This window comes from Macrotis lagotis, chromosome 1, assembly GCF_037893015.1.
Source record: "Macrotis lagotis isolate mMagLag1 chromosome 1, bilby.v1.9.chrom.fasta, whole genome shotgun sequence".
Classification (NCBI taxonomy): domain Eukaryota; kingdom Metazoa; phylum Chordata; class Mammalia; order Peramelemorphia; family Peramelidae; genus Macrotis; species Macrotis lagotis.
In genome coordinates, this window is record NC_133658.1 from 731,782,495 (window position 1) to 731,926,673 (window position 144,179).

Sequence of the window (144,179 nt, forward strand, 5' to 3'; positions counted from 1 at the left end):
CACCTAGATGCCCCTTGTAATTAATAATTTTATATTTGTCATCTGGTGATGTCTAAGTATAGAATCACTTCTTGGGTTATTGAAAAAGAGTGCTTGCTATGAACAGTTAGTTACCAATCAAGTAATTATCTTGACAAAACTCCATTAATCTATATCTTGCTTTATTTTGTACTCCAAAGCCAAACTTGCCTGTTGTTCCAATTATCTTTTGATTTCCTATTTTAATATTTCAATCCCTTAAGATGAACGTGATACTCTTTTTTGTTTTGGAATTATTTCTAGAAGATTCTTAGGAATGATTAACTAGGTCCTTTTTGACCAGGAGTTGAAACATAAATTTGTATTACAGTGATGTTGAACAGGTTACTTTGCATTTTGAACAGATACTATTTTTTTTTTCATTTTTCATAATATACCGCACTACAGTTTTCTTATCCTTTTATTGACTATATAAGGGCTACTCCATTTCTTCTAAGGGATTCTTGCCTATAGTAGTATATATGTATTATCCCTGAATTAAATTTACCCATTCCCATAGATTTAAGTTCATTAATACCCAAGATGTTAATATTTAATTTTCCATCTCCTATTTGACTGCATCAAGCTTATTTTGGTTCATAGATTTGACTTTCTAGGTTCCTGTATAGCATAAGACTTTCCATTCACCAATAGATCCATCCACAGATGAAGTTCTTTTCAGTTTTGGCCCAATTGCTACATTAGTACTAGAACTACTTGTAGGTGTCCTCCATTCTTCCCCATTAGTGTATTGGACACCTTCCAGCCTGAGGGACTCATCTTTCGGTGTCATATCCTTTATCATTTTTAATATTGTCTATGGTATTTTCTTGGCAAAGATATACTGGAGTGGTTTACCATTTCCTTCTATAGTGGATCACCTGCAGTTAGAATTCTCTACTATTTCATGTTTGTCTTGGGTAATCCTACCCAGTATAGGTCATAACGTCATTGAGCTATGCAGATCCCTCTGCCATGACAAGGCAGTGATCCAGGAGGGTTCCCTGGAACATAGTAGACATTTAATAAATTTTAGTTAATTAATTGATGGTTTTAGGGAATTATCCAGGACTTGACTTGTCAGGATCATCTAAGATTTGACAGCTACCACTAAAAAGGAAAGAGGAAATTGAATTCTGAAATTTCAAAAGAGTATAATCATTCAGGGGAAAAATGGATCAAAACAAAAATAATTAATAACAACAATAATAACTAACATTTATGTAGCATTTTAACTTATTTGAAACTCACAATAACTCTGAGAGGAAGGAACTATTATCATTCTGGTTTTTCAGGCAAGGAAACTGAGGCAAACAGAGTTTGAATGACTTGTCCAGAGTCATACAATTAGAACCATCTAAGGTAGGATTTGAACCCAGATTTTTGATATTGGGGTTACCTCTACCCAGTAAGGGTAAAACTGTATAAATGACTCAACCAAAACTTGAAATGTAGTATCCAGGATTGTGGAGTTTGTTTGTGTGTGTGTGTGTGTGTGTGTGTGTGTGTGTGTGTGTGTGATTTTTAAGTAGTTCAATGATTCTTGGATTTCTTTTCTCTCCTTGATCTATTTTGTAAGTCAATTATTTTTCATAGGAGATACAATATATTTCTTCTCCCCCCACCAGGATTTTTATCCCAGTATTTCTTTTTTTTCTCATGGCTATTGACTGTCCATTTTAACTGTCAGGGAGTCTGTTTTTTGGGTGAGGTTTTGTCCTTTCAGTAATAATAATAATAATAATAAATAGTAATAACTAATTTAAGGTTTGTAAAGCACTTTACAAATATTGTCTTAAGTTTTATTATTATTCATATTTTACTGCTAAAGAAATCAAAGCAAACAGATTAAGCAACTTGCTCATCATAATACAATTACTAAGTGTCTGAGGCAGAATTTAAATTCAGGTTTATCTTGACTCCAGGTCCAACCTTCTACTGTACTACCTTGCTATTTCTACAACATTTAGGTGTGCCAAGCATTTTCATTCATGTGATCCTACTTATTCTCTTTCTAGGTATTCTTTCTAGAGCTTTCATTTCTAATTTTTCCCCCTCTATAAATTTATAATTCCATTTTAAACTCTTATTTTATTTATTCCAGGAATTTTAGTTGACCTTATGCCTCTGCTAAATTTTTGTTTGAGGCCTTTTGTTTCTTTTTAAAAATTGAAAGATCAACTTTTTTCTCCCCCTCATTCCACACTCCATTGAAAAGAAAAAGAAAACAAATTCCTTGTAACAAGCATACACAGTGAAAAAAACAAAATTCCTTTATTGGTCAAGTCTCAAAAAAAAAAAAAGATGTCTCATTTCATATCCTGAATTTATCAACTCTTGCTCAGGAGATGGAAAGAATGCTTCCTTATCAGTTGCCTGGACTTATGGATGGTTATTGCAATGATCTAACTTCTTGAAATTTTCAAAGTTGTTTGCTTTTACTGTATTGTTACTATGGTATAAATCATTCTTCTAGTTCTGCTCATATCTGTTGTTCTTGTTTGGCTATTTCAATCGTTTCTGACTATGACATCATTTTGGTGGGGGCTTGGGGGAATTGTTTTTTGTTGTTGTTGCTGCTGTTGTTTTGGTAAAGATTCTAGAGTGGTTTGCCATTTCCATCTCTAGTTCATTTTGCAGACGAGTAACTAAATAAAGCAAGCAAGATTGTGACTTGTCCAGGGTCCTATAATTTTAAGTGTTAGAGGTCAGATTTGAACTCAGGAATATGTCTTCCTAACTCTAGTCCCAGTGGATCCACAGCACCATTTAGCTGCTCTGGTCATTTCATATATATTTTTAAAATTGCTCATTTTTATAATATGAATGTTATAGTAAAAATTGTTCTTCTGATTCTACTCCCTTTACTCTGTGAGTTGATTCAAATTCTAAGAATTTTCATTCCCCAATAGACTAATAGTCTAAAGATATGAATAGTCAGTTCTCAAAGCAAGAAAGTCAGGCTATCCATAACCATTTAAAAAAAATACTCCAAATTACTAATTAGATGAATGTAAATTTCAGAAATTTCAAGGTTCCATCTCACTTCTATTAACTATGCAAACATGACTAAAAACAAAATATCAAATGGTGATGGATCTGTGGGAAAACAAACAAATTAATGCATTGTTATTGAAGGTATGAATTGGTACATTTTACAAATCAAGTTGAAGAATTATACATCTAGCTATATTTCTGCCAAATCTAGACATCAAAGAGATCAAAGAAAGAGGAAAAGGTTTTATATGTACAGATAGATATAGAGATAAATATATAGATAGATATCACATTTTACCTAGATAAATATCTCTCTATAAATATACATCTATATATCCATATCTGTATATATATTTATGTATATATATATACACCTATCTATCCATCTATCTCAGTTTTCTTTGTAATGAGAAAAAAATAACACTTGAAAACTAAGAGGATACCCATCAGTTGGGGAATGTCTGAAAAAAAATCACAATTGAAAACTAAGGGGATGTCCATCATTTGAGGAATTGTTGAACAGATGACTGATAGATGAATGTAATAGAATGCTATTGTGTTGGAGAAAAACAAATGATTTTAAAGAGACTTTACCTTTAAATATTGTGGAATTATTCCCTTCTTAGATTTTTATATTGTTAGTATTCTTTTATTCATCATATTCTTTGTCATGAATGCCTTCTTTTGTTTGTTTTTTCTATCCTTACTTAATGAATTAGGGCTTTGTGTCAAGTGCCAGGCTCATTGCACTTCTGGAATGAACTGGGGATGGGGTTATTGGATCCTAATCTGTATTATCTCATGTCATGCCACTGTTTCCTCTAAGTATTGAGCACTATGTTCTTCACAAACCTTTTAAACCAATAAGCTGCAAACTTTCAGAGCCCTGAGCATTCTGAATTGTTGCTCTTTGGAGTTTGAACTTCGCAAACTCTGGTCTAGGGAAAGGTCTGATTAATGTCCTGTTGTTCTGATATTTTCAAAGTTCCATTTTGTCCACTATTTTAGCATGTGGGCAACATAGCTACATGTTTGCTCCTCATCTAAGCTCCAGTAGACACTTTCTAGCCAAAGGTCCTGCCAGCTATCTGGTAGACTCCACTGAGTCAGAGTGAAAAAAATGCAGACTCATGCCTAGCCTACTCTTCCTATGTTAGTGCAGGATCTAGATACAATTTGTCTGCGAAAAAGGCTCTGCACCATTGATCATGAGTTAGAGCTCTATTCCTGGCATACTAGAAAAAGAGAGACTTGGATTGAGGGGACCTGGATTTAAACATCAGTTTTGCCACTTATTAATTATATAACGATGGATAATTATTTAGACCTTGATTTCCTGAGCTGTAAAATGAGGCAACTGAATTAAATGATTTCTCTAATGTCCCATCTAGCCAGAAATGAATGATTCTATAATCTGGAATAATCTTTTTTTTCTCCATAGTAAACCATGCTACTTTTTTATTCTTATCTAATTATATGAGAACAATGTATATTAATGCAGCAAAATGTTCCCTTCCTATCTATAGAGTAGTTTCAACTCTAGTATTTTATTATTTATAGGGTTCCTATGCTTAAGCTGTCACCAGGTATGATATAATCAGTTATAATTCTCTTCAACATTCTATTTTAAGGAATGCTAGAATGTAAGCTTTTTAAGAAAAAGGAATTTTTTCCTCCTCTTCATTTAATATATAAATGTCATATATACATATATATATATATATATATATATATATATATATACATCTATGAGCAAAAATCTGTCTTTTCTCCTTCCCCTCTTTGCATTCCATTTTGAGAACAAAGGAAAAGTTATATTACATTACAACTTGTTACAAAGTTAAACAAATCTCCACATTTTCCATGCCCAAATCTCTCTCCCTCTCTCCTTCCTCTATCCTCCCTCTCTTTCCTCTGTCTTTCTCTCTCTCTGTCTCTCTGTCTCTCTCTCTCTGTCTCTCTCTCTCTGTCTCTCTCTCTCTCTCTCCCTCCCTCCACCCAGACAGCTTCAAAAACTCTTTCAGGAAATGGGTAGTATGTTTCATTATTAGTCCTCCGGAATTGTAATTGGTCATTATTTGGATCAGTGTTCTTTGTCTTCGATCAGAGTAGTTGTCTTTACTATATAATAATTGTAAAACTTATTTTGATATTGTTTCTTTCACTCTGCATCAGTTCATAATTTTTCCTAGTTTTCAAGGATGAATGAAGCTACTCTTTCAAAAATTTTTACAGTTTAATAGTTCTATCATTTACATACTATAACTTATTCAATAATTCTCCAATTTATAGGCACCCCCTCAAATGATCATTCTTTGTTACTTAAAAAAACCTAGAGATATTTTAACATATCCTTAGAATAAGTTTTACTTAGAACTAATCCTTCCATTAATCTCCACTCTTTCTGATTCTGCCTTCTCCCTTTCTCTTTCCCTCTTATTTCTCTGTTGAGTGAAATATATTTCTGTTCCTAACTCTGGGTGTGTATGTATGTCTGTTTAATCAGTTTAGATGAAGGTGAAGTTCAAATGCCAGCTTCTCTCCCTATCCCTTCTTCCTTGTTCTCCTATTCCTCCAAATCTTCTACTTGGGCATCCTAATAATGAGACAATTTCCCCTATCGTTTTCAGTCTGTTCCTCTTTCCATCGCTTTCATTTCTTTTCTAAAATTTATCAAGGTATAACAGAGGTCTGCTGATAGGTTTCAGAGGGAATATATATATATATATATATATAATTTCTCTATATTGAAATGTGAATAGCTTATTCTTCATTTCCTTATGATCATTTATTCATATTTTTAAATGATTCTATTGATTACTATGTTTACACTTCAAATTTTCTATGCAGTACTGGTGTTTTTATTAGTAATTTTTGAAAAGGTTCTGTTTCTTTAAAAATGCATTTTTTCCCTTATGGGATTTTACTCAGTTCTACTGGGTTATTCTTGGACTTAAGCATATATCTTTTGCTTTAAAGAACATATTATTCCAAGTTCTCTTCCTCTTTAAATTTGTGACTGCTTAGTGATGTAAAATTCTGATTGTAGCTCCTCCGTACTTGAATTCTTTTCTCTCACTACTTCTAGTATTTTTTTTTTAATTTGGCCTAGAAGATCTGAATTTTTACTATAAGATTCTTGGGAGTTTTCACTTTGGAATTTCTTTCTGGAAGTTACCATTGGATTCTTTTTATTTGTACTTTGCCCTCTGATTCTGTTTCTGTTTTTTGCCAGGCAACGAGGCTAAGTGATTTGCCCAAGGTCACACAGTTAGTAATTATTAAATGCCTGAGGCTGGATTTGAACTCAGGTCCTCCTGACTCCAGGTCTGGTGCTCTATTCACTGCACCACCTAGCTATCCCTACCCTCTGATTCTTAAAAAATGGATGATTTTGTTTTATAATTTCTTGAAATAAAATGTTTAGGCTTTGTTTTGGGTCAGAGCATTTAAGTAGCACAGTGATTCTTAATTTTTTTCTCCTTGAAAAAAATTTTCTCCTATATTTTCAATCTTTTGACTTTGTTTTAATATTTCTTGTTGTCTCATGGAGTCATTAGCTTCTTTTTAGTTTATTATAATTTTCAGGGAGTTTGTTATTTTAGTAAAGTTTTGTATCTCTTGGGCTAAGCTGTAATTCTTTTTCTAATTATTTCTTCCATAATTTCCATTTTTTCTAATGTATTCATTTCATTTATAGAAACATTTTAAACTCTTGTTTCATCTCTTCCAGGAATGCTAGTAGAATTTTTGACCAAGCTGTATTTTTCTTCTTTACCTTAAATGTTTTAGAATCATTCTCTTCTGGGTTTTTAATCTTGATTCCCCCTATTATTATGGTGATAATAGCATTCTATGGTGAGATTTTTTTCTTTGATTAGTTGCTCATTCTTCCAGTCCACTTCCTGACTTTAGACTTTATGTTAGGTACAGATTCAGTTCTGCAGAAGTTGGTCTTGAAGTTACTACTTTTTTGAGATATTGAATAATGGGTTATTTCAGTATCTCAGGAACAGTTCAGATCAGAGAGCTGCAAGTATTTAGTGCTCTCAAAGTGGTCTGATATAGGGTAAAGTCAGATCACAACTCCCTTGGTCTGAGCCCTACCTATTCTTGATTTGTATTTGTGCCTAAGCAACAACTCTGCACTCTTTACCTGTCTGAATTTTTAGCATACTGCTTTTGTCCAGAACTAATTTTTCCTCTAAGGCTTCAGTTGCACTAAAAGCTGGAAATTATACCCTGCTTTATTCCTGTGATTTGAGCTATATAGCTGCTACTTACTTGCAAATTTGCTTCTTATTTGGTGTGCAGTCTAGGACCCTTGGCTTCTATTTGCCTTAAAATGCTACCCTTAGGTGCTGGTCCCATCCCAGTCTTTGATTTTTGATTTAGAACTGAATCCTTGGTGACAGAGCTGGCCATTTGGTAGTGCCCTATAAAGGCTGAGGTTCTGGAACCTCTTCTTACCATAGTACACCACCCTTCCTTGCTCTAGAATCCTCTCTACATCTGCTCTCCATTGCCTGCAGACCTTTCTATCTGAATCCTTATGCTGATTTGGGCTAGAAAAAAATAACTCACTGTGATTTTTTCCCCCTAGGAGTTCCTAGTCAAGATTTGTTATGGTGTATTTTCTAGATCTGCTTAGAATAGGGGGTGAGGTAGAACTGAGTTATATTTCTTCTCTATTTTCTTGGTTCTACTCTTTGTGTATGCCTTTCAGTTCACCATAGCTAGTAATAGCTGGGTTTTTTTTTCAGTGCCATGTTATTGATTCATATGTATGCTGACAGTCTAGTTCAATGGGCTAAATAATAATAATAATAATAATAATAATTATTATTATTATTACTATGAATTACATAGAGCTTTGTTAGCCAAATGCTTTAATATTATCTTGCTTGACATAACAATACTGATCCAATCTATTATCCACATTTTATTAGTTGCAAAACACTAGGAGATTAAAAAACATTTTTATTATGAATTTTATTAACTTATTCAGTAGTGGGAAGAGCTGGGGGGGGAGCTCTTTAAGTTTTACCTTATACAGAGATCAACAAGCATACAACTGCTGTAGTAATTTCCACATAAAGCAGATGAGTTATTTGAGATGTATATCTGCAGGTAAATTTACATATTCAACAAAATTTGGGCTAAGTCAAAAATAATCCTAAGGTGAAGAGTCAACACAAAACCTAGCTGGGATTCAAATATTTATTATAGCAATGTCAAATTCAACTGCTAGGAGATGTTAAGTGACTTGGCCAGGATCCCACAGCTAGACAGTGTTTAACGCAGTATTTGAATTCAGGTTTTGACTCAAAGTTCATCAAGTCTGCATTATGTCGACTAGATGCTTACTCCAATTCAATCAAATAACATACTTTGAGCAATATGTACTCTTCATCCTCTTGGTTTTTTCCTTTGTGGAATCCTAGGTTAATCGCATTTTTTTTGTGGTCATATATATATCTTATTAAGGAGACTCATGTTCTAGGGCTTGATAGGAGTCAGCACAGTTCCACCTGCCAAAATGAATATCCAGTCAGTGAACTTCATTATGGGTAGTGAATTCCTCTTCTGTTTGAACTTTGCACAGGACATCCTTCTTTGGTGAGCATGCATTTTCCTAATTTTTTTTTATCTTGTTTGCTTTGATACTGGACATCATTTAATAATATAATCTTTATAATTCTATCTAGAATTATATGATTCTAGTTTATATGTTCAAAATATATTCAAGGCAGATATATAACTGGAGAAAAACTTTTAAGAGTACATTTCCTTCTCATGAGTCAAATACTTTTAGAAAAAAATCAATAAACACAATATGGATCTTACATTAACAGTACTTCCAAATCAACAATGCCACTTGCAATTTGTTATAGAAAATTGCCTTTGTGAAACCTCCCTGTTCCCGTTATTTTCATCAGTAAGTCCTTAAGTGTATGCATAGATCATTGTGATAAAAGATTTTCTACATCAAGGAACTTTGCTTTGCTAAGTTTGAGGTTCTTGAAAGATTTCCCATGCTGCTATAACTTAATTGCTAAGATTAAGAGAATTTTTTTGAGAAAATGATTTGTCCTTGATCACACAGTTAGTGACAGAGTTGGAAAATTAGCTTAGTTCTTTCTGACTGTAAGTTTAGCATTCTTCCCAAGTCAAATCAATAACAAGCATTGATAGGGGCAGCTAGGTGGTGCAGTGGATAGAGCACCAGCCCTGGAATCAGGAGGACCTGAGTTCAAATCCAACCTCAGACACTTAACAATTACCTAGCTGTGTGGCCTTGGGCAAACCACTTAACCTCATTTGCCTGGCAAAAAAAAACCTAAAAAAAATAGCAAGCATCGATAGCATCTTATCACCTCTTGTTATGTCCTAGACATTGTGCTTAGCTCTGGGAATGCGAAGACAAGCAAAAGGACAAATTCTAAAAGGGGAAGACATTACATAAAAGGGGCTTGAAAAGGGTGGAGGAAGAGGGGGTACCCAGGTAGGAGGGACAATGGTGGTGAAGTCTGGAAAATGAAGCATGCCTATTTTGGGGCCTTTCCTTAAAATCAAGGAAAGAACTATTCCATGACCTCCAACAATTTCATAAAGATGGAAAAAGACATGTTTTGTTGGTTACTGTTGTTGCTTTAGGTATCATTTGGAGTATGTGTGTATATATGGGGGGGGTGTTATATTATAGAGAATGGAAGGATCAGAAGTAGCCTGAAAATATCTCTCTACACAATCATGAAATACTCTGTGTTCCCAGAAGTGTCAAACCCAAGACTCATGGACTACATGTAGCCCATAACTCTTGAGTGTGCCTTGAACCAGTTTAAAATGTAACTGGAAAATATTCACTAAAACAAATAATAATATGATAAAAACACACAATATTATATTTGAAAACTAAGCTAACTCCTGCAGGGATTCATAAGTATGGATCAATGGCCTCCATTTCTATTTCAATTTGACATCATTGATCTTTTTTAATAATCTTTTGCTTTTATATCATATTCATTTCTGAATATATCCCTCCCTGTCTTCTACCCAGTAATACTTGTTCCGTAACAAAGATTAAAAAAAATTAAAAAATAGAACAAGGCCAAACAACATATTGACTACAACTTGAAATATATGTGATGTTCTGTACCTATAGTTTTCACCTCTGCATTAAGGGAAGGAAGTGTTTTTAATCTGTTCTTATTTGGGTCAAGTTTTTGTCATTATAATTATATACCTTTTAGTTTCTTTTTGAAAAATTTTTTTACATTTACAACATTATAGTTTATATTGTTTTCTAGCTTCTACTTATTTCACTCTGTATAAGTTCTTGTATAAATCTTCCCATGCTTTTCTGAATTCTTCATTCATTTTTTCTTGTGTTACAATAATATTATGTTAATGCATATACAGTGTTTGTTTAGACACTCTGCTATCAGTGGGCAACTATTTCATTTCTAGTCCTTTGCTACTAGTGTTTTTCCAAGCCATTTTCAATCTTTACTTTCATGAATATTGTTCCCAAGTCCCATTACCATTCATGTCTTGTGGAACCCTAACTCTGATTTATTCCCATTATCTATCTCCTTTGCACATATTCATATGCTGCTGAATGTAGCTGGAGGAAGTCACTAAATCACATATTTACTAAACTGCATATTTAAATTTAAACTACATATTTAAATGATCTAATCTTAACTGAGCCTTCATTAAAGCAAGGTAATCCTATTGCTTTCCAATTGATTGTCCTTCCCACTTACTACAGCTGCTGTACCAAATCTGTCTCTCACAATACCACTTCCTCAGTTTTTTTGGCTGACAATCTCATTTCATGCTTGCTCACAACAAATCAAGACCAGTAATCTTATGGGGTTTTTTGTTCTCTTCTCCTCATTACAACTGCCTGACCTCATCCTTCACATATTTCATCCTTTCTTCAAGTATCTGATGAAGCAATGGTTTTTTCCCTTTTCCCAAGGTCAAACTTTGGAATCTTCAGAAGATTGCTCTTACTATAATCACCTTTTTTCCCCCTCTAATATTCAATTTCCCCCAACTGTTGGTTTCTTCCCTTCAGCTTGGAAACATGCTCAAGTCTCTTCCATTCTTTTTTCCCAATAATTCAACTTAATTTTTCCCCCCAATTTATTTAAGGCAATGGGGTTAAGAGTGACTTGTGCAGGGTGGCTAGGTGGCATAGTGGATAAAGCACTGGCCTTGGAGTCAGGAGTACCTGGGTTCAAATATGACCTTAGACACTTAATAATTATCTAGCTGTGTGGCCTTGGGCAAGCCACTTAACCCCATTTGCCTTGCAAAAACCAAAAAAAAAAAAAAAGAGTGACTTGTGCAAGGTCACCCAGCTAGGCAATTAATAATAAGTGTCTGAGGTTGGCTTTGAACTCAGGTACTCCTGACTCTAGGGCCAATGCTCTATCCACTGTGCCACCTAGCTTCCCCCTCAAATTAATTTTCAGTTCCAAATTCTTGTTTTCTCCTTCCCCTTTGCCCACCCACTAATAAAGAAAAAGAAACCCACTCACAAGTAAGTATATCATGCAAATTAAGCTTTAGAATTAACCATGTCCAAAAACAGAAAGAAAAAGAAAGAGAAGAAAACATGCTTTAATTTGCACTCTGAATCCATCATTTCTTTATCTGGAGGTGGATAACATGTTTCACCTGAGTTCTTTGGAAGTGTGATTAATTCTTGTGTTGATCAGAGTTATTATATCTTTCAAACAATTAACTTAACAGTATTGCTATTAGTGAATATGTTGTTTTGGCTTTGCTTACTTCACTTTGTGTCAGTTCATATAGATCTTCCCGGGTTTTTTCAGAAACCATCCCCTTCATCATTTCTTATGGCACAATAGTATTCTAACACTTTCATACACCATAACTGGCTCAGTCATTTTCCACTTGTTGGGTATTCCTCAGTTTCCAATTCTTTGCCACCACAAAAAATGTTATTAAAAATATTGTATATATAAATCCATTTCTTCTTTCTTTAATCTCTTAGTAGTAGTACTGCTACTCAAAGGAAATGCACAGTTTAATAGTTTTTTGTGCATAATTCCAAATTGCTTTCCAGAATTAGTAGACTAGCTCATAATTCTACTGACAATGCAATAGTGTAACTCTTTTTCCATGGCTCCTGAAACATTTGCCATTTCCTTTTTGTCATTTTAGTCAATATGATAGGTGCAAGGTAGTATCTCAGAGTTGTTTTAATTTTCATTTCTCTAGTTATTGGTAACTTGGAACATTTTTTTCACATGGCTATTGATAGCATGGATTTCCTTTTTTAAAAAAATTACCTATTCATAATCTTTAACCATTTTTCAACTGGGAAATGACTCAATTTCCTATACATCTTAGAAATGAGTCTCCTTCCTTCTCAAACAATCTTCACTATCCATTTTAACTAACATTGTAGATCTCTCCTCCCCTCTCTCAGCTAAATTTGAAAAAAAAAACCCAAACCCTTTGGTTTTCCACTAAATCCATGCAATCTGTTTCCCAGCTTCATCATGAAACTGAAAGTTTTCTCTCTAAGGTTACAAAAGTTTACTATTTATTATAAAATGTAATAACTTTCCATTTTCATTCTTTTTTGACTTCTCTGAAGTATTTTACACTGTTTACCCTTTTTTATCTCTCTGTGTTTTTGTCACTTTTCTCTTGGTTCTCCTTCTACCTGTTTGGCCACTTTTCTTAGGCTTTCTTTTGGAGCTATAGCCTTTTTTTGGGAAAGGAATGAAACAAATATTTATTAAGTACCTACTATGTTCCATGCCCAGACTGTGTCAGGTGTTTTACAAATATTGTCCTATTTGATCCTCACAACAACCCTACAAAATAGGTATTATTATTATTATTATTATCATCATCAATATCATCATCAATTTTACAGATGAGGTGGATACAGGTTAAGTGCCTTGCCCAGAGACATACAGCTATCAAGTGTCTGAGATCAGTTTCAAACTCAGATCTCCCTGACTCCAGGTCCAATATCTATCCACTGTACCATTTAGCTGCTTCTATCTGCCTGGAAGCATATACATAGCATTAGTATTTTGGATTAAAGAGTAGGGACATTTTAGTCATTTAAAAAAATTCCAAATTCAGTTTCATAATGAATGAAGCAGTTCATAGCTCCAACAATAATAATTAATATTCCTATCTTCTGGAAGTCCCTCCAACACAGACTACTTTAATCCTTGCCAATTTGTAAGCCAGAGCTGTTTAATTTGCATTTTTTTTTATTACTAGTTACTTTGCACAATGTTTTTCATATGGTCATCAATCTTTTGCAATTTATCTTTTTAAAACTACTAGTACATATCTTTTTACCACCTGTCCATTACAGAATGGCATCATTTTGTTGAAGTATGAATGAATGAATAACTTAGTCAAATAATTATTTTGCCTTTGAATAAATCTTCCAAAGGAAGATGCAGATATTACCTTTGAGAATAATTCACTGAGTGAAGGCCAAGGCAAAAAGAAATACTTCTGCCAGGGATAAAAGATCCCAAATTGAGCTTGAAACCAGAACAGAGAAGAAGACTTGGGTCCCCGGAGGGTTAGTACAGCCCACAGGAGGTCTCTCAGGTACAAAGATAGCAGCTTTGGAAAGAGAGTGGCAAAAGAATTGCTAGAGGGGAGAATCAAATGACTTGATAGAAGATAGCAGCGAGAGACAGCTCCTACAGAGACGAAGGTAGATTTTGTGGAGAGCATCAGGTTTTTCTTAATAATAAGTTCTTGGACTGTCTTCTGGAGTAAAGAAGAGTATGCCCATGGCTTAGGAATTTTAAGAACAGCAAAAGACTGAATTCCAAAGTGTAAGATAAAAACTGAACCTTGTCCTCCACTATTACCATAAATCATGTGAATTAAGCAAATTCAAAAGAAAAAATTTACTCTCTAACAAGTCCAGGTCTAAATTCTCATCCAAAAGATTTTGCACTATAACCCTTAACATTTTTAGATTTCTAGAAGAGGTGAAATATCCTACCCAGAATGTGAAGAATTCACTTTCTAACAATCTCAACTCCAAATTTTTTAGAACTTCAAACCTGAGTAGTACTGGATTTATAGTCTAGGTTTATAGTATGCCTATAGTAGTTGTATCTCATTGAAGAGGAGAGTTGTCTTGACTACTTATGGACTCTTAGAAATCCTTGTATGTTTTGCATTTTTGTGGGGTAGAATATTGTATTGTATTATCTATAACTATCCATCCATTAGTTTTTCTATCTATCTATCTATCTATCTATCTATCTATCTATCTATCTATCTATCTGTCTGTCTGTCTGTTGGTCTGTCTGTCTCTCTGTCTATCTGTCTGTCTATCAATCTATCCACTTATGTCCCTAAAAATTGGCATGATACCATTGTGTATAAATGTATATCTTGAGTGCTTCTAAGGGAGCACTGTTTAGCTCCATCTGGACAGAGCTTAGATAGTAATCATATTTTGCTTTTCCCCAAGGGAAAGTGTAGGTGGAAATAACAATAAAGAAGGCAGATTCTGATGTTCCCTAGGGAAGTCCTGGATAGACAAGATTGATTTTAGTTCATATAATCCAGTAGATTAGGCTACCAAATTGTAGGATGCAACTTGTTATTTGTGATCTTTTCTGTTCCTATGGAATCTTTCCCTTTTTGAAAAATCTCAAAAATCAATTCTCAAGTGCTTTTAAATTTGTTTTTATCCACACTCATTTATCTACTGGATATATTTAGTCAGTTTTAATCAATCTTCCCAAAATCATCTTCTAAACTGTTAGTTTCACTTCCTTACATAACACATTAGAAATTAAGATGATGAAGTTCAAATGTGATTTTACTTCCATCAACAATAAGAATTATTATAAAAATCCTTAATCTGTTTTTTAATTTCATGTATATTTTCTATTTTCATCCTAGTCTAATTTTAGAATATTCTTGATATGAAATGTCTGCTATCAAATTTTTTGAAATCTCAATTTCCATTTAGTATTTGTTGTTATTTATGAGACAATATTGCTCCTAATCTTTCGTTTTTTTTCTCTACAATGTTTTCCTAAATGAGTTTATATTTTAAATCACAGCTGCCTTGCTAAGCTAGGGCATCAGGTGTTTCTTGGCTGAAATAATTTCTGAACTCTTTTGTTTTTTTCATAGTGGCAACTATTCTATCCTGTTATACTTTTCCAAGAAATATTGTTAAGCAGAGTGAATATCTGTATTTTTAACACTTTCAAATTTTTCATAGTCAACAGTTACATAGGTATGGTTGGGCCTATTTTAATTTAGTGCAATGTCATTATTTTTTGGTCTTGATGTTGATTTCAATCTATTCTCACCATAGTAATAGATTGTGTAACTGTACACAATTTTTTCAAGATAAAGGTGTAATTTTTGGTAAAGTTGTTTGGTACTTACCATATTAACCACTTTCCATATCTTCATTATTGTTCCTCTGAAATCTGTTCTTCCTAACTTCTCTACTTTCATGAGACAATCATTCTTCCATTCAGATTTGCAGTCTTGCAATCATCCTCTAGTCTGTTCCTCGTCTTCCCCATACCATATCAATTACTTGCCATATCTTATTGATTTTATCTCCACAGCATCCTTCCTATCCATCTTCCCCTCTCCACTTTCATAGTCACTACCCTAGTTTTGGCTTTTATCTTTCACATAGATTATTTCAATAGTCATCAAATTGATTTATCTGCTTCCAGTATCTTTCCTTTTTTTAGTACAACCTCTACGTAATTATCAAAGTAAATATTCGTAGAACATAGGTCTGACCATAACATTTTCCCTACTCTAAATATTTTAATAGTTCCTTAATGCCTCTGTGATAAAATATATGCTTCAATATAGTTCTAGTTGGATTTTAAAGTCTGTTACAATCTGGATCCATCTATCTTTCTAGACTGATTTCCTATTACTTACTTTTATGCTGTGTTCCAGATAAAATGGTTTACTTCCAGTTCCCTATACATATAATATCCATCTCTTGCCTACATGTTTTTGTATGAGCTATCTCTTATTTGCCTACAATACATTCCTTCCTCATTTACAACTCTTAGAACCTTTCAAGGTTCAACTCATATACCACACAGAAGACTCTTCCTCATTCCTCCAGTTTTTACTGTTCTCTTCTTTCTATCTCTAAATTACTTTTTTATATCTTTTGTATTTATTTATTTATTTGTGCATATGTCATTTACTCCTCCAACAGAATGAAAATTTCTTGAGGACAAGAATTTTTTTTTCTTAGCTTTACACCCCCAACACCTGATGGGGAAATAACAATAGGTGTTTAATAATGACTTGTTGAATAGAATTTAATTTCTGCTAAAAATTACATGCCTTAGATCTCCACTTTGTTTTGGATACCTGGTCTAAGTTTGTTATGATCATACTAATTCTCTTTTAGTCTCCCTTCCCCACCCCTTGCCCTCACCACAAGGACAGAAATAGCTTTAGCTTCAGCAAAGTAATTTAAGTAACTGTAAGATGTACTTTCTGTACTTCCCTATTGTACCTCAGTACAATGCCAAATGCCCAGAAATAGCTTCTGTTTACTAATTTCTGAAAGACCATTCTACCCAGTCTTTTGCAAATGCCCAAAGTGAAAAATCACACTCCAATTTAAAGTCTAAGTTGGCCTTTTATTTTATCACAGTTACATAACAGATCATCTGAAACAAATGAGCTTAATTTGCAGAGTTGCAAAAGGATAATATATCCTTGATTTTGGGATTTTCATGAAGACCTCTGTGGTTGAAAAGAATTTAGGAAAAAAAATTAGATTCCATCATTTCATTGTGATACAGATACACCATATTATCATTCTTGTACCAATTCATTAATATTTTGGTAAATAGCATTACTAGAGAATTCTAATTGCCCTGAGTATCACACAAGCATCAAACACAAACTTGTCTTCAAAAGAAGGTAAAAATTTGTAGGGACTTTTTTATGACTCAAGCAGTGAAAAAAATCACCAAAAAAACCCCACAAAACAAAACTTGGGGATATTAAGCTTCTTAATAAAAGTAGATTTGGAAGAAAACTGAGAAATTCTATAGTACAATCCCAACCAATAATAAGAATAACCATGAGAGGTATATTCAGAGGTATATCTAGTCCACTTGAATTCTTCACAGGATTCCTAAAAGAAAACTCTAGGATAAGGGGGCGGGGAAGCACATGGCTCTTGTTTTAGAAGAAGTCATAGACCACTGACTTTAGCTATGCTATTTACCCTGTGATCAGGTGATATAGTTGTTGACAGCAGACTAAGCGATTAGCTTCAATTTCTCAATATCAATTTACCTCTTCTCTTTCATTGGGCACCAATTATACCTCATGTCTCAGACAGTGGGCTTACAAATATATGTCTTTGGTGAACCCAAGGGGTTCTTGATGACTGAGATTGAATCAGCCCCAATACCAGCAATAATACAAAGGAATTAGAGTAGCTGAGCCTTTCTGGCTCTTATTCAATGTCTATGTTGATCAGTATTACAAACACAAACACAAACACAAGCACAATCACAAACACACACACACACACACACACACACACACACACACACACAGGAAATGCCCTATTTATGTTGGATGAGTAATATTCTTTGTTTATAAAGAAGAGAGCAAATTATCTTGGATTGACTGTTTAGCATAATCCTTCTATCCTTATGGAATTTGTTTCCCTTAGCAAAATTCATTGACTATATTTCTCTGTTCTTATAATTCCTTCTTGCATTAGGCTCCCTCTAAGTTTTTCTTTGTAAAAGCTACAAATTCATGTGATAACAAAATTAAGGGTTAAGAAATTATAAATTTTCCACAAATATACCCTAATTAGCATCTTTTTTTTTTGAGTAAGGCAATGGTTAAGTTACTTGCCCAGAATCACACAACTAGGTATTTATTGAGTGTCTGAGGATAGATTTGAATTCAGGTCCTCCTGACTCCAAGGCTGGTGCTCTCTCCACTGCGCCACCTAGCTGCCCCTACCTAATTTAACTTCTTAATTTACATAAAATTCACATTTCAGTAGCAGCTAAGTGAGAGCAAAGTTGGAAGTGGGAAAATTGTTATTTTTCCCTCTCTTAGGACAAAATCTGAATTTTCAAGATTTCTAGATGTGTTTAAAAAGGACAATTTTTGAGTCTGTTTAAATTATTCATTTAATACTGACAAATTGTCTTTCTTAAACTTAGATCATTTTTTTCTTTTTAGGTTTTTGCAAGGCAGATAGGGTTAAGTGGCTTGGCCAAGGCCACACAGCTAGGTAATTATTAAGTGTCTGAGACCGTATTTCAACCCAGGCACTCCTGACTCCAGGGCCGGTGCTTTATCCACTGCGCCACCTAGCCTCCAACTTAGATCATTTCTAAATGAGATCCATGATTACTCCAAAATCTGTCTGTCTATCTATCTATCTTTACATATACCTCAAAATAAGCAAAAAAAAAAAAAAAACACCAAATAGTTGAAAATTGTTGCTTTAGGGAAAAGAGTAGCATAAAATAGACATATGGGTTGCTATCTTCATCATTGAAGGTGATATCCAAATTGATTAGATCACAGATTTGAAACATAGATCTGACTATATCTCTCCTCTACTCAGTAAACCAAAATGTCTACCTATTTTGCTTAATGAGTAAATTTAAAATCCCCTTCCCTGACATTCAAGGTTCTCCATAAACTGATATGAGATTACCTTCCTATACTTACCTTACAGTATTTAATCTTTTTTTTTTTAGATTTTTCAAGGCAATGGGATTAAGTGATTTGCCCAAGGCCACACGGCTAGGTAATTATTAAGTGTCTGAGGCTGGATTTGAACTCAGGTACTCCTGACTCCAAGGCCAGTGCTCTATCCACTGCACCACCTAGCCGCCCCTCAGTATTTAATCTTTTGCATAGCCTTTTTGCTCTAGTCAAAGTAAACTCTTTTCTGTTTCCTTGAATACGCCCTGCATTCTCCCAGATTTCTGCTTTACTCATAGTTTCCTACACCAGAATCCTCCATCCTCTTTGCCTTCTTTGTCTGATGAATGCTTAACATCCTTTAAAGCCCAACATAAATGCCATCATCTCTATTAAGTCTTTTCTTGCTATTTATTCCCTTTTGATAAAAGACCTCTTACTAGAACTTCATGTATCTCTTTACTTTCAAATTTTTAATGCAATGGTTTTCAATCTGTAGGCTCAAGGTCCTTGAAAAAGACAGATTTATTTTAAGGAGTCTAAAATCTTTAAGTTTACCAAGCTTTGCCATTTTATTATCTTGCATTTTCCCAATTAAAAGGGACTAATAGTTCTACTATCATTATACTGGGATCTGAGAAGTTTGCTTACCGCCCATGATAGCTCCGGTGTGGGTCTGGACATTGACTTAAGAGAGTCAGGTTGAGTAGAAACATACACACGCAAGGCTGTGATACAAAAATCTATTGGTTTTATTTTCGGAAACTCAGACTTTTTATAACAAAAACTTATCTCAGGAATGACCAGTTAAAGGAGACCCAGTTTCACAATTTCCTGGATAAATTTACAATATTTATTCTTAGAAATCTGCATTCTTCTCTATCAGAAAAGATTTTTTTACAACCACCTCTGGAGCCACAGATTTTCCCAGGTCAGGGTTTACTGGAGATTCAATAAATCCATATAATGAGCAAGAATACATACATATCTCTGATGGAAAAGGTCACCAAGGATCTGTGTAAATCACTCCCAGGAGTTGGCCCTCAACATTTGCTTATGTTAGAAGGAATCATAGTTGAAAATTTTGGGAACAATTGTTCTGATGCACTCATGTAGAACTATATATAAACTATATATAAAAATAGTTATCACTATTTTTATCTATCCCATACTAGACTATGAATTCTATTTTTCTACTATGTGGCTCCATCAAAGTGGAGACTAAAGTTTGTTTCTTTTTTTTTCCTTTCTTTAATTTGTTTTTGTACCTAATACCATACTCTGGATATAGTAGACATTTAATAAATGTTTCTGGAATCAGTGAATGAATATGACCACTGAATATCATGGGAAGGAATATATTACAAGTTATTGCTAGCAAGTAAAATTTTTGAGCAAAAGACAGTATGAAGTATGAATGCAGGGCTAACCTTGGACTCAGGAGGATCCATATACAAGTCCTGCCACTGATACACATTAAGGGATATTACCCTGAACTAGTCATTTAATCTCTTAGTGCTATGGGAAAGTCTCTAAAGTTTTTAGTTAAAATATAAACTGTTCATCTGCATCATTTCCAGTCCAATAAAATACAACTTTTGGCACTTTATTCACTGCTCTTCTATCCATAAGTAATATTTGTACTTCATTCTCTGCTGTTTTATGTATTTATTTATGTATTTATTTATTCATTCACTTATTCATTCATTCATCCATTTATCTATCTATCTATTAATTAATTAATTAATTCATTTGTTTGTTTATTTATTTAAGCAATGGGGTTAAGTAGCTTGCCCAAGGTCACACAGCTAGGCAATTATTAAGTGTCTGAGGCCAGATTTGAACATAGGACTTCCTAACTTCAGGGCCTGTGTTCTATCCACTTGACCACCTAGTTGCACCCCCCAATAGATTTATTATCCCCATTTATCCCATCCTCCCCTACATTCTTATTCCCTGTGATAACACATCTTGTTCATTTTCCTGTAACTCTGCTAAGTCTATTCCAATTGGATATATTTCTCATTTTTTGTCATTCTAATCACTCTAATAACCACTGAGCAATGGACCCACCTGACTTTTCAATTTTTCAGTTTAGTACTTTTGTAAATCTCTCTTTGAAGTCATGTCACCCAAAGGGCCATGGAAAAACACATGGCAAGCATGTAAAGAGATTGTAGTACATTGAAAAGATGTGTATCACCATCTCAGTGCTACTTTCTCAACTTGCATTCACATTAGTAAGTTGGGATTTCCAGAGAGTGACTGCTGCTTCTGGTTCTAGAGTACTGTATCAGTATCTACTTCTTTCACAGTGGTTCTTGAGCCCCCAGCAATGTGCTTCTCAACAGTCAGCCAATAGACACAATTAGTTCTTTGCTAATTACTTAGCTAATTTCATAGAAAGAACAATAGCTATAAAAGCATTCCTTCCAGAAACCTGGGATATACTTTTCTACTAATAACCACAGCATTCATGTTAAGTATGGACATATACTTAGAATACAATAGTAGGTGGCTCATGCTCTGAGAATATATATGACCTAAGCTTCTCACTTCTTTGGCTTCCACATCTTCTTTCTTCATACAGTGTGCTTTGCAACTCAACTCTAAATTGCCTTTAATTGAATCTACAGCCAATTCTTTTCCTTATTGCCATTCTAGGAAGTTACTTCCGACCTAAAGTGATAGTATCTCTGTATTAATATCTACTTGAAGTATGTATCGCTGTTCTCTCAGTTATTCTTCATATTCTTCAACTGGTTAGTCAACTGCTAGATAAAGTGTAACAATAGCTTCACTGATAGATGCAAGGCCATTAAAGAGAGTGGAAAGAAAAGTCCCTATTCTCTCCTTGCCTTCAATAGTTTCCTTCACAGTCTACTCAGAGCCTGGGCTCACCTAAATTACCAAACTTTCTAATCTCTGGCTGTCTCAAAGATTTAGCAATTTAAAATTCTCGGAGGTTATGGTCAATTATCTTCTCCTCCTGGATCAATTAAAGAAAGTTATTCCTATTTCTTTGAGTTATGTTCATCCTCTGTCACCACATCAACATTTTGTCATCTATGATTATACTTTATGACTACATCAAATGAACAGTATGGTAGCATGGAAATCAAATCTCTCACATCCAGGAAGAATTGTGATATAAAGGAGGTCATCAAAGAAATGTATGACTGAAACAAAATGAAGGATTGATCACATAGTCAGGCGTAAGAAACTCCACTGGTATTTAAATACCCCCTACCCACCCTCTATCCAGTATATTAGGTGGATCTCTTCTAATGAACATATGGGGTATGGGGATGTATGAAGGGGTGATGGATAAGAATTGCACAGGGTGGGCAGGTGAGTCATGATCTGAATCATTAGAGTGAACAGCCACGTCAGTGTGATAGATCACAGATCTGTTTGAGTCATTTTAACAATTGCTGCTATTTATGTATATTTGTTTCTTCCCATATATATTATGTATATATTTGCCTTATCTTTAACATAAATTTTAAGTTCCTTAAGGTAAAGCAAAAAAAAAGTTTTATTTCTTTTCTTCACTTTTATTTGTTCCTTTTGTGGTTTTTAGCATTGGGGGTTGCCTCTGATTTAGAGAAGCACTGAAATAGCACTAAAAATAATCTTCCCACTAGTCTATCTAAGTGATTAAAATGTCCACTATTTTTTATTTGTTTCTAAATGTATACTGTTTTAAAAAATATCTTGAATTGTCATGATTTTGGAAGACCCTTTTTAAAATATAAATATTACCAAATGAAAACCTTATCAGATCAACTAAAGGCCACCTAGCCTTTAGGCTAAGACCTAAAGGGACCTAGGAAATGGGTCCTAATGTCAAAGGAAGAAAGGGGACCTAATGCCAAATAAGTTAATTAGAGGAAGAGTGTTGAAGAGAAAAGAATACTGGTGAACATGAGGAATGATGAAAGACCCTAATTGTCTAGATTCTAGCTAGAAGAGAGAAAGAATGAAACAATAAATTAAAAAAAAATGGGGATAGAGCATGAGAAAAAATGGAAAGAAATTTCATCTATTCTCACATTTTACTCTGGGTCTGACTAGTAAAAGTAATGATCAAATATAATGGGATGGTTATTGCTGCCTCACACTATTTCCAGAGATCTTCCCGATAACTAAAGCTCCCATTTACTCAAGTCCTTCCCTTTCACCAGTGTCTCTTTTCCTTGCACCTCCTCTGGGTGCCACCATAGTCCTGCCTCAGATCCAGGCCCATGCCTCTCTTCTCTTCTTCCAGAGCCTTTACTTAGTTGTAGTTATTGCTCACTTACTAGTGTCTTTATCATCTACATCTACTCCTCTGATCTATCTCCTTGCTCAAAAATAGAGTTCAGAAAAACTTAGAATTTATGGTCTTGTACAAGTTTTCTAGGGGACTTAGGAATCCAGCCATCATTTCTAAAATTATTTCTGGGGGAAAATACATTTAGAGTTCCAAGTAGACCTAAAAATTTAGCTTTGAAGAATAGCTTTGGTGTACTCTAAGAACATTATTAATCCTAAGCAATTTTTTTTTCTGGTAGAGCTTTCTGATTGGTATACTAAACAACATTAATGACACTATTAATGTATGAAAGTGTCTCCAGCAAAGATTCTTTGGGGAACACTCAATATTAACTTCAAATTTATATGAAAACAGTTAGAACATATATATATATATATATATATTTACATAATGTAAACAATATAGGTAAAATTTGAAGTTCTGACATTCAGGCAAATTCATTTGGGAGGGTGCACAGGGGGAAATATGGAATTATCAGGCTCAGAGGCATTGAGATGGCATCTAATTGATATTGGAAGACAGTCTCCCTCTCCTGTGTGATCAAGTTGATGCAAAGTTTCACTTAATTTTCCTTGAGTAATAAGTTTGACAGTATCTAAAGGAGGACAATCATTATGGTGATGGACATTGAAATTTAGTTGAGGGAACTGAAGATGTTTATTATGAAGAAGAGACAGGAGGGACAGGTTGGCTATTTCTGAATATTTGACAAGTTACCATGTGGAACAGAGAGTATACTTGTTTCTTTTTTCTTGTATTTTTGTTTGTTTTGGGGAGACAGTATTAAAGGAATTGCTCAGGGTCACGCAGTTAGTGTCTGTGACTGGATTTGAACTCAGGTCCTCTTGACTCTTGCTCTATTCACTGTTGTGTCTAGCTGCCCCTATGAGTATACTTGACCCCAAAAAGACAGAACTAGAAGAATTGTTAGACGATGATAAGAAGCAGATTTAGTTAGACCTCATTAAAGGAAGAACTTCCCAGCAACTGCCCCAAACTGCAATAGACAGCCGCAAGAAGCATGTTCTCCCTCATTAGAGGTTTTCAAACATAGCTTAGATTAGTAGAGTTCCAAGTCAGACAGATAGAGGCTGATTCCAAGGAGTAGGATACTGGCAGGGAATGCTCCCTCCCCAAGGTCCTCCCCTAGATCTGTGACACAGCTCACCAGACTGCAGTGTGATTGTTCCTGCACCCTCTCTCTCTCGGCCCTAGACTGCTACTGTGTTCTTCAGCTAGGACCTAATATTCCCTCCCTCCTGCCCCCCCAGCCTTTCCTCTGAAATTACTATCTACTCTGCATATATCTTGTCTGAATGTATTTATTTACTTACATGTGATCTTCCTTATTAGATTGTTAGCCCCTTGTGGGTAAGAACAGTGTTTTCCCCTTTCTTTGTAATAGCACTTATCAACCATTCCTAGCACATAGTAAGCATTTAACAAATATCTGTTATTATTCCTATTGATTATCCCAGGGATTAGAATTCTTAGTTATGACTCTACTTATTTTTTTTTTTTAGTTTTTGCAAGGCAATGGGGTTAAGTGGCTTGCCCAAGGCCACACAGCTAGGTAATTACTAAGTGTCTGAGACCGGATTTGAACCCAGGTACTCCTGACTCCAAGACCGGTGCTTTATCCACTACGCCACCTAGCTGCCCCTGACTCTACTTATTTATGTCCCTCCTAATGTGTGATGCACAGAATTGGACCCTATATTCCAAACATAGTCTGACCACATTGGTTTTTCTATAAATATTAAAGAACATCTGTATAGAAATAGAGTAGCTTTAGTTGAAGTGGCAAAACTCTGGAAACTGGAATTCAATGACTAGGGAATAACTTAAGAATTGTTTCATATAAATACACTAATAGATTCATAATTGTCACAATGTGAACACTCCAGAACAACCAGTGCAGACCATAGTCCATCTATGCCTTCTCATCCTGTGATAATTCTTTTCAATATTATGTTACAAATCCTCCAAAGAGAATAATTGAAATTCTGAAGACCTTCCTCTAGTCTTTTAAATTTTCATGAATACTAGTATAGCACTTGGGTTGCTTGTTGGGGTTCAGATTCCCCATTCTGTCACTTATTAATTATGGAATATAGGGTAAATAATTTAATCTCTCATAGCCCTAGTCAACTTTCTAAAATTTACCTACAATGATATGTTTTATATATATATATATATATATATGTATATATATATATATATATAAAACATAGAATTATAATTTATACTAATGGAGGGAGTATATCCTATGCTGATAAAGATCACAGGTTAGTGATATCCTTTATACTACTTCTTGTGTACACATATTAAAATTATATTAATATTATTTACACTTACTATGTATTTCTCCATTGTCCTTCAAATCACTTTTATTTTGATTCTTTAGAAATTATAGTTTTCCACAGATAGTAGTTATTAATCAACAAATGACCAATCCATCAATCAATAAGTATTTCTTAAGCTCTTATTATGTTCTAAATACTATGCTAGGTGCTGGGAATAACAAAGAAAAAAATAGTCCCTATCCCCAAGGAACTTGCACACTACCAGAGAGTATACATACACTATAATATAAAATAAAAATAAACAGAAGGAGGTTACTAGCAGCTGGATTTTTTAAATAGTATTTTCTCCCCAATTACATGTCAAGACAACTTTTAGTGTCCAGTTTTGCAAGGTTTTGAGTTACAGATTTTTTTCTCTATCTCCCTCCTTTTCCCTCCTCTGAATCTGGTAGGCAATTTGATATAGGTTATATATGTACAACTATGTAAAACATAGTTCCACATTAGTCACAGTTGTAGAAGAAGAAACAGATCAAAGGGAAAAAAATGAAAAAAAATTAAGTATGTGAAAAAAAACTATGTTTCAGTTTTCATTTAGATCCCATCAGTTCTTTATTTGTACAGCATTTTCCCATCTTGGGTCCTTTCCATTTGTCTTGGATTATTGTTGCCAAGGATTAAATCATTCATGGTTGATCATCATACTATGTTGCAGATAAAATGTTTTTGTGGTTTTGCTCATTTCTCTTTGCATCAATTCATACAAGTCTTTCCAGATTCTTCTCAAATCTGTCTGCTCATCATTTCTTATTACACATTAGTATTCTATTATATTCATATATTACAACTTGTTCAATCATTCCCCAAATGGTGGACATGCCCTCAATTTCCAATAATTTGTCACCACAAAAAGGTCTGCTATAAATACTTTTGTTCATGTAGGTCCTTTTCCTTTTTTTAATACTCTCTTTGGGATACAGATCTAATAGTGGTATTTTTGGTTCAAAGTGTATGCACAGTTTGGTTGCCTTTTGGGCATAGATTTAAACTATTCTCCAAAATGGTTGGATCAGTTCACAACTTTACCAACAGTGAATGCATTCCAAATTTTTCCACATCCTTTCCAATATTTATTATTTCCTCTTGTCATATTAGCCAATCTGATGGGAATAAAATGGTATCTCAGAATTGTTTTTATTAGTATTTGATTTGTATAATCAAAAGTTATTTAGAGCACTTCATATGACTATTGCTAACTTTGATTTCTTCATCTGAAAACTGCCTGTTAATATACATTAATTAATTGGGGAATGACCTGTATTCTTATAAATTAGACTCAATTTTCCAAATATTTGAGAACAAAGCCTCAAATATATAGACAACTGAGTCAAATTTATAAGAATACAAGCCATTTCCCAATTGATAAATGGTGCGCTTGCATTTTAAGGGAATTTGAGAATGGTATTAAGTCTCTCTGTTACTGATTCCAAACTCCACTGATGGTATCCCCTCAGTTATAGACATTACCTGCACCTTAATTCCATTTGACCATTTAGCAGTCAGATTAGGTTTAACAACGGATTATTTACATCAAAGTTAACAAGAATAAACGTAAAGTCTCCCCAACACCCAGAAGACTAATTCTTCCTGTTATCACTTCTGTTTCTGTTGAAGGCAAGAAGATTAGGTTCACAGTTTAGCACAGCCCACCTTGGGTTTGAGTCTTGAACCTTGGCTTCTCAAGGCTTCCCTGCTGACCTGGCAGCAACACCCAGCCTCAAATCTTATCTCTTAAGGTTGCTATGGATGGATTTTCCTGTGGGATCTGTGTGAATTTTCCTACCTACACTTTGAACTGCTCAGAAAAAACAAAACAGAATAAATCAAGTCTCCAAGCTTATTTTTCAGTCCATGGGATAAAAGGAGAGGTCAGGGGAAGGAAGCTTTTCCTCTTTACCAGTTCAATTTATGTTGCCCATGCTATAGGTGAACAGGACCTTTACCCTTTCTGGATGGGAGGGGGTGAAATTTTGAGGGAGGTATATAGGAAGAGTGACTGTTCCATTCTAGAGTTGGTGTTGGGTTTTTTTAAAGGCTACTCTTAGGTAGTAAAGGAAGATAGAATGTCCTATGCTGTACTTTATAAAGAGAGAATCATTGGAAAAAGTTGTCTCTATCCAGATATCTGATATGTTCTAAATATGATAAGGAACAACATTGTTGAGTGAAAAAAAATTTAAGATTCTTTTTTACTCTAATAAGTTATTAAGGTTGGTTACTAGAACTAGAAGTTTTTGCTTAGAGTTAGAAAAGCACGTTAATTTGGAAGGAAAGAAGTTCTATTATTTCTCACATTTAAGGGAAGACTATATGGCTTAATTAGAGATTCGGAGAGGAACATGGAAAGATGGGAGCAGTAAGCAAAAATTAAGGCAGTATCTTGCCCCTTTCCTCAAAAAGAGACAGAAAGGACACTTCCTAAACTAGAACAACATATAGATTCCCAGTATCTGGGACTAGAATCAATACCCTCAAAGTAGGACAGGAAATATAGGAAGTAGATAAAATCAGGGAGACTGAATGATATTCCTTAACCAATGGAAGGAGAGTTCACATTATACAGGTAGGATCCCAGGATTTGGTGTATTGTTCAACCAAGCTTACATCAGTTTCATGGTTGGGACTTGTAGAACTACCATCACTCCATGTATCAGTCTAACTCAATTAGAGCAGCTTCATTAAACTGAAGAGGGCTAGATATTTTACAGGGAGGTGAAGGGCCACACTCAGGGACATCCAAGCAATTTCCAATTTTTCATGTACAAAAAGAAGGCACCAATTAATTTAAAATTTGCAAGTATGTAATCTGAAAGTTTTCAGGCATTGATGGTTCCAGATATGGGGTGGGAGCATGTGTGAATGTGTGAGTGTGTGTGTGTGTGTGTGTGTGTGTGTGTGTGTGTGTGTGTGAAAGAGAGAGAGAGAGAGAGGTGTTCAAAAGAGTACAAGGAGGACATAAATACCATGCAGAAAAAAAAAATGACAGCTTTAGAGAAGAGGCAACCTGTTGCCAGAAAGATTAGTACCAAAAACCCAGAGAATTATTTTGGACAAATTAGTACATTCTTTGACAGATTGAGTTTTCCTATAAATAACTTTAGGATTAAGTACAAACATGTTCAACCAGACCCACTTGGACACACAGGATCTGTGTTTTACCAAAATGACATTTGTAAATATGATAAAGTTAAGAGGATACATACCTGTCATGAAAACCCAGGGAAGTGAAACATTACAACAATAACAGAGAGCAGGAAGTAAGCCCCACATTGAGAATGTCATCATCATTCAAGCATGTGATAGTGGATTCAAGATTATAAACCCCTTTCTTAATTAATTGTGCAATATGGAAGAACAGGAAAAAAATAGACCAGAGGGCATCTTTTAGGGGACTTGTGTAGCTAACTGTGTATTGAAGAGAGAAGTTAAAAAAAAAAAGGTTTTTGATTTCACTCAAACTGTCTGGAGAGGAAGGCATACTATCACTTAAATCTCCCTTGATCAGCATCATTTCACTGTTGGACCTTTTGCCTCCAGTCCATGTTGGTTTGTTTAGCACTTGGTGGTACTTGAGTGTCCATATGGATCAGAAGTTCTTAACTTTTTTTGTCATGGAAACCTTTGACAGTCTGATAAAGCCTATAGACTCCTTCTCAGAACAATGTCTTAGATGTATAAAATATAATATACAGGATTACAATTTGAAATACATGTTAAAATATTTTTTAAAAAATCACAAACCCTCTGCTATCTGTTTATAGCTTCCTCAAGGGCTGAACCCTAGAATAAGAACCCCTGCTCTAGGCATACATAATTACATTGAGGCCAATTTTCCTTCACACATTTCTGAGTCTGGAAAAAGTCTAGATTAAAAATACCTAAACCCAGAACATTCAATCAGGGAAAATGGGGTCTATTGTCTATGACTTCAGGGCTGCCCCTTCAAGGAAGTGCAAGATTGGGAAATGAACCATGGGTTATTAGAAGACTTCTACTTAAGATATTGTACCCCCTCTATGGACTATCCCACTCAATAATTCTTAATAACAATTTGCACTTTCATTGTTGATGGAGGTATGAACTCATCCAACCTTCCTGGAGGGCAATTTGGAATTATGCCCAAAGGGCAACAAAAATGTGTATACCCTTTGACCCAGCAATACCACTACTGGGTCTATACCCTGAAGAGATTATGAAAAAGGGTAAAACATCACTTGTATAAAAATATTCATAGCATCCCTGTTTGTGGGATTGGAAAAGAATTGGAAATTGGGTGAATGTCCTTCAATTGGAGAATGGCTTAGCAAACTGTGGTATATATATGTCATGGAACACTATTGTTCTATTAGAAATCAGGAGGGATGGGAATTCAGGGAAGCCTGGAAGAATTTTCATGAAATAATGACGAGTGAGATGAGAAGAACCAGAAAAACACTGTACACCCTAACATCAACATGGGGGTGATGATCAACCTTTGATGGACTTGCTCATTCCATCAGTGCAACAATCAGGGACAATTTTGGGTTATCTGCGATGGAGAATGCTGTCTATATCCAGAGGAAAGAATTGTGGAGTTTGAACAAAAACCAAAGACTATTACCTTTAATTAAAAACAGTTATCTTATTATGTAATTTTGCTATCTCTTATACTTAATTTTTTTCCCTTAAGGATATGATTCCTTTTTCATCACATTCAATTTAGATCAATGTATACCATGGAAACAATGTAAGGACTAACAGACTGCCTTCTGTGGGGAGTGGGGGGAGGGAAGTGACATTAGGGGGAAAATTGTAAAATTCAAAATAAATAAATTAATTAATTAAAATAACAATTTGCACTCTTAAAATAGGATTGTTTAACTCAATATATGACCCCTAAGTAAAACCAAAATCACACAAACCACAAATTTACATCCTATTCCCATAAACTAAGAGTAGATGGTTTATTCTTTGTAAAATATTTCAAGCAGAGGATGAAAACCTATATAGATACAATAATAACTAGAATGGTACTTTGAACTAAGATACCACCTCAGAACTGCTAACTCCAAAGTGAGTGCTCTTTTTTTTGTACTTCCTTCCATATCTACCTCCCTCCTATAGTAGCCACATGGCCAGAGGTAAAAGTTACAGAGAATTTTTACATTGGGAGCTCCCTGCATTGATGAAATCACAGATCCAAAGCAAAATATATACCATCCATGGGCTTCTTTTTGTATTTTCTGGCTTTATTTGGAATTTTAGTCCTTCTTTGGACTGTATTCATTTAAATTGTTATTTATTGTTATAAAAAACATTCAGGGAGCAATATGTGTATCTGATGAACTAACTTAACCTTCTATCTTCAATACAGCCAATGATAATTTTTTTTTTTGCTGAACAAGAGGGTTAAGTGACTTGCTCAAGGACACATAACCAATAACAAGTATCTAAGGTTGAATTTGAACTCAAGTCATCCTAATTATAGGACTGGTGCTCTATCCAACTTACTATTCCTGATATAAATATTTTTAAATCCACCTATAATATATGGTCATCCATCCCTAATTATAGTTATCCTAATTCACTGAACTTATGTTTTATTGCATTGGAAGGGAGAAATAGAGAAATTCTAAGTCTAAATCTCAAGTACAAGATAGCCTCACTCGCTTCCCTTCTTGGCTCTTATTTTTTTTTTAATTATTTTTTAAAACTAACTTTTTAAAAAGCTACATTTAGCAAAGAAAAATTGTACTTTTATTGTTTGCTCTTTATTCTGCCACAAAGAATATTCTTCAGACTTTGGAAAGATTAGAAACAAGAGAACATGCATAAGGTCAGCTATCAAATAAGCTGTTTCATAATAATCACCTAATTCCAGCCTAAATTCTTTGCTACTAAGAATCCAGAGACAACAGAATTTTCATAGGGTCAATAAAATTTTTTAAATTAAATCAACATGCAAAAAGACCAAATCAGATGTTTTTCAGTCTCCTCATTGTTCCTTCTGCTTTTTTTGACCTCTTATCTGATACTCTCTGCTGCCTTCCTATTCCAGAAATTATTCCATTTCTGCTCTTTTAAGAAGCTATTGCTTTTTGTGGAATCACCTTTTGTTTATATATTTAGCATCTACTCTCTGAAGAACACTCTTTTAGCTTCTGAGAGAAATTCAATGACAAAGATGGATTATGAGCATCATGGAGAGTATGATCTACTAACTAGTACAAATGAGTATAGTTTCTTTGAAGATACACAATCTGACTCTGTGAGCCTTACTTAGGACTGACATAGGATCAGAGCAACGACTAGGAAGAAACTAATTGAACTTTAACCTACAAGGTGAATAATTGCTAAAGAGGAAAGACATTTGCCTGAATGAAATATATATATTAGTTTTTGCAAGGCAAATGGGGTTAAGTGGCTTGCGCAAGGTCACACAGCTGGGTAATTATTAAGTGTCTGAGGCCGGATTTGAACTCAGGTACTCCTGACTCCAGGGCCGGTGCTCTATCCACTGCACCACCTAGCTGCCCCCTGAATGAGACATTTAAAAGGGAAGCTGATAGTCTCTTAGAAAAAGACATGGCATGACCTGTTGCTGGATTAGGATTGATGCTAGGTCAGGGTAAAGAAGTTATTTATGTGGAGCTTATGAGAGGATGGTGAAAACATCATCATTATTTCTAGAGATTCTTAAGGCAGAAGCAGAAGTTTATAGGATATAGGGTTTTGTTTGTTTTTTGTTTTTGCAAGGCAAGTGACTTGCCCAAGGTCACACAGCTAGGTAATTACTAAGTGTCTGAGGTTGGATTTGAACTCAGATCCTCCTGACTTCACCGTCAGTGCTCCATCCACTGCGTTGTCACCTAGCTGCCCCTAGGATATAAGTTTTGACCCATTTTCTGTGATGGAGAGAGGCACAGTTGTGGTCCAGAAAGCTGGTCCTCTCAACCAGAAAGTCTGTTCCCTCTATTCTATCAACAGTGGCCCCAAAACCTCTTTGCTGAAGGAAAAGATTTATTCCATTCTATTACAGAGGCTAAAAGCACCAATTGTCTAAGGACCCTGAGAGATGGGGCCTGAATCTTCTTTCTATCAGACCATTTTGGTCTACCTGGTGTTAGGTCTAAAGCACTCAGACTTATCTATGGGGCAAGTGGTCTCACTTTCACTATCTGACTACCCCTCTTCCTTTCTTGTCTCTTCTCTCTTGGCTCTAGTCAAGAATTTACCCCAAAGGGAGAAAGTAAAAGAGATAGTCAGTGAATAAATAGAAATAGAATTTAAGACAGATGATTTATTCCTACTTGAAGAAAGTAATGATAAGCTTAGGAAAATCAGAACATGTATTAGAGTCAGCTTGGAGGCTAATAGTCAAGCTTCTTCAGAATCTAAAAAAAATTTTGCAAGGCTGCGAATTAGCTATGTTACATATACACTCTTCAGAGTGTCAGATCATACAGTGAGAACCTGGAGGGACAAGGTGAGAAAAAAGAGAAAGAGTTTCTGTCCCTGCTGGAGGGTCATACCATCTTAGGGATGCCTTAGCTGCCCCATCTTTGCCTTTCTCTTGAAGTGTTGTCTTTTTTTTTTTGTTTTAAGTTTTTGCAAGGCAATGGGGTTAAGTGGTTTGCCCAATGCCACACAGCTAGGTAATTATTAAGTATCTGAGGCAGATTTGAACTCAGACACTCCTGACTCTAGGGTCGGTGCGCTATCCACTGTGCCACCTAGCTGCCCCGAAGTGTTGTCTGAATTGCTTTTTCAAAGTCTCCTTAGCCCAAGAAACTTGGGGTTGGTCAAGAAGATCAGGTTGAAAGTACGGAATACCACCCTGTGAAGGAAGGGGAAATAATCAATAATCTATCAATAAAACATTTACTAAGCATCGACTATATTTTAAGTACTGTGCTAAGTGCTGAAGTCAGAAAAAAAGCCAAAAAGAAGGCAAAAAGAATTTGCAATTGAATGGTGAGGACAACATGTAAGCAAATACATACAAAGCATGTTTTATAGAAGATAAATAGGAAATAATTAACAGCACTGGAATTAAGAGAGGTTGGGGAAGACTTCCTGTAAAAGATGGCATTTTCGTTGGGACTTAAAGAAAACAGAGAAGTCAGTAATTTGGGGGGGAGGAAGGAGTGTTCAGGCATGCAAGATAGCCAGAGAAAATGTGGGAAGGTGAGAAATGGGGTGTCTTGTTCATCAAACAGTAAGGAGGCCAATGTCACTAGATCAAAAGTAAGTGTCAGGAGTAAGGTGTTAGAAAACTGGAAAGGTAGGACGAGTCTAGGTTATGGAGGGCTTTGAATACTAAATGGAGTATTTTTTTTTATTTGTTCTTGGATGCAATAGGAAACCACCAGATTTTACTGGGTAGGAGGCATAATCTGTTCTACATTTTAGGAAAATTACTTTAGTGACTGACTGGAGGATTGGATTAGAGTGGAAAGAGACAAGCCTCAGAGACCCAACAGCAGGTTATTCCAATAACCAAGGCAGGTGGAAAGAGCCACTGTAGAAAACCTATGAAGACAGAATGATCTGGGGAAGAGAAAGTTCTTCCCCAGGCTAAAGAGTTCTCCACAACCTCTCATATTACTCTAATTTAAGAAGGTAGAGAGATAGCGAGGGCATTTGAGAGAGGTCAAAGTAGAGGGGTAATCCAGCCCCTAAAACTCTGCTAGAAGGCTTTTCTTTCTTGGAAATGCTTTTGCCTCCCTATTCCCTAGAACTTTTTTTTTCACTGAATACTTTGAGCTCCCAAGATGCTTAAATTATCCCTATTTATGAAGAGGAATCAAGGTTAGGGGTCAGAGTACACCTGAAAGGTTTGACAGAACTTTGTCCCTAAGTGTAGGGACATGTATGTGCCTTCTTCTTCAACCTCCAATAACTTTTTTATTTATTTTTTTCTTATTCTTTTTTAATTAAAGATTTTATTTATTTTGAGTTTTACAATTTTTCCTCCAATCTTACTTCCCTTTCCCCCCACAGAAAGCATTTTGTCAGTCTTTATATTGTTTCCATGTTGTACACTGATCCAAATTGTGATGAGAGAGAAATCATATCCTTAAAGAAGAAACATAAAGTAAAGAGATAACACGATCAGACAATAAGATATCAGGGTTTGTTTTATTTTTCTAAATTAAAGGGAATAGTCTTTGAACTTTGTTCAAACTCCATGGTTCTTTATCTGGATGGTATTCTCAATTCAATAACTTTTTAAAAAGTTTTATTGATTCTATTTAGTTTGATTTTTTTCACACATCATCTTCTGATATATTCCTCTCTATCCACTGTTCTCCTTTATAGTAAAGAAAAATAATAAAACAATTAAGCTAAACTATGTGATACAATGATCAAGTCTGTAATCATACCCATATCTACTACCTATAGTCTCGCTTCCTGCTACTGACTAGGAAGAAGTAGTTTATTATCTGGAACCAATACTGGTCATCATTATCTGACTTTAGCTTCCTTTTAGTGTTATTTTCACTTATGTTACTGGCATCAACATGCCTATTATTCTCTTGGTTTTGTTCTTTTTCCTCTACATCAGTACCCACAATTCAGCCCATGTTTCTCTGACTTCACTTATCTATTATTTCTTATAATACATAGTTTACTCATCCACTTCATAATCCACAGACACCTATTTGTTTCTAGTTTCTTGTTACCACAAGAGCATGGCATGAACACACACACACATATATGTATGTATATACAAAAAATTTACATCTGCACATATAAATAGAAAAAGATAGCCCCAAATGCTATCATCACTTTCAAAAATATTTGAGAGAGAATATTTGACTTCACAAAAGTTCATGTTGATTTAGTAGACAACTCATTCAATGAGGTAACAATGTGTTTCTTTAAACATAGGTTGCATGAACAAAACTGTAGAATCTAGAACAAGGAAAGTCCTTTATCTTGTCCATTGCCTTAATCTAGAACAAATCTGGAGTATTTTGTTCAATGTGCTGTATTTTAGAGAGGATGTTGACGATCTGTAGCAGGTCCAGAGGAAGGTAATCAGGAGGGTAAGGAGACTTGAAAACATGCCATACAAGGATCCGTTTAAGGAACTGAGAAAAGACTAAAGGGGGCATGACAACTGTCTTCAAGTATTTGAAGTGGTGTCATGTTGGATGATGGAAGAACTAGGAACAGGAGATTTGAGCTCAATGTAAGAAAAATTAGAGCTACCCAGACAAATGAGCTTTGTCTAGACCTTTCTTTGGTGAAAGTTCATCATCATTGGGAGTCTTCAAGCATAGTTTAGGTGACCATTTAGGGTGTTTGCTTATGTATATGTTGAACTAAGTGACCTCAGTTTTTTCCTAAGATTTTATGCTTCTATGATCTTATGATTGAATGCTTATAGATTTTCCATTTCTAATTTTTATACTTCTTGAATATCTGAACAAAATTGTTATATAAATGAATCAGACATGAGTTATTATGAGAAAAAATAATTAAAATAATTTAAGAAATTGGATTTTGAGAACCAGAAAGGACCCTATAGAATATATCATGGAAAAAGTATTAGATTTGGAGTCAGAGACTCTGAGTTCAAATTCTAACACTTCCACTCACTATGTTACCTTGGGCATGTTATTGTGAAAAAATTTTTTCATCTCTAAAATGAGGATCTAGAACAAATGAGTGACCTCAATGACCTTCCATTTCTCAGATTGTGGTCTTGTGCTCTTATGAATCCCCTAATGTTTTAGATAAACAAACTGAGACCCAGAGATGTTTACTAATTTGTTCTTCTTGACTTGTAACTCCCTGTGAATAGGGACTGAATTTACCTAAGTTTTTTTCTCTTACCCTATACCTAGAGCAGTGATCTGTAGATCATAAGTACTTAATACAACAATTTTTCATCAATATAACTGCATAGTGGAGGAATTGGAATCATATAGGGTGCTCTTATCTGTTATATCATGTCTTGAATTCTCATACAAATTAGAAAATCACAATCAACTTACAGTTTTCTGATCCCATAGCATAATATAGGTAACCTAATCATAATTTCTAATTTACTCTGGAAATGTCTGCAGTTCATGATTTTTGATTATTTTTTTTTTAGGGAAGCAGAAAAGTTGTTTTTTCTGATTTTATTTAGCTGCATTCCTTGAGTGCTGCTCTTCCTATCAGCCAAGAGGAAGGATGGAAGTTATAGGGCTCTGAAGTCAGAATCCCTGCATTTAAATCCTACATGGGAAATTTATTACCTGTGTCCTTGAGCAAAATGTTTCAACTCCTTCAGCCTCAGTTTTCCATACGTTATTTTATTTTAGCCTCACAGCAACTTTTTGAAGTAGACGATAAAGATACTTTATCTTGTTTTTTTTAGGGTTTTTTTTTTTGCAAGACAATGGGGTTAAGTGGCTTGCCCAAGGCCACACAGCTAGGTAATTAAGTGTCTGAGGCCGGATTTGAACTCAGGTATTCCTGACTCCAGGGCCTGTGCTCTATCCACTGTGCCACCTAGCTGCCCCACCATAAAGATACTTTAAAGGTGAGGAAACAGTCTCAGAGAGATTGTGACATGGTCAGGGTCACAGAGCTTGTAATTAGTCAAAATACACTATAGATCTAGGTTTTCCTGACTTTAAATCCATCAATTTGATCCATTGTAACAGACTAAATATTTATTCTTTTTTTTTTTGGAAATATATTTACTCTTCACGGGCCACCTCAAGTACAAGCTCCCTTATAGAGAAACCAGAGGTAGTAGTGTAATGCAGAGGGGTGAATTGGAAGTCAGAAAGATTCAGTTTCCAATCCTGCTATTGCTATTATCTGTATGATCACTGTATGTCAAGTTCCTTCACCTCCTAGAACCTCAACCGGGGTTTGTAAAATGGGGATCATCAATACCTGTCATAGAGTTGTTATGAGACACATCTGAGATGCTGTATGCAAACTTTAAAGCCGCGCCCACAGGCTCCCCATGCCAGCGCCACTTTCTCTGCACTTGGGGCTCTGCGGGGCAGGTCGGATACTTCCCCCAGCAAAGTGTTTCCAACTCCCAACTCGAGCCGTATTCCCTCCTGGCCCAGCCCCTGGGCTCTGCACGCGGTCATCAGAAGGAGTCACACCAAAGTAGGGTTTCCCCCGCTCTTCTCTACTTCGCAGCAGCTAAGAGGGAATTTGTGGTTGGTGACGCGCAGCCTTAAGAGCCACCTGCAGCGCTTGGCGCGCCAGACTGGGGAGGGATCTGCGGGCTCTGGGTCCACAGCCGCCGGCCTGGGGGACCCCTGTGGCACGGGAGGCCATGCTGGTGTTCCGGCTCCAAGGCGGCCGCGGCCAGCTCCAACTCCTGGGTAAGGACCTCCCCTAGCAGAGCCGCGATCCCAGCCGCCTTCCTTGGCTCTCTCTCCTTCCCTGACTCCAGCCGCCGGCTCGCCTTTCTTTCTTGCCTACTTCTTGCCTGTCTCCCTAGTCCCCATGCACTCTCTATCCCGCTCCATTTTGCGCTCTTTCAATCGCTGTGCCCCACTCCTTTGCCTTCCTTTCTTCCCGATTTTCAGGCGTCTTCCTTGCCCCTCCTCTTTTTCATCTGACCCTCCTCATCCGGCCTTCTTCTTCCCCCCCTCCAATAGCTTCGAACTTTTCCTCCTTTTCTTGCTTTTCCCTTTCGTTTATTTCCTTTCCTTCCTCTGGAACTCGCTCCTCTTGCTCTTTCCTCCATCCCAAAGTGGCGTACTCTGATTCCCGGCCATCTCTTCTCAAGTCCCATACCGTTTAATCCTCCGCCCCCCCCCCCCCATCTCCCGTCAGTCCCCAGAGAGGCTCCCCTCTTTCCCGGGTCCATCCCCGCCTGGGGGCACTGTGTGGCCGCGGGAGTTTGGCATCCGGAGTCTGGTGGGAGAGATCGCACTCCGAGGTCGGGGTGAGCTGGCAGCAGTCTGTCTAACTTGTCTGGTTGTGGACTTCATGGGAGGGTGCAAGCGGGAGTCGCGCTGGGGCATCCATCTCTCGGATGGTTTTGGTAATGGAACGAAAAACGTGCTCTTTGCAGTCTCTCACCCCGGACAAAGAAATTGCAAAAACAGCAGGCAGTGAAAATGCTTTGTAAAAATAGAAATAAAAATAGAAAAAAGAAATAAAAATTATAATTTAAATGTTAAATTATTGTTTCTCCAAATCTCAGTAGTTTGCCTCGAGTTGGGTGAAGCAGCTATATTGGAAAGGGTCGGAATTAAAAGATTTTGTTTTGAATTGTCTCTTAGCTGACTGTAAGTCTCTTAATTTTTCTGGCTCTCAGTTTTCTCATCTGTAAAATAAGGAGGTTGAACTAGACCATCTTCAAAGTCTTTACCAGCTTTAAAACATAGGATTAGATGGAGGGTTCTTTTAAGAACCTGAAGTCTGCATTTCTAAAAAGAAATCTTTGCTTCTGACATTTTCCTCAGAAAAAATATGAAAATCGACTCTTATTCCAATCCATTGTAAACCTAAGGCGTTAACTCAGGATAAGGCCCTAAAGAAGGGAAGAGAGCTACTGACAAGTCCTGTTCTCAGATAAAGCCTTTCCCTATCCCCTATTCTATAAAAGATCTGTTGAATTAAAATGCTTCTTGGGAGGGAGATGAATTAAATTTTCCAGAACGTCTGGATTCAATTCAAAAAATGTTAAACGATTATTAAGAGGTTGTGTTGTGGTGTGGACAAGGGACTCATTTTGCTCTATCTACTTAATCCTGATGTAGTGGAAAGAGCATTTGTTGTCAGAAAGTTTGGGTTTCTGTCCTGCCTCTAACTCATATTGATTGTGTAACCATGATTAAATCACTTAACTTCTTAATACCAGAAAATTCTCTTTAAGAAAAACTGAACTTTTAAATTAGAGATGAATTGTCAAACAGCATAGATGGATGGTATTTCCATACTGGGATTTAGCCACATTGATAAAATTATGGGTCCACACCAACTGAGGAGTACTATTGCTACTACCACCACTAGCATCACTATAACCACTACCACCACCAGCATTACTACTATTAATTCCTACTATTCCTGTTCCTCCTCCTCCTCCTGCCCCCTCCTCCTCCTGTTCCTCCTCCTCCTACTCCCACCACCTCTGATATTACATGCCAGACTTTGTGGTCATTTTGTGAGAGTTCCAAATAGTAACATTTGTCCTCACCGACTTTAAAATCTAGTTGGGAAGGGGAGAGTGAGATATGCACGAAGACAAATTAGAAAAATGGTTAAGTATATAACAGAATGAACTGTGATTTAAGGAAGGAAGCGATGCTTCTAAATGAGCACTGACATTGGAATCTGATCAGGGAAAAGGAGAAACATGAAGGAGTGTGCTATTTGATTTTGAACTAGGACCTTGAATGAGAAAGATTTCAAAAAACTGTAAGGTAAATTGTAATGCCAGACAAAAGAATTTATATTTTATTTAAAGAATAACAGAATATTAGTGCTAGAAGAGACCTTAGATAATTTAAATCCTGATTTTATAAATGAAGAAACAGGCTCAGAAAAATAAAATGATTTGCTTAAGGTAGAACATGGAAAAGCCAGGACAGGTCTTTTGACTGTTATTCTAGTTCTCTTTCCATAGTACTAGAATTGAGTAGGTAGGTAGTGGTGAGCTGCTTAAAGGCTTTGATCTACAGAGTGATGTAATCTGACCAATGCATTAAAAAAATTTGCAGACTGTTTAGAATTCTTGAGAATAAGTCATTTATAGAGAGCTTTCTTTGAATATATTAGCTGGGCTATGCTTTACTTCAATTAATTAAAAATGAGTTGAAATCCAGCCTTAGACACTTCATTGCTGTGTGACTCTGGGTAAGCCACTTAACCTCTGTTTGTCTCAGACTCTTCAATTGTAAAATGGGAAACCATCAAAATCCAAGTTATCTCTATAGGTTATCTAGTCTAAAAATATTTTTATTTACTTTAGAAGACTGGAGGATCAATCTAACCAATTATTTTATATTGTTTATAATCTCAAAGTTTTTGTGTACAAGCAGGTCCTGTCGTTGGGTATGAAATCTGGGGCATTATCCTGTTTCTCTTCAAATTACCCATACTAACAGAATTCCATCTTTAGAGCTTCAATTCTTAGATCAAAGCTCTGACTTCCCAATTAAGTGTTAATTCCCCTAGGAAGAAACAAGTGTGTTATTAGACATTTATGCCTTTATCTGAGTGAATTTCATCTCTTTTCCTGAAAATAGGTTTTTCATGATGAGGAATGGAGAAATACATGAGAAATCTGGCAATAAGAAAGTAGGTTTTAACATCAAGGTTGGAGAGACAGAGAGGGGAAACTCAGCAGGTTAGAGACGCTATAGGATACTAAAGACTAGTTTTGCCTACAAATATATTTTCCTAGGGTCTAATTGGTTGCTAGATAGATAATGCTGTGACTTGTCTTCAATCCAAAATACCAAATGCCTATAGATTCCAACCCAAAAGATACATCTGAAGAAGAGATATAATTTTTCAACCACAGACCTTGTGGTTACCTAGAAGAGATCTGCCCCTCTCCCTCAGCTTGCATCAAACTTTAGCAGCTAAGCAGTTGGGTAGACTTCTATGACTAAAAAAATTTCTTTTTTTTTAACTCAGTGTACTTAGTGATGGAATGAATGCATGAAGATATCAGAGGCAATGGAGTCTGATCATTATCTTGAGCATCTACAAATTTTGAAAGTTTTTGGACCCATTCTTTCAACTTTTTAAAAATATAAATATTTTATTTCTTTTCCAATTATATACAATCGTAGTTTCTACCTATAATTTTTGTAATGTTTTAAATTTAATAATTTTAATAATTTTATGATTTCCCCCCACCCTCCCTTCCCTCCTCCCACCCCATTACTGTTAATGACTACCTTCTACCCTGATAATCTTTACATTGTTTCCATGCTATACATTGATCAAAATTGAATGTGTTAAGAGAAAAATAATATCTTTGAGGAAAAAATAAAATTTAGAGAGATAGCAAAATTATGCAGTACATAAGACAACTTTTTTTTTAATTGAAGGTAAGTCTTTGGTCTTTGTTTAAACTCCACATTTCTTTCTCTAGACACAGATGGTATTCTTTGTCTCAGATACTCTAAAATTGTCCCTGATTATTGTACTGATGGAATGAACAAGTCCATTAAGTTTAATCATCACTCCCATGGTGTGTTTAGGGTATACAATGTTCTTCTGGTTCTGCTCATCTTGCTCAGCATCAGTTCATGCAAATCTTTCCAGGCTTCTCTGAAATCTTTTAACTGTTTTATAGGAATAAGCATCTCCTGAGTAAATTAAGGGAAAAAAATAATCCCCAATATTCTTCCTGAACAAATTAGGTATCAGTAACAGCAGAAATTTGAAACCATCATAATTTCTTTTCTCATCTTTCTTATACAATACACAACCAGATTTGTTACTCACGTTTGATCTCTATATAGCCTATAAATCAACAGGAATTATTTGGCACCTGTGAGGAGCTTGTCTCTGAGATGCAAAGACAAACAAAACCGAACAGTTTCTGCTCTCAAGGAGTTTACATTCTAACAGGGAAGATCAAAGACCTCTCTACATAAACATGCAGAGCATAAAATCATACAAAACAAATACAAAATAAATACAAGAATTATAGAAGAGGACACTATAGTCTGTGTTCTTTGATTGCTAGTGGAATGATTTAACAGTTTAAATTGAGGGACTATTCAGCTTAATAATAAGAAATGTCTTTTATTTTGCTGTTTTGATCACCAGGTAATCTATTTCTATAACCTAGCCAATATATCTTTAATCAGAACAGTTTTCTGTCTAAGTTCCTTTATTATGTCAATAATAATTAGTAATGTTGGTCTATAGTTCTCTTTCCTTTATTCTTTTCTGTTTTAAGTATTAATACTATATTTTGCTCAAAAATAGTTTTTGTTTTTTGAGATATTTGTGTGGCATAGTTTCTAATTTAAATACTTTTTATATATAAATTTTAAATGTTTTAAACAATTTAAAATTATTTTGATTTTGTTTTGCAGTTGTTATTTCAGCAATAGCATTTGGAACTACTGTAAACCAAGAACCACCTGTAATAAAATGCATGTTAATTGATCACAAGATCAGTGATTCATCAATGAGGACATCATCAACAACATTTATGGTAAAATAATATTCATGATTTTTTTAAACCAGATAATAGAAGACATTATTCCAGAGACTCTGCTTAGTTTTTTTGTTCAGCTCCAAAAGCCTTTGTAGAGGTTAAATGGACTTTAACTGAAATAGACTTAATAAATACATCAACATGGTACTGGGGAGAGAGAGAAAGAGAGAGAGAGAGAGAGAGAGAGAGAGAGAGAGAGAGAGAGAGAGAGAGAGCTACTTCTAGGCTCAGAGGGTGAAATCCCATTGTTGATAATTACTACCTGTGAGACCTTGTACACATTACTTACACTATTCAAGCCTTAACTATAAAATGAACTAAATCTTTTTGTTTGGCAAGGCAATGGGGTTAAGTGACTTGTCCAAGGTCACATAGCTAGGTAATTATTGTATCTAAGGTCAAATTTGAACTCAGGTCCTCCTAACCCCAGTGCCAGTGCTCTATTCACTGTATCACCCAGCTGTCCCCGAACTAAATCACTTTAAAGGCCCCTTCCTCTAGAATAGGAAATTCTATAGGCACTGAAACTCAATATATCCAAATTAGAGCTAATTATCTTTCTCCCCAAGCCTTCCCATCTGTCCAGCTTTCCTGTTAATGTTGAGGATGACATTATTCTTCCAGCTACCTAGGCTGAAAACTTAATGTAATCCTCAGTTCTTCACTTGCACTCACTTCACATAAGGCAATCTGTGGTCAAGTCTTATTGTTTCAACCATCATTTGTCTCCTCTGTGTTCCTTTTCTCACATATCCCCCTCTTTAGAATAAGCCCTTGTGGATCTCTTGCTTGGATTGCTGCAAGAGGCCTTCAATTGAGCTTGTTGCCTCAAGTCTCACTTCCCTCCAATTTGTTCTCTATTCAGTTGTCAACTGATTTTTCTAAATCTCAGGTCTGACTCTGTCACCTCTCTAATCAGTAAACTATAGTGGTCAAATATAAACTCTGTTTAACATTTAAAACCCTTCACAACCTAACCCCTCCTACTTTCTCAGTCTTCTTTACCCACTCCAATAATTCTGCAGTCCAGTTGCCTTAAACCAAGTCCCATCTTTCTTCTCCATACCTTTTTTACCAACTGTTTCTCCAACTAGAATGTTCTTCTCCTTCATTTTAACCTCTTCTCTTTCTTTATTTTCTTCAAAATTCAACTCAAAACTCATCTATAGGAGGATTTACCCAATCTTCCTTACTGTTAATGACTACCTTCTACTCTGTATATATATATATATATATATCTAGTATGTATATGGTTATTTGCAGCCTTTCTCCTTGAGGAGAGGGATGGTATTTTGATCTTTATCTATATCCATTGGACCTGGCATCTAGAAAGTACTTAATAAATATTTATTGACCTTCAAACCAGCCCTGATACTGTGGTCATTACTTAACAGACTAAAAGGCAGTGAGAGAATTACATTTTGCTTTCATATGTTGCTTATAACATCCAATGAATGTGTAGAAAACACTTGTTTAATTGAGTCCAATTCTTTGACCCATCTGGGATTTTCTTGGCAAAATTACTAGAGTAGTTTGCCAGCTCATTTTATAGATGAAGAAAGCAAGGCAAACAAGGTTAAGGGACTTGCCCAACTGATAGGTGTCTGAGTCTGGATTTGAAATCTGGTCTTCCTGACTCTGAACCCAGCCACCCAGTTACCCAGAAAACAAATTCACTAATGTATTGGCAATATTGCAAATTCAAATCCATAAAATCGGAAATTCAAGCATTAATTTTGATTATCTTCTCTTACAATGAGTAGAGTAGCCTTCTGTGAATGAAGAAAAAATAAAGACTCAGTTTAGAATTACAAGGGGCACCAACCAGCGCTTTCTCTCTTGTCTTTTTGTCTCTGTCAAATATTTTCATCTAGCTGGGAATATATCCCATGAACCTAGAAGCTTGTGCTGCTGGGAGTTATAATCTGTCTTGCCATAGAATGAACACCTGATACTTTTTTGGAACAGAGCTGAATAAATCCTGCAAATGACAGAACTACATATAGTTTGAGAGGGGTTAAGTGATTTTTTTTTCCAGGGTCTCAAAGTCAGTATGTTTCAGAGTTGGGACTTGAACCTAAACCTTTTTTTGACTTAGACCAGCTCCCTGTCCACTATTATATCAAGCTGCCTCATAATATAACACACATAAAAAACTTAATGAAAACTGATTAAAAAGAGAATTTTTCCTTTAAAAATTGATTATTGTATAAAAGATTAGTCTCAGAATCAGGAAAAACTGGTCTCAAATTCAACCTCAAGTTCCTAACTTTTAATACCCTTGATTACTCTCTTAAGACTGTAATTTTCTCATTGATTTGGTAGAGGGCTCAGGAGTTCTTTATTTTATTTTATTTTATTTTATTTTTTCATCTTTTTTCAGGAGTTCTTTAAACTGATACAATTACTAATATAGATTGAAAAATTAATAAAGTATAGCAATGAGACCTGATGTCCAGAGGAAGTATTTGGAGTATAGTGCTCTCTTTTGAATACCACATCTGATAGGCTAAATGTTAAATTATCTGGTTCTTGTATCAGAAATGGATAACTCTGTTCTTGTCTCTGCTTCAGGAATAGTGCCATCCATGTACCAATAAGACAGCTTGCTCTGTTTTTGGATTGTCTGCCCTGGTCTGGCTCATTCCAGACCTCACTGACTCCAAACCTGTTCAGGCTCTATAAAAGAGCAATTGCTGTTGAGAGGAAGAAAGAAAAGCATATGCTGATGAAGTAACAAATGTTGCTTACATGAAACTGGGTCAATTCATGAATGGTATAGACTGCACAACACTGAAGCCCTTGTGCATGAATTAGTGCTCCCAGAAGGAGAGGAGGACATTCTTTATCCTTTGATCAAAGACACAAAGAATAGTCCCATCGAAGTGAGAGTTGGGTTCCATGTTAAGGGTCATCCAGTTTTTAAACTCTCTGTCTACTTCTAATATATTTATTGTTGCTAAGTTATTGTTCAGTAATTTCTGATTCTGCATGACTCCATTTTGGAGTTTTCTTGGCAGAGAGACTGGAGCAGTTTGCCATTTCCTTCTCCAGTTCATTTTTCAGATGAGGAAACTGAGGCACACTGTGTTTAAATGATTTGCCTAGGGTCATCCAATGTCTATGGCCGGCCAACTTTGAACTCAGGAAGAGGAGTCTTCTTGACTGTACCACTGTACTACATTCTATCCTGAGATATTTTACAGATATGTTGAAGATGTAGAACTAAAGATAAATGTTACAGTAAGATCAACATCAAAATACACATGTGGCCTATGCCCAAGAGGAAGAGATCCAAACTTTTTTTTGTTCATGAAGTATTTTTTGCTCTGTATCATAAATATACTTGACTTATGAAATGAAAGGTTGCAAATATTTGTATAATATACAAATATACTTGACTTCAGAGGACCTGTATTCAAATTCTGGTTCTTCTACTTCTAAAAGTTTGATATTGAGTAAATCACTTAATTTCCCTGGCTTTAGTTACCTCATCTATAATATGAGTCAGTTTAGATTCCATTCACGGACAGCAATCCATGAATTTAAAAGACCTCTGAATTGTATAATTCTGTAATATCTGAAAGTGGATGCATTGAAGGTGGTGTGAGTCAGAAAACACTGCTTTACTTTCTTTCAGGGCCATATTAACATTTGAGGCAGCAAAAAATTAAATCCAAGAAATCAAGGATTTCTGATTCTTGCTGACCAAGTTCCCATGTTATTTTTAATCATTGTAGCATATGTTTCTCTTCAGTAACATCATTTGCTTACTTCTTTTGAATGTTGTAATGGTTGCTTAATGCTTACGAAATTATTTGAAGTTGCAACCAAAAGTTAGTTTTTTTAAACTTTTAAGTTTTTATATACACACACATATATTTTAAACAATGGGGCTGGGGCAGCTAGGTGGCACAGTGGATAGAGCACCGGCCCTGGACTCAAGAGTACCTGAGTTCAAGTCAGGCCTCAGACACTTAACAATTACCTAGCTGTGTGGCCTTGGGAAAACCACTTAACCCCATTGCCTTGCAAAAAAACAAACAAACTAAACCCCTCCCCCCAAAGCAATGGGGCTAAGTGTTTTGTGATATGAAAAATATAAGTATTCAATAATTTTTTTGTTAAAAATAAGGCCATATTATTTCCTACTGCCATTTGTATGAATTTGTTTGTTTTGCAATGCAGGCATCAAAATTAATGAAAGATCTTGGATGTTCCTTGAGACCTGAAAGCCCAGGAGTTGTATATGAACCAGCTGAGACAGTTGAAGTAGACATTTTTACAGCCATTACATTACAGGTGATGTTGAGTATCCCAGGGAACATTTCATGCACTTGGTTCTTTAAGAATAACTCAACTGATTGCCACCCTGACTTTGATTTACAAAACAGGTAAGCAAAGAGATAAACACACTCAGAATAGCCTTGAGGAAGCATTTTCTTGCCCCAAAATGTAGTTCTCTTTTAATTTTTAAAAGTTTATTTTAATTCCTGCATGAAACAATTTCTTTGGGAGGAGGGGTGGAGTGGAAAGTCCCTCTATCAAATGGTGACCTGTTAGTAGATAAGTTTTATGGAATTTCCTGACACTCAGAAAGGTTAAGAAATATGTCCATGGTCAGACACATAGTTAGGGTCAAAAGCAGTATTTGGACTCAGTTCTTGACTTTCTTTGAATTCAAATTCAGAATTCTAAATATTACTCTGTTGTCTCTCATTGAATTAAAAATGATATATAATTTTATATTCTAGCAAATTGTTGCATGATTCAGACAAATTTAATTTTGTGTATTCTTTATAAAAACTCTCAAGACTGGTCAATAGCTCAAACCAAGGGCTCTTCATGAAGAGGGTTTCAAGTCAGCAGGGTATAATAATTGTTCACTATTTTAGTTTTACCTGTATCTAGAGTGAAAGGTGTGAATCAATTCATCTTCAGTGCTAAGTGTAGAGAAGAAGTGAGGGAAGTGAAGTAGTGAGGATCCAAAAGCAAGTGAATGACTGAATGAGACTAGAGGAGAAAGTTGGGACCAGAGGCAGGAGGCCCATTCAGAGTCCCCTTAAAGTTCATATCAGCAGTGAAGTAGTGTCAAGATCAAAAGAACAACACAGGCAAGCTTAAACTAAGGTCTGTTGAGTACCCAGGAAATTGGATCTCCAGATATTTATAAGACCTCAAAGGACATTTAGTTCTCTCCATTTTACTGATGAAGAGACTCATGATAAAGACCATGCTTCTGTCCTTTCCAGTCCTACATTTTGGAGTTAAGCAGCAGAACACTTCCAAATATTACTATTTCAGCATATTCAGATTTCACAAATGGACAGCTCCCCATCCCTTGCTCAGGTTTCCTATATTGAAAATAACCATATTTATACAGTAGGTGACAAACTGAAATGTTGTTGAGAAAAGACTCTCTAGAGTTTGAATAAAGGATGTACTGGGATATCTTATTTTTTAAGTGATTATTGTGCCTAGGTGACAAATATTTGCAACCTTTCATTTTAGTTGCACTCATAGAGAAACAAAAGAAAAAAGGCTTTAGTTGTATCCTTTGTGTCTCAATCTTTTGTAATATGTGATATTTTTATATAATATCTTAGAGAAGACTTGGACTCCCTACAATAAACTTTTAACTTTTTTACTCTTTCTCTAAACCAAAATTTAATTGATTCATAGATTATTTTTCAATTTAAATGTAGCTTATTGCAGTTGGGAAAATTCTTCATTGGAAGTTAGGAGAGAGCTTCCATCTAGCTGTGTGACCTTGGGCAAATTCCTTCACATATCTGGTCCTTTTATTTTTCAGTTGTAAAATAAGAATTACAAGACAATCCCTAAGGCCCCTTTAATCTCTAAAATTCTTTGAATTTTGCTTCCTTTTTCTACCCCCCCCCCCTTTGCTGTCACTGCTTAAAGACCAACCATAACAGATGTGAAAGACAGATAGGATACAATCCATCTGTATCCATCTTAGTAGTACTAACTACTCCACCTCCTTCTCCAGGCACACAGGGAACCATTTGGTATATTACAGCAGTTATTCAATAGAGAAGAGAAGAAAATAGTTTTGTAGGAGTGCAATACTAAATGATACTCTATTGACCTGAGGAATGTAAAGAACTTCCACCTCTGTGATTCATCACCAGCCACAAGGGAGCAACCTAGGCAGCAGAATATGTGTGTGTGTGCATACATATATGCATATATACATGCATACACACACACACACACACACACAAATATACTGTGATTGTGAATTGCATGCAGAGTAAAGGACAATCAGTGTTCAAGGTAAATTAAATCAGTAACTACTTTTCAGGCCAGTGCACATGCTTTTGAAGTTTCGTTCCAGATCTTTGGACACATTCACTTTCTTTTCCTCTTTTGAAGTACTTTTCAGATTGATGTGGCATAGTTACTTCTTTTAATTTGAGTTAAAATAAAGAACTTTATTAACAGTTGAAGGCTTCTTTCTCAGAGGTATCCTACTGAAAATATTTATATGTCCACAATTCTTTTCATGAGATTATGGTGAAAAACAAAGGAGATACCCGGAGGTCTCTTCCCTTGGTGTGTGTATGTGTGTGTGTGTGCGTCTGTTTGTGTGTGTTTGCATGTGTGTTGCGGTGTGTGCATGCATGGGGGGTGGAGTCAGGGAAAATGTTTGCCAGAAACTGCCTTGATATTTACTTCAATTGGATTGAATTGAGCGCTTTTCCATCACATACATGTACACACACACACATACACACACATTCTACAATTTTATTTTAGTTATAAAAAGAGGATAATGAAATCAAAGAATTTTAGAATTAGATTTTTATTTCATAGCTACTGGACTACCTTGGAAATATTCATAATCTGGTCAAGGATTCACAAAGAGTGGGAGTTCTGTTGCGGGACTACAAAGCCCACTGGATGAGTGTAGATGATTGAAATCCAGGACATCACCACTACACAATAAAACATGTGTCCTACTGACTGGCAGCATCATTTTCAAATAAATATGTTAATCTATAATAATACTGCATATATGTGTATGTGTAGTGTATAGTTTAATAGTATATAACACAAGTTTACTTAATTTACTACTAATTTGGGAATGGGAGGCCCTGACTATATCAGTGCTGTTCTTTTTTTTTTTTTTTTTTTGCAAGGCAGTGGGGTGAAGCGGCTTGCCCAAGCTCACACAGCTGGGTAATTATTAAGTGTCTGAGGTCAAATTTGAATTCAAGTCCTCCTGACTCCAGGGCCAGTGCTCTATCCACTGAGCCACCTAGCTGCCCCCAGTGCTGTTCTTTTGAAATCCACTTAGTTGCTAGTTTTGAAAAGGTGAGATTGCTTAGTCTAATTCTTTTTTTTTAAATTTATTTTTATTAAAGATATACTTAGTCTAATTCTTAAAGAATGTCCACTCGGGACAGAAAACGTAGAGAGTGAAAAGAACAAAATGAGGGGCGAGAAGAGATGGAAAAGTAAAAGCAAAAAGAGGGTTTTGGACATTCATAGTGGCTGCCATCTATAATATCACCCTGCTGGTTTGTATCTAGGGATCAAGAAACTTTGTATAATTATTTTAAAGACACAGTAGTCAATAACAATTCTATTTTGTGGCTAGGGAATTGTGGTGAAGATTGAGGAGCTGATGGCACTCTCTTAGACAAGGGGAAACCAGATGGTGCAATGGATAGAACACTAAGAGTTGGGAAGTTGGGAAGAACTTCAAATCTGGTCTCTTTACTGGCTGTGTAATCCTAGGCAAGTCACCTCAGCTTCATCATCTGTAAAATGGTGATAATAGTAATAGCACCTATCTCCAAGAATTGTTATGAGGATCAAATGAGATAATAATTGTGAAAATACATAGCACAGTACCTGGAAAATAATATAATCTAATTAATGCATAAATTTTTGCTTGGGCAGCTAGGTTGCACAGTGGATAGAATGCCAGACCTGAAAGAAGATTCAAATCTGGTCAAATCTGAGTTCAAATGTTATCTTAGATACTAGCTTTGAAACTCTGGGTAGGTCACCTATTTGCCTCAGTTTTCTCATCTGTAAAATGAAGTAAATGAAAGACCATCCCAGTACCTTTGTCAAGAAAACTCCGTATATGGGATCACAAAGAGTTAAACACAACTGAAATGACTCAGTAACAACAAAATCTTAGTTATTAATATCATTTATTGTCATTATTAATGATAGTTCCTGACCCTATTCCTGAATCCATCATCATTTCCTATTTAACTATAATAGCCACAGTGCATGACATCTTGGCATTGTCCATACTGACTCTCTTCAGGTTTACATTTACATATCTAAGCAAGGGGAGGGAGTCATCTGATTTGTTAATCTGATATCTCACAATATACAGGAAAAGTCTTCTAAAGGTCCCATTTGCCTGCAGGTCACCAGAGGAAATGGGAGTGAAACCACTTTAAAGACCCCTGCTAGCCCAATCCTCACTTCAAATGAACTATAGTCTTTAGAACTTCTTTGTTATCACTCAGTTAGGCATTAGGTCAATAAACACTTATTAATAACAAAGCTGTCACTTGAAGGAATAGTTAAAACTTTGACTTTTTTAGATTTAGGGATTGAAGGACCATTTCCATTATCTAATACTGTCTGAAAAGCATTTACATGGTACTCTTGCAGCCAGGGAGTTGTATTAAAGTTTGGAAGTAGATCATATGTATAATGGATATTGTGTTTCTTGCTTTCTAAATGGGTGAGGGATGGACTGGAGGGAGAGAGAGAAAATTTGGAACTGAAAATAAAAATAAATTGGAATTAGAGGTATAAGCTGGGATGACCTCTTAAATATTCAAATTTCATGAAATCAGTGAGTTTTCCTAGGGAGATGGAAATTAACCATGTCTTCTATTTTAAAAACAAAGATTTAAGTAAATTTTAAAGTCTATTTAAATAATACCTGGTAAGGTTTGAGAAAGGGAACTAAATGAATAGAGATTGCATTGTGAAAAAGAAAAAAATTGTGATTGTTAAAAATTATTTTGAACTTTATTCAATTGTTTTCCCCTAGAGAAATATTTCTCTGAAATTATAATGGGACTTAGTGGGAAAATGTCATTTCAGGTTCACATAATATCTAAGGAACATTAAGGAATAATAAAGTAACGTTCAACTCGACAATACTTTCTAGTCATATGATTGGGTAGCCACTTACATTTCCCCAGCTGTATATAAAGGGAACACAGGATAGAGGGCAAGATCTGAACATCAATAGTAATGAAATGAATTTAGACCTTTCCTAGAGAATACCTGGTTTCAAATTATTGCTGTTAGCCAGGCCAAGCTAGGTCAATTTGAACAAGTCAGACTCTAGTTTTTTTCTTGTAAAATAAGAAGTTGGATTAGCCCAGTGACTGATTTCAGGATATCTGTGTGTGTGTGTGTGTGTGTGTGTGTGTGTGTGTGTGTGTGTGTGTTTCATGTGGAAGTTACCTTGTAACTCTTCAAAATCTTGAGATTTTCCCCTTTTGTGGGAAAGAGGGCTATCTCTGCTATATTGAAAGTAGAACTTCTTTGTGTGTGTGTGTGTGTGTGTGTGTGTGTGTGTGTGTGTGTGTGTATACATGTAGTGGGGAATCTTTTGACCAAAATGTTTTCTTTATTTCTAATGGTGGTGACCTTCAGGAATGGGATTATGGTAGTTACTTCTTCACCTTAATTACTGAATTAGGGCTTTGCAAATGATCAACTGGTTTGAGTTGAATGTTTCGACTGCTAAACTGAATGAATGCTCAGGTTTCTTCTAGTTCTAAAATACTATTTTTCTGTTCAATGTCTCTAAATTTTATGTCCCTAGCAGAAAACTGAATCTAGCTTTAGAGCTATAAAATACCATGAACCAACCCTCTTATCTTACAAATGAGGAAATCAAGGCCTGTAGACTTGTCTAAAGTCATGCAGTTTATAAGTGTTAGAGTTGATTTCAACCTAGGTACTCTGATTGCAAATGATTCAGAATCTTAATCCCTGCATTGGTCATCAATATTACCAGGAACAGGGTGGCTAGGTGGTGCAATGGATAGAGCACCAGCCCTGGAGTCAGGAGTACCTGAGTTCACATCCGGCCTCACTTAATAATTACCTAGCTGTGTGGCCTTGGGCAAGCCACTTCACCCCGTTTGCCTTGCAAAAACCTAAAAAAAAAAATTACCAGGAAAAATAATCTCTCTTTCCAATGTTTCACGTGTAAATAGATTAAATTACTTGGTATTGAGGGCACTAGAATGTTTATGTAAGAAGATAGATTACAGCAGCTCATTCCCAAAAGTTGTTTACTGTCCAACAATGAGAAACTCTATAGTTAAGAGCATTATATTTATTAATAATTATTTTGTTGATTGGTAGTGACAACCAGTGCTCAGTTGAACATATTAATCAGAGAAAAAATCTCTTTTAGTTGTAGGAAATGTGGCAAACCCAGGTAGGTGGACTTGAATTGAACTGAACTCCCTCCCATTCAAATTGTGTACCAGGAGACCCTCCATAATTTCACTTCAATTGATGTTATTCTATCTCCTTCCATGTACTGTATATTCCAATCAAAGTAGACTACTCTCCATCACTCATTCACATACTCTCCTTCTTCTGGACTTCTGCTGATTCCATTCTCTTTTCCTGGACTGGATTATTCATATCCTTTCCAATCTCCTAGATCTTGGGAATTCCTCTTCTTCTTTCAAAGTTCAACCCAAGGCTATCTGCTCCATAAAACTTTCCTTGAAAACAATCTCTTCCTCCATTTTAATGTAAACTTCTAGAGAATCGGGTTATTTTATTCCTTATATTTTTTTCCCCAGCCCCTTGCAAGTTCCTAGCACCTAGCAGGTGCTTAATACATCCTTACTGACCCTTGATTGATCTCTCCCTCCTCTAATTTATCATTTAGTTGTAAATACAATATTTTTCTAGGCTCTATGAACACAAAGTTGACAAACATCACAATCACAGCTCTCTAAAATGAGAGATTTGGCATTTATACAAATAGATATTATATTAGCGAGATTGTAGTAAGCATGAAAGATCAAAACAAGGTAATCCAAGACAATTTGAGAAGAGAAAGATCAATTTTTGTATGGGTAAAGTGTGGATATGTATGTGTATGTTGGATGGGTGGTTGAGATGGAAACAGAGAAAGCTTCATAGCCTGACTGGACCCTGGAAAGAGAGAAGGAGTTCAATAAAGGGAGATAAAGCCAGCAGGCAGTCCAGGCACCAATGTGCCTTTGTTGTTTTTTAGGTTTTTGCAAGGCAAATGGGGTTAAGTGGCTTGCCCAAGGCCACACAGCTAGGTAATTATTAAGTGTCTGAGACCGGATTTGAACCCAGGTACTCCTGACTCCAGGGCCGGTGCTCTATCCACTGCACCACCTAGCCGCCCCTTGCCTTTGTACCAATGTATGATTACACAAATGCATGAGGTTAGGAAATGGCAAGACAAGATTAAAGAAGAATTTAGTACAATTTGGCAAGAATGTGTAATAGCATTAAAGATAGCAACATGAAATAAGACTTTAAGGAACCAGAGGACCTTACACACCAAGGTAAAGAATTGACATGATTTTAATGGCAAAGGAGCCCTGGAGTATTTTTGAGCAGGAAAGGGATATAGTCAGATCTATACATATTAGTTATTTTTGTTAGTTGTGAAGAATGGTTTGGATCAGGAGGAATCCAAAGATAGAGAGACCAGTGAAGGGGCTATTGCAATAGTGCAATTGAGGACTGAGGAAGGTTTAAATCAGATTGGTGGCAATGAAAGTGAACTGGGAAAGAGAGAACTAATGTGAGAGATATTGTAATAGTAGAGTTTGAAGGACTTTACAGTTAATTGTATATGGGAAAATGAGGAAGAGGGAAAAGACGAGCATGATTGAGGTTTCAAACATGAATGAAAAAGCAGTAGAATTAGCAGTGTCATTACAATGGAGTAAGGTGAGGAATAAGTGCATAGTTAGAAAGTAGGAGGACAAAAATCTTACAATGCTGACTCTCCCCTTAGCACTTATCTTAACATGAATTCATAATTTGGGCACTATCTTTTGCCTGTACCCACCATTTTCCAATTGTGAGTTGCTTAAGAGCAAAGCCTGTGTTGAATCATTTTCGTATCCCCAGCATCAAATATGGCACCTTGCACTTTGCTGGCTCTTACCACAGATTTACTGAAATGTGTTAAACTGAATTTTGAAGGCAAGATTGTATAGTACAAAAACCATTAATTTGGTGTCCAATGACTTGAGTTTGGCTCTGTCACTTATTATCTGTGTGTTCCTGGGTAAATCTACTTCAACTCTCTATGTATTTTAATTTACTTATCTGTAAAATGAGAGGTTTGAACTTGATCACCCCAAAGCAGACTTTCTCTAAACTCCTGAAATTATATACCTACTACATCCCCAAGCCTTAAACTTTAACTTAAGAGCCAATTCTAATGATGAGAATAATTATAACAATCCTATAGATTGGAGAGGGCAAGGTCTTTCCTTTTCCACAAAGAGCACTTTGTGGTTGCTCACTATTAGAAATTGAACATTGGCTCTAATAGACCAGAGCTTTGATTCAGCATTACATTTTTTTTGTAGTTCACAAATTTCTATAATGACAAATTTTTCTTCTTGTTTTGCAGAGGAATTGTTTCTATAGTCATTCTGAAAATGACAGGAACTCAAGCCGGGGAATATCTACTTTCAATTCAAAGTGAAGCCATGAATTACACAGTGATCTTTACAGTGAGTGTAAGAAGTAAGTTGGCTTGATAACTTGATAACAGAGAACCACAAAATTTTGAGAGAATGGATCCAAAATCTTGATTTATTTTGTTATTCTCTAGAAGACTTACTATTTGCTCAGGGAATTGGGTGAAAATTTTTTAAATGGACAAAGTTGGATTGGTTGTGCTTTTTGAACTCATTTGAATTAACCTATAAGAAATTTCTGAGTAGAATTCTGTGCTTTCAAGTCATTTACTTAGGGTCAACATATAATGCAACTAAATATGCAGCCAATATAATATGTTGTATATATGAATCTGATACTTATTGTGATAATTCAACACTTAGCTGTGAGGAATCAACATTTCCAATAATGCTTCAGTGACTGATAAAATTTATGAACATAGCCCTGAGATCATAGAACTTGAACTGGAAGGAATATTAGGGATCATCTAGGCCTTCCCCATTATTTTTACAGATAAAAAAATCTGAGTTCCAGAGGAGAAGTGACTTGTCCCTTTTGAAAAGGATGTGTCCTTCTCACTTGTCTTTTTCCTCTTCAGAAGGGCACCAGCAAAGCACCTTCCTTGTCAGGGATAAAAGAACATTCATGGATAAAATAAAGGGCATGATTCCTAATCCTTAGTACATCTTTGTGACAGTGCAGCACTCCAAACAATCTAAGCTTCTTAATGTTTGGGGAGGACCATCAGCTTCATCATGAAACAGTGGATAGATTTCATGATCTTGGAATCAGGAAACATGGGGCCGTGGCCTGCCTTATTCACTGACTGGTGGACTGGATGAGCTTTTAGATCTCTTCAGTTCAAGTTTTAAAATTAAAAAGAATAGGATTCTAAATATTTTAAAAGCTGTCATATGGAAGAGAACTCCAATTTATGTGTCTCAAAGGACTAGAACTGGGATTGATACTAGGAGTTATAAAGGAACAGATATTGTTTAATATGAGGAATAACCTTCTAATAATCAGAGTAGCAAGTTTTTATTATTGGAAATATTAAAACAGAATGGATTTTTAAAGAAGGTATCTTCACTACTATTCTCCCATTTTGGAGGAAGCAGTAAATGAATTATATTAATAACAGACAGCTGATAGTGGCAAGAGATAGAATGCCAAGCCTAGAGTCAGGAAGACCTGAGTTCAAATTTGGTCAGTTTCCTCATTGTAAAATGAGCTGAGAAAGAAAATTGCAAAGAACTCTAGTATTTTTTGCCAAGAAAACTCCAAATGGGGTCAAGAAGAGTTAGTCACAATTGAAAAGACTGAGCATCAATAAAGGAGGGCACTGTTCATAGCTTCATTTCTTCCAAAAAGGAAAGCACTCTAAGAAGTATAGGAGTAGGGCGGCTAGGTGGCACAGTGGATAAAGTCAGGAGTACCTGGGTTCAAATCTGGTCTCAAACACTTAATAATTACCTAGCTGTGTGGCCTTGGGCCAGCCACTTAACCCCATTTGCCTTACAAAAAAAAAACCTAAAAAAAAAGAAGTATAGGAGTAGTTAACTGTGTGAATGTGCTACTTGATCTGTATGGTGTTTTTACTGATCATCACTTTATCTTCAGACTATTGATTGTGGTTGGGATCCAGTGGGACATAGTCACTGAATACAAATAAATAATAATAATAGCATCAATAAATGACATTATGTAAAGGCTTTATGATTTCAAGGTTTTTTTTTTTACATAAATGAACACATTTGACCCCCTGTAACAACTTCTCTGGGTCAAGGCAGACATTTTCTTTTTTGATATATTGTATTTTCCAATCACATATAAAGATAATTTTCAACATTCATTTTTTATTTTTATTTTTTAAAAAGATTTTATTTATTTTGAGTTTTACAATTTCCCCCCATGCTTGCTTCCCTTCCCCCACCCCTCACGGAAGGCAGTTAGTCTTTACATTGTAACATTCATTTTTTTTTAGGTTTTTTTTTTTTTTGCAAGGCAATGGGGTTAAGTGGCTGGCCCAAGGCCACACAGCTAAGTAATTATTAAGTGTCTGAGGTCTGATTTGAAGTCAGGTCATCCTGGGGCTGGTGCTGTATCCACTGCGTCACCTAGCCACCCCATAACATTCATTTTTTTATAATATTTAAGTTTCAATTTTTTTCTCCCTCCTCCCCACCTCTCCTTCAAGGATGGCAAGCAATCTGATATAAATTATACAGGTGTATTCATGTAAATATATTTCTACATTAGATATATTGTGAAAGAATAAACAGAAGAAAAGGGAAAAGTCACAAAAAGCAAAAAAACCAAAGTGAAAATAGTAAGTTTTAATCTGCATTCAGACTCCACAGTTCATTCTCTGAATATGGATAGTATTTTCCATTATGAGTCTTTTGGAATTGTCTTGGATCATTATAATGCTGAGAAGAACTAAGTTATTCATAGTTGATCATCCTACAATATTGCTGTTACTGTGTACAGTGTTCTTCTGTCTCTGCTCACTTCACTCAGCATTAATCATATAAGTCTTTCCAAGTTTTTCCAAAATCTGCCAAGGCAGACATTTTCAACACTATTTTACAGATGAGGAAACTGAGGTTCAAAACCTAAAACAATTTGTCAGTGGAAACCCAATTAAAAAGCAGAGGAGCAAGGACTCTTCTGATTCTAAATTTGTCACTCTTCATTACATAACAGATATATCTAGGATCTTTGCCAACTCTAAGATATTAGGCATCTATCTATGTATTTTTACATGGCCTTAGGCAAAGTACAGAAAGGCAGGGCCAACCTTGAAATTTTTCTGCTTGAAAGTGTTCATTTTGAGCTATACACAACAGGTATTTCTCCCTTTCTTGCTTATCAAGTCAAAATTCTCCATCATGTTATATATACTCCTGCCCCTCTTCTTCCTTCCCCCTCCCTCATCTAACTTTTTTTCTCATAAATCATTTTGAGTACCAATCACAGTCCCATATGAGAGGTATTGGTGAGAGAACAACGATGAAACTTGGTGTTTCAACCAGTGTTGGGCTTAATGTGATAAATAAGCAGTATGGAAGAAAGTACTCAGTTTTATATGATGGAAGGTTTTAAACATTTTTATTATCTCTGAGGACTAAAACCATTATTTTATTTTTTTAATTTTTTTTTTAGGTTTTTGCAAGGCAAATGGGGTTAAGTGGCTTGCCCAAGGCCACACAGCTAGGTAATTATTAAGTGTCTGAGACTGGATTTGAACTCAGGTATTCCTCACTCCAGGGCTGGTGCTCTATCCACTGCACCACCTAGCTGCCCCTAAAACCATTATTTTAAAATGATTAATTAGAAATAAACAATGATACCTTCAGAAAAGCTTTGTCATATACTTTAAATGTAACTTGAATTAATTTAACAGGAAAACTCAGAAAGCCATACTTCAGAAAAATGGAGAACCAGGATGCAATAGTTTGTAAATCAGAAAGCTTCCCAGATCCGGTGGTAGAGTGGTTTTTTTGCAGTCCACATAATGAAAGGTAAGATGTTTGCATCTCATGTTGATAATTATTCTTATGGACTTCACAAATTAAATTATGGGAATTTTTTAAAGATATAAGTCAAATGTTGCATATGTTAGCCAATCTAATAATTTAATTCCATGCTCATTTTTAAGCAAATAGTTTTACAGCAATACTGAATAGGTGATGTGCTCAAAATATTGTAGTTAATATAATAGACAATGGTGCTTTCATTTTTCCTCTTATAGAGGGCTGACATTTCTAAGGATAATTTTTAAAAATCCATTCTAGGATAATAAGAATCAGCAACAAAACAATACCATTAAAAAAAACAAATAGAAATACATTGAACTATTGTTTTATTTGATAAATTATAAAACATCCCATGAAATGGCAATTATGATGATAATGAGATGGGAAGTCCATGTGGCATTCTAGGACAAGTAGGGTCCCCCAAGAATCAATCAGTATGTACCAAGAACCATGCTAAGCACTGGAGATACAATCACAAAAGTGTGCTGCTAGCATTTCAATCCAAATCAAGCAAAGACAACCTATTCACAGTGAAAATATTTCCATGATGAACAAGACAGGAGCTGGACCATACAGAGAAAAATATTTAATTATCAAAGCATTTAGCACAAGTTACTAAGAAAATGGACCAGAGTTAGAAAACTCTCTGGTTCCAGAATGTATTAGAAGAACATTAATGACAAGATCCAAGGAGCAAACAGCAAAATGTGGTTAATAGTCAAGCAAAAAAAAATATAGGTTGGAGCAAAATCCATATAAAGAGTTCAGGTTCAATTATATTCAAATAGATTAGATTATCTTGATGTCCTTTGGAATCCTCCTTCTTCTTAATGAGCTTCAGTTGTGGACAGCTCCCAGCTGCTATTAGCATTTCCTGTTGTGAAAGCTGAGTCGGCAGATAGATAATGTGGTAAAGAAAAGCCAGTCTTTATTAGTGATAAAACCTTGGCAATAGAGTGTCTGAAAAGACATAGGTTTTTAAAAAAATTATTCTAATGTAGACCACTCATATTTTAAATGAAAATATGTGTCTACTAAAGTAAAAGTAAGTTCATAAAAATCTAAAAATTCATAGGCATAATTGTTGTATAAATAAAATCTACTTTGGCCTGTCTGACGTGATTTATTTATTCAAAAACATTTAGTGATTCTTTAATATCTCAAAAATATTATTCTATCCTTAATTTGAATGTTTACTATAATCTGACTCTAACCTCTTTTATAATTCAATTCAAAGAACATTTATCAAGTGTTTAATATTACCTTTTTTTTTGCAAGGCAATGGGGTTAAGTGATTTGCCCAAGGTCACACAGGTAGTTATAAAGTGTCTGAGGTCAAATTGGAACTCAGATCCTCCTGATTCCAGGGCCAGTGCTCTATGCACTGTGCCACCTAGCTGTCCCTAATATTACCTTTTTAATTTTATTGCACATTATCTCCTTTTATGCATTATGTTCCAGGGAAACTATTCACTGAAGTCTACATTTCATCCATTATGTCCATATATTTATGAAATACTCTCTCCCTCATTTCCACATTTTAGAATTCTTATCCTTCTTCAAAGTTTACCTCCTCCTCCATATAGCTAGAAAGAGCATTTAAAAGTCATTTTTCTATATACTTATTGTGTCAAGCACTGGAGACACAACCACAACTGAAACAGGATAGTTCCCTCAAGGAACATACTTTTTTATCAGGGAAGATAAAACATAAAGGAAATCAGGAAAAGTGGGGAGGGTGCCACACAAGGGCATGGCAGCTGGTGTGGGAGTGAAGCCTATCAGGAAATAAGCAATGGTTTCTGATTCATCATCAAGAGCAGTCATTCTCAAACTTTTTGGTCTCAGAACCCCCTTATATTCTTAAAATTATTGGGAACCCTGAATAAGCTTTTGTTTATATGGGTTACATCTACTGAAACTTACTCTATTGTGAAATAAAATATCTTAGTATTATTATGAAAATAATTTTAACATCATAGTTGCCTCTTGAAAGTATCTCAGAGTCACCTGGGGTCCCTGAATGACACTTTGAGAAGCACTTGTCTACATCTTGCATTTTTCCCTACCTTATCCTATTTTATATTTATACTTATCTCTGTGTATCATATTCTTCCAGGAGAATGTTACTTCCTTAATGGCAGCTCATTTCATTTTTATCTTTATATCCTAAGCATCTAATTCAATGCCATCCATCTATTAGGTGATTAATATATTTATGAAACTGAATTGAATGGTGTCCATTTCCTCTTTGGGTGTATTTTAGGCATCCAATTCTTTTATGTTACCCAGGTTCATTGTCTGAGGAAAAATTAAAGAAAATAGAGCTGTTTGTTTGGAAAAAAATAATAATTATATGATCATAGACTTAGAACTGGAAGAGACCTTAAAGGCCATTTTATATAATTTCCTAATGAAGTGTGGTCAAAGAGGAAACTATTGCTCAAAGAATGTGACTTTTCTAGGATCACACATTAGAGATGAAATTTGAATTCGGATTTTCTTGACTTCCAATCTAACATTTTATCCACTATGCCACATTGTATCACTCAGTAAGCTTTTACTTAGAGAAGTTCATAATTATTGGCTTCAAATATGTGAAAGGTTAGAATCACAGATCTAAAAATATGAGTTGGAAAAGTTTTCAACACTTCACTTCAATCTGTATTAATGTCCCTTTGACAATCTCCCCAACAAATATTTGTCCAACTTTTTTTGAAGACCTCTGGCAAAAAGCAAGGTACTTTACTATACCTCCTAAGGAAATGCATTCCACTTCTGCCTAGCTCACATAGGAAGTTTCTCCTGATCTCAAGTCTAACTGTTCTCTCTAACTCATTGCTCTGAGTTCTGTCTCCTGGGGTCAAGTAGAACAAGTTCAATCTCTCTTCCACATAATACTTCTTCAATATAGTACCCATGTTTCCTCTAAGTTTTCTTTTCTCCAGGGCAAACATTCTCAATTCAGTCATTTAGTCTTTAATGATATGGTTTCCAGTCCCCTCAATATTCTTTGTCTCTTTAAGAATCACTTCATTTTGGGGCAGCTAGGTGGCACAGTGGATAAAGCACTGGCCTTGGAGTCAGGAGTGCCTGGGTTTCAAATCCTGTCTCAGACACTTAATAATTACCTAACTGTGTGGCCTTGGGCAAGCCACTTAACCCCATTTGCCTTGCAAAAACCTTAAAAAAAAAAGAATCACTTCATTTTGTCCATGTCTTTCTTAAAAATATGGTGTTGTACATTGATCTCACTATTTTGACCAAACTATCATCTCCTTTCTTGCAATATCATTCTCTTAAACATCTAAAGATAATATTAGATTTTGTTTTGTTATCATATTTACCTGCAGACTCATATTTGACTTGCAATCCTTTAAAACCTCTAAATCTTTTTTATAGGAACATATTGTCAAGTCATGTCTTTCCCATCTTGCTCTTAGCTTTATTTTTGGTCCATGTAAGACTTTTAGTTACTTTTGTTCAATTTAATCTTACTTGATTCAAACCTACATTCTAGTCTGTTGACTTTTATGAATCTTCACTTTCTTATCCATTATGTTGCCCATTTTTCCCACCTTTGTGTCATTTGCAAATTTGATGAGTCCAGCAATTAGACAAGACTTGAATCCACCTAACTTTATTATAGAAAATCACATGTTTTATAGAGCAATCTCCATATTTTCCCACAAAAATAGATTGAAAAACTTTGTCAAATGCTTTGCTAAAAATCTAAATAAATTCTGTCTATAGAATCTCCTAATCTATCAGTCTATCAAATTTGACCACACTTCAAATAAGATTAGTCTGTTGTGATCTCTTCTTAATGAATTCAGGTTGTCTTTTTGTGATCAATGCTTCCTCTTATATCTACTCAATAACCAATCCTTTAATAATGTGGTCTGGAATTTTTCCAGGTTTCAAAGTCAACCTCATTAGTTTTTGGTTTTCAGATTCTATCCTCTTTTCCCTTTTTGAATATTGGAATGTCATTTGTCCTTCTGAAGTTTTGTGTGGCTTTTCTCTTCCCTGTGGTATTTCAAAGATGTTGGGTCAACTATCACACATCCTAGTCAACCTAAATGTTGGATTTGGTCCACACTTGGTGACCTGAACTTAATGAAGACAGTAAGGTATTCTCTTATTTTCTCTGTCCTTTTCAATTGCTCCTTTACAGTCAAAGAACTGTAAAGATTTGTTCTGTGCAGTTCCAAAAGTTAAAACTGGGCTCAGAGATAGAGATGATAAGGATATATATATATATATATATATATATATATATATATATATATATATATATATATATACTCATTATAACTTTTTGACTGGATGTGTGATTTCATCAATTCAGGAAGCTCTTGAGGAATTCTGACTACCCATATCATATGTGCTTATTTTACAACTCATGGTCATGAAGTTGACTGGGAGCATTGAAAAATAAATTGACTGGCCTAGGCTCATAGAAAGACTTAAACCTAGATTTTCCTGATTCTGAGGCCTGCTCCCTAACCGTTGCACCATATTGCCTTTCAATATGAGAAGAATATATTTTCCCCTCAAATTACTCATAAGTAGAATGGACTATACTATGAGGTGGAGAGCTTACCTTTACTTGATAACAACCTTTCAGGGATAAAAGGGATTCTGGTATGAATGAAAACTTAGACTAGATGACTTTTCAGGTCTTTTTCAACTCTAACATATGATGATTCTAGGTATCTATGGTATCTCACCAAAGCTCTGTGCTCTAAATAGCTTTATCACCTAAATGGGATAATCTTAAATGTTTTGTGCCAATTTCTCAGGTCTTATCATATAAACTTACCATGATGATAAGTCAATTATCTGTTAATTGCTGGTGATTACCACTATCAGTAACTAATATAGGGTTTTCAGGAAGACTGAGAAGGGAAATATTCTTAGATGGGGCCCTCCTAGAGTCCCTTAAATCATACTTCATATCCAAGTTTTAAAATGAGTCTTGAATCTATTTTTATTATACAAATGAAAGTTTTTAATATAAAAAAATTTGGGGACACAGAGGCTAATTCCTTGAACACCTTGAATGATAAAAGCTGTGATTTTAGGCAGTAATCTATTTTAAAAAACACTATAAAACAAACTATAAAAAATCCAGCAGGGGGTGGCTAGTCGGCGCAGTGGATAAAGCACCAGCCCTGCAGTCAGGAGTACCTGGGTTGAAATCCGGTCTCAGACACTTAATAATTACCTAGCTGTGTGGCCTTGGGCAAGCCACTTAACCCCCGGTTTCTGAAAAAAAAAACTAAAAAAAATCCAGCAGAATAAATTACTTTTTATTCAGTGATATTTGTATGTAACCAATATGAATTATTGTGCAATGAGAACCAATTTTAATTCAGTGAATTTCTTCCCAATTATATGTAAAGATAATGTTAAACAATCTTCAGTGAATATTTATTAAGAGTCTAAGATGGACAAGATACTGAGACAAAAAATAAGTAAACACAGCACCTGCTTTCAAGGCTTTATTCTCTTGGAGTAGTGAAGTCTGAAATTACTGAATTTTATTGTCCATACTTTTGCTGTAAGAGTCATCACTCAGAATTAAGGGGCAAGTGAATCAGGATTAGGATATGGATTGTAGAAGGTGTTCAGCAGCAATATTTCTTGACTTTTTTTATTCCTTAGCACATCAATAAATTGCTGCCCATTTTTGTCATTTTAGAGATTTTCAGACTTTTCCCCTGTGACTTCCTCCTATTCTTTTCTTTATATTCTCTTTTCTTCTCCTTCTCTCTTGGCAGTTAGAGAGGGGAAGGGGGGTAGGGGAGGTAGTGGTTATAACTATGATAACTCCATGTTCCCTCCTCATTCTTAATACCAGAGCAGTAATGGAAGCTCAACTTTCTTTTCCTGTCCAACCCTTCAAGCCCAGGCCTCTAGGGAAAACTTAGTGGTGGAAGCAGCGGTTGTCGTGGTTCCAGGCTCCTCCACTTCTTTCCACCCCTGGTCCTGGGGGAGTATGGGGATGAGAAGAGCCTGTGGTGGCTGCAGCAGGTGCAGAGTCAAGTCACATGCTTTCTCCCAAACTGTCCTATATACTCAGGTCCAAGAGGAACAAATATTATACAAGAGGCCCTGCCCCTTTTCCTCCTCCTCATTTCAGTTCTAGGACACTGGAAGCCACTTCCTTCCTTTCATGCGCCTCCATCTGAAAGTTGTCAGAGAATGTGGTGATGGTGGTAGTAAGGACAGTTACTGGGTCCCTTTTGGAGGTCTTTTAAAAGTTTTTTAGGGGGATGATTATATTTTTTTATTTTTCCTCCATATAATCTTTCTTTTACTTCTTAGCTCCTTGACAGTTTTTGTTGCCATAGGCTAAAAGAACTGATTCCCTGTCTTACATACATTCTGTCATTCCCCATGGAAATCATATATATTTTTTTTCAGAGATCTCACTCATAAATCACTTGACTTTTCCACTAGAACCACATTCTCTGATATTTATTTTCATTAGTTGACATAAGATCTCATTCTTATTACCAAATATGGCCATCAATTTATTGGTGTACTAAGGAATAAAAAAAAGTTGAGAAATACTGATGTTGATGATCACCTTCTACAGTCCATATCCTAGTCCTGACTTCAACTACTCCTTAATTCTGAGTGATGACTCAGAGATATTGATTAGTGGTCAACATCTGGCAGCTATCATTTGAACTACAATTCATTCTTCCTTTCCCATTTCTATTGGGATAGGAGAAAAATATATAATGTAACTGCCTTTTCTACTACTATGTCTGCTGGAATGAAAGAGAAAAATATCATCTTATATCTAGGATCATTAGGATAGCAATATATTAACAAAAGCATCAATTAAAATAATGTCCTGGAGGTAGGGGTGAAAAACTGCTATTTTCAAACTTTCCTTTTATTATTCTCACTAAACAATCTCCCCTTCTTTGAAGTTTACACAATCAAAAATTTCTACTCAGTTCATGTCTATTGCCCCCCCCATTTATGTCATTCTTACTCCTTTTTCAAGGAGCTCAGTCTATGAGTCAATATCTTCTCTTCACCAACTCATTTTATAGTAGAGATTTTAGCCTAATTGAAATCAATGCATCTTCAACCCCATACAACCTTCCAGTTTCTTAGACTCCTTAAGTCCCATGTCCTTCTCCTTCACTCCACCTCAGCTAAATACAGTTTTAATGATCATGTGCCATTTTACCATTACTCAAGTTCTCACTTTTTTCATATCCACAGAACTCAACAAGGTTAATAAATGGGTTTAATAAATGCTTCTTGACTGATAGATTGATCGATTTCTTGGTACCTTCTAATTCAGATCTTAATTATTAAAATAGATAAAATAAGGAGATATTTTATACCAAACTAATACCTTTAGTCCTGCAATGTGTTACTGAACACCACAGAATTGACACTTTTGAATTTTGGTGCTGGAGAAGACTTTTGAGAATCCCTTGGATAGCATGAAGTTCAAATCAAGTCAATACTTAAAGAAATTGATTCAGACCATTCTTTAGAAGATCAAATATAAAGCTGATGCTAAATATCATGGCCACATAATGAGAAGACAAGACTGATTGGAAAAGATTGTAATGTTGGAGAAGATTGAAGGCAAAAAAAAGGGGGGATGGAGATAGTGTCATGGAAGAAATGAACATGAGTTTGGACAGACTTCAAGAGATAGTGGAAGACTAAAGGGCCTGATGTGTCATGGTCCATGGGATCAGGGAGAGTCAAAACAACTGAATGATAACAAAAGTGCTGAGGTTGAGAAAATCATAGTAGATTACAGCAATCTACATCTTCGAAGTCATAACACTGACTTGCAGGATATATATAATCCCATTGTATCTATTGTTGATTTTCTTTTAATATTAGCCTTTTTGTTTTATGCACAAAGTATAGGTATTCAACAGTATCTTTTGTTGGGGCAGATCAAATAGTTGAACAGAATCTAATAACATAGAGTCCAGAGTATTCAATCACTGAGGTGATGTCTCTGAAGATAATTTGGTCCAACTCGACAAAAATTATATCTTTAATGTATTGCCAACAGCAACATTGGCTCATGGTGAGGCCATAGTTATAGAGTGGCATGGTGCTAGTCGAAATAGATAGAAGTTTGAGAGCCTTGGTCAATTTTGCTTCAAAAAAGCCACTGGTGACTGGCTGTCCTACCTTCAATGAAGACACAAAATTTGTTCTTGTCAAAGCCTTCAAGATTTTTCTCTGAAATGAGTTGTTTATTCATATTTAAAAACCATAGCATTCCATGATATAGATGACTATGGAGATCACATTTTTCTCCAAAGATGTGCTAAAGATCAACATACAATGAGGCATAAAGTTAGAAGATATTATCAGTCATAGAGTATATCCTACACAGAGTCCAAGTAGGGGAAAGATTCTTTTTTTAGCACAAAGTTCTCCAATTACTCTTATATTATATATTCATTGCTTTGAGTCATGAACATCATAAAGTCACCTCAGTGAAATCTATAGTCATTTGAAAGTGATCAATCAGTCCAATGATCTAAGCAGATAAATCAATCAACAGCATTTATTAAATGCCTATGATATGTCAGACATTATGTCAATTTCTGGGAGTTACAAATACAATAAGTAGGATGATCCTTGCTCTCAAGAAAATTACATTTTATAAAAGTGAAAAGACATATGCATTCATAAGTGTATAGAAGATAAATACAAGGTAATTAAGTCCAAAGTAGTATGTGAGAAGGGTGCTGGCTTAGGGAAATCAGGAAAGCTTTCATGCAGAACAGTAGTCTGGTGTCGCCAAGGCAACTGCAGGCAGGATTTGAAATGAAATACATTTAGGAACTTTTCAAGGGTGAATTAATTAAATGTTTGACCAAATATAGCCCATAAATGATGTTATAAATATCCAAATGACACTTGTCAAAAAAATTATTTCCTGCCCCTGACATAGGACATTCTTAAAGTATAAGATCAAGGCACAGACATGGAGATGAAAGATGGAATGTCTTATGTGATGAACAGAGAGGAAACTCATTTATCTAAAGTAAAGAATGTGGAAAGGGTAGTAATGTATGATGTTAGAAAGATTGATAGGGGCCAAGAAAGCATATGGGAAATATGTTGCACAGATTACAACACAATTATAATTGTAGGTCTATCAAATACATATATACAAAAGGACTAAATATGTTGTACAGATTATAACACAATTATAACTGTAGACATATCAAACACATATTCTAAAGGACTAACTCAATGGTTAGAAACAACCATTGAATTAGTCCTTTAGTATATATGTATTTGATATGCCTACAAATGATGGCTGCTGTGGGCTCAGATTTTAATCAAAGGGGGAGGGGCAGCTAGGTGGCACAGTGAATAGAGCAGCCTTGGAGTCAGGAGGACCTGAGTTCAAAATAGACCTCAGACACTTACTAATTGCCTAGCTGTGTGACCTTGGGCAAATCGTTTAACCCCATTGCCTAGCAAAAACCTAAAAAAAAATGAATCAGAGGAGGAGATTAGATTGACTCTTATTTGGGAAATTAATTAGATGCTTATATCAATGAAAACCAAACTTTCTAACATCTTTATTCTTCCAGTAAGTCAGGTGGGTGGCAAAGTGAATAACGGGGCTTGGAGTGGGAAGATCTGAGTTCAAATGTGACTTCAGATATTTACTATTTGTTTGACCCTTGGCAAGTCATTTAACTTCTGTCTGCTTTGGTTTCTTCAACTGTAAAATGAGCATAACAACAGCACCTACCTCACAGTTTTTGTAAAGATCACAAGAGATAACATTTGTAAAGCATTTAACACATAGCAAGCACATTATAAATGCTTATTTCCTTTCTTCTTTCCTCTTTGGCTATGGATCATGAAATGTCACTATCTCAAAAAAAATCAAATTGCAAGTAAACCAGAAAGCAATCAGTCAGACAAAAACATTTATTAAGCACCTACTAGATGACAAATGCTAGAGATATTTTTTGTACAAGGCAATGGTTGTCCAAGGTCACACAGCTAGGTAATTATTAAGTGTCTGAGATTAGATTTGAACTCAGGTCCTCTATTCTCTGTTTTTAAAAAAAGAAAAGGAAAAAGAAAATAAGAGAATCACTCCCTGCTTCCAAGTTGCTCAGAGTCCAAGGGATTACAAAGGTGAATAGATGATGTTAGTAGAAATATTGCCAAGGGTAATTTGCACATAAGAAGTGTCATTAAAGACATCACATGTATGACAAGAAGTGAAGGCAGATTGCTCATGTAGGGTGAACGAAGGATATCAGTCCAGATGCTGGTTCTCCAGAACAACCTGGTAATGGTTCTTCTAAAATATGAAAAGATTAAAATAAAACCTTTAGCACTTTGGAGTGTTTATAGAATTAACAATAATTCACCAAACATTTATTAAATGTTTGCTAAGTTCCAGGCACTGTAAGTAGTGGGAATACCAAGATAAGTAAAAAGAAAGACAGTTGCTATCCTCAAGAAGCTTACATTCTAATAGAGGAAGACAATATTTTAAAGGAAGGGAGGGAGCAGAGTAGAGAAATCCAGAGAAACAGGAGTGGAACCAAGAAAGAAATGAATAGGTGGGTAACTGGGAACTTTCATTAAAATGAAGGTTTTTAAGAGGAACCAGATATTCAGGGGAAGGGGCCAAATGGGCAGAGGGAACTTTCAGATGAGAGGACTGTTCTGGTATCAAAACAAAAAAGCCAGGAGTGAAATCCACAGAGAAATGAAGTCATAGAAACTTTCCTTAAAATGGCTCTTCGGAGAAGTAACCAGTAAGATATAGAGATCTGTAAGGAAGAAATGAAATTCCAGGGTGATGGGGCTATAAGCAGAGTACATTTTCAGGATAATAATAATACTACTACTATGGCACAGTGAGAATGTCTGGTGAATCAGGAGTGGAACTCAGAGAGGAAAGCTAGGGACAAGAATTTTACAGGAAAAGGTATAGAGCGTTTTCGGTGTGCACCCACAAGAGGGGATACTCACAGCAAGGAAACCACAAATCCATCTATATTCCTAAGCAACATGGAAAAACTGGTAAAATTCATTAAAAACATATTTGTGTCAGGAGCCTGGGACTAGATTCAGAAATTATACATCCTGAAAACGGAAATATTATGTCTAAAAGCAGGACATGAAAAATCAAGTTCTCAGAAAATTTATTGACACAAAACAATAGAAAATATCCTTACCAATAGTTAGGGAACAGCTTAGTATTAGTGGAACAATAAATTCTCAATAAAAATAGTATCACTTTTTAAGTCTGTCTTCATCATGTACAGTTAAGAAAACAAAGTTAAATAGATAGGAAGATAAAGAGATAGGTACAGAGAGAGAGAGAACTATCAGTTTTGCAGTAGAAAGTAAAACAAATTTGAATTTGAGGTAAATTATTATAATTATATATAATATTACAATATATTATAATCATAATATATTATAATAAATTGAGATAAAGAAGTTTTCAATTTGATTTAGAAATTAAAAGGTATGAGAAAAGGACTTTTTGGTTAATTAGATTTAGTGGAATAGTCATAATAGAAGAAGTTATAGAAAAGTAAGTTAAATTCCATTTCTTCTGGACAACAAATAAAAAAAATTAAAATTACAGAAATCAAATTACATTTAATAGATATTGAGCACGAATGCTCTAGATTTCCATATAAAAAGCCAAGTTTTATAAAATCCTTCCATCAATGCATTGCTTATTAGACAATTTTTTAAGTAAAAAAAGAGATTAAAATTTAAAGATTGGTCTAAAGGATATCAGAGGGAAGCACTTTGTAAATCTTCAAGCATTATGTGAGTGAGAAATTTGTAGCTGTTATATTTATTATTTTTTAAAAATAGGAGAGGCACTAATGCCCCTTTCTTCTCCCCTTTTTTCTTTCCTCCTTTATTTAATATATTCACATTTTATAACATGGGTAATATGCCAGTGCCTATGCCAAAAAAAAAAAGTATTTGAACCTTGATCTATTATATAAAGCTATCTAGAGTTGTTACAAATTGCTGAGATTTGTAAGAATGAGACCTGGATCATTCATAAATGTTATACTGAATTTCATGTTTTTCCAAATATCTTTCTTACAAACGCACAAATTTCCAGCAGAGACTGGTCAAGGAAGTTATGGAGAAAATTCCTGTTTAGGTATTGATTAGACTTGGTACCTTCTGAAGTCTCTCCTAATGCTGAAAATCTGTGATTCCTTTGATGTTCTTTATTTTGCTGCTTCAAATCAGGGAATAAATATTTAACCTCCTTCTTTTGAATACTTGGTTGAATTTTTTAAATAGTTTTTTTTTATAGATTCAGTCAAATGTTATTTGTTTTTTAATTGCAGCTGCAAAAGAGGAAGTCAAGCTATCATTAGAGAGAAGGAATTATTTAAACCAGATATATGGTGCTGTGCAAGAAATGACTTGGGCAAGAAATGCACAAGGCTGTTTACACTAGGTAACACTCATGTACAATGTACTGAATTGATTATTACTAGACTTGATCATTGCTTAGAAAATAATCTAGGTCCAGACCAACATGAGATTGTTTAGACTCTCATTTAGCTTCAGAATTCTAGTAGTTACCTTTCCAATCTCAAAAGTAAATGCTTATAGTGTTACATTGTTTCCTAGAAATATGTTGGCCAAAGGGGCGGCTAGGTGGTGTAGTGGATAAAGCACCTGCCTTGGAGTCAGGAGTACCTAGGTTCAAATCCAGTCTCAGACACTTAATAATTACCTAGCTGTGTGGCCTTGGGCAAGCCACTTAACCCCATTTGCCTTGCAAAAAAAAAAAACCTAAAAAAAAATATGTTGGCCAAGGATCAATCTTACTAAATAAAGAGAAGCTTTTGACCACAAAGTTGGCCACTATATGAATTTCTTTGTCTAAGGCAATCCACTAAATTGATAAAGAACACATTAGAAATATTGTCAATGTTTCCTTCATAATGAGGAATGCCCACAAGTCTTGGGGATAATCACTTATTCCCTTTTAAGAGGGAGCAACATGGTCAAGTGAATAAAGAGCTGATCTCTAGAGTCAAGATAACTTGAATTCAAGTCCTAGTCCTGACACATATTTACTGTGTGATTCTAGGCAAGGAACTTAACCTCTAATACAGTAGAACAATTGCCCAGTTGTCATTGTATTGGTTGAGGTAATTTCCTCACTAGCAATTCCCTTCACCAGTGAAATCACAAATCTAAACTTTACAAAAATGTATGCGTGATGATTAAAACTTGATGTCAGATTGTCCTTCACAAAGTTTCAAATATAGTTTGTGAGAAAAAATCTTTTTCTTCCCTTCCTTACTTCTGAAATTTTTGTTTCCCAGATCTAAATAAAAAACCTGGAACAAGTCTACCACAATTATTCATGAAAGAGGGGGAACCCTTGTTGATAAGATGCAAAGCTGTTTATAAGAGTTATGAATTCAGACTTGCCTGGGAATTAGAAAACAGGACACTGAAAGAGGTAATAAGTAAAGTTCATATTGTGAAAAGTAAGTGCAGTGTCATAGTCTCTTTGATTGGAAAACACTAACTGTCAACCTTGTTTGATTAAAATCTAGGGCAGTCACTTTCAGATGAGTACCTATTCTACTAACAGGACTATGATTCGGATTTTATTTGCTTTTGTGGGATCAGCAGAAAGAAGTGACACAGGGCATTATACTTGTACTTCGTCAAAGCATCCCAGTCAATCAACTTTGGTTACTGTCTTGGGTAAGCCATATTTCTAACATGTATTCTTATTTACCTTTTTATAGTATTTTTATAGTATTTTGAGTGTGTCTTCAAAAGCCATTGAGAATCTGTGGTATGAGACAGAAGAAATAATAAATGAATCTAAATGAATCTAAAAAGTCCAACTTAACTAATTTTGAACCAAAGTCATACAGTTAGAACTAGAACATTTCTTTGACATTCCCCTGATTATTAGGGTAGTCTGTTGGAAATAATGAAAAGAATTATTGACAAGAAGGATGGGTATTACCCAGAGTACCAAGGAAGGTAGAGGGGAGGAGGATCATAAGAAGCAGATAAAGGAGATGTCCCAGTGATTCAGAGCAAGGAAAACACATAAAGGTTGGAGTATTCCCCACCAAATTGGTTTTGTGGTGCTTGTGGAGTGCTTATGCATCATTTTGAAGTATGTCAAATTAGAGTACAACTTCATACTAAAAGGAAAATGAAAAAATATGGAAATTTCTTCATTGTTGATAAGAACTTCAATAAAAATTAATTTCTTAAAACTGCTGGCTAGATTTGCCCTTTTCTTGGCTCTTCAATTCAGTCTACACATTATACATACCTATTGTGCATATCAATCTTGGGGGTATAAAAAGCAAAAAAAAGAAACAGCTCCTTCCCTCAAGAAGCTTATATTCCACCACTCATCCAGATAATCAGTAAGTTTGTATCTGTGAGGGGAATAAGAAGGAAGCTTGCTTAGATTACAGATTGGAATTGTGGATCAGGAATGAGACATATTGGAAAAATAGGTGCTGCATTGGATTAGCAGAAATGACTCACTGACTGCCTTCCTTAGGAATACTCTTACTCCCAAATTATGAACAAATATATAGATTTACTTGTTCTGGTATATTTCTGTGTAGTTTTCTTAACCATATAAATTAAAGCACATGCTTTTATTTTTTAAACAGAAAAGGGATTTATAAATGCTTCCAATTCAAGTGAAGATTATGAGATTGATGAACATAAAGAATTTTGTTTCTCAATTCAACTTGAGGCTTATCCACAAGTCATATGTACATGGACTTCTTCCCAAGTGTCAGTTCCTTGTAATCAAAGTATTCTTGAGGATGGATTCAGGTGAGACAATAAACCAATTCTTGTTATAATAGGCATCGTGATTCTGTTTCCTTGGTGGTTTTAGGAAAACTTGTGGCATGCTTATCAAAGTGAATTAAGTTGCTATAATTTTTTTTATTCATTAGAAATTGAAGACTGGAAGTTAAAACACCTAAAATGGATAGTACAATATCCATTAGAGTTATGTAAACAAGCCAAACAGCATAAGACACTCCATTAAAACAAATGAAGGTCCTTGGTTTGGGTAGATTTCTTTTGCATAGTCTGAATCACAAAATTTCTATCTTATTTGAGAGGTATATGCTATGATCTCTCCCTTAAGTTCAAATATTCTAAGATTTTTCTACTGTACCAGTCTCAAACTCAGACATGTTTGGTTTTTGCTTATATTGTGCATCTTTTAAACTCCTACTACCAATGCCTTTATTTCTCTTAATGTATTAATTTGAACAAAGGGACAGCAGGTAGCCTTGGGAAGTTGCATGCAACCCAAAGTTTTGAGGGTTTTGAGATTTCTGTGTGGCAGCTCTCCTCTAGAACATTTTTAGAGAACTGAGGAAGTAAAACTCCTAAAACAGGAAAATACAAGCAGGGAACATTACATTTAGGTATATTCAAATAAGTTTCAAACTATGAAACAAGTTTTCAAATTATTCAGAAATAAAAGCAAATGCAGAAGCGAGGTTCTTTATAAAATTGAGTCTACAGAGCTCTATAACTACATTTTTACTCTTAGCACAGGGATATTTGATTCCTCCTCTCTTACACTTTTCTTTTTAGCTATAATTTGGAAGTATAGAATGAGGTGCTGAATGACAGTGGTGCTTATGGTTTTACTTCTTAGCAAATGACATGTTGGTGTAGATCTAGAGTGACTTGAACCCTTTGAAACTCTCAGTTTAAAATGTTGTACGTGCTATCCTTTGAATCCAGAGACAGTGCTGTCCCACTTCTTAGAGAGTACATTCCTTGCATTGTTTCTTTTTATCATAGTGATAATGGATCTACACTGATCTTCCCAGAGTCTCATCTGAGCTCCCTGTGACAAAAGTTCATTTGCAAGATAGCAAGGCAATGATATAAGCCAGGTGAACCCAGTGATTCTAACAATTCAAATGAGGATTATGCCCTGACTATCAGCACCATTCTCTAAAACAGAAGAAAGCAGCCCTTTCTTTGAATATTATGTGACCTTCCTCTCTTCATTAGAGATCTGAGGACTAAGGGTATGGAATATCACATATGTTATCAGATATGCTCAATGTATAGTCTTGCTTTTTGCTGAACTGGATTTTTTTAAATCTCTATTTTCAAATCTTTATTATAAGGAAAGGAGTTGAAAGGAGTTAAAAGGAGGAATGTTTTCAGAAATGAAAATATAAAAGGCATCAGTTAAAAGGTTTTATAAAGAGAGTTATTAAAAGATTTTTTCCAAAGACTCCCTCCTACTGCTTAGAGGATAGTTACTGCCTCTTGTAAGAGTTGATTCCTCAGAGTAGAAGTGATGGTTCTTGTTAACTTCTGGTATAGTCATAATGACTGCTTAGAAGGCCCTCTTTGATACATGTACCATAGATTGACAACTCCTTCTCTGAGTGACCTCTGTGTGAGTGTTTGCATTTGTATGTATGTGCCTACCTATAGGTGCATATAGAAACCAATGAAAATACTATTCCATCTTTTCTTTGCATAGGTTGGCTCAGACAATCCAACCAGGATCATCTGGTATAAAAGATTAGGGTTGGTTGCTTCTTACTACATGCATAATGTAGGCAAATCACTTCACTGCTCCTGATTTTTGCAACCTTATCTATAAAATGAAAGGATTAAGTTTGATATTCTTGAAAGTCTCAGATATATGATCCATCATACAACTCAGCATCTACTATGCTGCTCTTTGTATGGGCTCTAAATAATTTTATAATAAAATATCAATTTTGGCAGTTAAAAATCTATGGCAAGAGGGCATAGATTAAAATGATGTTAATATTTTTGATTTGTGATTGGGAAACAGGATTATCTCTCAGAATTTGATTCTTCATAAGCATGTAAAACGAGGGGGATATCATGACATTTTTCAAAGTTATCACTAAACTCTTTCTCTCCTCTCCTGTTTCTCAAACTACCTTCTTATTTGATGTCCAGGCTTGATTTTCTTTTAAACATGCTTTGGATAGTTTGATTTTTATTCCCTGTTTGGGAAAAATATCTAAGATATTATTGTAATAATAGTTCCATCTGTTATATAGTACTCCAGTTTTCAATTAAATTATGAAGATGAGTTTGACAATTATCTTGGTCTAGAGTAACAGCATCATATACCACGTCATGAGGAATGAAACTATTTAGGTATGGCATTTATAACCACAAGCAATAGGCAGTTGAATTCCATACTCTAGCAACTTCCCTCTTTTTCTTCCTTGAAATATTATTAAGGACTAGGCAAAAATATGCACCAGAAATGATGTGGAAAATAACATTAAAAATACTATCTTCAAGATCTTTAATCTCATCTAACCCAGAAGAGGAAAGCAGTGTGACCTAGTGGAATAGGAGTCAAGAAACTCAAACCTAAAGTTTGGTTCTACTAATGCCAATCAATCAACAAGCATTTAAGTTCTTACCAAGCAGCAAGCTCTGTAATAGGTGCTGGAGACAGAAAGACAGAAAGAAAAAGTCTCTTTCCTCAAGGGTCTTCCATTCTCTCTGGGGAGAAAATGTGCACATATATAAATATATACAAAATAAATATAAGGTATTTCAGGACAGAGAGAAACTAACATGGCAGGATAGGGTAGAAAAGATTTCATGTAGAATGTGATGCTTGAACTAATTTTTGAAGAAAAATCAGTATTCTAAGAGGCAAAGGTAAGGAGGAAATGTGTTCACAACTGGTGTTTCAAAAGCACGTTAACTGTATGATCTGGGCAAAGTCACTTCTCTAGGTCAGTTTCCTTATGTGTAAAGCAAGGGAGTTGAACTATATGATCTCTAAGGATCTTTTAAACTTTAATAGTCAATGAAAATTTAAACTACTCTATGAAGATTTTCTAATTTCTAGAATTTTAGTTAGCTCATATCTTTTTTGCAGAGCCTGAAAAGAAAAGATGATCATCATAGGCTCAAAAGGGAAGCCTCTTCAGGCAGATGATGTTTTAGCATTTCTAGAGGAGTAAGCCATAGAGATATAATTAAATGGAGCTTTCTAATCCTCTGGTTATGTACAAAAATTTTCATTCTGGTATGTTTATTAGTTCTATTATCAGGAGGCTTTGTTTTTCCATTACCTTACTAATATGATTAGACTCCAATTATACTTCATCTTTAAAACTGCCATTGGTATTCTGATAGTTAAATATCCCATTATGATTTAACTATACCAAAACTTTCTACAACTTCCTTAACTTCATAGATTCACTTCTCTGATTTTACCAGCTATTTCCTCAAATATCACTCTGAAGTTATTTGAGTCTGACCTTCCTTTGAATAATCACTCAGCTTACATTTGATTAAATTATTACTTTTTAAAAGTTCTAGTATTCTGTTCCTAATCAAATCAATGCTTGTGCATCAATGTGTGATAGATGGTGTTTTAAATATTTGGATATCTGTTCTGATAGTTTATAAAATTTATGAGGTCTGCACACTTCATCCAGAGGACAAAAGTTAGTTAAAACCATCCCTGACTCATAAATCAAAACTATTTAGAAAGACATTTCTTCACTCGAGTTATTTCTAGAACTCAGTTTTTACTATTCCTTGAATGATTTTCATTTCATACATATCATAGGTCTAGATCTGGAAGGCAGTTCAGAGGTCATTTAGTTTGAGCATTGTTTTTTTCAGATGAAGAAACTGAGGTTCAGAATTGTAAAGTCACTTGCCTAAGAAGTCATTTAGGTTCAAGCATTTTTTCCAATCATGTCTAACTCTTTGTGTCCCTATTTGGGAGTTTCTTGACAAAGATACTGGAGTGGTTTTCCATTTCCTTCTTCAGCCCATTTTATAGATTAAGGAAAAAGATAGGGGTAAACAGTCAGGGTCATATATTTAGTAAGCATTTGAGATTGGATTTGAACTCAGGAAGATGAGTCTTTATGACTCCAGGTTTGGCACTCTATCCACTACATTACTCAGTCATATAGCCAGTAAGCATCAAAAGTAGGATTTGAAACCCAGTTCTCATAAATTTAGAGCCACTACTCTTTCCCCTATACATTGATGCTTAAATTACTTCAGTCCCTTAAAGTTGACCATCTAACAGTGGGATGCTGATAGGAAAAAAAAATCTGTATATTAAAAGCATGGGATAGACATAAACAGACCCAATCTTTCTGTCAGGTGATCACACAACCTCAGAGAATAGATGAAGAGGGAAAATTTTAATGAATGATATATAACTACAGAAATATATTGAAGGTACATAAGAGACTATTAATGGATCAGAGAAAATTTATTTTTATGGGTTAATATAGAAGGGTTTTCTGGAAGAGATAAGCTTTGAGTTACTGACTAAAGGAGAAAAGAAATATGATAGGTGTGATGAAATATCTGGAGAACTCCAAGAAAAGCTTCCTTAATCATCACCTCTTGTCACTTTGCTGCCATTCCCAGAGGTACCTGATCTCAATTCTTTTCTGTTCTATACTTTTTCTCAGTTAGTACATGATCAGCCGTATCCTACTCAGTCATTCACTTAGAGTACAGAAAGTAACATATACAAGGAGGCATCTCAAGCTAGAAACTCTGAACTTATAAACAAATTATAAGTACATATAGCCACATCTAATTTAGGGATTTCCCTGATTCTGAAACCTTTTGTCCAGTTGCCAAACTTCTTGACTTTCTGTTGCCTGGTACCTGCTCAGGTCTTTGTTTACTGGCACCTTGAAAAGTCTACTTTTCCTTCTTGTTTCTATATTATTTCTATATTTAAACCAGAGTTAGTTTTCTTTTAGCTCCCCTGAACACTGAGTAAGCATCTAAGTTTATTTTTTTGGTGAGTGGATTTCTAATTTCCTTGCCTAGGCTCAAGAAGAATAGTCTTCTAGTCTTCCTCTCCCAAGTTCTGAGCCACTAGACCGCAGCTCTTTAGCTCTATGATTTTCTGTTAGCCAAGTTTCCTCTAATTAATTCCATCCAATCTCTCTGCCCTTTATTTCTGATTGATCCTTTACCCCTTCCCAATCCATTTTAATAATTTTATAATTTATGCAATTACTTTCAAAATCTCCATCATTTATGTAAAATGAAATATTTTCTGCATTTTGCAAAAAAATGATTAAGGTTGTAAGACACTATATAACACTGGGGAAAGAAATACACTCATAACACTAGACTAGAAGAGGAAGGTTGTTTTAAGCATGAGGAACAATTTAGGTAAAGGCTTTGAAACTAGACTGTGAGGACAAGGCATGAGGAGACCACAAAATGTCTTGTTACATTAGAAAAGCAAGTTTATTTAAAAAGAATTTTTTTTTTTTAGATTTTTCAAGGCAATGGGGTTAAGTGGCTTGCCCAAGGCCACACGGATAGGTAATTATTAAGTGTCTGAGGTAGGATTTGAGCCCAGGTGCTCTATTCACTGCGCCACCTAGCCGCCCCCCAAATTTTTTAATGATGATTATCTTCGCATTTCTGATTCCAAATATTTGAGCCAAAAGGTCTACATAATTTCTTTATGGAATTATTATGGATTAATCCCTCTTCACTAGTCACCATCAAATGTGTAAAAAATTATATTGTTTCTCCACTTTCTTTGCATCTTTAGACTTTCCTAAAATGGATGGACTTTCCTAAAAAGATGGACTTATGTTCAGGAGGATCTCTGAAGAGATGTCCAGTTTTCTATTTTTAATGTTGTATTTGGTTTCTGACCCTTTCTGGTTCTTCTTAAAAGTCTTATTTAAAGAAGATCATGTTCTTCTCAAATTGTGGATACTAGATATGGACATTGTTTTACTAATGGTCTGCTTAATGCCACACTGCTTCAATACTGTGACCTTATCAGTGTGAGTAGTTCTCCCAACAATATGGACTATGACCATCTTCTTAATTTGAGACTATTTTTTGTCATTCCTATCTGTAAATGCTTCATAAACATCTATTTTTTCAAAAATCTATGAGCTAGGGGCGGCTAGGTGGCGCAGTGGATAAAGCACCCGCCCTGGAGTCAGGAGTACCTGGGTTCAAATCGGGTCTCAGACACTTAATAATTACCTACTGTGTGGCCTTGGGCAAGCCACTTAACCCCATTTGCCTTGCAAAAACCTAAAAAAAAAATCTATGAACTATAATCCACACCTTCCAAATTTGAGATATTTTTGTCATTCCTATCTTTAAGTGTCTCATAAATATCTCTTTTTCAAAATCTAATTGACATACCAAATTACTCCAATAGATCTTTCATGATTCCATGAGTAGAAGTGTCACCCTTAGTCTACCCATCCTTCACTCTCACTACATGAACATCCCACCTATTATACTTTTCTTATCATACATTTCTGGAGTCAAATAAAAACTTTTGATTTGATAGAGGAAAGTCCAACCTTGAAAACTTCCTTCCAACAAAATGTCTTCCATGTATATATTGAAACTATGCAGGAGTTCTTAAAAGATTTAAACCACAGATAACTTTACTTGATGCTCTCCTTGATCTTTCTGATCAGCTGAAGCATAACAGAAAGAAATATCAAAGGTGTATGCTGATATCAGGGAATAGATCTCTCATGGAGATGATGAGATCCTCCAAATGCTCTTATCTATGAATGATTTTATAAGGCTTACATCAAGTTCTAGTACTTTGCAAAGCCTCCTGGGTGAGATCCATAGCTATCCAAAGGAGTTTAGTGTCACAGTCTATAAAAGAAAAACAAATGGATGAAGATTACCTATTGTTCATATTATTATATGGAGTTAGATGGACACTGCTAGAACTCATTCATTAGAATCTATATCTTTAATAGTCTTTGCAAATGGTCAAAGAGTTGGGCTCATAAGCAGGAAAAGTGTATTAAACAAGGTTTTATTACCTTTAGAACATTGCATGTCTCTCTCTCTCTCTCTCTCTCTCTTTTTTTTTTAAGATTTTCCAAGGCAATAAAGTTAAGTGGCTTGCCCAAGGCCACATGGCTAGGTAATTGTTAAGTGTCTGAGGCCAGATTTGAATTCAGGTACTCCTGACTTCAAGGCCAGTACTCTATCTACTGTGCCACCTAGCCACCCCTGCATGTCTCTTTTAATGACTTCAGACATTCTCCTGCACAGAAGTCTATCTTTTTTTTTAGGTTTTTTTTTTGCAAGGCAAATGGGGTTAAGTGGCTTGCCCAAGGCCACACAGCTAGGTAATTATTAAGTGTCTGAGACCAGATTTGAACCCAGGTACTCCTGACTCCAAGGCTGGTGCTTTATCCACTACACCACCTAGCCACCCCTAGAAGTCTATCTTTTTGACACTAATATTCTATTGTTGCTATATGTTATGAAGCATTGTAGTTTCTGAAAAATGAAAAGTGAATACTACTTAGGGTGCAATGGAGAGTCACATGGTAAGTCTGAATGGGCTGCAACATGTAACATGGAACTACAAAGAGTTGGAGAAGAGTTTAATCAAGGAAATATTTGATAGAAAAAGAATATGGGCTGATCACAAGGTGAGAATGAGGGATGGAGAGTGAATGTGGTACACTGGTATCTTTTAAATGCTAGGGTAAATCAAAGGCTATGAGCACCTTGGGGACATCACTTGTGGGAAAGTCACATAGAATGGATAAGGATGTACAAATTGCAGCTTGGTAGCATTGCAGGACTATCATCCACCTTGATGAGATCAGAGCCATTTAAGCATTTTTTTATTTCACTTCTAGTCATGTCTGAAGTGTCAAGTAATGAATGTGCTTTATCTATGGCCACCATATGTTGCCCTATTTTTCTCCTTTGGGAAATTTTAATTCTTTTATTTATTTATTTTGTATTCTTTCTTTTCTGATTCTTATTGATTGTAGTATACCATCAACAGGAAAATATGGGTATAAAAAAGTTGACTTTTCATTTCAGGGAACTGCTGGAGATAGTATGGTTTCCCAACTTGGTCTATAAATTCTCTTTCTTTTATTCACTTCTGGACACAGATCATTATCCAACTGAACTTTCTGCCCAGAAACATACATAGAGCACTAGGCGGCATAGTAGAAAGATAAGCTTGAAGTTGGGAAGACCCAAGTTCAGATTCTGCTGCAGGCACTTATTAGTTGTGGACTCTGGGCTAGTGCCTTAACTTTTCTTTACTTCATTTTCCTCATTTTAAAAATAAGATAATGATAGTACCTACCTTGATGGATTGTTGGGAAGATTAAGTGAAATGATACATATAATATACTTTATCAAACTTATAGCATCAAAAGTCTCATTATAATTATGTGTCCCGATTGCCTCAGTAGTGTTCCCACTCATCTTCATATTATAATCTAGTCAATGAACATTCTTCATCTCCTTGCTTTTTTTCTATATGGATTGCCAGGCCAAACTCTTGAGTGGTTGAGGTTCTCACTAAAAATACTTTATATTGCTCAGGAGCTTGATGCTCATTGCACAGAGGATCCTCTGGAGGATCTTACCAATGGTAAAGAATCTGTCTTCCATTTGAGCTGAACATCCTCCATGATAGTGACAAACATCTTTGTTGAACTTGTTTTCTTGTTTTGTATATCACAACACTGATAATCTGAGAACCATGGATTTAAGTTTTTTTCTTGTTGCATTTGTTAAGGAATCTTATATGATCTTAACTATGGATAAGATTTATCTTGAGGATCATAGTTTTGCACTGTCATAGACTGCAACAGAAAAGAAACTTAAGAGGGAAAATTCCCATTCAGCAATATTTAAAAGAGGGATCATTTATGCCCTCCATTGTAATTTTCTCACTCCACTTATTTATGTCACAGTTGGTAAAAAAATTCCTAAAATAACTTCTCAGCACCTAATGATTGCTAGACATAAACATGAATTGATAAATGATGAAACCCAGAGGTTTGAGATAACCCAGACCTTTTCTGATGTGGGAGAAAAGAACAAATAGACATAAAAGCCCACTTTTTGACCATTAAGAACTAAATAGTGGTACCTTTTCATGGTGCATGACATGTTTGGCTAACCAATTTTCAGTTGTAGCTCTGCAAATCTCCCTTCTCGGAAATGAAGTAAAGAATGTTTCCATCTATTGAGCAAAATATAGCATAAAGTCAGGGGAATGTATCACCCTCACCCTACAAGTTCTGTTTAACCTAGAAGAAAAACTTGAACAGCTCAAGTCAGACCTGAGCCAACTACATTCAATAGACCTCTCTGAATTAGGAGACTGATAGAGATAAAATCATTCCCTGGCTTCCTGATCATATGTCTCTTGGTTCTATGTAAAACTGCCTACAAACTTGTCAGCTCTTAGTTCTCCTATTTCAGAAGCTCTCAGCTTCCCCAATGCTCTCTCTATTATTCTCTTAATTTTGATGGGACTTTGATAATTCCTTGCTCTTTGAATAAGTCATTCATTGTTTATGCTAAAATTACCTTGTGAGCTACCAAAAAAAACCCTCCTAAACTCTCCCAGCAATTCTTTGAGTCACCAAAGGGAAAGTGAAAATGACCTGTGTTTTGATCATAGAAAGGAGAAAACCCTTTCATAGCTGGAACAAGAATACATTTTCTTAGTCACAAAGATATTCTTTCACCTTCAACTCAAATTTCCTGATCTCATGCCTACTGCCAGATGGCCAGTTTTAGGAAAGACCCCAGGGGAAAATTGAGGCTTTGAAAATACCACTAAACTAATTGGTTAGTCCCCTTGAAAATCCCAGGAAAGGTTCAAGAAGCCAAGAATCATCTTGTGTTAGGCAGTCATGATAAAAGCTAGAGGGATAGTTTGGGTGATGAGAGGGAACTTGTTTGATTTCACTGTGTACAAAGGTTTATTAGCCTTTTTTTTCATATCAGGGAAAAGAGGGGGGGGGAAGTCTCCTTGATGCAGAATTACATGTCTGGTGTCATCGTACATACCATTAAAGCTGGAGTGGTGGTTTTTATATGGTGTAAGCACTACCCAGTCAGAGCTCTTTTGCAAAGAAAGGGGTGGAGCAAGAAATAGCAGCATGAATGAGAATCATGGTAAATTTGGCCCATTCCTAGGGGCCCAAGAAATGTAGATCAAATGCCTGAAAGGAGGCTCCAAACAAGGAATTTGATTTAATTTGATTTCTCCTTAATATCCTTTTTTTTGTTTTCATTCATTTCAATTCAACTAATATTTAAAGAACTACCTACTATGTATAGAGCACTATGCTGTATCACAGAGGAAATGCAGACTTTAGCTAACTCATGATGCCTTGTGCCTAAAAGGAACTTAAAATACTTATTTGATTAGATTTATATGTCTCTATATATATTTCATAAATTTTATAAATCCCTTTTGTCACAATCTTCTGCTGAGTTATATGGAGTATATTATTTCTGTTTTACACATGAGGAAATTGATATTCAAACATTTAAATGACTTGACCAGGGTCCCTCAGTTAGTAAGTGGCAGATTCAGGATTTGAATCTGACTCTGATCTCTTGACTCTGAATCTTGTCTTCTTTCCAGTATACCAGAGGAACTCTACGGCTTTGCTACCAAGGAGCTTAGAAACTTCCTACATGGATAATTTTAAGGCAATCTAACAAAAAAAAATACAAGAAAGATATTATTCAAATAAAGCTGAATGTGGAAACATTATCATAGATCCCTTTCTAGAACATCTAAGGAAGGAGTGGGGAAACTTTTTTTCCTGCCAGGGACCATTTGGATGTTTATAACATCATTTTCAAGCTATATTTGGTCAAACATTTGATTAATTTATCCCTTAAAAGCTATTAGATTTATTGAATTTTGAGTCCTGATAATGGTTGTCTTCCCAATGCCAGACCAATATGGCTTGAGAATCTGAGGTTCCCTGCTTCTGATCTAAGGGGATCAAACAAAGTTCTATATTAGTGTCTGTAAATCCTCTAATTCTTCTTCACAGATCTTAGAGGAGAATTGACCAATGACTTTACCAAACAACCAGCTTTCACTTTTGAGGACATATGTAGAGCTGAAGAGATGCTTGGAGGTTAAAAAAGGCTCCAAAACATGTCTATGCTTGAGGCAGGGATACTCTGCCTTAAGAAAAACAAATATGTAAAAATGTTAACTAATGTAACAGAAAATTCAATCCAACTGTTCCAAAAGAATTTTTTATGTAAAAGGAGGACATTTTTAGGTAGGATTGGATATACTGTTTAATCATTATTTTCTTATTTACTGCGTATATCTGGTCTAATTGAGCACATTTCTAACGAAACTTAACTTTAGTCATTACTTTCTTTTTTTTTTTTTTTTTTTAGTTTTTGCAAGGCAAATGGGGTTAAGTGGCTTCCCCAAGGCCACACAGCTAGGTAATTATTGAGTGTCTGAGGCCAGATTTGAACTCAGGCACTCCTGACTCCAGGGCTGGTGCTTTATCCACTGCGCCACCTAGCCACCCCTAGTCATTACTTCTGATCTTGGCTTTCTTTAGTCTACTTTAAAGGAAAGCTATTTTTCTAATATACTTCTTTAGTTGTCATTCATCCAATGAAACTCTAATACCAAAAAAGTCAAAAGTCCTTATTTTCCTACTTGTAATTTTTCAGAGAAAAAATATTAATTTGTCTTTTTATCATTACCTCTGAACTTTCATCTAATTGTATTTTAGTCTTAACTCCACAAATAACAAGTAGTGTGGCCTTGAGTAAGTTTCTTAACTTCTTTCTTTTATAGAGATTTCCTCAGCTGCAAAATGGAAATAATAATACCTTTATTAACTATGTTATCTGCTTGTTGTGAAGAAATCTCTTTGTAAATCTTAACAAATTCTACAAATGTAATCCATCTTTATTACATAATTAAAATCCATTTATATTATTATCTATCCATTTCTTATTTGTTCCTTTTTGTGAAAGTGAACTATTTAATTGTGTCCCATAATTTTCTCAAGCTACATGTTTCTTGGAGTTCTAGTTTCCCAACGGAAAGATCTTTGGATAGAAGGTCTTGTCCCAACCTGGGCTAACAGGTATGTGGCAGCATGACCTTCTAAGGGTCTGTGTAAAACTTCAGAGTGGTCTTTCCCCAAACAAGACAAGCTTAACTTGATAATTCTATTTATCAGCTTTCCTACCCAACTGATTAATATTTAGTCTACAAGACATTTGTATAAGGTTACAAATTAATCACCTTAATGATTTCCAGTTAGCTTTAAATTTGGCATAATGACCACATCTATGTTTAAATAATTCTATCCTTAATCTGCATAGTAGAAGACAGTCTAGTGGATGGGTGATAAATTTGTTGCTGCTTCATATCAAATTGGGAAGGCTACTAATGCCATACACATATGTAGATAACCATACAGATACAGATGTAGATTTTTTCCCCCCTCAACTTTGTGATTTTACTGATATAGAATACTACAGTGAGAAAATTCCCTTTAACAGCAACTATTCTTCAACTTACAGTTTTAAAAGAGTTGACTAAAGAGGCACTTGGGTGGCATGGTAGATAGAGCACCGACCCTGAAGTCTTATAATAATAATAATAATAATAATAATAATAATAATAATAATAGTAATGTTCATTCTTCATTTTCTAAGAAGATCATGACATCAGGGAGGTGATGCCATGACAAGCACATGTATTTGATTTAAGCCTCAAACCCTAACTATGTAATCCTGAGCAAGTTACTTAATTCCAATTGCCTCAAAAAAAAAAAAGAGTTGAAGGAGACACTGAGATATTAGATGTGAACTTGTAGTTAGTTAGTCTCAGAGTTGTAGTCTGTGTCCATTAGACCATGTAGATGATGCAATGGATAGAGCACTGGCCCTGAAGTTAGGAGGATTTGAGTTCAAATTCAACCTCAGACACTTATTAGCAGTGTGATCTTGGGAAAGTTACTTACATTGCCTTACATTCAGGGTCATCTCTAGTTGTCTTGATCTATGTCTGGCCATTTGATCTAGATGGCTCTGGAGGAAAAAGTTCTACATCACTTGATGATGTAGCACAGTACCCTCTTACTCAAATCCAATTCACATGAATGTCATGTCATCTCTTGGATGTCATCTCTCCTTTTTGGAGAAAGAAGGATAAACATCATGCCTCTTCTCATAAATATTATAGTAATAGAAATATTTTTTGTATTGCCAATTTCTTTGAGATTAGAAAATATTTTAGATTTATTCTTTTTTACAACTTGTTTTATTTTCTTTATTGTTGTTCAGTCATTTTCAGTTTTATCCAACTCTTCTTGATATCCCTTGAGGTTCTCTTGGTAGTATACTGGACTGGTTTGCCATTTCCTTCTCTAACTTATTTTCCTTAGGAGGAAACTGAGGCAAACAGAGTTGTCATTTGCCCAGGGTCACATAATGTCTGATGCCAGATTTAGACTCAAGAAGAGGAATCTTCCTGATTCTAGGACTAGCACTCTATCCACTGTACCATTTAGCTGCCTCATTTTTTTTTTCTTAATAAGCATTTTTTACCCTTATAGCAATGGTGTGGAGTTATTCATCCAAGTACTACCAGCATTTGTGGCAGATGTAGATTCTGGGGATATTTATCCCAGTTTATACTTACACTGATGAGTCAGGTTTACCAGAGTAAATCTGGCTGCCTCTAGATTCTAGGAGCACCAATGAGGGGTGGTGGGATTTTTCTTTATTATTATTATTATTATGGCTTCCCATAGTTATTATTCAGCTAGACAATTTTAGAAAGGGACATTTATTAAGGATATAGTAAGAACAAAGGTATAGTAAGAACTCCACCCACCAAAATCTATGATACTTTGTGTTACAGGTATATATGGGATCCTGAGAATGGTGGGCTTAGGTTTAGAGAACATATGTGTCAAAGGAGTAACTCACAGCGTCTGGATGTTAGAAATCTTTTTCTTCCCTTGATGGGGTATCTACTCATGAACTTCTCCTTTACTGATAAGCTTTTGATGGAGTTATGAATTTTCATTTTGTCATTACCAGTTGCCAGTGCAGCCATCAATTGACTGGAGAAAGGGAAGGTGCTGCTCTAATGCCAAGGGGAAGTCCTCTAGACCTTTGAAGTTCACAAGGTCCTCCTTTACTAAAATGAGGGAAGTGGGAGACAAAGATCAAGATTGGGGTTCTTCTCCCCTCTTCCCAACCATTTTTTTTTCTCAGAGGTTTATCTGGAACTCTTTCTCTCCTCTCCACTTGTTTAAATTTCTCAAATTCTGAACTAGATTTCAGCCTCTCTGAACAGGCTACATAGGGTATTAACCAGTTTCCTTAGCTTCTTATGCAATAGCATCCTAGTGATCAAGAGTTTTTTCTTGCTTAGCCTGAAATGTATTTTTGAATGATTTATTGTGATGTGATCTTGCCTGGTTTAAACATATACTGTATACTTTAAAAAAAATGAACTGGGTTTACTTGAATGGCTTAACCCCCATCCTTATACTCTTATGATATTACAACCTTCTCCATTGCAGATAGCCCAAAATTGTCCCTGATTGTTGCACTTATGGAATAAGCAAGTCCATCAAGGTTCTTCATTCCATTCTAAAAATTCTGAGTTCCTGTGAGAGCTGGAAGGAGGTATTTTACCTCAGAAAGTGTCTGTCACTACCCTTGTAACTATGAGGGAAAATGGCAAGCAGTGAAGTTTCCCATTGAAGACCCTTCCCATTGAAATTAAGATTGACAAGTTTTTCCTTAAAGCATATTGAAACAGTATTGGAGATTTAATTGGTTTAGAAAATTAAACCTTGGACTCTTTTTTTATTAATTTATTTTTTATATTATTATAATAGTCTTGTTGTAAAAGTAAACATAATCCCCCTTCTCCCCACAAAGATAGAGCAACCTCAAGAAAAATAAAGTTGAGAGAAAAACAGTGTGCTTCAGTCTGTATTCAGATACCATCAACTCTGTCTTTGGCTTGTATCATCTTCTTTATCATAAGTATGTCAGAGAAGTTGCTTCAGTATTTCTTTCCCACAGTTGCTATTGCTAGCTATATTTCCTTTCATCCTATTCCTCCCCACCCCCATTTATTCTATTCTCTCTTCTTTTCATTCTGTTCCTCCTCAAAAAATTATGTTGAATCTGACCACCCTCTATCATCCCTCTCTTCTATCACTTATACCCTCCCTCATCTCCCTTTTCTCTTATCCTTTTTTTCCTAGGGTAAGATAGATTTCTATACCCTCTCTGAGCTACTTCTCATGAGAATGAAGGCTCACTCATTCCCCCCTCACCCTCCCCCCTTCCACTCCAATTCAAAAGATCTTTCTTGCCTATTTTATATGAAATATCTCAGCCCATTCTACCTTTCCTTCCAGTTCATTCCTTTCTTGCCCATTAACTCCATCTTTATAATATAATATACCATCATATTCAATTCCCTCCTGTGCCTTGTCTATATAAGCTCCTTTAACTGCCCCAATAAATAAGAAGGTTCATGTGAGTTATCAGTATCATATTCCCATTAAGAAATACAAACAGTTCAAATCATTAAGTCCCTCATAATTTGCCCTTTCCACCCAACCTTCTGTGCTCCACCTAAGTCCTATACTGGAAGAGCAAACTTTCTGTTCAGTTTTGGTCATTTCAACAGGAAAGTTTGAAAATACCTGATTTCACTGAATATCCACCTTTTACCCTGAAAGAGTATGTTCAGGTTTGCTGGGAAATTGATTCTCAGTTGTAATTCAAGCTCTTTTGCCTTCCAGAATATCATATTCCAAGCCCTACACATCCTTAAATGTAGATGTTGCTAAATTCTGTGTATCCCTGACTGTATCTTCATAATATTTGAATTATTTCTTTCTGGCTTCTTGTAATATTTTTCTCCTTGGCTTGGGAGTTCTAGAATTTGACTATAATATTCTTGTGAGTTTTTATTTTGGGATTTCTTTCAGAAGGAGATAGGTAGATTCCCTCAATTTTTATTTTACCCTCTGCTTTTAGGAAATCAGAGCTCCTATTCACATTCTTCCTTAAGCTACTTGATTTTTTTCAAATATACAGCTTTTATAGGCTATGACTAAGTAAAATTTCTTTTGTTAATTTCTAGAATGGCATTGAATGTCTCATTTCATTCTAAAATTGATTCTGTAGCTCAAGATTGACCTGAATTAGACAGCCTATAAATTATGATCAGCAATAATCTCTCCTTCAGCATTTCATATAATTATTTAGCTAACTCTGTCTGCAATTATTTTTTTCAGTAGCACATCAAAGTTTTGTGACCATAAATACCAACCAGGAGAATATACCTTCCATGCAGAAAATGGTGATGCTCAATTCACAAAAACATTTACACTCTATGTCAAAAGTAAGTTGAAAATGCATAAAATTTAAACACATGAAATTATTTAACAGTTTCATTCGAGAACTGTAATTAGAAAAGCAAAAATAATGGTAAAAAGATAATACTGAAAACTATTTCACAATTTTACTTTAAAATATGTTAATGGATTGTCTTAAGTTTCTCCCCTATCTTGTCATATAAATACTTGAAAAACTTCATTTCATGTGTTTTCTGAATATGACAACTCATTACAGTAGGCCTAATATTAGAATATTGCTGTTGATTAAAGGTGAAACTATTTTGCCACTTCAGTCTTCATGTTGCTATTTATTTCCATTTCTTTGGCTTTTGAAAAGAAAAGAACATTCTGGCATGTACCTTTTAAAGCTCGTATAGCCCCCTGAAACTGAGCTAAGGCTCAGAGAAAATGAAACAGAGATTTGAACACCATTTCCCTGCAGAGCAAGGCAATGTAAAGGAGAAGGTTTGGTATGACTCAGGGATGGGAGAGGGAGCCAGAGGAGGTCCCAGCTTTTCCATAAGTGATAGGAGAAGATTCAAGGTCATCTTTTCCAGGGAAGGCAGTTGTGCTTCCCAAGGACCACCTATATCCTTAAGCCAGTCTTTTAGTCCCAACCTAGATATACAATATTTTCTGGAAACTTTTTTTTTTTAATGTTCATTGTCTTTTACAGAGAAACCTGAAGTAAAAATGGACTCTTTAACAAATCAGGCTTCTTGTTCCTCCTATGGCTACCCTTCATTATCTTGGACCTGGAAGAAGTGTCTAGACAAGTCTCTCAAGTAAATAAAGATATTTTCTTCTTTTATGATGGCAGAGCTGTTTGCAACTGCAATCCACATTACACACGTAAACAATAATCCCATGATCAAAAGCATTTATTAAGCACTTTCCATACATATATATATATATATATATATATGTATAAAAATAAAACGGACAGTTTATATTAGGAATCTAAAGACAAGTCAAACAGGCCTAACTCTCAAAGGACTCATATTATATTGTTATCTTTGAAAGCAGTCAGCATAGGGATGTCCATAGCTTGGGCAATGGCTGAATAAGTTATGGCATATGATTGTGATGGAATACTGCTCCACTATAAGAAAGGATGAGTTTATTTATTTAGAGTGGGAAGACTTACATGAAATAACAAAGAGTGAAATGAGCAGAACCAAGAGATATTATATACAGTAGTAGCAAGATTGTTTGAAGAATAATTCTGAATGGCTGAATTATTCTAAGTATTATAAATACTCAAGTCAGCTACATAGCTATAAAGGAAGTTGCTGTCCACTTCCAAAGAAAGAACTGATAAATAGAAGGATGCATAGTATGATTTTGCATATATATATATATATACATGTATGTATATCTATATACTATCTCTCTCTCTCTCTCTCTCTCTCTCTCTCTCTATATATATATATATATATATATATATACACACATGTACATAAACACACATTTCAAATGGTGACCTTCTCTAATGCAGGATGGGGAAGGAGGGAGACAGTTTGGTATTTAAAATGTAATAAAATATAACAAAAATTAATTTTAAAAAAGTAGACCATGTAGTATAACTGAAAAAACTACACCAAGGGTAAGGTCCCTTAGACTCATGACTTCTACCACTTTTTACTGTGTGATCATGGGAGAGTCATTTAATTTTTATGGGTCTCAACTTCAGTGGAAGTTTCTATGAAAAAAAAATTAAAGCTCACACAGACAGAATCAGAGCTACTACTTAAAATCTTCCTTAAGTTACTCTCTATTTAAAATATAAAGCTTTTAAAGAATTGATACACTTAAGGAAGAATCAATTTATATTGTAGAAGCATAATCTATATTGCAGAAGCTATGACCTTTTAGTATTTATTTCCCAAAGTTTTATTGATGTCTTTTGTTTGCACCACAGAATTTTCCCTATGGCATCCTTCCCCCCAATCATCAACAGAACTTACCCTTTTAAAGAACAAAAGTAACTAAGCAAAACTGACTAATACAGTATCTGATGGAATAGGTAATATTTCACACCTGTAGTCACCCATCTTTTTTACTAAGAGAAGTCTGTTTCATCATCTATCTTCTAGGATGATGATTGGTTATTGCACTGAATAACAATACAGATGTCATGGCTTATTTTATATATATATCTGAATTCCAAGTAGTCCCCTCTCTACAGAGATTCTGAACTGAAATTTAATGATATATATTGCACCTGACACCCATGCCTGTGGTCTAATTTCCTCTGGGGACATTTCTTTTCAGTTGCACAGAAATCACAGAAGGGATTTGGAATAAGGAAGCTAACAGGAAAGTGTTTGGACAGTGGACATCGAACAGCACCCTAAATCTAAGTGAGCAGTTCAAAGGACTCCTAGTTGAATGTTGTGCCAACAATTCACTGGGCTCCTCCTGTGACTCAAAGCTTTTCAACTCCCCAGGTACTGTGTCATTCCCATTATAATGCAGAAGCTACAGGAACTCCTTAGAGCTCAGCTTGTCTCCCCATATTGGTTCAGAGTTAAAGGGGCCTTACAAAGGGAAATGGGTTCAATGTATGAGGAGGTTTTGTGAGTCAAACATGAATTCCCAGTGACATCAAGTGCTTTGGTCTAAAATACTATATAAGCAGAGGGAATCTCCTCACCTGAGAATTCTCTTTTTGCAAGCTTTTGAGTTCTGTGTTTTTCTTCTTCCCTTCCTTTTCTCCCACTTCCTTGTTTAACATAATTATATATTAGTCATGTTGTGAAAAAATAACAAGGGGGAAAAATGAGAAAAAAACATAACAACAAATTTTAAAAAGTAAAAATAGTATGCTTTGGTTTTCATTCAGTCTCCATAGTTTTTTCCTCTAGATATGGATGGCATTTTCCATCACAAGTTTTTTAGAATGGTCCTTGACTGCTGTGAGGAACTTGGTCTATTTTGGTGAGAATTTTCTATGAATCAATAAAATCCCAAGTTTAGTCCCTATGTCTTAATTTAATTTAAATCTAGTGTGTCATTCTGCCATCTAATATACTAGCCACCCCTTTCATCTTTCGGTTACCTGAAAACATGATATAAGTATGCCATTTCTGTCTTCAGGGATCAAACCAATACCTAGGAAATGACATAATTCCTATAAAATAACAAATTGAAAGATGACATTTTCCAGATCCAAACTCATTATTTTGGCAGCCCTCCTGTAGTTTTCATTCCCATTAGCATTTCTTGCTTGCCTGCTGCTTCCTGATGTGTTTTAAATGTCCCCTCTCCTCTACTTAACCTCAGCAAACTTGGAGCTTTTCAACTTGCAATAACATTTAGGATAGTTGATTGCGCGAAGCATAACTTCTGCAATTCCCTTTGTATATTTCAGATATCCATAGTAAAAACATCTTACTAAAACTTCCTTGAGTTGATAGTCTGCATTCTTAAATATATGATTTTATATAAAGAATATATATATAAAATATGTATACATATGCATATATGTATATATACATGTACACAACCATATAATCATAGTTCTATTTCCAAATGTGAGATATGGCATCAATGAGAAAACAATGAGAAAACTTTCCTTCAGATCACAGAATTGTATGGTTAGAAGGGATTTTGAAAATCATTTAACCCAACCCCCTCCCTTATGCTGGAATGTTCTCTATAGAGTTCCTGAGAGGAGTCACCCAGTCTATTTGAACATTTTCATCCTTTGGGTGAGTCCCTTTTTCATTGTAGTCAGCTTTGATCATGAGAAAGTATTTCCTTATATTGCATTGAAATCTGACACACTAAATCTTTCACTCACCAATCCCAGTTTTACCCTCTGAAATTAAAATTAAGTTGAATTTCTCTCCCACAGGATAGCACCTCAAATAAGAACAGTGCTTGATTTGTTATTCTGAATATAATCTATGTAGAGTGCTTGTGACTGTTTGCAAGAGAATGCCTCACAGTCATATGCAATCAGTAAGGAAAGGAATAAGCATTTTTAGATAATACTTACTCAGGCACTGTTGTTCTAAGTGCTTTATAAATATTATCTTATTTGATCCTCACAATAGTCTTGTTAGGTGTTGTTATTATCCCCATTTTACAGTTGAAGAAACTGAGACAAAAAGAAGTTAAGTGATTTGCCCAGGGTCAAGGACTGAGGACTGATTTGAACTCTGATTTTTTTTTTAATTCTAAAACCAACACTCCATTTATAACATTACCTATCTGCCATTAATATTTGTTAAGTTTTGTTGCTTTGAAATATTTATTTATGAAGGTGAGGGATTGACAATCATAGTTATTAAAATAGTAGATGACATTTTAATGAGAGCTGCTATAATAATAATAAATAGAAGTATTGATTCATAGATTCCTGCAATATAGACTCTTACAGATGGAAAATCACTAATCCTTAAAGTATAAATTCTCTTTAGTATTTTATCCCTGACTTTATCCCACCTGTGCTTGAATTCCTCCAATGATGAGGAACGCACTATCTCATAAAAGATCTGATTCCATATTCAGCACCCTCAATTATTGGAAAGTTGTTTCTTATATTGAGCTGAAATGTACCTTCCTATAACTTACTCCTAATTCTACCTGCTAAACCAAGCATATCTAATCCTTTCAAAGGACAACCCTCCAGTATTTGAGAAGAGAAATCTTTTGAACTATAGTTCTCAATCATCCTATTTGTTTGCTTGTTTTTGACCCAAATGCAAAATAATGCATTTGTTCCCATTAGATTTCCTCTTGAAAGATAGCATGAAAATTTAATAATTGTGCTTTCATTCAAGTCACTGATTAAAATGAACTAAAAAAAATCATTGTTTAGTAATCTTATTTTGTTTCAGGATCTGGTTCTAGCATCCAGGACAAGGTTTCCTTCTATATCACCATTGGATTCTGTCTTCCCTTCATTGCTGTTTTACTCACACTCATTTTTCACAAGTACAGAAAGGTAAAAACCAAAAAGATAAAAACCAAAAAGCATTTGTTCCCTGTTTATACAACATTCAGCATCATTCTCAATGGACTGCATTTTCCTTTTATGAAGCAATATAGGTATGAAAGTCAACTGCAAATGGTACAAGTGACCGGCTCATCAGATAATGAATACTTCTATGTTGATTTCAGAGAATTTGAATATGACCTTAAATGGGAATTTCCAAGAGAAAACTTAGAATTTGGTAAGACATGTAAGCAATAAATAAATAGCACAATGGAATCACCCTCCTGAACTAAAACTAAAACAGATATATACCCATGTTTGTCCTGCAGGACAGGTCCTAGGCTCAGGGGCCTTTGGAAAAGTGATGAATGCTACAGCTTATGGAATCAGTGAAACTGGAGTCTCAATCCAAGTTGCTGTCAAAATGCTGAAAGGTACAGTAAAGCCAAGTGGCCTCACCAAAGAAATTTCCTTTTTGATTAAGTCCTTAAATTATTTAATGTGCTTGGATCATGTTAAAGAGAAATGATGGGTCCTAGGTGTCACAATCCAGCCTCAGACACCTATTAACTGTGTGACCTTAGGACAAGTCACAACTCTTGTTTGCCTTAAATTTCTCATCTGTCAAATGAGCTGGAGAAGGAAATGGCAAACCATTCCAGTATCTTTGCTAAGAAAAACTCAAATGGGGTTACAAAGATTTCATTATGATTGATTCATCTTAATAAAAACCACAATAAGGTTTAAAGCAGAAATGCTGGCCAGACATTCTCCAATAGCACCCAAGAGCCTAGGCTGGAGAATTCTCAAAGAGGAGAATAGATAGAGAGATCCCTCTTTCTTGGGAGGACAAAGTTTTTTACACTCTTCTCCAAAAGGAGGTTGGAATTCAGCAAACTTTTTTTAACTGGTACTTAGCTGGCCTAAAGTCAGGATTACACATTTCTCACAAAATATAATTGCAGCCCTACTTGGAGACAAAGGGAAGAGCCAGTTTAATTGTGTGATTTAGGGCTGTTAAGTCTCTATGAACCTTTTTGTAAATTAGGGGACTCATTTTCCATAGCCATTGCTCTGCATTTCACAAAGTTGCTAGGATAAAACGAAATCTATGGATATAAAAATGTTTTTTAAAAAGTGACACCATCACATATGCATGATCCTTAGGAATGTTTAATCAAATCCATAAATTGCTATAAAATTCATTCCACTTGCTAGCTTCACTTGAGACATTTTTAGAAGATAGAGACTAATATGGAGTATTAGAGGCCATTGATTCCAATTCCCAAACCACAGATCTAAAAGACAAGAAGGTCATCTGGGAATCTCAGCTTTTTTTTCCTAAATGAACTTCTACTGTTTATGACCAGGCTTCAAGAAATTCATACTCCCCCCCATTTCCCTCTTAACTTTGTCCTTAGATAAATAATTTATATCAAGCTCTTCTTGAGTCAGGAGACAAAGTCTAATTTTTTAGAATTTTTAATCCTTAGGTTAAAGATTTCTACATATTCTTTCATTAACAGATAAGTCTGACAGCTCAGAAAAAGATGCTCTCATGTCAGAGCTTAAAATGATGACTCACATTGGAAGCCACGAGAATATCGTGAACTTACTGGGTGCATGCACCCTGTCAGGTAATGACCATCCACTCTCACCCTATTGACCAGAAGAATCTTATGAGAAGGGTAAATAGATGGTGGGACCTTCAAATACTTTTTAGTACTTAGCAGTAAGAAAGGGTCAAAGAGCCTCCTGAATAGTCAATTTATAAACATTTTTAAGTGCTTGTATGGGTTTGTAGAAATAGATAACTAAATATATATTCATTTTATATGGGCATCATTTTATAATCCTAAACCATTTAAAATAATGAAATGTGTCTAACACTTCTCAACCTCCATCTTTCTTAACTCATAGAAGTAGGATTAGACTTCAGATTGACATAATAACTGAAGCAGTTGATTAAAGCTTTGGTTGACAATCTTATGAAATGAGACCAAATGAAATTATATTTGTAAAGCACTTAGCACAGTGTCTGGAACTTAGTAAGCACCTACTAAATGGTTGCTCCCTTCTCCATCATTCTCTTAGTAGGAGGTATAGCCAGAGCAGAACCTGAAACTTCCTTCAGTAAAGATTCTCTAGGACTGAGGTGTCAAACACATTGGCCCTGCAATCAGCAAACTAAGTGAGGCCTGAACCAGATGAAAACATAATTAGGAAATATTTAACAGTGCAAATAAAAATACAATAAAACATGTTAATTTGTGCATTTCTAAGTCAATATGAGACCCACAGAGAATCAATTCTATTTTAGTTCTCCACCATTATCTGAACATAGTCTGGTTCATTCCTGCTTGAAAATGTCCTAGACATAGGTGCTCCTATCTTGGTCAATCTCAGTCTTGTATATTCAAAGCATATGGATGACATCTATTTTTCCTTTCTCTGGGACAGAAAACTCAGAGAAAATGGGAACCCCCAAATTAAAAAAAATTATCTTCTCTCAACCAACCAGTAAACAATATTTTATAAGTTCCTATAATGTGTCTAGCACATCTAGTGGTACAAAAATGTGAATCAAGTTTACTAGTTTTTCAGAAAGTCTGCTAAGATAACAATGACTATAATGGAAAGAGAAAAGGCTATTCTCCTCGGAGGGAACTGGGCCAGTTAAAGTCTAAAAAAGAGCTAGGCAAGATGTACTTTTCTGTGACAGAAGAGAAGTAAGTAGGTCCTTTCTCATCTTAATTCAGAGGCAGTGTGATAGATCCCAGTCAGTGTGAATAATGGATCTCCTGAAATGGTCATATTATTTTTATTCTTATTACATGTTTCCAATGGACTGGAACAAATTATCATATTTTGCATACTTATAACTTTTAATAATTTGAGCATGGGACCACTCCTGAGTATTCTGTAATAGGTAAATACAAGGAAGACCTTGGAGCCAGCAAGGCCTGAGTTCAAGTCTTAATCCTACTGACTCTTTAATCTTGGGCATACCACTTAAAATCTCAGCACCCCCCAGGAAACTATCTAAGACTTTAAGTTATAAAGAAGTTGTTGATCTGCATAGCTAAAGGGAATTTCCACAACAGGAAGTCCCTATAATGATCAAATCAGTGGTCCAGACCAAAAAAAAAAATTTATTATTCCAACTTATTGTTTTATGTTGTCACATATATAATCTCTAGTAGCATATCTTGTATCTTTATGTATTCATGATTAAACTGTAACCATTTCAATTGAGATAACATATGTTAAGTATTTTACAAGCCTTAAATCATTATATAAACATTAGCTATTGTTGTTGTCGTTGTTATTTCAGGACCAATTTATTTGATATTTGAATACTGTTGCTATGGAGATCTTCTAAATTACCTAAGAAGCAAAAGAGAAAAATTTCACAGGACATGGACTGAAGTCTTCAAACAGCACAATTTCAGCTTTTATCCCACTTTTCATTCAAGTTCCAGGTAAAAGATGAGTGATAGTTTCAAAAAATAACACAATAGAAAATCATTAATACATTAGAAAGGAAAGTAAATGTCAATGAGCCATATTTCCAATTTTGTACTTTTTCTGTGGATTAAAAAGTCCAAAGATTATGCTCAGTGACAAGCTTCTTGAACAACTTATGAAAAGTCATTTTCTTTGCCTACTTTATCTCATTATAAAAAATGGGATAATGATACTTTTCTTCTGTTTAATATATTTGTGAAAGATTCTTCTAGTACCTAAATTATGTCCCTAGAAGCATTTTACCCCTTTCAACAGTGCATTAAGTCATGTTTTCTATTATTACTTAGATTGAGGTCAGAAAGTGCTGATTTGAATTCCAAAGTGCCTTAACATATTCTTTCAGAGTTTTGAGTTTGTTATAATAATTGATATTCCACACATAGACTGGACTTTTTTAAAAGAATCTATTTACTGCCAAATGACAGTTCTGGCTCCCCCTCCCCAAAATCACCTTTCCGAAGTCCCCTCTCACTCTGAACCTTTATCAGTCTTTTATTAAATTCTGTAGACATGATCATATGCACACCAATAGAAGTTTGTTTTTTAATATAAAGACTTTTTTTTAGATTTTTCAAGGCAATGAATGGGGTTAAGTGGCTTGCCCAAGGCCACACAGCTAGGTAATTATTAAGTGTCTGAGGTCGGATTTAAACCCAGGTACTCCTGACTCCAAGGCTGGTGCTCTATTCACTGTGCCACCTAGCCACCCCAATATAAAGACTTTTAAATTCTTTTTTCCAATTCTAAATTCTCTCCCTCTCTTTCCCCACCCCCTCAAGCAACGAGAAGGCAAAAAAATCAAAACCTATCATTTCATGACATATATTCATGAAAAAAAAATCCTCATTAACCATGTTGCCAAAAAAAGACAAGAAAAAGAAAGAGAAAAAAACTGCTCCATCTGAATCCATCAGTTCTTCTGAGTCATTTGGAATTGTGGTGGTTTATTGTGTTGATTAAAGTTAACTAGATCTTTCAGTTGATTATCTTTACAATTCTTCTGATACTGTGTAGATTGTTCTTCTGGTTCTGCTCACTTCACTTTTCATCAGTAAATACAAGTCTTCCCAGGTCTTTCTGAAACCATCCTCTTCAACATTCTCATAGCACCATAATAATGAATAGCTTTTTATTTTTATTTTATGATGATGATGTCCTGCTCCCCCAATTCATTTCTCCAGTCCCTTTCAGTTTTAAGACCTCTTATTAAGCCTTTATTATATGCAGTGAGGAAGCTAGATGGTGAAATGGTTAGAGTGCCAGACCTGAAATTAGGCAGATTCATCTTCTTGAGTTACCAATTGTGTGACCTTAGGCAAGTCAGTTCACCCTGTTTGCCTCAGTTCCTCATCTGTAAAATGAACTGAAGAAAGAAATGGCAAACTACTCCAGTATCCTTGCTAAAAAAACCCAAACAGGAATCTCAAAGAGTTGACAGAACTGAACAATAACAACAAAACACATAAAATGCAATATATGCATTAAATAGGAATTATAGTTTTTTACAAAGGCATTACAATGATCAAAATTATATTTTTGAGCATTGGGCATTAAGTTAATTCCTAGTGGAAAAGTGTGACATCTCTATACATAGGATAATTATGATTATTGTATATTATATATTCTTTGAAAAGTATTATAAATTCTTATGGCCAAATATGAAAAGAGAAAAAAATCAACCTGATGTTCTTTTCCACTTCTTTGGATCTTTATAGCAGACCTTTCAAGAGCTCAAAACTGGTTCTAGCTATGGGGAGATTTTCTTCTGGTTGGGAAAGGAATGTCCAATTCAAGAGACACTTAAATGTTTTTTAATCATATAAAGAGGATAATCGGGTAGCTTGCTTTGCATTTCAAATTTGGGGTCAGGTATACTTTGGGTCACATTCTTTGATAAATTGTAACATATAGTTAGTTCAAAGTCATGTGATTCAAAAAGAGAATATAAATAACAGTGTGTGTGTTTTTTTTATTTAATAGAATGCCTGGTTTAGGAGGAGTTCACATAAGCCAAGATCTAAATTTGACCTCTGGATTTAACAGGAATTCGTTTTATTCTGAAGGTAAAACATTACCAGATGACTAAATCCAATCCAATGCTGATTCCATTATTGAATACATTTCTTCTAGTAAATAAAAATTGAAAAAGGAAATAGATACAATAACTACAAATTGGCCAACAATCATGGTACATGTGGAAATGCTATTGTGTGTCTGGAGAGGCAGCATGAAAATATCAAATGAAAATGAAAATGAAACCAGAAAAAAAATTGGATTCTAAGACTGGCTCTGCCAGTAGTGTAGTTTTGGAAAAATTTCTTAATTTTTCTGAGCTTCAGTTTTTTTATGTGTAAAATAGGGATGATACCACAGTATTGTTGTGGAGATCAAATGAGACAATGTAAAGCAGTTTTAAAAACTGGGTATGAATGTGAAATATTCTATTTATTGTTCTCTTCTGTTATAATGGCTGGCTTCACACAAGCTTTATAACAGCCCCTATTTTATAGCTAAAGTGGAAAAATTCATATATATATATATATATATATATATATATATATATATATGTGTGTGTGTGTGTGTGTGTGTGTGTGTATGTATGTATGTATGTATAAAGATTGTGTCAAACCTGTAAATTTTGTAGGATAATTTTTGTCCAGCAATTACAAGAGTTGATTAAAATGACTGATCAGAAACAACATGATTTCCATTTTAAAAAAATATCTAAGACACTTGACCAAGTAACAGGTCAGCCAAGAAACTTCTTTTTTTTTTTTAAGATTTTTCAAGGTAATGGGGTTAAGTGGCTTGCCCAAGGCCACATGGTTAGGTAATCATTAAGTGTCTGAGGTCGGATTTGAACCCAGGTACTGCTGATCCCAAGGCCAGTGCTCTATTCACTACGCCACCTAGCCGCCCCAAGAAACTTCTAAAAGAACCAAAGGGGTGGCTAGGTGGCACAGTGGATAAAGCACCGGCCCTGGAGTCAGTAGTACCTAGGTTCAAATCCAGTCTCAAACACTTAATAATAACCTAGCTGTGTGGCCTTGGGCAAGCCACTTAACCCCATTTGCCTTGCAAAAACCTTAAAAAAAAAGAACCAAAGAAAGAATCTGTAGAGTCATTCTCACATATGTTAGAGTTATGACCATACATATCACATGTCACTTTTTGCTCATGTCAGAAAGCATCTTTTTCTGTTTGCCTTTATTTTGTCTCTTATGGATGAAGATACCTAGTGAGCAGTCATGTCTGTGTGTTTAACTTAGTAACAAACCAAATGTGGGTTGTTTCTTAAATATTTTTAGTGAAAATGATGACAAATTTTTACATATCTGTAAGTATGTTTTACTTCTATATATGATTTCAAATCTAAGAACAGAGGAAGTGGGGGAGTTTCAGAGAAGAAACTTTGCTTTGTAAATGAGTTAAATTTAATTTGGATGATTTCCAGAAGGCAGATCAATGTGGGACATCAGATTAGAAAGGTTGGGTGCAAATGCTGCCAAAGTACTTCATCACAGATGTTTTATTCTGGAAATGTCAGTTGATTTCTTAGAACCTTGATTTCCCTGTATATCAGATGGAAAAATCTTTCTTTATCTCCCTCATAGTATAATTGTTAGATAAATACTTGGCAAATCATAGAATTCTCAGTTAAGGTGGTTTGTCTAATTAATATAAATTTGCCAAATTCCTTTAGTTATCCTTTAATGCAATAAGACTATTAATATAAAGCAAAACCATACTGAATTGCCAAAAGGAAAAAGAAAAAGGCAAAATTAGGCAGTAAGGAAAGACAACAGATCCACTTGACATTGCCTCCCAGCCCAAGCTGAAAACTATCCAGTTGTGCCTTTGGTAAGCTGCCAAACGTCCTCTGACAGGTAACTTTCTTGGTTTTCTGTAAAAGTGAAGTCTGTTTGTATTTTACAGAAGAAATTGAATATGAAAACCAAAAAAGACTGGTTGAAGAAGAAGACTTCAATGTACTTACATTTGAGGATCTTCTCTGTTTCTCTTATCAAGTTGCCAAAGGAATGGAATTTCTTGAATTAAAGTCGGTATGTTCCTTCTTGGAAAGAAATTTGCAAAAGAAAAGATGATAACATTAATGCTTCTTTCTCGAGTTTTAACTTTGGAACCTCCAATTTGATTTCTTTTCCAATTCACCCCTGCCAAAAACAACAACAACAAAAACACCAAACAACCCTGCCTTATTCTATGCTTTGTCTTAGCAGTAAAAATGAGATTCCTTCAGAAGGTCAGTACCTCCTAGAGTTGGATCATGGTACTCAAAACATAAAGTTCAGTGACATATCCAAAACCACCCTCAGGTGTGCTAGAGGGTCATTCATTAAGTATTTATTAGGACCTAGCAGGGTAAGATCTTTGAGGCTACCTGCATCCTCAAGCCTTGAACTCTCTGTCCCCAATTTTGCATCTTCTCTTGATTTCAGCAATTGGAATTAAGTAACCTGCCCAGGGTCACAAAACTAAGTAACTCAGGTCACATTTGAACTCAAGTTCTCCTGATTCCAGGGTTGGTGTTCTATCCACTGCACCACTTGGCTGTCCCAATTTTGCATCTTTTCAATCTTTATCTGTAACTCCCTTTGTTAATGTCCTCAGCCATCAACTTTTTTATGATTTAATATTTTATTTACCCCCAATTACATATGAAAATAATTTTAACATTCTTCTAAAAAATTTTTTGTTTCAAATTCTCTTCTTCCTTTCCTTTCCTTATCCCTTCTTTCAAAAGGCAAGCAATTCATCAATATATTTATTATGTTTACAATCTGACTTAAATCATTCTCAGAGCCTTTCATTATCTTCCTTTCTCTTCTCTTTTATTCTACCCCTTTACCTTCCCTTCGGCTCTGCCCCAACTTTCTCCTTCCTTTCTATTCTCCCTTTTATCCATTCCCTTCTTTGTCCTTCCCTCTCTTCTCCCCTTCTCATTTTGTCCTCTACTTATATTACTTGGACAGCCTTTCTAATATATAAATTATCTAAGTTGAAAATGAAGATATCCTTTAACTTCTACTTAATTCTCCTTTCACATCATGGAAATAGACTTTTTTTCCCTGCTTCCAAAATCACAAATTTAGAGTGAGAAAGGACCTTAGAAAAAAAAATTGAGACCTATGGAACTTAAATTTTTACTTCAGGTCACACAGACAATAAATGAATGGCAAAGCCAGGATTCTAATTCAGTGATCTGAAGTCTGCACCCTGCTGTCCAAACTCCCTCCTTATCTCAATCAGTTCTGTCACCTCATTCTTCATCTTCCTGCCCATCAGCACACCTACAATGCTATCAGGAGTATGTCTCTAGAGATTGCCTAGACAGAAAACATGGAAATCATTCTGAATTGATAGTCAGTTTATCCTTCGTTCACAACTTTACTTGGTAAAATCCTAAATAAGCCTATTGGATAACATAACTTATTCCTCTGATTACAGTCCTACCTAATTGTTTAGAGTTAAGACTTTTGTAGCGATGTAGGCATCATGAGAACTTGGGTTCAAATCCTGCCTCTGACTCCATCTACCACACTCAGCCTGTTTCCCTCCATATAAACTGAACTAACTTCCAAGGTCCTTTCCAGGGATAGGTCTATGATGCTGCTATCCTAGTGGACTGAGTCTTGAACTTAGCATCAGGAAGATCTGGTTCAAACAAGATTATGTCCCAAACTCTTAAGTCATGAGACCATAGATAAATCACCAGTCTGAATAAATAACCAGTCTGAGCCTCAGTGGCCTCACCTGTGAAATGAATATAGTTATATATGAACTGCCTATGTCATGGGGTTGTTATGAGATTCAAATGACTAAGTGTTTTGCAGGTTTTAACACCTTACATCAATGTCAAGTGCTGTCATTACCTTCTTATACACCTTTATCCCTCTGCTCTCATATTGTCTATTCTATCTTAACTTTTGCCTGAATCTAGTTTTCTAATTTCTTTTTTGCCAAATCACTTTGATTATGCTTTCTATGATATCCCTACTCATTTCCCTTAAGAATTCAAGTCCAAACTCAAGTTCATTTTCCTTTCAAGATATATTTCAATCTTTCCTGGCAACTTTATATTTCTGCTTCTTTGTCCTCTCTAGTTTTTGCTGCCTACATTATTACCACTTCTTCAGTATCTCCTGAGAATGAAAGGTAGATAGATTAATATATCTTCTAAAGTTCCAACAATTATATCTCATGCTCTCCATTGGTCATGTGACCAATCTGAAAATATTGGGACTTCTTTCTTTGCCTGACTCAATAAGTTCTCTGTGGAAGAACTATGTTCACCACAAATAAAAATGGAGAAATGGACCACATATATTTCCCCATCTGTTATACTTTATGACCTGGTTTAATAATTATATGCAGAATTGGAAAATTAATGAGTTGTACAAAGTTATCATATTCAGTATTAGTCTTGAACCTGAAAGAGAAGAAGGCTTGTTCTCATAGAAAATAACATTTATTCCTTCTAGTGTGTTCACAGAGACCTAGCAGCAAGGAATGTACTTGTGACTCATGGGAAAATGGTGAAGATATGTGACTTTGGATTGGCCAGAGACATAATGAATGACTCCAACTATGTTGTCAGGGGAAATGTAAGGCTAAGTTTTTTCCACTTTTATATCATTGCTCAATTTTATTAAATTAAACAAAAATTTATTAGGTGCTTGCTGAGTAAAAGACACTGGAGAGATAAAGAGAAAAATGACAGCTCCTGTTCTCAGGATGCTTACCATCTAGTAAATGAATGTGTTTTATTACATTTACCTTGGTTGATAGGACAATAAACCTCCCTACTTAGAAATGAGCTCTCTTCCCCTCCCCCTAGTAACATATAAATATATGCCTAATAACAGCTTTGATTTCTGTGCCAAGAAATCTTTTTTGGCTTTAATTCTAAAATTACACAAATGAAAAAAGCACCTAAACAGTTCTATCTCATTGGTTAGCCAGAAATAAGCTACTTCTAACTGATTTATAACATTAAATTATACATTTTGAAGTTCCTATTCTAACATTTCAGTGGCATTTCATTGAAAAATCACAATTAATGGTATATGCATCTGTGCTTTTAGTTGCAAAATGAGAAAATAAAATTAATATACTGTTATCTTACAAATATGGGCATCATTATTGATGAATGAATGAATGAAAATGAACTAAGTGCTTACTGTGTGCCAGAGACTATGCCAATGATTATCATCAAGTCTTTTTTTCTATTTTTTCATAAATCATAATCATAAAATTGTTCTAATTTTTCTATGGAAATAAAACAGATTAGAAAACTCTAGGAGTTTGAACTTTCAAACTCTTTTGTAATCAGTTGCTAAATATTGTTGAATCTATCTCAGTAAATAGCTTCTAGGAAACTAAAATCTTTGAGTCTTAGGAGGAGTATGTTTGCATTGCTGAGTAATGTAGACCATTGAATGACAGATTAGTTTTGCTCTATGTTGAAAACTTGTCACTTAATATTGCCATATATTTGATGATTGTGAGACAGATTAGCTTTTCATCAAAAAAATATCATAATGATGCTCTGCCTGGTGTTACTGTTGAGGTAATACCATGGTGCCTCGATGACAAGGCAAAGACCTACATCTAAGGGGCCAAGATCTCCCACTATATCCAGACTAATACTAGGAATTCTGTTTCCTATAATATCAGGGCACTGGATTTAGACAGTTCTGGAAGAGGCAATGAGAAGGATGACTTTGCACAATATTCTCCTTACTTTGATCAACATAATGTGCATGTCATCATTCCCTTGATTTCACGGTCTTCTTCAATTATGAAGGACAACAATCAATCAATCAATCAATATCGATGTCTCCTCTCCCCTCACAGGACCATTAAACAAATTCAGACCTTCATCACCTCTTACCTGGACTATGACAATAATCTTCTAACTGGTCACCCTGATTCTATTCTCTCCTTTCTCGAATCTTTCCTCCACACAGAGGCCAAAATAATTTTTGAAAAGACAAGCCTAGCAGTGTCACTCTCCTACACAAAATTCTTCTGTGGTCTTCTTTTGTCCCAAGGAAATATATAAATTCCTCTGTAACCTTCAATTAACTGTTTCCAAGCTACTTTTCCATTGTCTTGTTTTACTACTCACCTTTAGTCACTCTACATTCACACAAAACTAATCTACCAACTTTTCCTTGGATGGCAGATAGATTACTCAGTGGATAGAGGGCTGAGTTCAAATCCAGCCTGAAATACTTACTATTTGAAATACTTACTATTCAGGCAAATCGCTTAACCTACTTTTGCCTTAATCCACTGAAAAGGAAATGGCAAATCACTCCAATATCATCCCAAGAAAATCCCTTGGACAGTATTGGCATGCTATGGCCCATGACATCATATTGAGTCAAACACAACTAAACAACAAGAAAATTCTTTCTTGAACTCAGTATTTACCTTTCCTTTATGGGCTATTCCACAAATTTCACTTTGACTTCTTCAATCTTCCCCAAGTACTCACTTCTTAGAATTTTCTCTTCCTAAATCACTTGGCATTGCTTATCTATATACATGTTCAATTGTCTTGTAGCCCCCAGAGGGCATGGATCATTTCCCATTTTGTTTTTTATAACTCCAGTTCCAGAGCAATACCTGGCATGTAATAGGCATTTAATAAAAGAATCAGATGCTTTTAAATTCAGCAGGATCTTTGTTACAAACTGGAAATTGTAAAACATATTACATATTGTGGCTGCCACTCCTGTATTTTTCTTTTCACTGAGGATCTAACAAATGAGAACTCCATGCCTGTTAAAACCAGAAGGAATGATTCTTCTTCCCAGCAGATTTAGTCATCTTTACTAGTCTTGGTTAGTTAGCTTCGTGGTCCTACTATGGATAAAGTCAGTACAATCATTCAATGCAATTCCATCATTCTGACCCCACTAACTGAAAATTTGTCACTTAAGTAAATAAATATCTGCCCACAAAACACAAATCACTCTGCTGGGTTTAATCAAGCAATTAGATTAACTCAGAAATCATTCAAAACTGAGTCAATTTGACAAGTTTTGAACATACTTAATAAGTCATACAAGCCATATAAAGAGTAAGTTACTCCTGCATAAAAGGAGAGGTTTTTTTTTTAATAGTCTTTAGGATCTAAGATCTTGAGACTTCCTCCTTAATACATATCTTCCCCATTTAGTTACTGTATTTGACTCTCTAAGTTTGGCTCAAAAGTCCATTTTCATCATATTTGAGGTGAATAAAGCCACAGACGTGAATATGATGTCAGCTCTGGAAATTATGACACTTGCTAGCCCCACCACAGTCTTATGTATGACAGCATTTCCGGGATGATCAGTCCTTCTAAAAGTTCATTGGCAAACCATTCTACACATTCAGTAATACTTACCCCTGATAGGTTAAAGATGAATTGTTTATTGAACAAGCCAGTCAGATCTTAAGTACATTTGTCCTTCTAGATTTATTTGAAAATATATGTGTTTTTCAAGACTACTGATCTTACTATTAATTTAAAAGGAAGGAAATGAATTTTCCACATTGTAACCCTAAATTCTAGATTGTAAACTAAGTATGCATTTTTTGGGAAAACTTTTTATTTTCTCCAGTTACATATAAAAACAATTTTTAACATTCTTTTTTCAATTTGAGTCTAAATTCTCTCCTTTCTTCTCTTCCCTCTCCACTCCTTGAGAAGACAAGCAATTTGAAATAGGTTATACATGTGCAGTCATGCAAAACATATGTCAATATTAACCATATTGTAAAAGAAAACACACATAAAAAGCAAAAACACACATAAAAAGCAAAAACAAGAAAAATAAAGAAAAAATATGCTTTGATATATATTCAAACAACATCACTTCTTTCTCTGGAGGTGGATAGCATTTTTTCATCATAAGTCTTTCAGAATTAGCTTGAATCATTATTGCTTAGAACAGTTAAATCTTTCTTAGCTGATCATTGCACAACATTTCTGTTACTATGTAGAATGTTCTCCTGGTTTTGCTCACTTCACTTTGCATCAACTCATTTAAGTCTTTTGAGCTTTTCCTGAAATTATCCTGCTCATCAATATTATAGCACAATACTATTCCATCATAATCATATACCACAATATGTTCAGGCATTTGCCAATTTATGGATATTCCTTTAATTTCCAGTTCTTCACCACCATAAAGAAGAGCTTAAACATGTATTTTTTAAAATTTATTTTTATTTTTACACACATATGTGTATATATATATATATATATATATATATGTTAAAACCATACAATGCATACTTCTATTTATCATTTCTTTCTTTAGTAGTGGATAGCATCTTCCTTCATAGATCCTTTGTAGTTGATTTAATGATTTAATAATAAGTATTATTATTAAAAAAAGAAATAGTCTTTCATGGTTATTCTTTGAACAATATTACTATTAGTATATATAATGTCTTGATTTTATTCATTTCACTCTTCATTATTTCAAAGCATGGCTTTTTTAAAAATAGCATTATTAAAACTAATGTGAATTTAAAACAATCTTGATAAATATAAAAAAATTAAAGTCAGTGGAAAATGGAAAAATCATACTTTGATCTCCTCTTTGGTCTCATACAGGCTCGGTTACCTGTGAAATGGATGGCTCCTGAAAGCCTATTTGAAGGCATATACACAATTAAGAGTGATGTCTGGTCCTTTGGAATATTGCTCTGGGAAATATTTTCTCTTGGTATGTTTTAATCCATGAAAAAAAATGTGTCAGACACTGTTCAAAGTGCTGGCTACCCAAAGACTAAAATAAAAGCAACTTTTGAGCGGTCCTGTAGAAAAGAAATTATGCATCTTTACTCAAAAGATGAAAGTAAAATCCTACCTCTGCTCTTAATTACCTTGGGTTGAACCTTGGGCAATGTTCTCTCATGGTCTGTTTCCTCATCTACAAAATGAGCAAGTTTACTAAAGGTAATACTATCAGTGGCATCACATTCAAATAGAAAGATTGTTGCTGACTGCAAGTTGACTTAAAGAACCACAAATCAACATAATGTAGTTTTTATGCATAGGAGCTAAGGTGTTACTATGTATAGAGTGCTGAGTCACAAAGATTCAGATTTTTCAGTTCAAATTTAGCCTCAGTCACTTACTAGCTGTGTGACTCTGGACAAGTCACTCAACCCTTATTTGCCTTAGTTTTTTCATCTATGAGCTAGAGAAGGAAATGACAAACTACTTCAATATTTTTTGCTAAGAAACCCTAAAAAAAAGAGTTAGATGCAACCAAAATGACTGAACAACAATAATGTTATATTTTTATTATTTTGTTAAACATTTCCAAAGTATATTTTAATCTGGTTGGGTCCCAACGGGTGCTTGACACCTTCATGGTTACTTTTGAGGTTCCAGACTCTGGATTCAGAAGAAATTGGTTCAGAACCCTATATCTGATTCTCACTCCCTGCATGACCTTAGACAAGTCAATTAACCTGTTTGTAAAGTCAAGAGCATGAGTCAAATGACCTCCATGTTTTCTTCCTGTTCTAGATCTATGATCCCTCTCAGGCAGAACACTTGTCTCCCTGCTTTCCAGCTCTAGATTTCTTATCTTTTATATCCCTCCTGAGAGATATATATTTATTTATATATATATATATTATATATATATTATATATATATATATATATATATTTTTTTTTTTTTTTTTTTTTTTAGATTTTTTCAAGGCAATGGGGGTTAAGTGGCTTGCCCAAGGCCACACGGCTAGGTAATTATTAAGTGTCTGAGGTTGGATTTGAACCCAGGTACTCTTGACTCCAAGGCCTGTGCTCTATTCACTGCGCCACCTAGCTACCCCTTATATCCCTCCTTCTCAAGGAGACCATTCCAATAGAAAAACCTGAAAGCAGAGACTTGTTTGAGGTTAGTAATATTTCTCTTGGATACTGATTTTATTTCCATGATGTTTTTCTCAGGTGTGAATCCTTACCCTGGCATTCCAGTTGACAATAATTTCTACAAGCTTATTCAAAGTGGATTTAAAATGGATCAGCCATTTTATGCAACAGAAGAAATGTAAGTGGAAGCATAAATTGAGATTTAAAGCATATTGAATCCCATTTCAAAAACAAGCATTAATTTCTTCCCAGAGACTCGGGGAAAGTAAAATGCTGGGAAACCACAACAAACAAAAAATCATTTTTCATGTAAAAGAAAAACTTGCCTTTATACTTGATTTCTTATAGAATTTCAGCATATCATATAATCTTGAGCTGGATAGTACAAAAGCGCATAGGACCTGGAGTCAGGAAGATCTGAGTTCAAAATAGTCCTCAGGTACTTGCTAATTGTGTAACCTTGGGCGAATCACATCACACCATTTGCAGTGTCCCCATTAGTAAAATAAACTGGAGAATAAATAGCAATCCACTCCAGTGTTTTTGCCAAGAAAACTACAAATGAATTCATGATTCAGTCAGATATAACTTAAGTCAACAACATCAACACCATATAATCTTTATTTTGCTATGTGGTCCTGGTGTAAAGGAAGGAAAAGTGGGTCTGATTTCAAGAAGCTGGGTTCAAATCACATGGTTGATGCTTAATATTTGTGTGACTATGGACAAATCATTTAACTTCTCTGGGCCTATTTATTTATCTATAAGATTAGGGGTTTGGACTTGAACTCCCTTTTCTAAATCTATAATCCCTCTCTTGTAGAAAGGCCATCTGCCTTCTCTTATACCCTTACCTTATGGGACCCAAATGACTTGATGGAGCTGGACAACTTTAGTTATAATAGGGCTCATTTCCCTGGGGATGACCAAACTTTATGTCAATCAGCACTCAAGACCTCTGCATCATAGGCTCTCATTTATCTTTTCTTTATTTTTTATTTTTTAGATTTTTCAAGGCAATGGGGTTAAGTGGCTTGCCCAAGGCCACACGGCTAGGTAATTAAGTGTCTGAGGTTGGATTTGAACTCAGGTACTCCTGACTCCAAGGCCGGTGCTCTATTCACTGCGCCCCCTAGCGCCCCCTATCTTTTCTTTAAATAAATCTCCATCCTTTCTCAGATTTCTTTTAATCTTCCCTATTACAGTTGTAAGTGTTCACAGCAGAATGTAGCCTCTGTAAATAGCCAAAATGACCCTTCATGAGATGGAAATGAACAGATTTGACTTCATACTGGTTAATTCATCCTGACCTTCTCCTTGTTCCATTGTTTCTACAGCTACTTTATAATGCAATCCTGCTGGTCTTTTGACTCCAGGAAAAGACCATCCTTCCCTCATCTGACTTCTTTTCTGGGATGCCAACTGGCAAATGCAGAAGTTGCGGTATGTAGTGCAAATGGAATCCTGTTTAACTTGAGAATCTTGTCCTTTTTTTTTTTGCTTCAGGTGGGAAAAGAAGGAAATTCACTGTTACCAGGGGAATCTCTGGACAGAAGTTATCAATTCTTGTTATTTCCAGGATTTTTTTGTCTGTTTCAGTGTTTCTGAAGGTATATGATATCTAATCAAGGATACTTTTATGAAAATACGGGGTTTTTTCTGAAAACTTGGCTGATAATTTACATCAATTAATTGCTAGTAAAGAATCATAGCCATGTCAAAGTAAAATTCAGTTCCTAATGGGTTGGAAAATTAGCTACTATTTTAGTCATTTTTCCCTTAGTCCTTTATTTCAATATAGAGGCATTGAGGTGTAATAGATGAGACAGGAAAATATGATTCTGTGTCATATTTATGATATTTACTGACTTTGTGACCCTTGGCAAGTTACTTAGTACTCTAGGAAACTCTATATTTGAATAAAAGATACCCACCTTCCTTTTCTAGGACTTTTCTATAAAAATGAAACATAGGCCTAGATAGGGATAGATTCCAATCCCTATTCTTATTCCCTTATTTTAATATAGTTGGATTAACCCAATTTGTCAAAAGTTAGATCTTTAAGGCTCTACTCCATTACCTAGTGATAGAAGAAAATTTTCCTTCCAATAATGTTTCTGTTGTACCTCCAAATAAAATGCTGTCTAGCAGCACTTGCCCACTGGAGATCAAGCTTCTGTTTTGATTTCTGCCTTCTTATCTGTATTTGAAGAATAGTCTTTTCCCCTGTGTTGTTACACTTTGGCATATTAAAATGGATGATTGCCAGGAATTTGGATCAGCAAGACTGAAGAAATGAGGCATTTTTTAAGCCCTTAGTCTCTTTCTTTTATCTGCTTCAGCATGAAATTGCTAAAGAACTAGCAATCTGAAGTAATAGACAAGTGATCTGAGAGGAGGAACTCTGGATCTGTCCCAGGTAAAGACAGTATTAAGAACTATAGCAAGTCTTTTCTTTTCCAGCTCATGTGGGAGTCGGTCGCTAGTGACAGAGAGTCTGAGGTTTGGAAGCATTTTCTGAGGCTCTTCAATGGCCTCTAACTATCAGAGAACTAATACATAGTTATAATAAAAAACTGTATGGCTACCACTTGGACTACCATGAGAAAAAGAGAAAGAAGGGAAGCTGAGAAGCTCATGAATGTTCAAAGAAAGCAAAGAAAATGATTAGTTTAAGACTATCAAGATGCATGAAAAGAGAAACACCAAGCAAAAGAATGAAAAACTCCCCAAAGAGCAGTGCCTGCATATTTGCTGGATAGAGAGGGACAATCTCAAGCCAAAGTCCTTACCAACGTGATTAAACAGAAATGGAAAGAGAAAGCTGATAAATGGGAAGTGCCATACCAAAAGTTCTTGCCCAAGGAGAAATAGAAGTATTAAAGGTTATTCATACAGGAATGAGAAAGAAGAAGGCTTGGAAGAGAATGGTTACTAAAGTCTACTTTGTGGGAGATGGCTTTATTCAAAAACCACCAAAATATGAAAGATTTATTAGGCCAATGGGTTTGAGTTTTAAGATGGCTCATGTAACTCATCTTGAGCCAAAGCCACTTTTTGCTTACCCATACCTGGTGTGAAGAAGAATCCTTCCTTCCCACTATATACAACTTTGGGTGTTATTACCAAAGGAACTGTCTTTGAAGTGAATGTGAGTGAACTGGGACTTATGACACAAGGAGGCAAAGTTATCCGGGGAAAATGTGCACAGGTTACTAACAATCAAAAAAAAGATGGATGCATAAATACTGTCTTGCTTGTTTGATTGGCTGATTGAAGTTCCACTAAATCTTTGACATTTATTAAAAATTCTACAGTATATCAGGAAAACAACTGTTACTACTTTGAATAGTCAGAAAACAAAGCCAAAGATACAATTCTGGTTATTGTGATTTGAAGATAATTTGGGGAAAAAATAAGACACTATTTTCTATTTTATGAGATTTTTTTTTCTCATTTTTGGAGTGGTAATAAAAAAGGTTAAAGGCAAAAAAAAAAGAACTATAGCAAGTGTTTACCTGTGCTAGCTGAGAATGATTGAGAACATTTCATTTTCCTTTCTATGTTTTATTCAACCATGTTCTTTCCTTCCAGATATTTGTAAAATGTTTAGTACAGTGACTGACACATAACTGGAGCTAAATAACTGCTTATTTCCTCTCCCTTCTTTACCTCCATGCCTTGAAATTTAGATCTCCACTCTAGTGCCACCTTCTCCCCACCCCCAGAGTTGTTAATGGTTTTCCTTTTGGCTCAAATTACTTTGTATGCATTTTGTATTTTTCTTTCTGTGAACATGTCTCATCTTCCCCAACCTGTTCCCTCCCCAAAGAAATGTAAGTACTATGAAAAAAGAGACTATCTCATTTTCATCATTCAATCCTTGGCATCTAGCACAGTGTCTGGCTTGTAGAACTGAATTAAATGAAACAATTGGGGAATTTTTATTTCTGTTTTCAAGACGAAAGAATGGAAATGCAGGGATTTTTCCCAAGACTACCCAGAAATTTCTAAGTAGAGCCTGAATAAATTCTAGGTCTCATAGAAAATTTTCAGAAAAACCATCTCTTTCTTTTTTTTTTTACTCCCGTTAATTGTGAAATAAACAAATCACCAATGGAGAAGAGCCACCTCCATTTGATACCATCCCTCTGGCATTGCAAAGGTTTTTTTTGTTATGTAAATATATTGATAAAACCAAGGTTAGAATAAAGGATTTAACCATGATTCAATTTCTTCATGCATAGTGGATAGAGAGTCAGCCTTGGAATCAGGAACATCTGGACTCTAGTCCTGACTCGAACACATACTAATTCTATGTCCTGGGAGCAAATCACTTGACCTCTCAATGTTCCAGTCAACTGTCAAAGACTGTAATCACAAATACCCATCTGCCTTAATAAAGGAAGGAGGGAGTTTCCACAACCTGGAAGTTCCCCATCCTGGCAGATGAAATCATGGGTCCAGACAAAAACAAAACAGGAGTAACTGAGGTGTTTTAAGACCTTTGGATGAAAAGCAAGCAATGTGGAGTCTTATCCAGTAAAAGCTTCAGTCACCCTCTATTCGGATGTTAGTACAAGTCATAATGTTCTTCCTCTTTCTCATATTTAGGTATATCAAAATATTGAAGATGGAATCTCTAAACCTATGTCCAGTTACCAAAACAGATCTTCTGGCAGCAGTCAAATAAGTCCAGGCCAACCCACTTCTCAGACCCAGGATAAAGATTCCTAGAAAATCACCTGAGACTTCTTGACTTTTCTCTCAAATCTTTATGTGTCCTGCATGTTGCAAAAGGAGACTGGAGGAATCACTAGAGTGAAATGAATCATTAGCTGCAACCATGTTGGGATGTTCTCTTGATGTTCATATAGGGTTTTTTTCTTGTTTTAAAGGGAAATTGTGTTTTTAAAAAGATAGAAAGGAGAAAATAAAGTCAAGGAAAGCTGAACAACCAGGTTTGTAGAAGTATTGCTGCCAAAGCTCTTCCCATGATGCTTATGTGGAAATTACATACTTGAATTATCCTCTGTTCTTGTAAATATCTAAAAACAGTTTAAGTGCTTAAGAGGACTTTTTTTAACCCTTTGAAAATAACATGTACTTCAAGATTATCTTTTTTTTTATAGCTGTTCTGTGATTGTACTTTTTTGGACAGAAATAAATTTTCTACTTTAAAAATGTTATTGAATTTTTTCATGTGACAGATTTAGACTGCTTAATTTAATTTGAGCATTTGATGAGCTCCCTTCCAAGCTGATCTCCTATTAAAATTCTACAGGGCAGAGTGATAATTTCTTCCCCACTACTCTCTCTCTCTCTCTCTCTCTCTCTCTCTCTCTCTCTTTAGATTTTTTTCAAGGCAATGGGGTAAAGTGGCTTGCCCAAGGCCACATGGCTAGGTAATCATTAAGTGTCTGAGGTTGGATTTGAACCCAGGTACTCCTGACTCCAAGACCAGTGCTCTATCCACTGCACCACCTAGCCACCCCTCTGTCTCTTTCATATCATTATGACTCAGAAGTTTAAAGTCATCCCTCATTCCTCTTTTTCATTTCTCCATATATTCCTTAAGTCCTGTCAACTTTTTCTTTCTAATGTTCTCTTTAACTTAATTCTCAGTCTCGTCATGTTTACTTAGGAAACAGTCTCATGGTTAACTTTCGAAACAACCCAAACTCTTTACTCTAGTCAAACTGGTCTACTTCTTATTCCTTGGTCACATCAAAAAGAACACATGGAAGTCGCCGTTGCAAAGGAGGCATTGCCGGGACCAGGTGAGGGGTTGGGCAGCCTGACGAGGCCGGGAAAGTGTGGTGGGACTTGGGGGCCGCCCATGAAGCATCGGGGAGCTGGCGCAGCCATGGGTGGCTTTTTTTTTTCAACTATTTTTTCCAGTCTGTTTGGAACTCAGGAGATGAGAATTTTAATTTGGGGATTAGATGGAGCTGGAAAAACAGCCATTTTGTATAGATTACAAGTTGGAGAAGTTGTTACTACTATTCCCACCATTGGTTTCAATGTTGAGACAGTAACATATACAAATCTTAATTTTCAAGTCTGGGATTTAGGAGGACAGACAAGTATCAGGCCATACTGGCGAAGTTATTATTCAAACACAGATGCAGTTATTTATGTAGTAGACAGCTGCCATGGAGATCACATTGGAGTTTCCAAGTCAGAGTTAAGTCACCATGTTAGAGGAAAGCAATTTTAGTGGTGTTTGCAAACAAACAGGACATGGAATAGGCCATGACCCCCACAGAGATGACAAATTCACTTGGGCTCCCTGCCTTGAAGGACCGAAAATGGCAGATTTTCAAAACATCAGCAACTAAAGACACTGGCCTTGAGGAGGCAATGGAATGGTTAGTAGAAACATTGAAGACCAGGCAGTAGCCTCCCACAATAAAGGTGACATCAGAGCTACACACTACCACCAAATGTTATACTGAACTGACTGAAACACTGGTAATATTGGAAATAAAGTTTTTGTTCAAGGGATATCTTATCTTGATTGAACCAACTGAATGTCTATTCTGTATTATATAATCTTTTCTTACTTTCCTGTTTTGGCAAGGTAGAGTCTGTTCATTTGTATGGAATTTCTAGTCAGCTATGACCCTTTTGAAAAATGCATCCTTGTTGGAATTAAAATTTAATTTTGGAGTTAAAAAAAACACATCAACCTCCCCTCCCAAGGACCCTTTCACTATTGGTTATTCTCTGTGAGACCCACTTCCACTGCTTCAGATTCCAATCTCTCCCTATTTTGAGCTCCTGTAGGGCTTACCCAGGAGGTGATTTATTTGGCATTCAGCTTAAACATCCCTGCATTTATCCTTTTATGCATATGTCCTGTCCCCTCAACTAGACCATGAGACCCTTGCACAGAGAGATGGCATCTTACACTAACTTGCTGGTCTGGAAGTGGTTGTGCTTGTAGGGTTCTCAGGGCTGTCAGTTCCACTTACTTGTCCCCATCCTTGCATGGGTCAAGCCTCTTTATGAAGAGGCATTCCACCTTTCCATTTTGGTATGACTTTCTCTCCAGTGTCTCTCTTAGCTTCTCTACTTTAGGGAAGTAGTTTTCCTTTCAAACCAGTGCTGCAAGCAATGGGTAAGAAAGGAGCTCCAGTACTAGCCCAGTGAGTGGCTAGTCCCTCTTCCAGTTAAGTGATTGACTCATTGCCCCAAGAGAATCCCATAATATCTTCCTTCTTCCTTGGGAAATTATTATTTTTTAATCAATGAGTCTCTTTTCTTTAGATCCAAGCCCTCCAGAAAAAGAACTGTGCTGGCAAAATAACATAGTTCTCTCTCTCTCTCTCTCTCTCTCTCTCTCTCTCTCTCTCTCTCTCTCTCTCTCTCTCTCTCGTCTCTCTGTTTCCGTCTTTTTCTCTCTCCTTCCTTCTTTCTCTCTCTGTCTTTTTTATCTCTCCTTCTCCCTCTGTCTCTGACTCCTCCCCCCTTCAGTCTCTATTTCTTTCTGTCAGTCCATTCCCCCTGTCTCACTTTCTCTCTGTCAGTCTTTCCCCCTGTCTCTGTCACTACTTTAAGGCCCTTCTCCATTGTATTTGAACAAGAATACACAAAGATCAGCAAAGCAATAGTTAGTTGTATTTTCCATACTTATAAAAACAAAGTAAGCTGAAGGACTACAATAACAAAGATAAATATGGGGAAACAGCATATGCTTTCTCTTGAGAAAGGGAAGAAGGAAAAACTGGAGGAATCAGTTTTATAGGTTGACAATGGGTATGTGGCTATGGTGTTGGGGCAACCAAGGAGATATTACTGAAATTGCATCTATCCCATATATCTCCTGGACAGTCTCCCCAGCTCTGGGACTGGAGCCTGGGCTGAGGGTCACCCAGCTGCAGTTTTCTCCCTTTAAAGCTTCTTTCTGTCTTCAGTTTGCCAGGAGGCTCCTGCTCTTCTCTCTGATTCACTGCTGCTGCTCTGCTGCTAGTGAGTGTGCTCTCTGTCTGTCTCTGTATCTCTTTCTCTTTCTATCTCTGTGTCTGTCTGTTTATGTGTGTTTCTGTCTGTCTCTCTATCCCTCTGTGTGTCTGAATGTCTCTGTCTCTCTGTGTGTCTTTTTCTCTGTCTCTTTGTCTCTTTTCCTGTCTCTCTCTCTCTCTCTCTCTCTCTCTCTGGGTCTGTCATCTGTCTGTCTGTCTCTCTTCTCTCTCTCTCTCTCTCTCTCTCTCTCTCTCTCTCTCTCTCTCTCTCTCTCTCTCTCTCTCTCAGCTTCAGCTATCCAGAGACCTTTAGGGTAGTCAGGTGCCTTGAGTCATATCTGCCTTACTTGATTATGGCACCCAAAGCTGCCATATACTTTAGCATATTGTTAGATGATGGTGGTGAAAGGCAAGGGACCCATTTGTTAAATAAAAATTAAAAGTAGCATCTTTATATTCATATTCATATGCATATATTCTCTCTCCCAAGTTTCCTTTCTTCCAAAGTGTCTTCACATAGAATAAGGGATGATCTCTAGGTAGTCTATGAGTAATATAACTGCAAGTAACTTCATCCCTGTTACCTACTGAATAGGAAATCCTTTTAATGAGATGACCCATACTGTGGCCTGGATATCAGTGGTCTCTGCCTCCCACCCCACCCCCCACTTTCTCATGCCTTCCCCCACTGTTTTTCAGCTTTCTTTTGTGTTATCTTCTCCTATTAGTTAGTAAGCCCTTTGAGACTGTGTTTCTTCCTTGTATTGTATTCCTAACACATAGCACAGTAACTGAGAACTTAGTAGACACAAAATAAATAATTATTAACTGACTTGGATCCAAGTGGTTTTTCCTTGCTTCTTGAAAAACTCATTTATGGAATGAAGACAATTAAAATAATTAGGGCGTAAGATTAGACACTGGATAATACAATCAAGTTTCATTATTATTTATTATTGGGTAGATTCAAATAGAAGTCAAACTATGTCCCCTGAAATATAATTTCTGTCCCTTAATGCAACTACATATAATAAAAGTCAAATATAGAACAGTCTCCAAGCAATGTAATAGATAGCAATTCAGTGGAATGAGCTCCATATTTAGAATCAGAGGACCTGAACTCAAATATCAGTTCTATTGTTATCTACATGACTATGGCCAAGGAGCTTAAAACTCTCTAGGCCTCAGTTTCCTCATTTGTAAAATGAGGGAATCAGATCAAATTGTATCTGAGATGCTTCCCAGTTCTAAATATATGCTCCTGTATGAAATGGTAGTTTTTAGCTGAGGATTGAGGATATCTATAATCATATGAAAAAAATTCTAGAAATCATTATTGATTAGAGAAAAGAAAATGAAAGCAACTCTGAGGCACTACTTCACACATATCAGATTGGCTAATATGACAAAAAAGTAAATTATAAATTTTGGAGGGAATGTGGTAAAACTGGGACACTAATACACTATTGGTAGAGTTGTGAATTAGTCTAACCATGGCCAAAGGGTTATAAAAACTTTGATTTAGCAATGCCATTACTAGATTTGTATCCCAAAGAGATGATAAAAAATAAAAGACCCTCATGTGCCAAAATATTTATAGCAGCTTTTTTTGTAGAGGCAAACAATTGGAAAATGATGGAATGCCTATCAATTAGAGAATGGATGAACAAATTGGAATATTAGTATTCCAATAGTGATGAAATACTATTGTTCTGTAAGAAATCATGAACAGGTGGATTTCAGAAAAACCTGGAAAGACTTACATAAACTGATGCTGAGTAAAGTTAGCAGAACCAGGAGAACACTATACAAATCAGCAGCAATATTGTGCAATAACCAATAGATTTAGCTCTTCTAAGCAATATAGTGATCAAAGAGAATTCTAAAAGACTTGGGATGGAAAATATCATCCAGAGAAAGAAGTATGGAGTCTGACTGTGGATCAAAGCATATTATTTTTCACTTTAAAAAATTTGTTTTATTTTTTCTTTCACTTGTTTTTCCTTTTTTTGTTCCAATTCTTTTCTTGCAATATAACTAATATGGAAATAGTTAAACATGATTGATTGTAGGGGCAGCTAGGTGGCACAATGGATAGAGCACTGACCCTGGAATCAGGTGGGCATGAGTTCAAATCCAATCTCAGATACTTACTAATTTCCTAGCTGTGCAACCTTGGGTGAGTCACTTTCCCCCACTGCCTTAAATTTTAAAAAATGAAACATGATTGATTGTATAAGTATAACCTTTATCAGATTGCTTGCTGTCATGGGGAAGGGGTAGGAAAGGGAAAGAGGCAGGAAAATTTTTTAAAATGAATGTTGAAAACTATCTTTACATGCAATTGGGAAAAAATAAAATTAAAAAAAATTTATGACTCAATCATCCAAAGCATGGGAAGTTAGGTGATAAAGTGGATAGATTTATTGTATATGTATAACCTTTATCAGATTGCTTCCTCTCATGGGGAGGGGAGTAGGGAAGGGAAAGAGGTAGGCAAAAGTGAAATTCAAAATCTTACAAAAAATGAATTTTGGGGGACAGTCACCAGCCCTGGAATCAGGACGACCTGAGTTCAAATTGGGCCTCACACACTTTTAATAATTACCTAGCTGTGTGACCTTGGGCAAGTCACTTAACCCCATTGCCTTGCAAAAACTAAAAAAAGAAAAAAATGAATATTGAAAACTATCTTTACATGCAATTGAAAAAAACTAAAATTAAAAAATAAATGCATGATTCTATCATCCAAAGCATGGGAAGTTAGGTGATACAGTAGATAGATCACCGGACCTAAAGTCAAAAAGAATCATTTTCCTGATTTCATATCTGATCTCACACACTTAATAGCTGTGTAACTCTGGACAAGTCACTTAACCTTATTTGCCTTAGTTCCTCATCTGTAAAATAAACTGGAGAAAGAAATGACAAACTACTCCTGTATCTCTGCAAAAGAAACCCCAAATAGGATCATGAAGAGTTGAATATGACTAATAAAAAAAGATGCACCAAGATAGCGGAAAGAGAACAAACATATCCTCGTCTAAAGAAGGGCTTTTCATCAACATGACCATTAGGTGGCGCCGTAGGATTACTGTTTGCAGAACTAGTCTCTGGTTCCAGGGGTCAACTCATTAGAAAGAAATGACAAACCACTCCTGTATCTCTGCAAAGAAAATCCCAAATAGGATCACGAAGAGTTCATGATTATGACTAATAAAAGAAGGAAATGTTACAATGATTAAATTAGCCTGATTTTTGCTTGGAGTTAGATAATGTTTTTTCTTAGCTGCTACTAATAAAATGTATTTTTTTAAGAAAATGTTTGTAAAAATAATGTATCACAATTTTTTTATTGAGTAATCCACAAATACATACATTTATACACACACATATATATGCCTGAACCTGCTACTAATTTCCCAATAAGTGGGTGAAAATTGCATTATTTCTCAACAAATTTACATTTCTCAGGTTGATTTAAACAATGTAAAAAGGAAAATAGGGTTTTTCTGGAAAGATCATTGAGTTTATTTTTCACACAATTTTTACCAATAATTGGTCACTTCTGCTAACTCTGTAATAATGCTAAAAATCATATGAACAATAGAAATACGGTTGGAAAAGACCTTGTAGATAACCTAGTTCACTCATTTTACACTTGAGAAAACAAGAGAAATTAAATGATCTGACCTATTTTACTAAGTACTGTACAAATTCATAGATACAAGAGGTCCTCATAAATCACAAGTGGGATGTGTAAGTTAGTTATTTGGGGTTTATAATGCATTTATCCAGAAAAAAACAACTTTTTTTTTAAGTGGTGCATTCCCAAGACAGATCACAAAATCTACTTAAATTATGAGAATACAAAATATGCCACCATGTGAATTAATACTATTATAGTATCTCATCACCATTTATCATAAAATGTCCATAAGAAACTATGTACAGAAGACCAGTTTGATCCCTCTTGAATTTTTGGGACAGGGAATGTGAAGTCCAAGCAACTACTGTTGATTGTCATTGGATCATAGGGACATGTACATTCAGAGGAAATATATCTAAGAAACCCAGAACAGCATCTACCCTTAAACTCTTAAATTACTGTTCAAGAAGATTATTCTGTTTTCTCTCTTAATGCCACCAGTCTAATCTTTAATACCTCAAGGAAACCTGATCACACCTCCAAGGTTTCCCTCTTTTAATTTATTAATTCTCAGATGAGATCAGGTTTTAAAATTAAATAATTAAAGGAAAGAAATACTTTTGTGTCTGCACTTGCATGTTATTCAGCAATGTCATATTTCTTTTTATCTTGTCTCAATAAATTTTTTTACATTTGTTCTAAAATTAAGGAAAGAGGGTTGGATTTGGAGTCTAAGATTCTGTCTTGAAATCCTGGCTTTGCCATTGAGTCATGCCCTATGCAATTATAGGGCTAAGATAATTTCTAGTTTTTCTGGACATTGGTTTCCCCATCTGTAAAACAAGGAAGATGAACATCATCAAATAATCTAAAAAGTCTATTCCATTGAACTCAAGGACCTTATAGAGCAAAACAACAGTTAAGACATTTTGTGGCATTACAAATACAAGGAAATGTTTCCCTTGAGGCGACATTTTGGAAGTATAGTAAGTTCTTATAAGATTCTACATACATATGTTTATGTGTATATATATATATATATATATATATATGTATATGAATAAATTGTCTCTTTATGTTCTCCACAAATGACTCATTTTCTCTTTCAAATCCATTTAATTGTAATAAAACAAATTGTTTTTATTATTATTATTTATTGTTATTAAGAGGAAAGTCTTAGACAGCTTGGAATTTTCTGATGACTTGCCCTTTTGATGCTGGCCTACTGATATAGGAGTGTTGTAGCTCTTGGAGGGCTAACAAAGAACCAAGATGAGAACTTAACAAAGGGATTTTGTATCTCCTCTCTCCCTCCAATTCTTCATTGTTTCTGCCCCATTTTGATACAGCAAACCCTACCACAGAGCAATTCTCAGCTAAAAAACTAGGACTGATTAAGAGTTTGGGATGATGGTTAATATTGGCAATGGAGTCACAAGAAGAAGCAGCATTGATAGACATCAAAGTCTACAGCATTGAAATAAAAATGAGAAGAAAAAAGAGGAAAAGAAACAATTTGCAAACAGGTGAGTATATATATATATATATACAATAATTTTGAGAAGAGAGAGTATCAACAGCTAAAGAGATCAAGAAAGTCTCTCTGTAAGAACTGGTCTAAGAACTGAACCTTGAAGCTATCTAGAGAGTCTAAAATACTGGAAGGAAGAGGGTGGTACAAAGACACAAAAGGAAGAAAAGGATTGGTGAATTCAAGAAACAGCAAGTAGATTAGTTTGTCTAGACTGAAAAGAGAATACAAAAATGGGAGCAATGTATCATAAGACTGGAGAGGTAGAAGAATAAAAGTCATTCCCTTATTAATAAATGGTCAAAGAATATGAACAAGCTGTTTTCAAAGGAAGAGATGCAAGCTATTACTCATCATATAAAAAATGCTCCAAAACATTAATAGTGCACGATAAATTAAAACAATTCTGAGGTTCCATCAGATTGGCCAAGTTAAAATAAAGGGAAAATGATAAATGTTGGAAGAGCTTTGGGAAAACAAGTACATTAAAGCACTGTTGGTGTAGCATTCTGGAAAGCAAGTTGGAACGATGTCCTAAATCATATATAATATATTTTAACCCAAGGATACACTACTAGGATACACACCAAACAGCTAGCATTTATAAAATACTTTAATGAATACCGAGCACTTTGTAATTATTATTTTGTTTTCCCTCACAACAATCCTGAAAGGGAGGTGTTGTTATTATCTTCATTTTACAGATGAGAAAACTGAGGCAAACAGATGTTAAGTGGTTTTCCCAGGTTCACATAGCTAATAAGTATCCAAGGTTGGATTTGAATTCTGATCTTCCTAACAGTCCTCTGGGCTACCTAAGAAAAGGGTACACACACATACACACACACACACACACACTCTTTCTAATGATAAAGAATAATATATGGTAAATAATTGATAGAATTGTGTCATAAAAATTATGAAAGGGACAATTTCAGAGAAACTTGTGAAGACTTGTATGAATTGATTCATAGTGAAATGAGCAGAACCAGTAGTACAAGTTATAAAATAAAAAAAATATTGTAAAGACAAACAACTTTGAGTAACTGAGAAACTCTTATCTATGTCATGAGTGACTATGGTTCCAGGATTCCAGAGATGATTAATTCACAATGAAACATGATCCAGTCTCCTGAAAGAGAGATGCTCAGTATAGATACAATATAGACACTGGACATGGCCATGAGAAAATTTGTTTTATCTATCTCTATTCATTTATAATATCAATTTTGGGTTTTTTTTTTTGGTGAAAGAAGAGGAATAGGGAAAGGAAGCAGATTTTTATTAATTGAAAAACTAAGATTTAATTTTTGAAATGCATCTGAAGAGGTAGGCTGGAGCTAGATGATGTGAGAAGTTAAATGTTAAGCTGAGGAGTTTGTTTTATTTTAGAGAAAACTGAGCATGGGAATAGCAGAATCAGACCTGTTCTTTTGGCAGGTGTGTGGACAATCAATTGGCAAACAGGAAGGCAGGAGTCCAGTTAAGCTATCTCAACAATTATACAAAAGGAGAAAAAGGTCTGAATGACCATAGCAATAATCGCATGAGTGGAAAAATGGAACTAATGTGGGAGATGTTGTGGATACAGAAACTCTAAGGCTTTGTAACTGCCATACAGGATTTATTTATTAATCCAATGCTATTTCTTTCTTCTTATTTTTAAAATTTGATTGTGAAGTAACATTGCAGCTGATACGTTTGATTTTTATTCATTTTTGATACTCAGTACTAAAGAGAATATTTCAATTTTTCTTTTCAAGTTAAAAGGTCTTCTTGTTTCTTTCTCTTCATTTCTCTTTTATCACAGCCAAAAAAATGAGGGAGTCAGGGTCTTTAATGGCTAACACCAATTCTCTTATATGTAATATTATATAGTGTGAATTATATATATTTCAAATATGTGTACATGGACATGCATATACATTAGGGATGATGGATGATTTTATTGATATAGGAAACTACTAAGGAGGAAATTCCCTCTACAAATTCAGAACTATAATTGCTGTGCAACTTAGAGTCTCAGAGAGTTACTTGGAAGACTGAGAAGGTAAATGACTTGCCAGGATCAGACAGACAGTCGCTTTGTGTTGGAGGAGGGTTTTCTAGCTCTGAGACCAATTTTTTGTCTACTACTACACTAGGCTTCCTCATAGATATACATGCACATACACACACACACACACACACACACACACATACACACACCCTAAAATAACTGACTAAAAAACTGATTAAAAAGAGAATTTCCCAAAAAGATCAAACACATATTTGGATAGTATAGAAAGGCTCAGTATCAAAAACAGGAAAACCTGTGTTCAATTATCAATGCCAGCAGCACTAGTCTTCAGCAAATCATTTAACCGTAGGCAAAAGACTTGCTTCCTCAGATTTCAGGTTGTTCCTTCACGGTTATAAAAATAGATATAAAATGAATGTCAATATAGATCTAATTAATGATTGTCCTTGAAGAAGACCACAACATCAGGGAGGTGATGCCATGACAAGCAAGTGAGTTGGAATTAGAAACTAAGTCATCAGTCTCACTTTCTCCTCCAGAACCATCTGGTTCCAGTGACCAAATATGAATCAGGATGACTGGAGATAGCCCTGGATGCAGGCAATCAGGATTAAGTGACTTGCCCAAGTTAGTAAATATCAAATATCTGAAGTTGGATTTGGACTCAGATCCTACTTACTCCAGGGTTGGTACTCTATCCACTGTACCACCAAGCTGCCCAGTATAGAGAATGCTGGTTCCATTGCAATACAGACCTATGCACTGTGTGTAGGAGCCCACAGCAGGCAGACATCAAGAGTAATAGTACATTGGATAATATATCAAGCTCACTGCAATAAAGTGCTTTTGTTTTGTTTCTAAGAGAAAGATAATCCATAACATGAATATAAAACTATTGATTACACTAATGACAGGTATAATACAAATGTTTTAAATGACAGAGCTCAAAAATTGCAAATAGTCTTGTCTTCCTCTCTCCCAACCCCATCCCAAATAAGCTCTTATTATGTCAATATGTTGGCAATGTTTAGCTGCACATATCTCCTCTGCCTGACTTTATACCTCTCTCACTGGTATTTGTACATTACACAATATTTCCTGTTCACCTTCACCTGAGGGCATTTAAAACATGCCAAGCTGAACAAGGTTTTTACTTGTATATTCAGCAAATAAAACCAAGTTAACTCTGTGAATGACACTCATTCTTCCTGAGGCTCCCTGGTGGAACTTTGCTGTTTTTCCTGAGGACAGTGAGGCATGGATATTCAGATGGTCAATTCCATGGACTTTGGGGAGTTTGTTGATGTTTTGGGGAATATTATAGAGAAATGTCCCTTGATTGCAGCTGCCATTTGGTCCCAGCGCCCATTCTTGGATTTGGCTGATTTAGAGAAGCATGTGTTTGACTTTATCGAAGCTCTTCCACAATCAGGTTAGTGTCTGTTAGCCTGAGATATTAGTCAGTTTGGCTTAAAACATTTTGTTAAAATGTATTTGTCTTAAAGTTGAATAAATTTCTATTGAGGCTTAGCATTATATATAGCTATATAGAGTGTGGAATTAAATATAATTTATTGTCTGAGGTCAAGTGGCTCTCAGATATTTGAGATAAGCATTTACAAGAATGGGGAGCAGCAGCTGCCTTCTCTCTATCACTGTGTGGACTAAAGGCTGCTGTCTGGTTCTGTCATTCAATTCTAAGGTTAAAGGTCAAACTCAAGTACTTTATTCCCTTTTCCACAAAATGATCTTATTGGGAAAGTCTTGAGAGCAAGAGAAGAGCCAACTCAGAGTAAGATTCTCTTAAGAGCCCAGAGGAAAAGAACACAATACTGGTCTTTTCACTGAACTGGGCTAAGATGAGGAGGACAATGAGAGAGAATTCATTTAGAGCCTCTCTCCTCAACAGAGGGCTAGGTGGAAGAAGATCTTATGGGACCTAGTGGAGAACAGAGAGGGAAAATAAAACACACTTCTGAAAATAGAGATAACTCAGAGGGTGGACTTGGTATCTGGTCCAGATTGTGTATTTGAGGAACCAAGTTCCTACTTTTTATTCCATCCTTTCACCATCTTTAGGGAAGAGTGAAATAAATAAAAAGGTGATGGGGAAAGGGAAAGGTCTAACTCTAACCACAAAGGATTGCAAGTGATGATCTCAGGTTAGAAAACAGTCTTATTTTTTTTTATCATAGGGCAAAGCAATTTATAATAATAGTCCCAAGTATTCATTTTTGGCAGCCAAGAATGGCTCTATAAATGATAACTTCAGAATTACTTTAATGAGGCAGTTAGGTAGCACAATGGGTAGAGCATAGGGCTTGGAATCAGTAAAACTCTATCTTTTTGAGTTCAAAAACAGACCTCAGTTACTTATTAGCTATATGACCTGGGCGTATAACCCTGAGCACTTAACCAATTTGCTTATCTGGAAAATGAGCTAAAGAAACTGGCAAACAGTTGCCATAAATTATCACAGTTAGATGTTCTGTTTTTTTTTTTAATTTTTGCAAGGCAATGGGGCTAAGTAGCTTGCCCAAGGCCACACAGCTAGGTAATTATTAAGTGTCTGAGGTCGGATTTGAACTCAGGTACTCCTGACTCCAAGGCCAGTGTTCTATCCACTGCACCACCTAGCTGCCCCAACAGCTAGACATTTTTAAAACAACTAAACAATAACATTAAATTAATGGAGCTTTAAGATTTTCAGATTTCTTTGTTTATAACTACTTTATGAGGGAAATTCTAATTAGAGAATAGAGAATCAATGATTTCAATAACACAGGGAATCTCTGGAAAGAAAATTGCTTCAACCAATGGAGGCTAGTACTTTTTTAATAACTTTTATTGTCAAATATCTATATGTCTTAGAGATTAGCCCTGATCAGAGATGTTAAGTGATTTTTTTTCCCAGGGTTTCATATCCTGGTTTTGCTAAAGGTCTTTCTACCTCCAAAATGAGCTCTCTATTCACTACACCTTGTGGCTTCTCAGATAAGTCAGTTTTCTTACACCTTCTTCCCTGACATCCAGTGGCACTGGTCTTCTGGCAACTGTATAAACAAGGTATACTATGTCTCAGCTCCTGCCATTTCTGTGACTGTTCCCTCTACCTTGATAACTAACCCTTTGATAACTAGGGCTCCTTTGGCTGATTTAGCTAACTAAATCTACCCTACAACTGCACAATGTAAAAGGATATCTAGATAAAAATACAACCTTCTCTGAAGACTGTCCTTCAGGTAAGAGTATATGAATAACTGTACTGCCCTGCCAAAAACCAGTTCCAAGAGCCAAGAGGAAGATAGCACTTACCTCTCTATTTTTACAGACAAGAAAATCTGGCTCAGAGATATTTAGGTATTTATTCAGCAAACTCATAAATGTCAAAGTTGTTTTGAATCTAGGTCACCTAATCCAAGTTCAGTGTTCTTTGGGTTATAGAGGGCTAACTCTGAATTTGTAGTTAGAGAACCTAAATTTAAATCCTGCTTCCGTTACTTGCTACCTGTAAGATCTTAGGCAAATCATATCACCTTTTGCACTAATTTATGTACACCAATTAGTTTATGGGTCACCTAGTATTCAATAAACTTCAATGGCTCTCTATTACCTCCAAAATAAGATTTTTTTAAAGATGTTCTGTTTGGGGCTGGCTAGGTGGTGCCGTAGATAGAACACTGGCCCTGGAGTCAGGGGTACCTGAGTTCACATCTGGCCTCAGACACTTAATAATTACCTAGCTGTGTGACCTTGGACAAACCACTTAACCCCATTGCCTTACAAAAAAACTAAAATTAAAAAAATTTATAAATGTTCTGTTATATATACAATACTTTTCATTAACTAGCTTCCTCCCCTCACCCACATGCTCCATCCTCCTGGCTATTCATGAACAAGACATACTATGTGTCAGCTCCTGCTAATTTCTATGGTTGTTCCTTCTGCCTGGAATGCTCTCCCTTCTCCATTCCAACTAATGATCTCCCTCAGTCTTTTGCTTTTTTTAGTATGCTCAGAACTTAGTACAGTATCTGGAGTATATTAAATGCTTACTAAATATTTCTTGAATTGCATCTGTAAAGTGAAGGAATGGATTAAATTGTTCTAGTCTTTCAGTTCTAAATCTTTGTATGATTTATATTGTCAAGGGGTATAATGAAATTTGGGCAGGGAGAGGCAAAAAATTGTTAGTTAATTCTACAAAGCCAAAATCCAAGGTTGACATATATGAGAAACTTCAGAAGTCAGCTAGTTCAATGCTATCCAACTCAAATAGAAACTGCCATACATTCCAATATGTTGACTCAGAAAACCACAGATTAACATTGTCTATATACTATTGTATTTTAAAATTTTTGTTAAATATTTCCCCATAAATATATGTTTGACACTTCTGATCTGATCCAAATTCTATATTTGACAGATGGGAAAAATTGAGGTGCTGAGAAGTAAGAAAGTTACCTCAGTCACATGGCAAATTGGAGCAAAAGACATTTGCAGGCTAAGAAGTGAAACCTCAGTTTTGATTTGCATTCCCTTATTACAATATCAAACAGGAAAAGGAAGTCTCAACTCTAACAAAGTTGAAGACTTACTTATTTTCTCAATTAAAATTTAATATTGTATATCATACCATATTAGAAGATAAGGGGAAGCAAAGATTGGTATCATAAAATTATGATATTTAGTGTTAGTAATAACTTTATGGAACATCTGTTCCAAATCCCTATTTTATCAGATGTGAACAACCCTTGTTCTCAATGATTATTTCAATTTTACAGTGGAAAATAAGATATCTACACCAATTACTCTAAAATAAGATGGAATATGAGAAGTGTACTAAGAGTAATGTCAATAAAGTGCCATAAGGGATTCAAGAGAGAAGGGAAGCTCCTGGTTGGGTAGTCAAAGAAGAATAGAATTGAAAGATAGGTAGAGTTCTGATAGTAGGGAAAGAGATTTCAGACACAGAACTGACAAATGACAGTAATAAATTTCTACTTTAGTTGAAACCTAGAGAGTCTTGAATATCAGGTAAAAGAATTATGACTGATTTTGATACACAATAAATATCTTTGAAATTTTCTTGAAAATGTATCCAGAAATAACTAAAACTGTCTCTGTGTGAATATGTTCACAGAATTTATGTGTGTGTATATATATAGAGAGAGACATATTTGAAAACACATAGATACATATATCATTAGAACAACTTCAAATACATGATTTTTTTTCATGTATTCGATTAAAATATCTTGGAAATCAAGAGAGAAGGGGAAAAACCCTCCATAACTGATGGACTGGAAGAAAGCCTGAAGTGGAGGCTAAAAGTCTATTTTGTAAGGGAAACTGAAAAATAGAGTAAATTTGGTTAAGCTATATTGAGTAATAGCCAGTAGGTGGCAGGCCAGGATCATTATTGATCTCTGGTCTGGCTAGTAGCTCCACCACAAGCTTTTACCTAAATAAATACTTAAGCTCAGAACCTAACTGGCTCATAATGGGACAAAAATGGGACAAAAACACTAATTACTAACATTTTTATGGCATTTACTATATATCAAATATTATGCTGATAAAAGGTTAAAGTTAGATATAGTTTAATAAATTTACAAAGCATTTTAGGCATCTTATCCTTTTTGACACTTGAAGCAAGACTGTTAGGCATTTCCAGTATTATTATTATTCCCATTTTTTGGAAACACTGGAAACACACACACACACACACACACACACACACACACACACACACACACAGATGAACAAGTACCAGTATCTACCCTCAATTAGTTTATAGTAGTTCAAAGAGTTTTATGAGTTTAAAGGGAGGGATATTACATCTGACTAGTGGAGGATCAAAGAAGGCATTCTAGAGAAGAGAACCCAGATGAGAGTAACTAGAACAGTGAAGGGTATGGAGACAACATGATAAGATTCAAATAGTTTTGAACTTGGACTCAGGAAGGCTTGGGTTCAAATCCTTCAGCAGAAGTTTATTAATTGTATATAGTCACTTATTCTCTCTGGGCATCAATCTATAAAATGAAAGAGGTTGGACACAATGACCTCCAAGGTCCCTTCCAGCTCAAGATGTATGACTATACTATAAGGATTGTTTGAAAGAACTAAGCATGTTAAGTCTGGAGAAGAGAAAAATTTGCAGGAGATACATACATATAATACATGTCTGTGTTGGGGGTGTGTGTTTATGTCTCATCTATCTATCCTCTCTCTCTCTCTCTCTCTCTCTCTCTCTCTCTCTCTCTCATCTATGTTCAATTTCAAGTGTTCTAAGAAGTATCTAATGAAAGAGGGAGTTATTTGGCTTCAGAGAGCAGAAGCATAATCAAAAAGCTAGCACTCTATAGAATTTGCAAAGCGTCAATTTTAGGCTTGGTACTAGAGAAAATATCCTACCAAATACAGCTGTCTAAAAGTGGAATAGACTGTTTCCAGAACTGCTGGGCTCCCCCTCCTTGGAGATCTTTAAGCAGAGGCTGGATGATCACCCTAAGGATTCATTTCATGTATGAATTGTTCTAGTTGTCCAAGTAAGGCTCCTTTCGGTTCTATAATATTTGATTTTTTGTGAAGGAAATGACATTTATACTAGGTCTTGAAGGACAGATAAGAATTTGACAAATGGAAATGAGGAAGATGAAAAGAAAAAGAGAAAAGGGAAGGAATGAGCAAAGGTAGAGAAGTCAAAAAGGTAAAGAGTTATAGCCTTGAGTTTCACCAACTTCCCTGAAACCTGTTTTTATTTCTCTTGCACTTATTTGGATTTTTGCCACTTCCTCTGTTAGCATCACCATTAGGACTCAGAATTTTCCAGAACTTGAAGGTGAGATGGGGTAGTGATGAAGTTTCTGAGGCAACCTATGAAGATTTAGATATGTACAGAAATAAGGATATATTCTTTAGAAATCTTGAGCAACATCTTGATTCATTGGTCTCCACAAAAGGGAACCAGTTCTAAAAGAGTTCCTAGTAATATGAGTGGGTGCCTATGGAAGATTTATTAGAAGATGTTAAGAAGAGACTTATAGGAAAGTTAGGTATATATGGATTGAGATCTGCATTTTTGGAAGGAGTACCCATCTAATGAAACTTCCTGTTTATGTAATAAGTATAACAAAATGATTTATGAGAGAAGCTATGTCTTTCTTCTTCTCAAGGAATTGGGGTGGAGCTAGTTTATGCCTGCCACAATTTTCTCATGAACTCCTGTACTACTAATGCCCTTCTTTATTCCCATTCCCATCTCTTATTCCTCTCTCTTCTCTTCTGGGCTCTTACTACCTTTCCTTTTTGATCATAGAGTAATTATATGGTTCCTTTTTCTCATTTCCCTCATCTATCTCATTAATTTGAAAAGTTCTTTTTCATCTTCTTTTTCCTCTTCTCTTCCTCCTCCTTCTTTCATTTCCCCTTATTTTCATGCTCTATATCTCCCCTTTCTCCTGGTATCTTCCTTGTTACCCCTTCAGAAATTTCCTCTGCTACTATCCTATCTAGTCCCAATATAAATCTGATCTTTTCTTCAAACAACTTAAAGGGTTTCTTATTTGGAAGCAACTAATACTCCAGAGGAAGGAAAAGTGTTCTCCTAGAGATTTCTCCAGGAAAAACTTTTCCTCTAAACTCTTTTTACATAGTTAGGCTAGAATGGTGCTACACTGGGAGTCAATGGTCTAGGTTTTAGTACTAGTTCTGGTAATAACATTTTCTATGGACCTCAGTTTCCATAGCTATAAAATAAAGGAATTGAGCAAAATAAACTCTAAGGTTCCTTTGCAATCTTCACTCAGTGATTCTGTGATCCTCTAACTGAATCAAACTAAATTCTAGACCCATTTCTGCCAATATTTTGGGAAACAGTATGGTGAGAAAGAGCATTGGTTTTGGAATTAAAGGATATCTTGCTTAAATTCCTTGTCTAGATTTCCCCAAATGTAAAAATAAGACTGTATTAAATAATTTCTAAGCCCCTAGTTTAAATTCTACTACTCTACTACTTGTAACAATACTACCTCTCAAGGCCCTTTTAGCTTCGGGAACTGAGTAACAGGTGATTGGTTCACTTCTCCATTCTAGCCCCCAGGTATCATTGCTACCAGATGTTTGGCATCAGGACAGGCTAAGGTGGCAACTTCTATCTTTTTGGATCTTTGACAGCCAACTGGAGCTAGGGGATAAAAGTGCCAAAAGGAAGGACTTAAAAGGATACACACACACACACACACACACACACACACACACACACACATATGTATGTATATATATATATATCTTTTTACATACATATCTATATCATATACATTATCAAAAGAATACATTTTCAACTCTTGATAAATATAAAAAGGAGATGTGTTAACTAGTACAAGATGAGATTAAGAAAAGAAAGGAAGAATATAGGATGGAGGAAGCAAAACCGAAGAAGGCTTTCAGAAAAAAGGGAGGTGAATGGGGCGGCTAGGTGGCGCAGCACCGGCCCTGGAGTCAGGAGTACCTGAGTTCAAATTGGCCTCAGACAGTAATTACCTAGCCGTGTGGCCTTGGGCAAGCCACTTAACCCCATTGACTTGCCAAAATAAAGGGGGGGGGAGTTAACTCCCAAAATGAGAATTTCCACCATTGACACCCTCAAAGACTAGGGGGATGATATGACACTTGAAGGTACAAGAAATAAAAAGGCTTGGGAAAGGGAAGAAATGAAGGAAAGTTATTCTAGTCCATCATTGTATTCTATCTTGATACAGAGAGAGGAAAGGGGACCTGTTATCTAGAAGTAGCTATGCCTAGAGTAGCTATGACTAGAGTCTTTCTGAAAGAGACTGGTTCAAAAACGTTTCCATTATCCTGCTTCTTGCCTTCTCAATGGATGAAGGAGAAACTGGAAGGAAAAGATGATTTGGAACTGAAAACTAAAATACAATTTTAAAAAAGAAAAAGTTCCAGAAGCTTTTTGAGATCAAATCCTTCTCATCGTCCTAAAGTATGCTCAGTATTCATCCAGAGTAAGCTAGATTCAGAAAGAGCTGACTCCTATTCCACATCATCCCTGCATCAACTTTGAGTGCTCAATTCAGATACTTTGCTTCATCTAGCCCACACATTCAAAGATAACAAAATCTGGTTCAAAAAACTCCAGTACTTCGCACAATGGTTGATAGCTGGTGCTAACTATACTTTTTTGTATTCCCACATTGTGCATTGTGCCAAATGGGAGAGAGAGCATCAAATGATATAGCCAAACCTTCCATTCAATACATATTTATTCTGCTTTCTTAAGTAACATCTTCTTGAGCAGGTTGTGTAAAAAGAATGGAAGCGATAGCGACAGGAAAGGCTGCCAGCTACCTTGATGGAAGCACGTGGGAGGAAGTGTGCTCAAGGTAGGACATTATTACCAAGTGTTAAAAATATACACATATTTTAATGATCCCAAATTCAGCTTTCTATGGCAGCTAGGTATTATTTTTATGTTCTTTGGAGTCTCAAGAGAATATCAGAATTTGGGAGAATGAGGTGTGTGCAATTTTCGAATCCTGCCTGAGTAAAATGCATTCGTTTGTCAATAAAATCTTATAAATATAACCTTATTTTTAAATGCATAAATGAAGTCTTCTATTTAAAGGGATCCTACCATTACTCCTTTTAAGAGAATCATTCCAAATTTACCTTCTTAGATTTCTCTTTGCTAACCTATTCCAATCCTCTACAGTTTTGCATAAAGGAGACAGTCAGCATTACCAACAACAATAATAACGGAGCCATTAATCATCCTTCATCTTAACTGCTCTTCATTTTTTCCCGTCTCTTTCTCTATAGATTTTAAATTTGAGATCAAAGAAAATGCCAGGGCTTTTGTGTTGCCGTTCTAACTGAAGAACACCCCAGATTCCCCAAATTTAAAGAAGACGAGGAAATAAATTGACTCTTTTGTTCTCTGTTCTCTATGTTCTAACATTACCACCTAACCTCATTTTCCTAATCAAGCCCCTCTTATATTCTTTTTCCAGGAGACCAGCTCTGACCAGTTGTCTCGAGGCAAACACATGAAAAATTTGTGCGATTTCACTTTTGATTCTAACAATCTAAAAGATTGGGGACAGTTTGTAACCAGTGTAGCTTGCAGAAGTCTGGAATATCATTGAAAAGGGCGGGCATGGATTAGGGTGCAGTTCTTCTGGGAGGAGGGAAGTAGGCTTTAGTTCAAAGGGCCAGTGAATTAAAGCTGGAAATAGGTTTCGTTGCAGTTAATCATCTGCATTGCCCTTTGGCTGTCTGATTCTAGAAACATAGAACTGCCACTTGGGACACAAGTTCCTGGGGTGTTTATTTGCTAAGGGGAATAGAGGCCCCACGTTTGATCAGATAGCTCAAGATGGTACGCGGAGGTTAGACTTTATCCCGGGCTCTATTCCTCTTCGAAAAGAGTTAAATCCAATCTGATTCTGGAGTATGGGCCCTTCTGTCCTGAGATCAAAGCGCCCACCCCCTTACTTTGGTCCCCAACCTCCCTCAATCACCTCCTATGAAGGGGCTTTGAAAGGTCTAATATGTTCATAGCTTCTTATCTAGTCTCTGCTCTGAGGCAAGCCATAAATTCCGGGTCCTCTCTCTGGAGGTACCGCCTTAAGGTTTCTGAGGACTCTAGCACAGCCCAGCCCGCCCCTCACCCCCACCCATGCCCTAAAGCAGACTCCCCCTCCCCCTGCAGCGAACTTAAACCACAGGAGGAAGGAAGGAGAAATCTGGGATAGTTTAAGAGATAGGCGCATCCGTTACCGAAAGTTGCAGGACACCCTTCTCTCTCCCTCCTCCCCACCCACCCCCTTCCCTCAGCTCCATCCCTACCACCCCTCCAATCCCAGACAAGTCTTCCCAGATGGATGCCCCAGGGAAGCAGAATAAAGCCAGCCTGGGGGAAGCCGGGCGACTCAGCTGATCGGGGCCTGTGTCTTTCAGGGAAAGAAGGGATCCTGAGGTGCCACCCAGACTTAGCGGGCCGGGAGCTGCAGCAGGGAACGCTGACTCCGGAGTCCCAGCGGGAGCAGAGAGGGGCGGGCCTGAGCAACCTGGGCCCGGAGGAGAGACGCCGGCTGGGCCAGCTCAACTGCGACTACAAGGCGCGCTTCGGCTTTCCTTTCGTGATTGCGGCGCGTCTCAGCGACAAGGCCACTATGATGAAGGAGCTGGAGCGCCGGCTGCACAACCAGCCCACCCAGGAACTGCGCGCCGCCCTGGACGAGGTGCGCAAGATCTGCCACCTGCGCCTGGAGGACATCCTGCGGTCCCCCGAGGACACCGCCAAACTGTAGAACCCGGGTGGGGAGGGGGTGACAGTGGGAGGGGGGGGGTATTGAAGGAGCCTAACTTCAAATTAGAAAATAGCAACTCTCAACGTCAGAATAGCATGCCCTGTCTAGGTGTCTGTCCAAAAACAGGATGCCAACTCGCAGGTGGTGAAAGTGTGCGCAAGCAAGAACTGAATCGGGCAATCGAGGCAACTAGCCAGCTCTCCAATTCAATGAGTTGCATCACAGTAACCTGAAGGGCTTTGCAAGGAATTAACCAGTTTTTAAATAATGTATGGAGACAAGAAGTAGTTTGCTGTAATAGAAAACTGGCCTCACAATCAAGAAAAACTCAACTGAAGTCTCAAACAGCTCTATCTAATATACATGCATCCCTGACTGCGTGATCCTGGCCAAGTCACTTAACCACTCTATAAGTCTATCAATTGCTGGGTAGTTGCTAATTTACATTAATAGATGAATTTCTCTCACTGGAAATTCGTCTCATTAATGAAATTTAGAGTCTAGAAATTTTTTTTTAAATACAGAGATAGTTTTATTATTCCTTTAGTTAAAAAAACACTTTTCTTAAGGGAAAAAACCATGTAAGATAGGTGATAGGCATTTGTTCCTTTAAAAAAAACATAAGCAAGCTGAGTTTGAGCCTATAACTAATAAGGGGGCGACAAGACAGATGAAGTTGTGTCAATTCTCCTTCACTTTGAGCTTGTTGACACAAGACCCTCTGGATTCTTAAACGCTTACCTCATTACATATTTTCCAACTTGCTCCCAGTAATCCTGGAGCAAAAGTGAGACTTGAGGTGAGGTGGAGGTGGGAGGGGGAGTCTTTTTTTCACACCCTTCATGTGTTTTTTCTTCTCTCAAATTTGCGATACACTAGGTGTTTGCTTTTGGGAAGAAATGCTGCTCTTCCCCCTTAGGCATCCAACGACACCTGCTTTAACAGGAAAAAGGCTTGTTCTTGGATGGTAAGGGAGTGCTTAGGTTATTTTACAGGGTGGAGAAATAATGCTGAGAAAGAACTGGGCTAGAAGGAATAGCTCCCCTGAAGACTTGGTCTGGGGTGGGGGTGGGAGAACTCCTGGGAGAACTACGAAAAGCCGTTGGGCTTAGAAGCTTTACAGAGGCTTTCAGGAATAACTAAAAGTTCAAGAGCTTGATGGATCTTGGATATCTGAGTTGTGGTTTCTGTACGACCCAATAAGGAAGCAGCTGCTTCTAAACCACGGTTCAAGGATAGGGGAATCCAAGACTAGCTACCACAATCGGGCTATTGAACCTTTCTTCTGCTATACTCTGAAACACCAAAGGAAAATTACCATTCAATGGTTTTTATTGAGTTTATTCTCGATGTGAGTGAGCTAGGCTTTGTTGGGATAGAGTTTAAAAATCTGCCCCAAATCACTTAGCTAAGACCTTCAAGGATCTTGTCTTCTAGATAATACAGAGAAATTGTTCTCCAGAAGAGTAATTATTACCAGACCAAGTGACTCTCCAGAAGTCCCCACGCTGACTATTTTTCAGATACTCATTACACTATCTTGGGATTTACTGGACCTAGATCTAGATCATTCAACATTATGAGCAATGAATGTGTTGCCCACTAAGTATTTTATTCCTCCTGTTTTTCGATCAGTCACTTAGAATTAAGTATCTCCCAGGTGTCTAGCTAGCACTGTGCTGTGTGCTTGGCAAAGACAATGTCTTTGGAAGAGGGAGGGGGAGATTGGGAAAGGACAAACTCCAGTGCGGTCAATGCATCTGACAGTCATGCCTGGGCTGAACTTTGTTAGAAAGGGACCAGAAAGTCAGAGAAAGGCAAGACAGAGTTTACTGCAACCATAGGCCCAAGAGGTGAAATGATGCCAAAACCACTGGAAATTTTAACCTATTTTTCAATTACTCCCCAAATAGCAATATCCTGTGACACATTTATTTCTGATCTAATTGTTTGATTCCTAATTTGAGAAATTGTTTTTTAATGCTTGATTATGCATTTTTTACAAGGGACTTTATTTTCTTTTTCATCTTGGGAAAGGCAGGTTGGTTAAAAATAAAAGAAAATAGATCTTTGTACTTCGAAAAAATAAAAGTATATCTCAGCCTTCAAAATCCTGAGAGAGTGAGGTCAACTACTATTATCTTATCTTTTTAAAAAAATTTAATTAATTACATGCAAATTACAATGCATGTAGTGATATTATGTTGAAAACCAATATTCTGTATTCCAATTACATGCAAAGATAATTTTCAACATTCATCCTTTTGCAAGTTTTGGGGTTACACATTTTTCTACTACCTTCCCTTCCCTTTCCCCTACCTATGACAACAATCTGATATACGTTGTTCATGTATAATCGTTCAACCATTATTTTCTCAATTTGAGGTTCCAGTCTCAAAGAGGTTCAGTGGGTTACCCAAAGTCATACAGTCGGTATGTGACAGCATTCCAGCTTAAATCCAAGAAAATCTAGTACAATACTCTTTCCACACTATCATGCTTGCAGATAGATGAGTTGGAAGGTTGTCTTCCTTTCCAACCTCTCTGCAGATTGGCTCAAATATTTCAATATTTGGAATTGTGAATATGACTTTCCACATACATTCGAACCCCCCATCTTAAGAGCTCTAGGACTAGTCAGTGAGATTTAGTTAGCTCCAGACATTCATAGCATGTATTGGCCTAAGTTTCAGAGGAGTAGGCATTCCTGAGACCAGGGCTTTAGAGGAGCTTTCTACAAGATAACCTGGCAGGTGAACAATTGCATACAAAGCCTGAAGACAATTCAGTTGATCATTTTGAAAACTATTGCCCCATGCTGAATAAGGAAATTGAGTCAGACCTAATATTATTTGAGAATGTAACCACTATATGAAAAGTTTCCTTTTTTTTTTTTGTTTTGGTTTTCAGAATAAGATGCAAATGACAGGACTCAAGCCAAAACTTCTGCACTCCTCCCCCTTCCCTTTTGAAGTATGACTATAGAACCTATCTAGACCTTTCAGGGACCCAATCTTGGGTTTGCAATGACGTTTCATGAGTTCAAAGCCCATTCAGGGAAAGTGTTTATTCGTTTCGAATCCCAGAAGAAGTACACTCCACGAGGAACTGAGAAGTCCCTGGAGACAATACTGCCTACCCTTGTCCCAGGATTCCAATCTTCACCCCAGTCTGGAGGTAACACAGAGAAAGCCAACTCAGGGAGGCCACCAGAGTATGCATTTAAACCCTATTCTTGGGCGTCACCCTCGGCACAACCGTTTCGGTTTAAAGAATCCCAGGGAAGTATATCTGCGAAAAGTTTAGATATTAGACAGATTCGTTCATTACCTTACCTCCCCATCTTTGCTTCCGTCCTCCCCACCACCCCACCACCCCCAGCTTCTCCGTCTCTTAGAAGAAATCGAGACTTTCTTGTTCTTGCTGGAGGTGTCTCCAATCGCTGAAAATAGTCTCTGATAAGTAAGGACATATTCCTATAAAACACTTCCTTGCTCAGATCCCAGAGGCCCCTGGTACAGTCCCGTCATGTGTGTTATACTCACGTCTGTTTCTATGATGCTTTGCCTTATCTCTGTTTTTTGTGTAGGTTGTATATACAAGGATTGGCGCACCACGTGCTAAATTAATGAAAATCAATTAAGCAAAACAGTAATGAGAATAAAAACAGCAATAGCAATGTCTTTATCAGTCACCTAGCTAAAATAATCTTACCTGAGCATATGGGATTATAATTAGATTCATGCCCGTATCGTTAAAAAATTAATTTATAGCAGAATCACCTATGGATAGAAAACTGATAATGCTGTGAGGGGAAGGAGAGAGAAGAACTGGTTTTATCTTTTCTTTCCATTTTGCTACCTGGCTAAACCTCTCCCTCTTTCTAGGCCTGGACATCCCGGTGTTCTAACCCTCCAAGAGAAATCAGAACTGATCAAGACAGAGAAATGATAAAGGTTCACCGCTGCCTCAAAATCAAACGATTAATGAAAAGGGTATATATGACCAGTTAATCCTTAAGGCCCATTCCAGTTCTAGGTCATATGACTTTATGATCACAATCTGTGCGCTAAGGAGACCAAGTAAAGGGAACTCATAATAGGAAAAAATATCAGTTTGGGGCATTCAAAAGCAAAATATTGCAAACAAGCAAAGTAATAGACCAAATAGCTTTGAAGTTGCCTCATATAATTTCATTCATATACTTCAGTCAGACTTTCCAAAAGCACTAGAATAGGGGCGGCTAGGTGGCGTAGTGGATAAAGCACCGGCCTTGGAGTCAGGAGAACCTGGGTTCAAATTCGGTCTCAGACACTTAATAATTACCTAGCTGTGTGCCCTTGGGCAAGCCACTTAACCCCATTTGCCTAGCAAAAACCTAAAAAAAAAGCACTAGAATATCACGTTCCTAATGATACAAATTAACAAGTTCTTTGAAAAAAAAACTGGACTATGTGCAGCTGAAAAATAGAAGCACATTTCCCTTGTGGATAAGACCTTACAGAAAGATTGTAGGCAGCCCCAAATGCCCACTAGCTCTGGATTTAGCTTTCTTTAATAAATCCTAGCTGACCATAGTTTCTTCGAATCTATGAGAAAGGGTCAGCAAGTGTGGAGAAGAGAAAAGTACTTAAGCCACAGTCAAACCCAGATTGTGTTGGCAAAATGTTTCAGTGAAAGGTTCTTTGTACTACGTCTAGTTTCTTTCATTTTGGTAGAGAAAGGTTCTCAATAGATTTTTTTTGAGACCTCTTAGTAGAGAGAAGGAAAAGAAAAGAGAATAAGCATTTGTATATCATTGACTAGGAACCAGACCCAATGCTAAGGGTCTCATTTAACCCTTACAATAATCCTTTGATGTAGATGCTGTTATTAATTGCATTTATATTTGTAGAAACTGAGGTAAGCACAACTCTCTAGTCCTTGTACCATCAGTTGCATCAAATCAAAAAATGGTTAATCACAAAGTGTAGCAGAAGTTTATTGAAAGTAGGATTGAAAGAGTCATAACATTTCAAGACTTCAGTCTATATTATAAAACAGTCTTGGTACTAGTCTAAAAATTAGACAATTGGATCAATGTAATAGATTAAACATGGAAAAAACCTGAAATATGTCACCCTAATATAACTAGAGTACTATAACCCCCAAAGCATAAATCACTTAGGAATGAATAATTGAACAGAATTTTTTAGAAAAATTGGAAAGCAGCTGTTAGAACTTAAGTTTAAGCTAACATCTTACACCACATAGCACAATAATCTAAAATAGATATGTAACCTTAATATTAAATATCCCATTTTTTAAATTAGAAAAAAACCAAAACAAGTATCATTCACATCACTAGCTTTAAAGTTCATTCTTAATTAAAAAAGAGGGATAGTGGTGATTATAATAAAATAGATTATTTAAATTACACGAAATTGAAAGCTTTTGAGCAAGACAAAATTAATGTACTCAAGATTAAAAAGGAAAATAGTATACTTAGAAAGAGTCTTTGAACTAATATTTCTGATAAAGGTCTTATCCAACTAGAAGAAATGTATAAGAATAAAGATGATTTTTCAATAGATAAGTGGCTGGAGGAAAAGGCCAAACAAAATAATTATAAATCATTAATAACCATATGAAAGAACACTGCAAGAAACTAATTATCCTATACTCACCAAATTGATAAAGATTGGAAAAGAAGGAATAGTCAATGTTGCATTGGCAAAAAAATTGATCCAATAATTCTGGTAATTGAGATTATGAAAAGAAAGTGAATAAAATATTCATATACTTTGACCTAGAGATCCACAGCTAGGTACATAACTCAAGGAGATAAATTATAAGCAAGGAAAGATGCAGATCACTATTTAGCACCATGTATAGAAGTAAAGAACTGGAAACAATAGATGAGTGTCAATAGGCAACAAATTATAGTACCTGAATGTAATGGAATATTAGGGTGCTTTAAGAATATGTTGAATATAGAGAAGTATAGGATGGCAAATGAACTGATAAGAAGTGAAGGAAAAACACAATTTATACATTGTAAATAAATAGAACAACAATAAAACAATTGAAATAATAACTTGCATTTATATAGGGTTTTTAAGTTCACAAAATAATATATTATCTTGGGGTAGATATTATTATTACCTCCATTTTACAGATGAAGACATGGAAACCAAACTAGGTTAAGTGGATGTGTCTAAGCTCAAACAGCTAATACCACTATTAACACCTTTGATACCAATTGCAACTGAACACTGGGCCTTTATGATGACTATTTGATCAAAAGATATGTATAGTTTTGCTGAATTTTTCTTTCCCTAATTTATTTATTCTTTGTTATAAGGAATGGCTCTGTGGGAGGGGAAGGGTAGAGTGACATTTGGGAGATGTAGATGATGCAAAAAAAATCAATAAAATGTATTTCTTTCAAAAAATAAAGGATCAATGATCTGGGGGTCAAGACATCTGTGTTCTTAGTTCAGTTCTACCACTGGTCAGCAGGGTGATGTGGGACAAGTAATTTCATCTCTCAACACCTTAGTTTCTTTTGAAAAATAAAGAGGTTCACTTGGATGTCTACAGTTGGATTATTATATTCTATTTCCTCCTTGGAATGGTCTGAAATATTTAGGTGAGATCTGCTGTGAATTTTTCAGGTGTCTGCTTTTGGGGGGATCTTTATCAATAGTGTTTTTCCCTTGGATAATGTCATGCTAGTGCTTCTGGGGAATATATTTTCATACAAGATAGAAAAATAAAGTTCACAAAGGTAGGAAACAATAGTTAGTGAACAAATGTTAATTGACTGGTAATTGTGCCAGTGCCAGTAGGGGACATTTGCCTGAAGAGTTGGGTGGAGGTCACACTGCTGGGTTATTTCTATTATTTTTTACTCCTAGGGGATCTGGACATAGGAAGCTACTCTGTATTAACCGAAATTTTACCCAGACCTTTTTCCCTAGTTGAGCTGACTATTTAGAGTCTTATTTATGATGGTTTGGTTTTAAGAAATGTTGTTGAGTTTGGGACAGTAATCCTTAAAAACAAACACATGGAGCGGGAAAAGGTGGAAGAAACATAGCTACAAGGAATGTTTTAGAGCTGGTATAAGCTCTCCTTGATCCCTTTATATTCTATGTTATCTCATTGAGAATAGTTC

At 35.6% G+C, this 144,179-nt stretch overlaps 2 protein-coding genes and 2 pseudogenes across 3 annotated transcripts; all 4 read left to right on the forward strand.

Moving 5' to 3' along the window:
* The first annotated feature begins 37,460 nt into the window (after nt 1-37,460).
* FLT3 (fms related receptor tyrosine kinase 3) lies at nt 37,461-115,651 on the forward strand. 2 transcript variants are annotated; one of them, XM_074216147.1, is made up of 24 exons: nt 37,461-37,763; nt 42,453-42,574; nt 46,766-46,971; nt 55,245-55,360; nt 58,701-58,818; nt 71,217-71,329; nt 72,210-72,349; nt 72,447-72,600; nt 73,542-73,710; nt 90,036-90,142; nt 90,814-90,922; nt 92,412-92,587; nt 94,985-95,091; nt 95,188-95,320; nt 95,412-95,516; nt 96,609-96,719; nt 98,417-98,564; nt 100,591-100,673; nt 102,547-102,674; nt 105,114-105,236; nt 109,250-109,361; nt 110,602-110,701; nt 111,861-111,966; nt 115,138-115,651. In XM_074216147.1, the coding sequence occupies exons 1-24, from the start codon at nt 37,715-37,717 to the stop codon at nt 115,258-115,260; spliced, it is 2,958 nt and encodes a 985-aa protein (XP_074072248.1). In that variant the 5' UTR covers nt 37,461-37,714; the 3' UTR covers nt 115,261-115,651. The 2 variants fall into 2 exon arrangements, with proteins under 2 accessions (XP_074072248.1, XP_074072249.1); XM_074216148.1 differs by having other exon boundaries at nt 90,039-90,142.
* On the forward strand, nt 112,263-115,129 carry LOC141510212 (ribosome biogenesis protein NSA2 homolog pseudogene; annotated as a pseudogene).
* A 738-nt stretch (nt 115,652-116,389) lies between the features above and the next one.
* Nucleotides 116,390-116,925, forward strand: LOC141523780 (ADP-ribosylation factor-like protein 1 pseudogene; annotated as a pseudogene).
* A 9,934-nt stretch (nt 116,926-126,859) lies between these two features.
* URAD (ureidoimidazoline (2-oxo-4-hydroxy-4-carboxy-5-) decarboxylase) lies at nt 126,860-143,564 on the forward strand. The gene is made up of 2 exons (XM_074216149.1): nt 126,860-127,122; nt 136,668-143,564. Exons 1-2 carry the CDS (start codon nt 126,948-126,950, stop codon nt 137,018-137,020), a joined length of 528 nt encoding a protein of 175 aa, XP_074072250.1. The 5' UTR covers nt 126,860-126,947; the 3' UTR covers nt 137,021-143,564.
* Nucleotides 143,565-144,179: the final 615 nt, after the last annotated feature.

Bases quoted from the DNA above. Each gene is read 5' to 3' on its own strand.
- FLT3 (XM_074216147.1), top strand. From the start codon at position 37,715: ATGCTGGTGTTCCGGCTCCAAGGCGGCCGCGGCCAGCTCCAACTCCTG. The intron at 92,588-94,984 runs GTACTGTGTCAT...ATTTTGTTTCAG, and splicing joins AAAGCTTTTCAACTCCCCAG to GATCTGGTTCTAGCATCCAG. The intron at 95,092-95,187 runs GTAAAAACCAAA...CCTTTTATGAAG, and splicing joins TTTTTCACAAGTACAGAAAG to CAATATAGGTATGAAAGTCA.
- URAD (XM_074216149.1), top strand. From the start codon at position 126,948: ATGGATATTCAGATGGTCAATTCCATGGACTTTGGGGAGTTTGTTGAT. The intron at 127,123-136,667 runs GTTAGTGTCTGT...TGTGTCTTTCAG, and splicing joins CGAAGCTCTTCCACAATCAG to GGAAAGAAGGGATCCTGAGG.